The sequence below is a fragment of the Aedes albopictus genome, chromosome 2 (assembly GCF_035046485.1).
Source record: "Aedes albopictus strain Foshan chromosome 2, AalbF5, whole genome shotgun sequence".
In the NCBI taxonomy this organism is placed as follows: Eukaryota; Metazoa; Arthropoda; class Insecta; order Diptera; family Culicidae; genus Aedes; species Aedes albopictus.
This window is the reverse complement of record NC_085137.1, coordinates 60,372,216-60,493,981: the sequence shown is the minus strand read 5'-3', so window position 1 is coordinate 60,493,981 and position 121,766 is coordinate 60,372,216. Positions and strand designations below refer to the sequence as shown.

Sequence of the window (121,766 nt, the reverse complement as noted above, 5' to 3'; positions counted from 1 at the left end):
AGACGATGTGATGATGATCACAGACAAACAGATGATGTGATGATGATCGCAGACAAACAGACAATGTGATGATGATCACAGACAAACAGACAATCTGATGATGAGCATAGACAAACAGACAATGTGATGATGATCACAATTACAGACAAACAGATGATGTGATGATGATCACAGACAAACAGATGATGTGATGGTGATCACAGACAAACAGACAAAGTGATGATGATCACAGACAAACAGACGATGTGATGATGATCACAGACAAACAGATGATGTGATGGTGATCACAGACAAACAGACAATGTGATGATGATCACAGACAAACAGACGATGTGATGATGATCACAGACAAACAGATGATGTGATGATGATCACAGACAAACAGACAATGTGATGATGATCACAGACAAACAGACAATCTGATGATGAGCATAGACAAACAGACAATGTGATGATGATCACAATTACAGACAAACAGATGATGTGATGATGATCACAGACAAACAGATGATGTGATGGTGATCACAGACAAACAGACAAAGTGATGATGATCACAGACAAACAGACGATGTGATGATGATCACAGACAAACAGATGATGTGATGATGATCACAGCCAAACAGACAATGTCATGATGATCACAGACAAACAGACGATGTGATGATGATCACAGACAAACAGACGATGTGATGATGATTACAGACAAACAGATGATGTGATGATGATCACAGACAAACAGATGATGTGATGATGATCACAGACAAACAGACAATGTGATGATGATCACAGACAAACAGACGATGTGATGATGATCACAGACAAACAGATGATGTGATGGTGATCACAGACAAACAAAGTGATGATGATCATAGACAAACAGACGATGTGATGATGATTACAGACAAACAGATGATGTGATGATGATAACAGACAAACAGATGATGTGATGGTGATCACAGACAAACAAAGTGATGATGATCACAGACAAACAGACGATGTGATGATGATCACAGACAAACAGATGATGTGATGATGATCGCAGACAAACAGACAATGTGATGATGATCACAGACAAACAGACAATCTGATGATGAGCATAGACAAACAGACAATGTGATGATGATCACAATTACAGACAAACAGATGATGTGATGATGATCACAGACAAACAGATGATGTGATGGTGATCACAGACAAACAGACAAAGTGATGATGATCACAGACAAACAGACGATGTGATGATGATCACAGACAAACAGATGATGTGATGATGATCACAGCCAAACAGACAATGTGATGATGATCACAGACAAACAGACGATGTGATGATGATCACAGACAAACAGACGATGTGATGATGATTACAGACAAACAGATGATGTGATGATGATCACAGACAAACAGATGATGTGATGGTGATCACAGACAAACAAACAATGTGATGATGATCACAGACAAACAGACGATGTGATGATGATCACAGACAAACAGATGATGTGATGATGATCGCAGACAAACAGACAATGTGATGATGATCACAGACAAACAGACAATCTGATGATGAGCATAGACAAACAGATGTTGTGATGATGATCACAGACAAACAGACAATGTGATGATAATCACAGACAAACAGACAATGTGATGATGATCACAGACAAACAGACGATGGTCACAGACAAACAGACGATGTGATGATGATCACAGACAAACAGATGATGTGATGATGATCAAAAACATACGATGTGATAATGATCACGTGATGATAATCACATACAAACAGATGATGACGATGATCATGGACAAACAGATGATGTGATGATGATCACAGACAAATAGACGATGTGATGATGATCACAGACAAACAGATGATGCGATGATGATCACAGACAAACAGACGATGTGATGATGATCACAGACAAACAGACGATGTGATGAGGATATTTTTTTATTCAGGACAAGAGTGGAGAAGAAGGCGGATGTAGTAGCCAGAGGTGTCAGCTTATGAGTTGTATATTTTGAGAGTTTGGACAATTTGAAAGTCAAATCATACCGTGTGCGATTATCATTATTTTAGCGTGCACGAATGAATGCTTGTGAACGTGCTCTCGAAACGCTAACGCTAACTTGACACCTTGCGTGCGAGATGTAACAGAAACGTCAATCATGCGTAAGCATGTGCTGGATGGAAATTTAGATGTACTTCAGTTTAGTGAACGTTGTTGTGACGGACGGACGTCCGTGTTGGTTTGTGGTGAAGGCAGTGAAAAAAAATCGGCTGATGGCGGATCAGCCGAAAAAGAGTGCTCGGACACCACAGGTGGGACGGGGCAAGATGGGTCGCGGGGCAAGATGGGTCAGTGCCATTTTCGGGCGCATTACTCATGTTTTGATTATGTTAATAATCGTGTTAGATGACCAGCATGAATATACAAAAGTTTGGGGCATTGATTGAAAAATTATTCACTCTCATTGGAAATAACAAATAAAATGGTTTTTAGCCATTTTTCTTATGCGATACATCCCATATAATCTCCATATAAACGGCCGCGGGGCAAGATGGGTCACCTTCAATTTTGAACGTATTTTTGGAGCATTCAAAAGTTATTTATTTTTTATTACAAGACTATCTTATAACTGACTTCAATCAAGCGGAATGAACGCTTAAAATTATAACATAAAATTATGATATTTTTTTAGTGAAAACATCAATTTTCAAGTCGCCTGAGGACCACTCGAATCGTAAAGTTTTTTATATTCCAAATAAATTTAAAAATTTTTTACTGGTAGCTCTTGTTTACTCAGTATGGATATGGAGCATATATGAATGCGGAACAAATCATATATTTTGACGTTTTTCGTTGAGAAAATGTTAATTACCTAAAAGGTGACCCATCTTGCACCGCCCTTTTTTCACGGCGCAAAATCGATCACTTTTTAAAACTGCTTGTTTAACATCATATTTTTTATTTAATGATCTTTTTATCGACTTTTGGCATAACTAACTAGTGTATTGAAGAGTAGCGGACGAATACAAACCAATACAATTTGTATTTACAAAGTTATGGTGATGCATCCTTAGGTGACCCATCTTGCCCCGCCCCACCCTATGTACTTTTAATCATATTTTTGTTTTCCCTCATCTGTAGAGCCTTTTAACCACTGCGTCCATTATTTAGGAATATTGTGGTATGACCCATACAGTCATACCTCGATATAACGTAACCTCGATATAACGTAACTCGATATAACGTAACTTTTACCTCGATATAACGTAACTTTTTTTTTGGATCCAACTTTTCACTATTTAAATAATTAGAGTGATTAACAAAATTTTCTATATGATATTACACCCCTCCTGGAACCAAGCCTGCTATCCAGTTATGGGTTATATGACAAATTCCAAAGTTTTATAAGAATTTTCGGTGTCACTGTTGATAAGAAATGTTATATAGCTTTACACGGAACAAATATTACATCTTCTACTCATTATTGACATTACATCCCTACTGGAACATAGCCTTTAAACTCCAAACGAGATGACAGTAGACAGCATTGGTAGTGAACTCGATTTCGTGTGATACTGGGTGTAAGAACGCCAGTAACGGTCCGCTTTGTCTTAGAGTAAATTTTGCAGAAATCACTATAGAAATTCTCTGATAAATCCCTGGAGGAACTTCTGGAGAAATTCGCGAAGAAATCCTCAGAAGAACTCTTGAAGGAATTTCTAAAGACATTCCTGAATAAATGGTGGAACTCCTGGAGTAATGCCTGCAAAAAAATCGTGCTTTATCCTCGGAGGAATTTCTACCGCGATAAACACAGTTATTCCTGGTAACATTCCGGGGCAGTCCTTAATTACATAAGGAACTTCTGTATAAATCTCAGCAGGAACTTCTGGAAAAATTCGTGCGCTGGTGGAATCCTAGTTGGATTTTCAAGAAGGGTCACAGTGAGAATCCATGGAAAAAACTCAGGTTGAATTCCTGAAGGAATTTTTAAAAAATCCGTGCTGCATTCCAGGAAGAATTCCTGGAAAAATCAAATAAGGAATATCTGGAGGAATCTTTGAAGAAATTTCTAGTGGAATTCTATCTGTTATTCTTGGAGAAATCCTTGCGATATTTTTTTTTAAAGAATTACTTCTGTATCTCAGAAGGAAATTTCCAAGGAATTACTGGAGAAACTTCTGGAGAAATCACAGTGTGCTGGATGAGTTGCAGCAAGAATACCTGGGTGAATCTTGGCGAATACCCCAAGTAACACACTTGTCTTAGAAGAGTCACAGTGGCGCAGGTTTTCATGGCGCAGAAGTCACTGCGATTTACTTCCAGCAAGTAAGAATTCATTTGTTAGAAGTAAGTCCCAGTGGCTCCTGCGCAACAAAACCTGCGCCGCCGTGAGTCTTCTGCAACAAATATGTTACTTGGGACTCTTCGAACAGGAATAGTTGAAATATTGGAACTTTTTGGAGGATCCTTGCAGGAGTGACTGGAGAAATCCTAGTAGAAATTTTAAGAGGAACGACAGAACTAAGCCTTGGAAAAATCTTGGACAGAATAAATCTTGAAAAGCAAATCTCTTTGGGGAATCCTACAGAAATCCCTTGAGAAACCACGTGGAGGGATCATATCAAGAACATCTGAAGCAATTAAGGCAGGCGTTCCTAAATATATCATAGCAGATATAAAATTCAGTAAGAATTTATGAAGGAATCATAGAAGATTGAAGGATCCTTGGATAAGTATCCTTAGAGAAATTCAGGATGAATCACATGAGGTATTTCATGAGGAACTCCTGGGTGAATTCCCGAATTATTTCTAGAGGAATCCCAAGAGAAATTCCTGGAGGCATCATCGGACTATAATTTTGCCTGCGTCACATATATGTCTTACTTACAATCACACCAATAGATAACGCTTGACGTTTGATCAGGTCTAGATGCAAAAAAGGAGAAGAATCTTGATATATGTGACATTGGCTTAAATAGTTAAATATAAAGAGACATGCTAAGTATTCGAATTATGTATGATCTTACAAACTTTTAAAAAAATACATAAAATTCAATGATGAAAAAATATATATAAGAAAGGCAGGAAATCACTGTTGGGTGATCAACATAATCTTTTTGGTAATTTTCTTTTCAAAATATGTATTTAAAACGAAATTCGTGAAAAAAAATTTTGCTTCGATATAACGTAACTTCGATATAACGTAACGAAAATAAAATTGTAGTTACGTTATATCGAGGTATGACTGTATTTAATTTGGTGCTAGTCAAGTATCCTGTCACAATTGAGCTGTGATGGACAATGGTTGATGTAACACCTGATCCCAACTAGGCACAACTCGTTTTATAAAGTTTATTACCCTGTTGGGATTACTTCTCCAAATTTCCAAGGGCTCTAGAAACCCTTTACCAAATATCGCCAATCTGTGATGGTACAGCACTCCGCAGTTGCAGAGTAAATGCTCGGCAGTTTCGTTTTCCGTTTGACAGAAACGACACTCGGAGGATTGGATTTTTCCAATCTTACTTAGATAATATTTACTCGGGCAGTGGCCAGTCATCAGACCAGTAATTACCTTGAGATCTCTTTTGTTTAGATTCAGTATGGACCTGGCTTTTTCTGCACTGGGTTTTATGAACCTTTTTGCTTGCTTGGATGTATCCGTGGCATTCCAATTAGATTCTACCGTGGACATTTCCCAAGTTTTTAGTTTCATCCGAAGAGCACACTCAGGAACTCCACAGAAAGTTTCAGGGCCTACACTGCCGGTGGACGCATAAATGTCCCATGTGCAAAAATAGACAATCGAGAAAATCGCGTCCAACGTTCGAAAAAAGTAAATTGTCTCAACTATGAAGTATAAGTGCGGAATCGTGTTCTAACATCAACCAATTTTGAATTTGAGCACTAATTTTTGTTTTAGAGCGATTTTATAGTTCCATAGGATTTCCAAAGGAACGTGACGCTTATGCGTCCACTTTTAAGAATGTTACAAATCGGCCTTGCATTTTTTCAACAATTTTCGGAACAAACTACCAATTTTTATTTCCCCATATGATAGTACCCCATGATACATGGTCATGGGCTGCAAAATCTCAATATTGCCAAAAATGCACATGGGACAATTATGCTTCCACCGGCAGTACAAAGCTTGATGCCGCACCCTGTCTAGCTAAATTGTCGGCGTTTTCATTTTCCAGAATTCCACAATGACCGGGCACCCAGTATAAAGTTACCTCGTTCCTACTGGCCAATTGCTTCAGAGAAATAATGCATTCCCACACTAGCTTTGATTGACACGTGAAAGCTTTTAGCGCATTTAGAGCCGCCTGACTGTCCGAAAAAATACAGATCTTGGCAAACCTATAATTTCTTTTCAGACAAATGTTGGCACACTCTAGAATGGCTTGAACTTCCGCTTGAAATACAGTGGGACTGCATCCCATTGGTATAGCCTTACTGATACCGGGGCCAAAAACACCAGCTCCAGTATTTTCTCCCATCTTGGACCCATCAGTATAAAATACAATAGAACCTGGACGTAAACTTGGCCCACCAGCATCCCAAACATAGCGACATGGTTTCACCACTTTGAAGGGAACATCATAGTTGGTCTTCGTTATCATCCAATCTTCTACTGTTTTTATGTCCATGTTTAATTTGAAGTCTTTGATGATCCTCAAATGTCCAGCAAGATCCCCGTCTAGGACTTTATTGTAACGTATAAACTGCAGGGCACTTTTTGCCGCTTGTAGTTTAACAAATTGATGCAATGGCAGTAAATTAAGAAGGGCATCCAAAGCAACTGATGGAGTGCTTTTCATTGCTCCTGTCATAGATATACATGCAAGTCTTTGTAACTTACTTAGCTTCTTTTGACAGGTTACCTCATTTGTTTTGGGCCACCAAACAAGTGAAGCATAAGTAATCTTAGGCCGGACTATTGCAGCATAGATCCAGTGAATCATGTTAGGTCTAAGACCCCAGGTTTTTCCTAAGGCTTTGCTGCAAACCCAAAGGGCATTGGTACCCTTGGTTAAAACATTGTTTAAATGAGAATTCCAATTCAGTCTTTTGTCCAAAGTTACCCCAAGATGTTTAACTTCTTCTGAGAACTGAATTTGAACTCCATCTAAAGAAGGTTCAGTAAGATTTATTTTTAACCTTCTAGTAAAAGGTACAATTACAGTTTTTGAAGGGTTTACGTTTAATCCCTCCTCTCGGCACCATTTGATGGTAACATTCAACGCAGATTGTAGCCGGCTAGATATCGTGTCGTCATATTTTCCACGTATCAGAATAGCTACATCATCTGCGTATCCAATAACCTCAAAGCCTTGATTGATGAGTTTTTTAAGGAGTTCGTCCACTACCAAAGACCACAATAAGGGCGATAGTACTCCTCCTTGAGGACAGCCCTTCACAGATCTTACTGATAGTTGCGCACCTCCAAGAACGGAAGAGATCTCTCGATCTCTAAGCATCGATATTATCCATTCAATAATGCATTTATCCAAGCCCCTTGCTTCCATTGCAGAACGCATTGAGCTGTAGGATGCGTTATCGAATGCTCCTTCAATGTCGAGAAAAGCAACCACGGCTATTTCCTTGGCTTGAAACGATTTCTCAATTTTGCCGACTAGCGACTGTAGCGCTGTTATAGTAGATTTGCCTGTTTGATAAGCAAATTGAAACTTGCTTAGAGGCATTTCTACTAAGCTGGTAGACTTGACAAAGTCATCCACTATTTTCTCCATGGTCTTTAACAGAACACAAGAAAGGCTTATGGGTCTGAAGGCTTTTGGAGTTGTTTTGTCCCGCTTGCCAGCTTTTGGGATAAAAACAACACGAACCTTCCGCCATGCCTTAGGTATGTAAGCTAAAGTAATACTGGCTCTGAATATTTCGGTTAAGAGCGGACAAATCGCCTCTTTTCCATGTTGAAGTAAAGCTGGGAAAATTCCATCTTTCCCGGCAGATTTGAAAGGTTGAAAAGAACTCAATGTCCATTCGACCCTCGACTGTGTGAAGATTTCATAAGCTTTTTGATAGGCCTTGGTCGACCACGCATGTCTTGCCTTATCCGAGTCCTGTTCTTCATCCGAATAAGGAATCGATCCTGGGAAGTGAGTTCTCATCATTACTTCCAATGTTTCAGAAGAATCAACAGTAAAACTGTCATCTTCCTTTTTAAGACTTCCAAGACCATTTGAATGGTCTTTCGAAAGGACTTTATGATTATGAAGCCTTGTAGCCGTAGGAGCGTTATTGATGTCTTCACATACCCGTCTCCAGTCCTTCCGTTTGGCTAGTCTCAATTCTCTTTTGTATACTGTAAGGGCTTGTTTATACTGAACCCAATCAGATGTAACTTTTGCTCTATTGAACAACCGTCTTGATTTCTTCCTCAGATCTGCCAGCTTATCATTCCACCAAGGGACATCCCTGTTGGATGACCTCTGTCGGATTGGGCAACTAGCATGATATGATGAAATCATTTTATCAATAATCTCATCAGAGGCATTTTCCAACTGTGAAACAGACAAGATCTGCTCACCCTTATATGAATTTCCATTCATTAAATAAAAGCTGTAGAGGTCCCAATTAGTTTTCTTTGGGTGTCTATAGCTTTCAATTAAATTTGATCCGGCTTTATAATCGAACCTGATATGTTTGTGATCTGACAATGATTCCTCATCAGAAACATGCCAGTTCGCGATCTTATCTGATAGCAGATAGCTACAAAGCGTAAGATCTAAAACTTCCTGTCGAATAGCATTAACAAAAGTTGGAGAATTCCCTTTATTGCAAATGTCTATGTTATTAGACGAAATGTAATTCAGGAGATCCTCACCTCTTTTATTAATATCTGTACTGCTCCATATGGTATGGTGGGCATTTGCATCGCACCCTATTACAAATTGGGCGTTTATTTTTTTGCAATAATTAACAAAATTTACGACCAAAAATGGAGGCACATCATCAACGTCTCCCGGAAAATACGCAGAAGCAATGCATACCTCAGTTTTTCCCTGGATTGTTGGGACCTCCATTTTAATCGCAACAATGTCTCTAGTAATAAACTCAGTAATTGGGACAAATTTTGTTCTCCTACTTACTAAAATGGCTGTTCTTGGATTAGACTGACTTTCGTCGTACAAAATCCTACAATTCTGCGAAGAGCAACCCATTACCCTTCCATTATTTACCCAGGGCTCTTGAATTAAGCCCACGTCTAACTGTTCTCTAATAAATCTTCTGCTGAGCACAGCTGAAGCACCCTTCGCGTGGTGAAGATTTGTTTGGATAATTTTCAAGGTACTCATTTTTTTTTTACTATTTACAGGAGAAAAATAAGGTCCTCTGCGTCATTGCTCCGTTTAACACAGTAAGGGCAAAATACTGTGGAGGGTGCCCTGGTACTCCACAGGCACCGTTAGCGGTTAGGTTTTTATTAGACCCCCCTAACCATCCATTCTTAGGCACGGTACGCATTAAGCCGCATGACACCATGAATTAGGAATCGCCTGTTTGGTGGACTCTTACCACCGGATCAGACAATCCGTAGTGATATGCTTAGCCAGTTGAAGGAACTGCTACCGCCACTACACGGCTATCTAGGCTGATCGGGAATAGAAATTAATATTGATGATCAACTTCTTTCGAGCCTGAACAGCCGGCAATCATATACACCTATAATCATTTCCATAATATAATGCGTTGTCATCTCAACTGATTTTCCCGGCCTTATAAAGGGTTAAATTAAATTAATGTTCGATGAAATTGGGTTTTTAAATTTTGGAAAATGTTTTAATTTTTTTTATTTTATACAAAAGAGCACCTTTTTCTGAGCCACTATTTTTTTCAGATTTTTAGAACTTTTTTTCCGTACCTAAAATCAATTTCAAAGAGATTTTCTGAAATCACCTTTTGACAGTTGGGCAATTGCGCCCAGCACAAAATGCGACGAGAGGTGATTCGACAAATCGCTCCCATACAAACTTCAAGTTGATTTATAAATAGGTTCCCGGACAACAATTGATGAAAAATTGGATTGCGGCTCAGTTTGTCATGCAGATTCAGAATATAGGATTATCTCAACACCGCTAAAGAAGCCAATTAATGTTTTTTTTTTGTTCACTAGATCGCCGGTCGAAGTAAACCTTAGTCACGTTCATGTAATAAGGACAATTCGGATACAATTAATTGAAAACAATCCAATTTATTCCTGTATGCTTTATTTTAGAGGAAAACGTAACTTGCTGCAAGCAACTGTGAAATTATATTTAATTATGAATTATTGGATAGTTTTTTCAAGAGCTTTAATCATTTTACCAAATTCATCGGACGCATAAATGCAATCAGACAAGTTAGCGCCTGTTCTCGCACAGATCAATTAGTTTGTACCGATGTCCTAGAACTGATCTTCACCTCGGGCAAACTCATCCGCTAGCCTGCGCAGTTTTGCCACCAAATCAGCGACCGACACCTCTCCGTGGACTTTGTTGTCACGGGTACGCACGTTGACCGTCTCCGAGCTACGTTCCTTCTCGCCGACAACTGTGAATGAAAAAAAATAATTTCAATTATTACTAACCACGAGGATCCATTATTTAAACCCACCGAGGATGAAGTTAAACTGCGCCAACTGTGCGTTACGGATCTTCTTATTCATGGTATCGCCGGCATCCAAATCGGCCTCAGCCATGAACCCAGCTTCGTGCAAGCGTTGGCGAACCTTGTCGGCGTATTCATCGTACGCCGGTCCAACGGGAACGACCATCACCTGTCTGGGCGACAACCAGAAAGGCCACTTTCCTGCGTAACTTTCGATCAAGATCGCGATCATGCGTTCAACCGAACCCAGTACAGCCCGGTGAATGATGACCGGTCGCTTCTTCTCTCCGTTGTCGTCGATGTAGTTCAGGTTGAAACGGATAGGCAGTTGGAAATCCAGCTGAATAGTGGCGCACTGGTGATTGCGCTTCAAGGCATCCATGATCGTGATGTCGATCTTGGGACCGTAGAAAGCGCCATCGCCTGGGTTCTCTTTCCAAGGTTGACCGAATTTGTTCAGAGATTCGGCAAGCGCCTTTTCGGCTTCGTTCCATACTTCGATATCACCGAGATACTTCTCCGGACGGGTGGATAGAACCAGATTGAAGGTAAATCCGAATACTCCGTAGACGTGAGCCAAGAAGTCCAGACATCCAGTGATCTCCTGTTTGATTTGTTCCGGCATACAGAAGATGTGGGCATCATCTTGCTGGAATCGACGTACACGGGTCAAACCGGTTAACGCTCCAGACAGTTCGTTACGATGCAGCACACCGAAATCGGCCATCCGAAGAGGCAACTCACGCCACGAACGGTTACGATGGTCGAATATCAAACAATGTCCCGGACAGTTCATGGGCTTCAGCGCGAAGGTTTCCTTTTCGCTTTCGAAGGAGAACATGTTTTCCGCGTAATGCTGCCAATGGCCAGAGGTTTGCCACAGTTTGGCATTGTAGATATTTGGAGAGATGACCTCTTGGAAACCGCGTTTCCGATACTCCGAGCGAATGAAGTTCATCAGCGTATTATAAATATGGGCTCCCTTAGGCTGGAAGAAACACGAACCAGGGGACAATTCGTGGAAGAAGAACAATTCCTGTTCCTTGCCCAGCTTTCGGTGATCACGTTTGGCAGCCTCTTCCTGGATCTTCTCCCACTCTTTCAATTGTTTGGGATCGGGGAAGGAGATACCGTAAACTCGTTGCAAAGTTTCGGCATCGGCCTTACCCTCCCAGTAGGTAGAAGAGTTCTTCACAACCTTCAGGGCCTTCACCTTGCCAGTATGCCGGACGTGCGGCCCGCGACACAAATCGATCAGCGGACCACATCGATAGACGGTTGTGGTATCGGTTGTAACCTTCTCGTTCAAAATGCGGCACTTGAATTCATTGTACTCGAACATTTTCAGCAGATCGGCTTTCTTCATTTCCAGCCGTTCGAAGGGCTGCTTGTCCTTTACGATTTTCTTTACCTCGCTCTCCAGCACACCGTAGTCCTGGTTGGAAATCTAGATGAGGATAATAGTTTGATCTTGTAGGACACAATCTAGAGTTATAATATGAAATAGAATACTTACTCCACTTCCTTCCAAGAACATATCATAATAGAAGCCATTCTCGATTGGTGGACCGTAGCAAAGATGACCGCCGTAGCGCTAAAACGATCACAGATAAAGCCAATAAATGTAAAAACTCTTATGCACCGATGGAGACAACAACATACATATGGTAAATATTCCTTGTTCAGCAAAATGGCACTCACAAAATTGAAACTTTTTCAGTTTACGCAACGGAAAATCGTGTTTGATGAATAAAAGAGATCCACGTGCTCCGGTAGGAATAAAAGCTGCGAAGCCATTTGACTAACTCAATTACCTGATGGCGTAGAACTGAACTCTATTTTACTATCGCACATGATTCTCGCCCGGCTTTTTTTCACAATCCAAATCACCTCCGGGTGGGATAAGATGAACATCTCCTACACATCTCTGTTATGTACATGTGTGTCAAAGCGGGAGAGGATTTATTTTTGGAATTTTGAGTACTGTCCATATTGAATAAAGAATGTTTAGACATACGTTGAACGAAATCTAATGCATTTATCTAACTACTTTTGTTGCAATTTTTAAGGGATTTTTCTAAAACCCAACATACACGTTCCGGTAGAAATTGCTAGAAGAATCTTGTCAAAAATTCTCCAGCATTTCTTATATTTGGTGTGTGAATCTATCAAGAAAGACTTCCATTGAATATGTACCTACACATTTAGAAACTTCTCCTATTGTTACTCTATTCTAGTATTGCTTTTTTTTCGGAATTTTCCGGGATTTCTGAAAATGAAGAAATTCTGCTTAAAAATCGTCTTGAGGCATATCTCCCAGAACATCACTGCCAGCTAGGAGTTATGTACTTATTCGGTAGTTGCAAGCCGAGCATTCATCAAGAACCTGACGGTCAAACAGTGTTTATTCTAGCATTCAGCAGCTGAGTAAAAATGCTGCATAACGCCCAATCCAGCCAAATCCAGTTTGGACGTCCCAGTGTTAGTTGGGACAGCCCTGAAGGAATGCACCTATACCTTATTCACCTAATCTAGCCGTCATTGTCACCGGGAGTCTGTTATGTTTTCGGTTATCATCAGGGTGCACTGCACCCATTGTATTACACATAAAAATCCAGGTAACCAGGTGAGCGTTCGTTATCTAAGAATAGGTGCGAATACAACAGGTTCATCCAGATGGCAATAGCAAAAGGCTTTATCTAATCAATCGGAAGACGAACTGAAGATAAGTCTCCCATAAAAGTGCATCGATCTGCCGAAAAAATCTCATTTGACATCGAGCGTTGGCACTTGAGTTGGATTAGATATGGCGGATCAATCGGCGTTTGCGAAACTCCCGGCATACATTCAGGACGGCTTGAAGAAAGTTGCCTCGGAGCAAGGATACCAGGATGGCGTTTGTCGGTTTGAATTCGAGGACGGTTCCAGCAGAGGTGATGGATACATGGGTGAGCTGTTCAAGGTGTTCATTAGAGAGGATGGCCGTGAAGATATGGTGATTTTGTGCAAGACCCTTCCCAGTCACGAAATTCGGAAGCAGTACACTATCTCGCTGTTTCATCGGGAAGTTGAGGCGTACAACGAAGTGCTTCCGTTGATCAAGAGGTTCCAATTGGAGAAAGGCATTACCGAAGAGAGTGTTGAAGGGTTCTGGAACTTCCCAAAGAGTTACTATGCTTACTGCGACATGCGCAAGTTGGAAGGTCTAATCATTATGGAGGACCTGAGAGAGACGGGTTTCCGTATGTGGAACAAGCTTGAACCGGTGGATTACGAACATACAAAGTTGGTAATGAAGCAATTGGGGAAGATGCACGCGATATCTTTTGCTTTGAAGGAGCAACAACCTGAAACATTTGAAAAGTTCAAGCGCTTCGGTGACCCACTGAGTCAACTAATAATGTATGATCCGACTAAAGGTATGACCAGAATGATGAACGGAACATGTGAACGTGCTGTTGCAGCGCTCGACGAAAGTGATGCTTTTTGTAAACGTAAAATGGAAGCTGTTCGCGGAGTGACCACTGATTTGTACATAAAGGACGCTACAGCAGAGGAAGCAGAACCTTACGCAGTATTGGGCCATGGCGATTGCTGGATCAACAATATGATGTATTGCTATGGAAGTGATGTAAGTATTTTTAAGTTTTCGGCTCCGAAAATTAATATTCACATCTGGCTCCGTTGCAGAACCTGACCCCTACGGGTATCCGCCTCATTGATTGGCAGCTGTGTCGCTACGGCTCTCCAGTGCTCGATTTGATGTACTTTATTTTTACATCAACCAATGCAGACCTTCGTGCCGATCACTACGAAGTGTTGCTCGACGTCTACTATAAATCGCTCGCCGGATATCTGAAACGACTCGGAGGAGATGCAGAGTGCCAATTCCCTGAATCGGCATTCAAAAAACAATTGAAACGTTTCGGAAGGTTTGGAATGCTGATCAGCTTTTTGGTGCTGCCGGTCATTTGCACACCTAACGAAGAAACTCCAGACATCGAAAAGCAGATGGAGTTGGCGAAGAAAGCCAAGGAAAGTGGGGTGGAAAACTTGGACGACCAGAAGATTTTCAGTAAGACTGAGAAAGCGGACGCCATGTTTCAGGGAAGGATGCGGGGCATCGTTAAGGACGTCGTGCGTTTAGATTATTTATGAATGTTTCGAGATTTTGGGACTGCTGGAAGTCGTTGAATTAAAGTTATTGTAACATGGATTGTGTTCATGAAAGAAGAAAATATATCATGATTAGAGTAAACATTTCTAAGGGGCTGTCCATTTATTATGTAAGACAATTTTCACGATGTTTCGATAGCGACTTGATTTACTTAACCCTAGTAGGATGCTGGGGTCAATATGACCCAAACAGGATCGCTGAACATGGCCTATGCCAACGTGGTGCGCATAATTTAACATCTTAGGGGGGTTAAATACAAACTTGCTATTTGGTGAAAACATTCGCGAAACTATGCGATTTGGTTTCGACAACGAATACGTTTTCAGCCTTCCTCGCTTCATCAAACCAACCTCCGGTACGAATAGCACACGAACAGACTCGACGTTGATCAGCATTGTTGGCTGTTCCTTTTCGCCGTTGAGCTGTTGCGTTCCAGCCAAGCCTGTCTTTTGATCGCTTTCGATGCTTTTCGATGAGCTCATCGCGAAGAATCGAAGGCTGGAAACTTTATTGGTATGGTGTCGGTACAAGCGAATGCAGGGCTGGTAGCAAAGACTGAAGGTTGAAATAGTTATTTTAGTGACCACGTTCACGAAAATAGTGACCAAGTAGTGACTTACAAATTGCGAAAAAGTGACTAAATAGTGACTTTTGGCGAATCAAATATTACCGACAAAAAATTGTGATCCGAACTTGAATCAAAAAACCTTGGGGTACCGCATAATAAACATTTTCAACATTATTTTTTTCCGCTTCATGCCAAAAATTATAAAAAAATGCACGTGTTTACAATTAAGGGCCCATATAGCCGAGGCGGTAAACGCACGGGTATTCAGCATGACCATGCTGAGGGTGACGGGTTCGATTCCCGGTCGGTCCAGGATCTTTTCGTAAAGGAAATTTCCTTGACTTCCTTGGGCATAGAGTATCTTCGTGCCTGCCACACGATATACACATGCAAAATGGTCATTGGCAGAGGAAGCTCTCAGTTAATAACTGTGGAAGTGCTCATAGAACACTAAGCTGAGAAGCAGGCTTTGGCACCTAGAGCTTCTCTATAATTGATTCCAGTAGTACCTTAATAAGGGAACATTGGTGGAAGTTCCTGTTTTTTTTAGTTATTGCTTGAATAATTTGAGAAGTAATACTCAAAGGTTTATTGAACGAATTTCTGAATAGATTTCAATGAAAATTATTGCAGATATTACCTTTGGATCTTTGGATTATTTGCGAGGAAACCCCCAAATTTTTTGAAGAAATTCTGAAAACTATTCGAGGCTCATATTCTTATTTGTTTCTCCCGGATTCTCCGTGAAGTTCCAGAGGAAGTAGAGAATCCAGAGTAGCTAGTCACTGAAGTACATAACTGGAAATTTGGAAAGTTTGGGAAGTTCCAGCTGCAATAGAACAGTCCTTGTCAGATTATCGGAAGATATCTTATAACAGAAGTTTCGTTATAAAACGTCTGTAAAAATTACGCAAGAACATTCTGCAAAATTTCCACCAACAAATATTTTTAAAATTTGGAAAACTATTTGTGATGTTCTTGAACATCATTTGAAAAGCACTGTCAGGTATTTTTCTAGACATTTAAAAGAGAATAATCCCCAATTTTTCCAGTATTTTGTTTGCCAGGCATTCGTCAATGAATTTTATCGAGGAATGTTCCACGAAATATGCGAAGATATCTACAGAAAATCCATCAGAAATTCATCAAAAGCTTTAGCTAAAGATAAAATTCCACAAGTGATGTTCAATTTGGTTCAATGATCTTCCAAAATCCTTGATGAATTCATACAGAAACTACCATGAAGGTCATACAGGAGCATATTTCGAGGCCTGCAGATTCTCACCGAAAATTGTAATGTTGGTGCTGCCGAGATTTTCTTCAAAAGTTCTGCAATATTTTTCCCAATAAATTTGGCTGTAATTTACATAATAAATATCCCCTTATTTTATTTCCTAGGATGCCATTACAAGTTTATTCAGATTTTCCAACATTTGTTTCGGTAATTCGCCAAGAAACATTTTTTTTTTTGTAGAGTGACCAGGTGGTGCTGCAGGACAGCTGATAGCAAAGCCTGGACCCTTTCCCAACTTTCCCCCTACTAGGACCAACAACACTCACGATGGACTAGACGATGTCGTCAACTTGAGCAAAGTGTGCAGTATTTAAGTATTGGGTCGTAGTAGTTATCAAAAAATACAGTGTCGCTTACTGTTCCCATCCCACCCGTGTTTTGTGGAAGCTCTAAAAATGTAATGTTCTGATACTTTTGAAGACTACTCAGTGACAATCATCAGAACTAGCGTTTTTAGCCGGTATGGGCAACTAGTTTTTCTGACATCATCTCCAAACAATAATCAAAAAATATCCCAAGTTACATTGTGCATTCTGAAAGTTATTTCAAGTTAAACACCAATTTTGTTATGATGAACCGATGTTGGTCATCTACAGCACTGGAATCATCTTCAAATAACTCTCTTTTTGAGCTTCCATTCGATGTTGTGGACAGAACTTATCAGTCGGACGCTTTATGTTAATATACAGTTAATGTATCTTATGTCGTCGCTAGTCGTCTTTTGCTTTTCTGTGTTCATCTCTTGTATCCCACTGAAGTCTGAATTATCCTTATGTCCACCGTATCATAACATAGTTTATATTACATTTAAATTACTACAGTTTTCCATGTTTCTAGATCCTGACAAAAGAACAAGATTAAGTTTTAATTCTGATCACACCATTGTTTAAAGCAACATAACTCCTGCTCTTTTGCTTTTATTGTCATAATATCGTCTAAGTAAGGTTGTAAGGCAAGGTCGGTTAGTTGGTTATTGTATTAGCAATTAAAACTAATACAGATCATTCATCAACTATGGTGTACTCATCCCTAACGGAATCTATAAAAATGAGAAATTAATTCATTTTAAAATAATGATTTTCTTCATAATCTTCTAATAGCAGTTAATTTGAATGTTAACATAAAAGCTTCAACTGTAAGCAAACTTGTCTTATTTTTATATTGCCAAGTACATTGAAAACGTCAACGTATAGAACCTGTCACGATGTCAACCTAGTCAAGTAGTGAACCATTTCTGTCGAATTTAGTCAAGCCGCGACGTTCCGGCGTCAAAAATCCGTCTTACACGTGACCAGTGAATCTATTTGATGGTTAATCACACGTTGGAAACAGAATAGTTACGTTCTTACCTTAGGTGTTTTTATGATTTTTACTCACGATTCCTCTTCATTCGATTCCGCTGTTTATGATGCATGGTGTTTTGCCTTCGGGCGTGGTGATAGTAATACTCGGAGAAGTTATTTTGCTCATGTAAAAAGAAAGGGAAAGGAAAGAAGGAAAGGAAAGAATATGATTAGTAGTTGTTATTCAGTACAGTAGTTTGAGAGGCTGTGGTGATACACTGGATTCAGTTTCTATATGGCTGGTCGATTCGCAAGATGAAAATATAAAACAATCCAGTGTATTCACTCAATGGCTATTCAGAATGGTTCCACGGACATGGATAGCAAATCATTAAATATTGTAACATATCGGATGTGTTTTTAAAATGGTTCGTTTATGTAATGTACCCTTTCCATAAAGTACGAAAACACGCGATCGCGAGATAATGATTTACATCCCATCTTCAAGGGATCACTACAAGCTCAATGCATCATTCTAGCCCTTTAGAATATCAGCGTTGATGAAGCTGTTCAAATATTACGTAACATGCTTAGGAAAGATTAGATTTTAATTACACAATGAATAACATTACATAATCTTTCAACAACCCCTTACTTGTTCTCCCAAGAATCCTGCCTCGACCGAGTTGGCAGAACGCTGCCCAAACCCTCTCTGAACTGAAGGGCACCAAGAAACATTCATCCATTTACTGTAGAATGTTGACCAGAGACTTCTACTATGGGAAAGAATGCTTTTTAGTATAGTAACATGAATCCTGTGCAAAAAGTCAACACTTGGAGAGATTGAAGAGATGAAACAGTTTTAGTCTGGAAAATTCTAATAGACACCTAACTTAACTTACCAATACTACAAAACAAGATCAGTCACTCTGCAAAGGCGATTGATAAATTTGCTAACAAAGCTACTAAATATTGTATTGTCTCCAGTAACGCAAATTTTTTACTTTTTCAACAGAAAAAGTGACTTTAGTTGAAATGTCTTGAAAATAGTGACTTTTTAGTGACTGACCCGAAAATAGTGACCAAGTCACTAAATAGTGACTCGCTACCAGGCCTGCGAATGTTGCTTCTGTGTGCATGTCGAGAGTTCGTGCCGTAGCTTCTAAAACCAACCCATTCGGTGTTGTTCGGCTGTTCGGTCGAGCATGTGGCGCCACTGACATAAGTGTGGGCTTCGTGGCCGAGCGGTTAGCGGCGTCAGTCGTTTAGGTGTCTTGTAAGCCTCGGAGTGTGGGTTCGATTCCCGCTCCAGTCGGGGAAAACTTTTCGTCGAACGAAAAATTCTCCACTGGGCCACTGGGTGTTATATGTGTTGTCCGTTGTCTAATGTAAGTGATGTTCAGTCTGTGCGGCCTCTGGCCGAAGACGGTGTAGTGTCTTTAAAAAAAAAAATCGTTTGTGAGTTACAACTTGTTTGTTTTGCTATCTCTTTGCCTCTGGTCATCGCTGAGCAATGTACAGTTCAATCGCACGCGATAAAAATACAAGTGATAAGTTGATTGAGCATTCGTGAGGTGATAATTTGCATCATATCATTGGTTAAATATTACTTGTAAAACAGGTTTCTATAAATAAGTCCCAATAAACCATATCACATCCCCAGAAAAAAACGTAACAAACGTATCACTAAAACGAAATCTAATCACGTAGTGTTTCGCCATGCGCTAAATAGATGGTTATGATAAGCATATGATACATCAAACAGGACGAGATTTCCATTCAAATTCTTGTCGAGATTTATTTCTCGTCTCCTACCAAAAATCCTCTGATTCCTCAAGGCTAATCTTGGAAGGGGAGGAATAATAGTTGAAAAAAATGAACAAAATCACATATTTTGCATAAAAATCTGAATCCGAATTAAGATTCAGCGCCCTAAAATCTGCCAGAGAAACATAACTCGCTTTTCAGACAAACACAAAGTTTCGCCCTTATTTTTCACAAAAACTTAAGAGAAATTACAAGAAATAATACTAGGAATTTCTTGAATATTTTTAAGGGAGCATCCATAGCTACTTTATACTTTTCTTGGCGTAATGTCCTCACTGGGACAAAACTTGCTTCTAAGCATATTCCTATATGAGACCAAAGATGTTATATCATGCATTTCTCAAGGATCTTATTACAAATAGGATCACTTAGGAAAAGTAAAGTATGGAGGGTAGGATTATTTCTTAAAAGATTACAAAAGTCTATCAAAAAATATTGCCATCAGCTTGGCAAGGAATCCGCCAAAGGTTTCTTACAATTCAAAATAAAACCTACCTTTTCCATCGCTTCGCCAAGAATATGCGCCGAGCTGTGCCAGAACACAGCCTGTGCGTCCGGGTCGTCAAACTTCAGCAGCTGCAGCTTGCAGTCGCCCTCCAGGGGACGATCCAAATCCCACAATTCATTGTTAACGCGAGCGATGACGGTATTGTCCGCCAGCCCCTGGCTAATACCCTTAGCCACATCATACGGGGTCGATTCCCAGCTGGTGGCGTCCACTTCCTTCCCATCCGGAAGCGTAACCTTGATCGGGTTCTTCGGCTTCTTGGCCAACTCTTCCAAATACTGCGCCTTCAGTTCGTCGTAGATCTTGATACGATGATCAATGAATTCCGGAGCGGGCTTCTCTGCTGCCGGTGCAGACGAAGCGCCACTTCCTAGAAGGGTGAATCACCGTCGTTAGTGTCTCTCCAATGCTGCTGGAATAGTTTACCAGTGTTGCATCATGTTATACACTTACCCTTTTCCTGTTGATTTCTCTGCTTCTCTTTCTTCATCTTGCTTGCCTGAAAAAAACGAGAAATTTGTATGTTAGTTTTAAAGTTTGCTTATTAACAAGTAAACAGGATGGATAGGCTTCATAGACGAAACTCTCTTCGTAATGTGATGTAACACAAAACAATGAAAGGAAACCGAATTGCTGACGTGCATGTAATTTTGGGCGCGGATTGCCCTTGGGCACACGGAATTAACACAGGAATTACAAATCAAAACTATCACAATTAAAATCTCTATTCTATTCAAAAGTGTTTCTAATGTACAAAACTCGAATCGTCCACGAACCAGTGTCGCAAATTGGCACCGCAACGACGGCTCGACAGTCGGAAGCCGACGCTGCTGCAGCGGTGGCGGCTGGTGTTGTTGTTGCTGTTGGTATTGTTGCACTACGAGCAAGCTACTACCACTACCGCACGGATTGAAACGGAAATTAATGGTCCGATTGAGCCCGGCCACCAACGCCCCCAGGCGCATTCTCTAGCACAACAGTTCGTTTAGTGAAATTCGCTTAGAAAGATTACTATTTCATGCCTTTTGCTGGTTTAAATCCAGTTTTTCTAGCTCGGCGACGGGCACGTTGTCAGTCATTTTTGCACAACACTACACAGGGAAGAACAGAAGGAGAGCGACACTGACAAACTGGCGTGACAGACAGTCGCGCACGAAAGGTGACGTTTCCACCCCGCGAACTGATGATGATGATGACGGTGACGATAGGTTTGTGCTGCATGGGCAGAAGTGGGTGGTGGGCGGAAAATTGGGAAAATTGAGAAAAACTGTTGTTTTGCAATGCGGGTTGCATCATTTAGGGGTTTATATTTGAAAAAAAGTATCAGAACGGGGAAAATATGCTGTAAAAGAGTTCCAATTCAGGCAAATAAAATTGTACCAAACTTAATAAGGGAGAACACATCTCAATAATGTTGAAATACAGGTATACTGCGACACACCGGTACAAAAATACGCAATGGGGAATACCTTGTTTGATTTGTTGTTCTTTCCCATATTCTGTGGCACAGTGATTTCCGTCTAATCCGATATCCTGAGAGAACGATTATGAAAGTAAAGTAACCGAAAAGTGAAACTTTGCTTAACTTTCAATTTTTACATTAAAGTGCGGCGAAATATTTTAAGAAGAGATTTTCCAACAAAACTTTCTGTATCAATGAAGAAAATGTTGAAGTTTGTCTAATGCGCAGATGCGAGATTCAATGGGTGTTAGGGAGCGTCCATAAATTACGTCACGCAAAAATTGCCAATTTTCAACCTCCCCTCCCCCCTATGTCACACTTTTTGTATGGGACCTCTGAAATTTTTGTATGGGTTGTCACACTTTACTGAACCCCCCCTCCCCCCTAAAAGCGTGACGTAATTTATGGACGTTCCCTTACGAATATTTTTCGAGGGGCATATTGATTATCTAATATTGCTTTTGATTTCACCGATATTATGATCGCTTTCAAAAATATCTCAATCCCTTTGTAGACGAAATCACGAGGATCTACTGGGGGGAACTTTTGCTTTAAAGAATTTTGTGGTAGATTGCTGCGAGACAATAATAAAGACTAGAATTATTCTAGATTGAGTTTAAATAAGGGCGAAAGTAACATGAGAGAGTTCTCTTCATCGACTCTCTCTTCTGCAAATTAAAGTGACAAGATGCAAATTCAATCGAACTCTCTTACACTTAGACGCTAGATTGCATCGCAACCTAGCGATTTATGACCAAAAAGTTCAACAATACTTGCATCTTGTCACTTTAATTTCAAGAAGAGAGAGTCGATGAAGAGAACTCTCTCATGTTACTTTCGCCCTTATTTAAACTCAATCTAGAATTCTTTTATGATCTTTAAGGAACTTTGTTGTGGGTGGTCAACAATTAAGCACTAAATACTAAGAGGGAAGGTGATATGAAGACAAGCGGATAAATATTAAAAATCATCATACGTGATGCATGTTTCCTGAAATCACTGGAAAAGGGTAGCAATTGACCACAGACAAACAGACGTAACACTCTTCAAAACGGCTTGGCACATGCATTTAACGGTCAATTCAAATTCATTTGATTTACGCGATCCTTCCACCAGAGGCGTTAGTGTTCGATCGCTTTGACGTTTGCCAGTGTACACGTTGCTGAATGATGCAAACGAAAATTACAGGCGATTTATTGAGTTGTCCAAAAAATGTCTCACGAAACCTAATGCAAGCCTATCCATATACGTGAGAACAAAAGATGTTTACAAAGTTCTTACAGATAGATTAACACGGGAAATCTGAACACAAACCACTACCACATAGGAATTTGGATTGGTCAATGTAGTAGTGTGCGTGTTAGCAAACGTCAAATCGAAATCCATCATGGCCGATAGTGTCGCACGCGGTTCTACCAACAGGTGGCAGTGTGCACATAAAAAATACACCGGGCAAAAGTTTTTGATGAATTTCCTCTAAGAGTTACGTCTGTTTGTCTGTGAATTGACGATACTTCTGGAGGAATTTAAAGCGGGCTGGTCCTCTGAGTATTTTGCCATCGGAACAAGCTGCATACCAAAATCCAAGGAAAATACCATGAGAATCTACTTCAACAAGTCGCCATAAATTTGAATAATTTTTTTTTCTGAGCGTCTGTTCCAATCGGACTGGCCACTGCTCGAGTAAATATCATCTAAGATTGGAAAAATTCAATCCTCCGAGCGTCGTTTCTATCGAACGGAAAACGAAACTGCTGAACATTTACACTGTAACTGTAAAATACTGCCCTACGGAAATGTGGTTCAAAACTAGTATGTTAGAGACACAGACAAACAAACGTACCACTTCGAACATATTCCGATTCAAATCATAGTCACGGAAACATGTTCGCCTAAGGACTTAGTTTGGCCAACCATCAACTAGGTGGCGGTAGTGAGCAAACGTCAAACTCGAACAAAAATGATGCGAGCGCCACGGGTGGGCAGTTGGCCAACCATCACATTTTTAAATAGATCGTTAAATCGGTGTACGATGAGAATTATCAGAGTGTTCTGACTGTTTGTCTGTGTTAGAGTTTTTTTGAATGCGAATGAATTTTTGACACAAACTGTAAAAATCCCTATAGTTTTAGATAAGAAGGATGTCATTCGCCACATGATGCTGGAGCACAGATATTTAATTTATTCGCGTTCTATACCTATTTTTTCCGCTGTGGCATTGGAAGATACTTTGAAGAAATTGTGCGTAACACCATGTAACACTACTTGTTAAATTCCTCCAGCAATCCTAAGAGGAATTTGCATCAGAAATCTATGTAAGTCATTTGTTTGAATTTCTCACGAGTTAGGTTAGGCATACCTAATCGAATTTTAAGAAAAAAAATCAAAATTAATGCATATACAGGGGATAGACAAAATGATCGGAACAGGCAAAATTTTCACTTTTTGAAAAATGTTAAACTAGCTGTAACTTTTCGAAAAATCCATCAAATATTCTCAAATTTTTACTGGAAGTTCATCAACTAGTCGTGTATCAGTGGTCCAAATTTGGGAAAGATCGGGCCATTTTCCACGAAGTTATAAAGACTCTTGAAAAAGGTAAAATTATCCGATAGCCAACTTTCAGCTGTTATATTTCCGGATTCAAAGAACCGAAGCAATGAAATTTTGATCATTTATGACTTATATAATGAGCTATGAAAAACCGTTGACAAAATTTGAAATTCTTAACACGGAAGAAAATTATAACGATTAGATTATTTTTCGATTAAAACACCAAATTATCCAAAACTTTAACATCGTTTCAAAATTCAAGATGCAAATTATAGTTCATTTAATTTCCCTCTAATTGACTTATATATAAATGTGTTTTGGAAGAAAGTAACAACATAGCCGCCAACAAATTGAAAAAGTAATGGAATACATATTTAAAACAGATCAATTTGCTAAAAAATCGTGAAAAAAATAAAATCGCTATAACTTTTTCTCTTGTTAATAATTTCAAGTTAAGTCAAATGTTTTCCAGAGTGAATTACATAAGTCATGAATGGTCAAAATTTTATAGCAATCGGTTCATTAAATGCGGAGATATAATAGCTCAAAGTTGGCTATCGGATAATTTTACCTTTTTCAAGAATCTTTATAACTTCGTGGAAAATGGCCCGATCTTTCTCAAATTTGGACCACTGATACACAACTAGTTGATGAACTTACAGTAAAAAATTAAGAATTTTCGATGCACTTTTCAAAAAGTTACAGCAAATTGAATATTTTTTGAAAAGTTAAAATTTTGCCTGTCCCGATCATTTTGTCTATCCCCTGTACATAGAAAAAAAAAACGCCAAGCGCTAGATAATAATAATAATCTATTGAAAATCATAGTAGAATTGTGGTAAATTATTGCCCATTGCACGCTTAAAAGTGCGACTACGAAATGCGGAATCTGAAGTGCGGTTTTTGATCAGATCCGTTCCAGGGTCTTCACCGCACTTATTCATATTTTGGTGATGCTGAAATACATATTTTCACCTCAGTATATTTTTTTTTTGCTTTATTTTTTTATGCAGCTGTAAAAGTTACAAAATTAACTGTGGCCAGCCACTCCTCCAGAGACAATTTCGAGAGAGCAAGCTGGTTATCTTACAAACTAACTTATGTAAACCTTAACACTAAATTACAATTTTCAATTCAAGTACAAATTCAATTATTTTCAAACAAATATTTTTTTAGTTCTTTTTTATAATGTGATAAATTTCTTTCTAATTTTAAATAATTCGGAAACGCATTAAACTGAGTTATACCGGAATAGAAGAATTGTTTCAAAGCGAGCTCTGTTCGTGGTCTTGAAACGTAAAAATTTCCTCTTGACCTTGTTTCGTGAGAGTGTAATTCTCGCAATTCAATTAGGCGAGTATTCGAGTTCACCATATTGTTTTTAATTTTAAATACAAGTAGCAGAAAGTTATATTTGTGTAGTAAATGTATTGGGAGAATCCCTGGTGAATACAAGCTGGCACTAGGGAATAAAACAGGAAGTTTTTTAATAATTTTAACTGCCCTATTCTGGTGAACTTTTAATACATTTAAATGAGATGCTGCAGCTGATCCCCAAATCGTACTCATGTAAGATAAATGTGGTAATATGAACGCATTGTATAACTGCCAACAACTACGAATATTCAAGCAATTTCTAACCTTCCTGAGAGCAAAAATGATAGGAGTAATTTTGTTTCTCACTAGTGTTATGTGCTTTTTCCAATTCAAATTGTTGTCAATCGCTAAACCTAAATAATCAACTTCTGTGACTTGACAAAGGCGAACATTATTTATAAACAAATCAATGCAAGGATTAGAATTTTTTAGAGAAAATATAATGAAATTTGATTTTTCACTGTTAATTTGCATTTTGTTTGCAGAGAACCAGTGAGGGAGTAATTCGAGATCGTGTTGCATTATACTTTGTAACGACTCCAAATCTTTCGCTTTGTATTTTAGTACAGCATCGTCAGCATAACACTGTAATTTTCCGTTCAACGGAACATTAAATAAATCGTTGATAAAAATATTGAATAGTATAGGACCTATTATAGACCCTTGAGGTACACCGGATTTTATAAGCAACGGTTCACTAAGAAATCCATTTACTTGACATTGCTGCTTTCTATTTGAAAGGTACGATTTTAGTAAATTCACCGCACAAGATGTAAAACCATAGAATCTTAATTTAGCTAATAGGGTCTCATGTGGAATACAATCAAAAGCTTTACGTAGATCTATGAAAATACAGCCAACATACTCTTCTTCGTCTAAACCTGTTATTATGAAATTTGATAATTCTAGAGATGCAGTTTCAGTACTTTTCTTGGGTAAGAAACCAAACTGGTTTTTATTAAGGAGCTCATTTTGCAGCAAGTATGTTTTAATTTGTTCATTCATAATACTCTCGGGAATCTTTGAAAGTGCTGGTAAAATTGAAATTGGTCTATAATTTGATTTTGTGAATTTATCACCTGATTTGTAAAGTGGAACAATTTTTGCTACCTTCAAACAGTCTTCAAATTGAGCAGATTGAATCATATTATTTACTATTTCGGTAATTTTAGGGGAAATAAGTGTAGCACATTTTTGCATGAATTTTACAGAAATGTTGTCTAGTCCAACTGCCGCAACTGAGTTAAGAGAATTTATTACAGTTCTGGTTTTATTTGAATCAATAGCGGAAAAAGAAAAACTGGTTACTGGTGCAGGACTTCCCAGGTAACCACTAAGCACTGTTCTGAGCATTATAACGGCCATTAAACAGCTTTTCAGTGCTAAGTAGCTCTATATAAGCATTCCTAATGCTTATAGGCACTATAACCAGTAAGAACTAAATTAAGCCCTGTAAGCCTATATAAAGCCTACAAGCTGTAAAGAAGTTTGTACGTGCTGTCACAGGGCTTGGAGCACATGACGTTTATATCAATCAAAATAGATTTCGACCAAAACAGACTCGAGTCGCTCATGATCAATACATTTTAAACATCCATGTCGGACGGGATTGACGATACGGGATTTTTTTTGTTGTTGGCATGTTTAACGGAATGGTGTTGTTAAATAGATAATGGAATTTGGTTATCTTGATTATTCCATTTTTTTTTCAATCAAGACAAACTCCAGCTCGTTTCCCTCTTCTTGTGAAACGTTTCCCGACCATTTATATAAACATTGCTTCTCCTGCATCAATTCCTGCGTTCGTTACCACCAACCTTACCACTTAATCATCCTCATCCCATATCATTTTCAACCCTCGAAATGCCCAAACTATTTTGTTTTTCATGGTTTAAATACTAGTTTGATCACACCATTCCCATGGTGCATTAGTGGAGCAGATGAGAAAGGCAACGGACTTGGACTTGATCAGGAACTCGGAGGACAACAGCTAGAATCTGGATGAAGTAGCAAAAAAGCAACTTCAATGGAAGCGAAGGAAGTTAGAAAAGAACAGGAGATAAACATTTTTTTTTCTTTTTTCTTTGTCTCACTTTTGACAACTTTCGCTCCAGAGACTTGGTACGATATTTTAAAGTTGGCCGTATATCAGCCAAATAATTCGCCAAAAGTGGCTTTTGAGCAGCTCTATAAGAAGATATAGAACCAATTAGCTCTGTTAGCCAGGTTCTACATTCGACTATAGAGCCGACTTAATGCCATTTTTACGGCTTAATGGTTACTTGGGTTAAATACGCTAGAAAACTGTTGTTTTCCATACCACCTTGTTGGATATTCCAACCAATGTTAATGAAATATTCATTGAAACAGTTTGATATTTGAGCGTCTGATTCAATAAGCACATTGTTTTCCATGATTGACAAAGTTTGCGGAAATGTTTTATTAGAAACCTTTTGGAAAATTATTTCCCTTAGGGTACTCCATGTTTTTTTATAGTTATGGATATTCTGGCATATTTTATGCTGATAGTATTGTTCTTTAGCGAATTTTATTCTGTTCTTCAATTGATTCCGTTTTCTGACATACGAAGTATACAAGTCTTCTCTCAAGGAGTTAACTACAGATGTCTTATATTGCCTGTATAACTCATTTTTACGCCGAATTTCAGCTAAGATTTCATTATTTATATAGGGCTTCCGAATGACCACTGCCTTTCTTCCTTTTATGATCTCTGTCCTGTTGTTAGTTATAATCTCATTAAGCGTTCCAATCATTTCATCAAAACTATGACAGGTCTCAAATGTGTTTTGCGAGACAGATCTCATAATATTATCGTAATTTATAATAATCTTTTTATCAATTAATTTATCCTTCAACACTTCCGAGACCATGCGATAAAAAACCATGAAAACCTTGTTCAATGTGCTGAACAAATCATAGTATCTCAACTCACACCCGAGATTAAGGTTCACACATATGAGGACTTCTATCCACGTGAGGCAGTTTTTTTGCGGACTTTAAAAGCACTTCACTCCCAGTCCTTGAGGAGAATGAAACATTGCAATTTATTGTTGACAAAATCAAATTAATCACATTAAAAATCGCCAAAATTGCTACCACGTGGTATATTACTTTTTTCTAACGAATGACTATGACAATTTCTGCGTTCTAAGTCAGTTAATCAATGTAAATTTAGATTAACAAGCCACTATTAGTAATGAAGGAAAAGGAATGGTAGAATTTGCTGTACACGAGTTCTATAAATATTAAAAAAAAAAACCCATTGAAGTCGAAACAACGTCAAAAAAGTTCAAAATATCCAATACGGTACAATCAACAAATGAAAAGTTACATGCAAAAAGTAAAAAAAAAATACAAAAAAATATTTAAATTAGGTAAGCACTCAAGCCAAAAATATTGATAATTGATGCCAAAGTTACAACAGATTGATGACAATTTTTGGGAGAATAATGCAGCTCTTTTTTTGCCACTGAATATAATCGTGCACAAATTTTGAGGGAATTTGAGAAATTTTTATTGAAAATTCTCACTATGATAACTTCCAATTATTAGGTATCCTTCTGATAAAAAATGGCTCATAAGAAATTCACCTTTGTATCCATGCAAACTTATGAATGGTTCCGAAATACTGACCTATCTCACTATGTATGCTCAAATAGGCTGGTCTATATCAGTAGTATTTTTTGTTCTGTTTTTATCGTATTATCCTACACATCGTGAGACTAGCACATAGCGTACAGGATAATAAACATATGACCAGGACATATCCTGGAGGATATGCTCACAACGCGCATGACAAGCTAGTGTCATAATTTTCATCCTTTTCGTACCTTGTAAAATTAATCAATATCCTGATTTTTTCGCAGACAGAACGGAACCTCTGATCTAAGGTAAAATTTACGATTGAGATTATAATTTTCGGACAATGATTTTTTAGAACTACTTATACGGAGTTCGATGTTAACATTGCCACTCACCAATGCAGCAAACTGTTTCTTCTTCAGGGCCCCTCCAAAACCGTAAACCATCTGACGAGGCCAGCCCATCCCCGCATCCCAAACGCAACTTCCCGTTGGTGAAAGTGGCGCTCGATAACGGTATCAAAACGCAGTCCCGAGTGCATCCGAGTCCAGGCAGCGCTCGCACGCTAGTGTGGGCGCTCCCACTGACGGCATCATGCAACATGGTGACGGAGGAGAACGACGAACATCCGCACACCGAGGAGGAGAAGACCCCGACCCAGGAGAAGGACAGTAACTTGCTGGTGCGGTCGGACAGTACGGAGATCTTGATCCAAAGCAGCATGGATGATATATTCGATGTGATCAAGGGTGGGGAGTTGGCAGAGGTGGAAAAGCTGGTGGAGAAGGTAGGGCCAGAGGCGTTGAGTGCCCGGGATAAGCATGGGTACACCCCGGCTCATTGGGCTGCTTTGGACGGGAACGTGGAGATGATGCGTTACCTGGTGGAACGCAACGCTCCGGTTGATTTGCCATGCTTGGGAACGCAAGGTCCAAGGCCTATCCATTGGGCTTGCAGGAAAGGCCATGCAGCGGTGGTTCAAGTTCTGCTACAAGCTGGAGTTGCGGTGAATGCCGCAGATTTCAAAGGATTGACTCCACTGATGACGGCTTGTATGTATGGTAGAACAGCTACCGCGGCTTACTTGCTGGGAATGGGTGCCCAGAATCATCTTACGGACATCAATGGCGATACGGCACTCCATTGGGCAGCATACAAAGGTCATGCCGACTTGATCAGGCTGCTCCTGTACTCCGGCGTAGATCTTCAGAAGACGGATAACTTTGGATCAACTCCGCTGCATCTGGCTTGCCTATCCGGAAATTTGCAGTGTGTGAAGATACTCTGCGAAAAGCGCAACCTGGAGTTAGAACCGAGAGATAAGAATGGTAAGACTCCGTTGATGTTGGCGCAAAGTCATCGCAACAACGATGTGGTAAAATTGCTGCACAACGAGATCAAGAAAAAGTCTCGATGGATGCCACCGATTTCTGAGATCTGGAGTCTGCTTTTCGGAGGGGCTGGTGCGTCCAAGGGTCCGTTGATTCTATTTCTCTTTTCGGTACTGCTTTGGGGATATCCTATGTATATGATCAGGGTAAGTTTAGGATGTTCTGTTCAATTCTTAGGAAATTTTCATTCTGAATTACTTCGTTTCCAGTGCATCCCGATTACGTGGAACGTGCTGCGAAGGTCACACTACTGTTTCATCTACTGGAACGCCGTCATGTGGATCAGCTGGATCATAGCTAATCGACGAGACCCGGGATACATCCCCCTGAATTCGGACACCTACTACCGAGCCATCAAACAGATTCCCTACTTTGACAAGTGGAAGAAACGTAATGTGATCTTGTCACGCCTGTGTCATAGCTGTCGATGTCTGAGACCGTTACGGGCGAAGCATTGCCGTATTTGCAACCGATGTGTGTCGTACTTTGATCACCATTGTCCGTTCATCTACAATTGCGTTGGGTTGCGAAACCGGATGTGGTTTTTGCTGTTCGTTTTGAGTGTGGCAATCAATTGCTCGTTTACCATCTACTTTGCGTGCTACTGTGTTATGATCGAAGGATTCAGCTTGTTGTACGTGTTGGGACTGGTGGAGGCTTTTGTTTTCTGTGGACTAGGATGGATTTTAACGTGCACTTCGGTAAGCATAGCAATTGACTACCTTCAGAGTTTTTTTTCATTCTTATGTTTCTCCATCAACTCTTCCACGGATGTCCGCGCAGATATAGGTAAAAAATCAGTCGAAGCTGCTTTCTTTATTATAGTAGAACATTCTTAATGAGAGCTCGCCTAGTTGAACTAGGAAACAAACCTGTATATCTCACGGGAATTTTGTTAAAAATCACACTACAAAGTTTTCTAGACATTATTTGGAGTGCTCTTGCGATCTTTTTTTAAGTTGGTTCGCCAAAAATTTTGATCAATTGTGATCGTTATGGTCGTACACCCGATTCTTTTTTTACACGGGTCTGGTTTTTGCTAAAGCTCAGTCAATTTTCAACCGATTCTCATGAAATTTTGTACACATGTAGGCACGATTAGTACTGTGTACAAAATTTCATGAGAATTGGTTGAAAATTGACTGAGTTATAGCAAAAACCAGACCCGTGCAAAAAAAAGAATCGGGTGTACTGATAAATATTTAATGAATGTGAATAATTAGTTTATTACAAGCTATATTCTCGTCTTCCGCAGATCCTTCACGCTTGCATGAATCTCACCACCAACGAGATGTTCAACTACAAACGGTACCCGTACCTGCGGGACAAACGTGGCCGCTACCAGAATCCCTTCTCCCGCGGACCGGTGCTGAATTTGTTCGAGTTTTTCGTCTGCTTGCCGGATCGCCAGGACGAGCAGGACTTTATGCTGGATGAGAATCTTTGAAAATTACCAAACCCGAGCAGCGTGAAAAGGAAACGACTAACCAGCAGCTAAGCATGCCGCGACGCGCTGAGTTCCATTTTGCTCCGCATTTTCTTCACCTCTAGGATTCGGATACATACCTAAATAAGGCACCATCAAACATCAAACCAAACGCGGTTGATATCGAAGTCATTCAAGCTTGGGAATCGATGTGATTCTCTATTATGCTTACGCTTGAGTGTCGTTGTCGAAAAGTGTGGGTGCAATGAGAGAGTGGATTACAAATTTGGTTGCTGAATTCAATCAAGCTGCGAAAGGAAGTTCTTTCAAATTCTGACCTAGTCAAATTGGAGGTCTTGATTCATTGGTTATAAAACACGTTTATTATTCCTCCAATTGTATGAGTACACGAATGTTTCGATTTGCGTTTGCGATATATACTGTTCACTATTAATTTTGGCTTTTTTTGTTTGTATTCAACATAGTTCCAATCAATACAAATGTTCGAAAATATTTCACACGTTTCTATGACGGTTGATGTTAAGTTTTCCAAATGTTTAAATAAAAGCAGATGCTTTACGGGAGGAATGGCATATTTGAATACTTAAAATCGCGTATATGTTGGATAAAAGTAATAAATCTAAAGTTCGTATGAACTGAATGTTACGTTAAAAATCAAAGTCGCAGATATATAGTTTATATTTAATAATACGTCACCGCATCTCCGAAGTAATAACTACGAATGTGCACAATAGTTTCCATTTAAAACTAATATGTATGGGAGTGTTTGATGATATTCTTTAGATTGCACAACGAATAGTTTTGTGTTGAAATACTTAGATTAACCTACCTACAGGCCATTCCGAAACTACAATAACACATATTCCGAGAAGCGATGCGACAGCAGTGAATACTTGTGAAAATTATTTGTAGATATACGACGATTATGTATCGGCATGATGCTACTGTTTAAGAGTTGGTGTGTACTAAACCAAATGTCAAAAGAACAAATATTTTTGTCATCAATTTTATCGGCTTCAATGCTTTGAATAAAACATTCTTAACAAAATCTATGTCGTTTATCGGTAGCTGGATATTTGAAAGAATGGCCAGAATACTTTTTAAATGAAGATTTAGTGATATGCAAATTCAGTGATAAGAAACGAGTTATAGCAGATTGGATGCGACGAACCTGATACACTGAAACAATCTGATTCGTGCAATGCTGGATGGATCAGAATCAAGTGAATACTGGCTGAGGGTAAGATTTCGACGTCTCCCGTTATCTTAGGAGGATTGGAACTGCGGTCTTGAATTTGTTGTTTATTATTTGTCTCGAATGAACCATCAGCAATTCTTACATTTTCAAAAGAGAATAGCCAACATTTGTCTAACAATCAGAACAAGAAAGATGAAGTAAATGGTAGACAACGTGGATCCAATCGCGATTTTGGTAGCGAAGTGATATTAGGTTGTGAAAATTTGACATATGTAGTAGAAGAATTGTGTACCTTGGATCTCTAGTGACGTGTGCGATAATGATGTGCCTACACACGAGTTGAAAATCCCACTTTCTACAGGCTCCGTAAATATCTGAAACCCCGTTGTTCGAAGATAAAGTTTCGCGATGTGTAAGACACGGATTCTGCTCTATACGACCACGAGACTTGGACGTCGAAGGATATCGACCGGAGAGAGTTTGGCGTCTTTGACCGTAAGGAGCTGCGAACAACAGAAATTTTCAGAGTTCCTATTTGAATTTCCTTAATATTCCTTAACGCCATGAGAAATATCAGCGATAGCTTCTGCAGAAGTCCCAGAACGCACTCTGGAAAAATGTAATGAGAAAGTCCAGGTTAAATTAAAGAAAAAAAAAAACTGAAAAATGTAGCTACTGTGGTAAAGAACTTCACGACTTGCAAAAATGCCCGGCCCATAAAAAGCGTATTCAAAATGAGAGTCGCTCCATAATTAAGCGCTCCAAGAAGACATACGCGGAAATGGTGAAATCATCGAATCCGCCCGCTATAATGTCTGAGTCAGCTGTCCCAGTTGAAAATCCCTATCAGGAGTTGTCTTCCGATGATCAGGACGATGGCGAAACTGATGAGGGTGGATCCTTTTCGGAGGTACACGCATCCGGAAAAAGGAAGTCACCATCTTCCCCGGGATTGCGCCGAAAGGTTTTCTTAAAGTCTTCCCTCAAAAGTTTGACAACTACCAAAGGAGGCGGAGGGAATTTAAAAACTCCGAAGAAGCAAGTCTCTGATGGTGCAGTTCCTTGCTGTAGCAAGGACCTAGAAGCTCCGCCTCCAACTGTTAAGTATACTTCAAAAAGAAATTCTCGACAAGGTGGCAAGAAAAAAGCCACAAAAGCCCCTCGAATTTCACCAAAACCTATCAAGCCCAAACGAGGACTGTTCACTTTTAGGGCTCTTGTGGATCGCTTATATGATGCCCTCGGACTTTCCGACTCCCTCAGAGGCATACTAGACATTTTTCTCCAAGCAGTAGAAGAGTATCTTCGGAATTTGACACAATCATGGCCCCTCCTTGCTTCGATCATATCTTTTGATGGATAATTCATCAACCGAGGTTCAAGATGTGATCACTGTACTACAGTGGAACTGTCATAGTTTAAAACCTAAATTAGACCTGTTTAAATTTTTGGTTCACAACTCTGATTGTGATATATTTGCACTTTGTGAAACATGGCTTTCTTCTGAAGACGAACTCAGCTTCCACGATTTTAACATTATTCGGCAAGACCGAGATGACCATTACGGAGGAGTACTTTTGGGGATCAAAAAAAGTTACTCATTTTATAAAATTCCAATCCCAACTCATCCTGGCGTAGATATCGTCGCTTGCCAAATAAACGTAAAGGGTAAAGATCTTTGCGTAGCTTCCGTTTACATTCCTCCAAGAATTTCTATTAACCGCCGTCATCTTTGGAATGCGGTTTCTGCACTATCAACATCCAGTTTTGATTCTGGGTGATATGAACGCACATGGTACAGGGTGGGGCGAACCATATGACGATAATAGAGCGGTCATTTTTTTATGATTTGTGCGACGATTTCAATTTGAACATTTTAAATACAGGTGAAGTGACACGTACTGCATCTGACGGCAAAGAAAGTCGTCTAGACCTATCACTGAGATCAAGTTCACTATCATTCGATTGCTTGTGGAAGGTAATCGAGGATCCTCATGGTAGTGATCACTTGCCCATTATAACCACCATAAAGCATTATAGTGAAAGGTCAGTCCAACCAATTCAGGTTCCTTTTGACCTCACAAGGAATATCGATTGGCAAAAATATGCAGAAGCCGTATCTTTTGGCATCGAATAAAGGAGGGGGTTCCCACCTTTGGATGAGTATCGATTCCTGTCTGAACTGATATAAACACTCTTGGTGCATTAGAATCACAAAAACGACGAGTTCCAAGTGCAACTTTCAAAAGAAAACCAGCCACACTAGGCTGGGATGATGATTGCACCCAGTTGTATCTTAAAAAATCTGATGCTTTCAAAGCTTTTCGTAGGCATGGTACTTCAGATCTTTTTCAAGAGTATGCTAAGCACGAAAGACAGCTGAAGAACCTGCTGAAAGCGAAAAAGCGTAGTTATTGGCGACACTTCATTGAGGGTCTCTCAAGAGAAACTTCAATGACAACGCTTTGGAGAGTGGCTCGCAATATGCGAAACCGCTCTTCTTCTAATGAGAGTGATGAATACTTTAACCGTTGGATATTCAGCTTCACGAAAAACGTCTGCCCAGACTCAGTCCCAGCACAACCGATTTCTTGGGAAACATCCTCAAGAGACGGTTCTCTGGACAGACCCTTCGCTATGTTGGAATTTTCTATGGCTCTTTTTTCATCAAATAATTCCGCTCCGGGACGCGATATGATCAAGTTCAATCTTCTTAAGAATCTCCCAGATATCGCAAAAAGACAATTATTAGACCTGTTCAACTCATTCATGGAGAACAACATTGTTCCGCCAGAATGGAGACAGGTCAAAGTAATAGCTATTCAAAAGCCTGGTAAACCAGCGTCTGATCATAATTCATACCGCCCAATTGCTATGTTATCATGTTTAAGGAAATTGTTAGAAAAAAATGATCCTATCGCGACTCGACCATTGGGTTGAATCGAATAAATTGCTTTCAAATACACAGTTCGGGTTTCGCAAGGGCAAAGGAACAAACGATTGTCTAGCGTTGCTTTCAACAGATATTCAACTGGCCTATGCGGGAAAGGAGCAACTGGCTTCAGTTTTCTTGGATATTAAGGGCGCCTTTGATTCAGTTTCCATAGGAATATTGTCAGAAAAACTGCATAATAGTGGACTTGCAGATGATGCTGTGGTTTCTCTAAAAGGCCCACATGCAGAAATGTTGCAAAGACCATTGCAAAATCCTCTAAACAATCTGTCAACCTGGGCAAGAGATTTGGGGATCGAGTTTGCTCCGCAAAAAACTCGATTGGTTGTGTTTTCTAGAAAGCGGAACCCAGCCCAACTGAAACACAATCTTTTGGGAATAGAAATCGACCAATCTTTGACTTCGAAATACCTTGGGGTCTGGTTTGATTCAAAAGGCACTTGGGGTACCCAAATCAAGTATTTGGTGCAAAAATGTCAACAAAGGATCGATTTTCTACGCACAATTACCGGAACATGGTGGGGTGCTCACCCGGAAGACCTCATAAAACTTTACAAAACGACTATTCTCTCTGTTATTGAGTATGGCTCTTTCTGCTTCCACTCAGCAGCAAACTGTCACCTAATAAGACTGGAACGAATTCAATACCGTTGTTTGCGTATTGCCCTTGGCTATATGCACTCAACGCATAATGCGAGCCTAGAGGTCCTGGCAGGGGTGAAACCTCTCCAGAACCGCTTCTGGGAGCTCTCGCTAAGGTTACTTATCAAGTGTGGAGTGAGCAACACACTTGTTTTTGAAAACTTCGAAGAAATGCTCAGTCTGAACACTCAGTCAAAATTCATGAGAATCTATCTTTTCTACATGTCATCTGACATAAGCCTACCAAGTTATAATCCTCCCCGTGTACACTTCACTAATGACAGTACCTCTGTTAAATACGATCTGTCCATGAAACAAGCTATTCATGGAATACCAGATCAACTTCGATGTATATCTATTCCTCGCATTTTTAACGAAAAGTACCAACATGTCAATTCCTGTAAGAGATTCTTCACTGATGGGTCTCGCATAAATGGATCCACTGGTTTCGGTGTTTTCAATGAAAACTCCACCGCCTTCCGCAAACTTCAGGAACCTTGTTCGGTTTATGTTGCTGAGCTGGCAGCAATCGACTTCGCCTTGGGGATGATCTCAAACATGCCCGCAGACCATTTCTTCATCTTCTCGGATAGTCTTAGTTCTATTGAGGCACTCCGGTCGATGAAATCTGTAAAGCATTCATCTTATTTTCTTACAAAAATAAGGGAGCAGATGGGTGCGCTGGTCGAAAGATCATACAAGATTACCATTGTATGGGTCCCCTCACATTGCTCAATTTATGGCAATTTATAGAATTTATGGAATTTTTCCATTTAGTTCGTCAGAGTTCTCTTTAAAGTTGGCAACATGATTGGCGAGATGGCCAACTGGGACGGTGGTTACATTCTATTATTCCTAATGTTTCTTTGCGAGCGTGGCATTACGGTTTGGATGTAGGTCGAGACTTCATACGTGTGATGCCAAGACTTATGTCCAACCATTACTCGCTAGGCGCGCATTTGCATAGAATAAATCTTGCGCTCGACAATCTTTGCACTAAGTGCGGTTCCGGTTATGATGACATCGACCACGTAGTTTGGCAATGCCCGGATAATGACGCCTCCAGAGCGCTACTATTGGATACCCTTGAGGCCCGAGGTAGACAACCCTTTGTTCCAGTAAGAGATGTGTTGGGAACCCGCGATCTAATCTATATGCGGTCCATTTATGAGTTTCTTCGCATGTGTTGTATAAAGGTATTATCTTCTGTTTTTTTTTTCGCTTCAGTTTTTTTTTCTTTGTGTTTTGTCTTTTTTGTGTTATATGTTCCTGGCCATCCGGCAGACGAAACCCCGTGACAAGCCCATGCCAACACCAGAGGCGACGCCAAAAGCCAAGATACCTCCCGGATGTGCTACAGAGAACCCTGAAACTTTATCTTCACCATGCCTTTCCTTAAAATTTTGTGACCCGCTAACCTCGAGCAGCCACGAGTACCCTGGCCTCCGCTCAGTACTAACCTTGAGTACCTAAGAAAGTCAGAAAATTGTATGTAACTGAATACAAATAATGAATTGCGGCTCCGTAAAGCGTTATACGCGATTGAGCCATAAATAAATGAACTAGACAAAAAAAAGTATTAATGGCATTCATAGAAGTTTGACGTCTTGGATTGGAATGATAAGAAATTTCTTTGTTCTCTTTTTAAAAATTGTGACTACTCTAATTCTTCATCTTTGTAAAATTTCTGAAAGTTTAGATCTATCAAGACAACACTACTGTCGGTCATTCTGCGAAATCGGGCACTCGTGTAGTACCGGAATGAGTACTACAAACTTACAACTAAAATTTCATTCTTCTCATCCGAAAGTTTAAAAACATAATTTAATAACATAGGCACGAAAAAGAAAGACAAAAAACTTTGGTTCTTGATATCCGACATAAATAAAATCGTACATGCACATATCATCATGGTTCGTAATATGATCGGGGGAGTAATTCACGAAGGAAATGCCAGCAGCTTACCTCTTTAGCTATCGAAGCAGAAGTCGTAGTTCTCGGGCTCCGGTGGAATCGGCGGAGGATCCTTACTGATGTCCACCCCTTCGGTGTCCAGCAGACGCAGCTTAATCTCCATCGAGAGTAGCGTCTCGAAGTCTTCGTCCTTTTGCTTGCTGAGCATCGGTTGGTCGAGGAGGGCATTTATGCCATCGGTCCAGTAGTTGAAGGTGGCCTCGTCCGGGGCCACGAAGTCTAGCGTTTGTTGATCGCTGGATTCGGCTACGAGGGAGAATCCGAGTGGGAAAGTAGATTTCTTGGCACGCATTTCCTTCATGTGGGGGCACTCCTTTCCGACGAGCATCTGGCGAATGTCGATGACCGGGAGTTTGTTGTTGAGTTCTTCGAGGGTTGGGACCGTTTTCTCGTCGCAGTCGCCGTAGTGGATGACCTTGTGGTTGGGGGACAGGCGAGCGTACCAGTACTTGTCGCGCTCGCGTTTGCCACCGCTATACTTGGAGAAGCGGGTGCCGACTACCAGGTAGCCTAACCGTTGTTCCTTGATGAGGGACATTATTTCCGGGGTTATTTTTTCCTTGAGGGAGACAATGGCGGAAGCCGTGGATTCGCATTCCTCGCGAGAGGTTCTTTCCTGTTGACGCAGCGTGGTGATGGTGTTGTAGGTGAAAGTGTTGATTTTGGTTTTGAAGTCTTCGAGGGACGCTGGGCGCCCTGTGATGCTACGAGTGATCTGCTCCCGAACGACGCTGAAAACTTTGACGAAGTCTTCCGTGGTGGCACGCATGTCTTTCCATGTTCGGTTTAGAACCACGATGCAAATGCAGAAAAATTCCTCGAATGGGTGATCATGAGTGAAGAACATTGGGTGGAAGTCCTGTCCCTGTTCCAGGGAAGATTCTCCGATGCGGAGGATGTCACATAGAACTTTGACGAGCTCGATGCTGGTCCTTCCAAAAGGGCACTCATGCTCGTCTGCTCGGCAACTATTTTCATGCACGACTTTGGTATAGTTCTGGGTGTAATTGCGTGCGAAATAGACCATGCAATCCAAAGCTAGCACTCCAGGTGGGACTTCCATAAAATCCTGAGCTGGGTTGATATCACATTTGAAGCCCAGCTTTTTGTAATGAGTGGAATAGGACCCACCGTGTTGGCGACGCGCAGTCACATCTGGTACGGGATCAATTCCGTCAGCTTCAAATGCAATTCTGCGAAGCTCCTTTATCTTATCCTGAGCATCTTGATCCTGCGGATCGATCGGGGTTTTCATCGGTTGCTCCAGCAAACCAAGAATTAGCGTTTGCAGGACATACAATTGATGGGCGATCTCAGTGATAGTTCCAGTTCCAGTGCCTGCCGTAATGACGCTATTAATGACACTACGATACTGCTTGGAACTGAACGTAGCAGCAATAACCTTACGCTTGGCATCATCAGCCTTTAGAAAAAGCGCATTTATAAGAGCGATTGTATTAACCGCCGAAGTTGAAGGAGAGTCCTGCAGAAGTTTTAGCAACATCTCCAAAGTAACATCCCGCTCCACCAACGCATGGTTGCTGCTGTTCTGGACGACATTTTCCAGAATCGTCAGCGCTGACTGGATAATTTCCTTGTTATTACTAGTGCTGATGAAAGCAATATTCCTTTGGATGAAAGACGGTTGCAAAACATCCCAGGAAATGGTTCCATGGTACATCAGTTTCACGAAAGCGGACAATGCGTAATTCAGAATATTTTCGCCGAATTTAGGTTCCTCTATTATGCTCACAATGAGATCCAGTCCTTGTTCCTTGATAAATTCCAGAGCAAACGTGATATCCTGACTCAACCCAGGCAAATCCTTCAGCACCTTCATCATCTCGTCGACCTTCCCCGTCTGCAGCTTCTCCAGAATGTCACTGGCCATCTTCGACGGCGAGTGGGCCATCCTCAGCACCGACCCATTCTTCACCTCATGACGGTTTTTCTCCGTCACATAGAAACAGTTATCCGTAAACCGCAGCGCGTAACTTTCCGGATCCTGAATCGTCCAGTACGGACACAAATTCTGAATAATCGCCGCCAGCGGCTGGCGCTGATCGAACTCGATGAGCTGAGCGATTTCCGACGCGAATTGGACGGCAATTTTCACCACATGACTATCACGAATCGCCGGCATTTTGGCAGTTTTTAGTAACATTTAAACACGCACCGCAACCTTCGCTTGCGGGAGAACACACATTGGCCACGAACGGGACGCGATTTATCACGAAAAAGTCGATTTTTCCACGCGAAACGAACAAAGTTTTCCGTCTGTTGACACGATAAGAAAGAAAATGACTGACAGTCCAAGCAAAGCAGGATGTGATTAATCAATGCACCACCATCACCAAAACAGTGTAGTGTAACTGTTTCGATGCACTTTCTTACTGTTTTGGTTGCATTTTTTTGATTGTGTGAGTCAGTGCCCATGCAGCACGATTGCGTGTGATGAGCAATTCTACACCTAGCTTGCGTCAAAAGCGAGTCAGGCCCTAGGGGTGTCTAACTTGCATTATTTTATGTATTCGATCAAATATTCAAAAAAAATTGCAAAGTAATATCAAAGTCAGTTTTAGATTAGATTGCAGCCTTGAATAGCGCTTTGTAATCACCAAAAGTGGGTTTTATATGGCCTGAAGAAGCGCAGAAAATTCACAAAAATAAGTAGCATATTTTAAACACATTTTTTATTGGTCAACATTTTAAAGCAAATAATCGAAATTTTTTGATTTATTTTATTTAGTTGACATCTCTAGTAAGCCCCAAACAAACAAGCCGGGCTCCGGAAGTTGTTCGATCGTTTTCGAATCCAAACACCAATCGGTCTAATGTATTCCGTAGAAAACGACAAAAATATCAATGAAATCGTAGCCAGATTTTAGCCTTTTCAGTAAAAATGATTCGCGCAATGTTGTTGCTTATGCTGTGTGTTGCCATTGATCAAGCTGCGAGTCTCAATTCGTTCCTGTACATGAATATCTTCAACAGTGGATTCCATAGGTGAGTACAAAATTTCAAAGAATTCTGTCCCTACCCATCGATCTCTTTTTTCTCCAGAGATGTCCACTACACCTTGAAATTCGGCGGAGTAGGTAGAATGGCTTGTGATCTGATGCTTCTACAGCAATTCCCCTCGGCCATGTACGTCGATACCGATCAGTTGACAAATCTGAAGAAGTTCAAAAAGGTAATTTCCCATCTAATCTTTGTGTAACATTTTAACTACCATTTCCCGTTTCAAACAGATCAACAGCTACGTTCCACTGTATGTCGATGTGGAAAAACCGGCCAGTAAAGCGAGTCCCTTCTCGCTGTACCTGTTCGAAACGGTACGGAAGGAAGTGAACATCACTTTGCCTATCCATTTCCGGTACCATGATCCGTCGGAGAGGAAGTGAGTATTTTTCACTTCAAATAATTGCTTCAGAACTACTTTCAAATCCTGTTGTGGGAGAAATTTGTAGTAAAAATCCTAGTTGAATTGGAATGGCATTACGTCAGAGTCCACATAACTTATTGTCCAGTGGATTTTTGGGGCAATTTTATGACGAGACTTTGAAGTAATCTTTGTAGGTATTGTTATATTCTATTCTATTTTAGTGCTTGCACAGCCAGCGTTGAAAAGCATTCTGGAAATATATTGTTCGTGCAGTTGAAAATCGGAATTTTTGACACGCGAAAATCGTTGTTTCTCCTAAACCGTGTGTTGTACGTCGGACACAGTGCGCTGGATAGAGGGCCAGGTCCGCTGTCCAGTGCACTACGTCCGACGTTATGTTTGGCGAATGGAATACGAGAAAATTCGATTGTCGGGTATGGGAAAACTTCTGGTTTCAACCGCGACGACAATAGTCATAGATACTCTCGTGTTGATACTTGTAGCATGTCAGCGCAGCATTGATACTTGTAGCATGTCAGCGAGATGTCACAAATATTAGAACCGCCTAGCCCACCACTGTGCAGACTTATGAGTTTGTAGATAATTAAAAAACTTACGGCAATCAATTTATCTACCTATGAATAGCATCTACCTATGAATAACATGCAACATGATTACATGAATTTGATTATAGAAGAAACGGGGACAACCGTACCAACCATTTCATTTTTAGGGAAGTGGGTTTTGTATGTAGATTCGATGAGAGTGGCGTAGACAAGAAAGTTAAAGCACACTCCATATTAATGCAATTTCCTGGGATGGGACACTGACATCTTTGTCAAACTGTCCGTCTCCAATTCTCGTAGATATTGAAGTCGAAGAGAAGGTCAAAGATTGGTACAGATAAAGCTGGGGCCCCTACATAAGGATAAGTATCCGGTACCATCCTCAACGATGTTATTTCGCTTGAGGGGTGCTGGTAATCATTGGCGTAGCTAGGATTTTTTTCTTTGTGGAGGGCTTGACTTGTGATACAAACGGTATTGCAGTTTTGAGGAATCAAAATAACTTTCAGATTTGTTACTAGTTTCGTAAACTATATGAGTTCAGTGATTCCAACATGGATTCCTTCAAGAATTAATCTAGAGATTTCAACAGAAATTTCTCCTGCGATATTTTTAAGAGATTCCTCCAGTGATTGTTTTAGTGTTTTTTTTTTCAATTTTTCCTTCAGGAATCCCTCCAGAAATCCATTGAGGTATTTTGTAGGTATTCCTTTAAAGATTTCTTCAGGTATTTCTCCATATATTCCTTCAAGAACTCCGCCAGAGATCGCTCCAAGAATTCCATCTGTATTCAATCTGTATTCTGTATCCAAAGTATTTTTGCAGGAATGTCTTCTATAAATTTTTTCAGAAAAATTAATAAAAACCCGATTTAATCCACCTATGGTGAACAGAACCCTTCTTACACTTATTAAAATTATTATTGTATTATTTGTATTTAACATATTTATTTTGTGTTATTGACCAAAAGTTCTGGCATGTAGTGGATTGGTTTCCAAAATAGCATCATGGACCATGGACTAAACTACCAGAAATGTCAGAAACCTTCTAGAATCTTGTATAGAATGTTTAAAAAATAGCTTACATATTCTGGAATATTGTATATTTTGTTAACTGCCAAAAGATCTTCAATCAATTAACAAATGGGTAAGAAAATCAGCGAGATACACTTTGTCTAATATCTCTTAATCAGTCGATTAAATTAGCACCGAAGTACTTGGTATTCATGGTTATGGTGTAGAAAGGACAAAAATGATATATTTACTAAGTTAATCAGATTTGGCATTAGCTAGTTATTTTGGCTGTCCGGTTCTTGCATTTTTTCCACAATATATAAGTTCAAAGCTTTTATTTAACATATTGTTAGTTTTCATAGAATTCCTGTGCATTTGTAATTTGTTATTTATAATTTTGTTGAAAACAATAACCTGCGAGTATACGCTTTGTATGAGATCAGCATTATTTATTGAAAAACAATTTCCCATAGACTGGTCAAAAACTCATGCAAGATAACAAGTGAATGTAATAATAAAAACCCGATTTAATCCACCTTTGGTGAACAGAACCCTTCTTACACTTATTAAAAATATTGTTGTATTATGCGTATTAAGCAAATTTATTTTATGTGATTGACCAAAAGTTTTAGAAAATATTGTGGATTTGACATCTAGTGAATTGGTTCCCAAAATAGCATCAGACCATGGACTTACCAGAAATGCCAGACACCTCCTAGAATCTTATATGGAATGTTAAAAAAATAGCTTTCATATTCTGGAATATTGTATCTTTTGTTAACTGCCAAATAATCTTGAATCGATTAACAAATGGATAAGAAAATCAGCGAGATGCACTTTGTCTAATATCTCTTAATCAGTCGAATAAATTAGCTCCGAAGTACTTGGTATTCATGGTTATGGTGTAAAAAGGACAAAAATGACATATCTACTAAGTTGATCAGTTTTGGCATTAACTAGTTATTTTGGCTGTCCGGTTCTTGCATTTTTCCCACAATATATAAATTCAAAGCTTTCATTTAACATATTGTTAGTTTTCATAAAATTCCTGTGTATTTGTAATTTGTTAATTATAATTTTGTTGAAAACAATAACCTGCTAGAATACACTTTGTATGAGATCAGCATTATTTATTGAAAAATAATTTCCCATAGACTGGTGAAAAACTAATGCAAGATAACAAGTGAATAGAATAATAAAAAAGAATTTATTGAAATACTCTTCGTAAGATATCTCAGTAATCAAATGTCGAATCGAAATAAAATTTCAGGGCATTATACAAGGATATTGTAGCATTCATTTGGTGCTTAGAGAACCCAAATCGGTTGACAGATGGCTGAAATATTTATTATGGTACCCTTGGTCCAAAATCTTTCAAAAAGTTAACCTGTATTACTCCCAAGTAGACCTGTGCGCCGACTATATTTTGCTCGGCGGCGGCGTGAGGGCCATTTTTGGCCGGCGGCGGCGGCGTCATCGGCGTCACGCCGGTGGCAGCTTTCGGCGGCGGCGGCGGCGGCGGCGGCGTGAATCGGCGTGACCAAAATTTGACCATGATTTAAACATTGGAAAAGCAAAAAAGTTGTCATTACGCTCTATAATTTGCAGTCTGAGCATTTTCATGACCATTGATGACATAAACTATTACATTACAATGAATACTTTTTTTATTTCTGTTCGACTCCGCACTGCCACCAGTGATTAGGCTTTTTTCACTTTTTCGTTCATTTGGAAAACTCGGGCGTCACATATGGGCATAGCAGAGCCGAAATGATTTATCCATTTTTTGTTTTTACGTTGTTTACATTTTTGAAATTTTGAACAGCCTCAATACTATATTTGTTTGGGGAGCAGACAAATATTTATAATATGAAAGGAATATTGAGACATTACCGGTATCCTCAGTGTAATGCATGTTGCATTACTCCATTGCAAACGAAGAGCAATAAAATATTGATTTTACTACAGTTTTTGTTTTGTTTTTTCAAAACCTTCAGAAGCTATCAAACTTGATAATTAGGTATCACTATTTTCAATAAGGAATCCCCGAATATTTTCAGGGAGGAATTCTAGGAGGAGCCTGAAAGAAACTCCTGAAGGAATCCATGAAGAAAATTGTGGACGTATCTCTGCAGGAACTGCTGTATGAAACCCTGAAGAAACTTCTGCAGGTGCCTCTGGCGGTTCAAGAATCTCTTTTAGAGATCCCTGCAGAAAATTCTGAAGCAATCCCTGATTGAAGTTTTCGAGGAAATTCAGAAGAAAATTCAGGATAAATCTTCGAAAGAAATTCCAGGAGGATTCCTCAAATGAATTCAACCAGGAATCCCAAGGGAATTACAGCTGGAGTTTACAAAGAAATTCCAGGAGAAATCCCCGACGGAATGCCAGCGGGAGTTTCTAAAGATATTCCAGAAGGAATCCCCAAAGAATTTCTAGGAAGAATCAACAAAAACTATCGAGAAGGAATCTCTGAAGGAATTCCAGGATATATTCCTGAGAGAATACTAGGAGGAATTTTCGTAAGAATTCTATGAGAAATCCCATCAGATACTCCGAAGTGATTCTAGGAAGAATTCCCAGAGGAATTCTAAGAGGAACCCCCGGAGAAATTCCGTGAGAGATCCCCGTAGGAACTATAGGAGGAATCTCCGAAGAAATTTGAAGAGGTTTCACCAAAGGAATCCCAGGAGGGAATCCCGAAGGAAATCCAGAAGGAATCCCCGACGAAATATCAGGAGAAATCTCCGAAGGAATTTAAGGAAAAATGCTCGAAGGAAAAACCCCTCAAGAGAAACCCCCGAAAAGCAATAAGAGGAATCTCCGAAATTACTCTAGCAGGAATCCTCGAAGAAATTCCGAGAGAAATCCCCGATAAAATTATAGGAGAAATCACCGAAGGAATTCCAGGAGGAAACCCTGCAGGAATTCAAGGAGGACTCCCAAAGGAATTCCAGGAGGAATCTCCGGAGAAATTCGAAGAGAAATCACCAATGGAATTTTATGAGGAAATCCCGGTAATCCTCGACAAAATATCAGTAGGAATCTCCGATTGAATTTTAGAAAGAATCTTCAAAAGAAGTCTAGAAAGAATCCTCGAAGAAATTTCAGGAGAAATCCCTGAGGGCACCTCCGAAGGAATTGCGGGAGGAATCTCCGAAGGAATCACAAGCGGATTCCTCAAAGAGGAAACCTCGATGGAATTCTGAGAGGAATCCCCATAGAAAGTCCAGGAGGAATTTCCAAAGAAATTCAAGATGGAATTCTCGAAGGAACTCTAGGAAGAATCTTCGAATATCAGGAGAAATTTCCGAAGGAATTCTAGGAGAAATCACTGAAAACATTCAAGAAGGAAATCCCGATGGAATTCCAGGAGGAATCCTGGAGTAATTCCATGAGGTATTTTTGAAGGAATTTCATGAAGAAAATCCGAAGAAGATCTAAGAGGAATAACCAAAAGAATCCCAGGAGGAAACCCTGAGGGTATACCAAAAGGAATCCACGACGGAATATCAAGAGGAATCCTCGAAAAAATCCCAGGAGGATTTTATAAAGGAAGTCCAGGAGGAATCCCCAAAAAAATTCCAGATTTTTTCAAAGAAATTCGTGAAGAAATCATCAAAGTGTTTCTAGAAGGGATCAACGAAAAATATCCAAGAGAAATCCTCGTAGAAATTCCATGAGGAACCCCTGAATTTCTAGAAGGCTTTCCCGCAGAAATTCCAAGAGCAAAATCCGAAATAATTCCAGGAGGAATCCTCGAAGAAATTCGAAGAGTAATTCCCATAGAAATTTCAGGAGGAATCCCCGACGGAATATTAGGAGGAATCGCCGTAAAAATTTCAAGAGGAATTCTCAAAGAAAGTTCAGGAGCAATTCTCGAAGAAAGTTCAAGAGGAATCCCCGAAAGAAGTCCAGCAGGAATACCCGACGGAATTCCTGAAAGAATTCCTTAAGGAATTCCAGGAGAAATCCCCGAAACACTTACAGGAGAAATACCTGCAGGAATCCCAGAGGGGACCCCTGAAGGAATTCTGGGAGTAATATCCGAAAGATTTCCAAGCGGAATACTTGAAGGATTTTCAAGAGGAATCCCCGTAGGAAGTCCAGGAAAAATCTCCGAAGCAATTTTAGGAGGAATTCCCGAAAGAATTCAGAGAGAAATCCTCGAACGAATTCCAGGAGGAATCCCCGAATGAATTCTAGGAGAAATCTATGCAGCACTTCCAGAAAGAAACCCCAAAGGAATTCCAGAAGGACTCCTGAAAGAATTCCATGAGTAATCCCTGACGCAAATCCAACGGGATTCTCCGAAGGATTTCTAAGAGAAATCATCAAAGAAATTCCAGGAGGAAACCCCGAAGAAGTTTCAAGAGAAATCCACGTTAAAATATCATGAGAAAGTCCCGAAATAAAATCAGGAGGTATTCATGAAGGATGTTCAGGAGGAATACCCGAAGGAATTCCAGGAGGAATTCCCAAAGAAATTCCAGGAGACACTCCAGAATGAATTCTAGGAGGAATTCCCGAAGAGAGTCTAAATGAAGTGCAGGAAAAATCCCTGGAGGAATTCCATGAGGGATCTAGGTGGAATTTCGGAAAAGTTCTAAGAGGAAGAAATTCGACGAAATATTAGTAGGAATCCCTGAAACAAGTTCAAGAAGAATCCTAGAAGGAAGTCTAAGAGGAAACCTTGAAAGAAAATCTAGGAAGAATCTCCGGAGGAATTCCTGAAAGAATTTCAGGATAAAGCCAGGAGGAATCCACGAAGGAAGTCCAGAGGAACCTCTGAAAAAAGTCTAGGAAGAATCCTTAAAGAAATTACAGAAGAAATCCCTGCAGGGATTCCAGGGGAATGCTCAATTGATTGATAGATTTGTTTTTATATAGAGACTTTCAGCCCTTGGCTGATTCGTCTTTTGTGAATGCTTGAAGGAATTCCGGTAGAAAGGATTTGCAGGAGGCATTCTCTAAAGAATTCCTGGAATAACTCCAGAAGGATATTCTTGAGGAATTATTGGAGAAACTCCATGAAAGATCCCCCAAGAATATCCTGAAGATATGCCTGATTATAATCCTAAGGGAATACTTGAAGAAGCTTCTACAAGAAACCCTGAAGCAACTCCTGTAGGACTTCTTGAATGAGCTTCTAGAGAAATCTCTGGTGTAACTCCTGGAGGCATCCGTGAGTCTTCCTGGAAAAATCTCAATCTCAATATACAATATGAAACAACCCCAGGAGAGATCTTTGGAAGAATTTCTGGAAGAATTTCCGAAGGAACTTCTCGAGCAATCTCCTAAAAATATTCTAAGGGAATCTTGGAAAGAACTCTTATATGGGAATTCCTCTATAATCTTCTGGGGTAATCCCTGAATTCTCCTGGAGGTATTCTTGGATCTTCGTATAAGTTTCTCTGTAGAACTTCTGTAGAGGTTTCTGAAGGAACTTCTGTAGGTATCCCTAAAAAAATCTGGAGGAATCTCTGAAGAAACATCTGCAAGGACTCCTGAAACTCCTGGAAGAATCTCTGATGGAATTCCTGGAAAGATCTCCTGTAGGAATTGTTAAAGGTACTTCAGAAGGAATCTCTGCAGGAACTCTGCAGGAACTAATTTCTAAAGACCTCCTGCAGGAATTCCTGAAGAAACTACTCACGGGATTTTTGATTATTCTTCAGGTGGCATTTATGAACACTCCTGCAAGAATCTTTAAAGGGACTTCTGGAAGAATACCTTAACGAACTCCCGTTGAAATAGCTTAGGGAACTTCTGAAGGTATTCCCAATGAACACGTGGAGGCATCCCTGAATGCTTCTGGAGCTATTAGGGAAATCCCGGAACGAACTCCTGGAGAGATCACTGAAGGAACTTCTGGAGCAATTCTTTAAAAAAAAGCCCTGAGAGAATCTCCGAAAAATTTTCTTGAGGCATCCCCAAGGTATTCCAAGAGGAATCTTCGGAGGAATTTCTAGAGGGATTCTTGAACAAATTCCAAAAAATTCTGAAAGATCTCCTGGAATTTCTAAGAAAACTCCTGGAATAGTTGCTTAAGAAACCCCTGTAGGAATTCCTTATGGAACTTCTGAAGGAATCCATGGAGGAACTTTCATACTTATCTCTGAAGGACCTCCTATGAGAATGCTTAAAAGATATTCTGGATGAATCTTTGATGAATCTCTAGGAGGCATCCCTGAATTCTCCTGAAAGAATTTCTGACGGTACTATAATCGAGATCTTCCTGAGAGATCTTCTAAAAAAAAATCATCCTGGAGGCATCCCTGAAGTATTCTCTGGAGGAATCCAAGGTGGATCTCTTGGAGGCATCGCTGAATCTATGTGGAAGAATCTCTGAAGAAACTTCTGGAGAGATGTGAATGTGTGTTCTAAGAGTTGAGAAATCAATTATTGTTATCAAACTCTTGTGATAGTGATCCTGAGATTTTTTTTATCTAAACATTATATAAACTTGATTTTGTTTGTGCACTGATTATCGGCGCGAAAAATGAAAATCAGCGGCGTGACAAACAGCGGCGTATGGCGCGCCGCCGATACCTTAGTCGGCGTCGGCGTGGGACAAAAAGTGTCGGCGGCGGCGGCGTGGCGCGGCGGCGCACAGGTCTAGGTGTAAGAAGGGTAAAAAGGCTTTTCCTACATACATTCCGTGATATTTTTGCTACTGTTTATTAAGCTCAAATATTACAAAGAGATAGTAGCTTTTATGTATTTGATGCACTTGCATTTTCATGTAGAGCTAACTTGGGAAACCAGATTTGGTCATAAAAAAGGCTTTTCCTACATACATTCCGTGATATTTTTGCTACTGTTTATTAAGCTCAAATATTACAAAGAGATAGTAGCTTTTATATATTTGATGCAATTGCATTTTCATGTATAACTAACTTGTGTAACCAAATATGATCATAAAAAATCTGTTGACAAACGGCTGAGAAATGTATTATGATACATTTTATCAAAAATCTCTCAAAAGCTTAAATTTCATTACTCCTTAGTACTCGTGGAAAGATATCTCGGAAACAAAATGTCCAAACGGCATGAAATTTAATAGCATACTACTTGGATGCTGTAGCTTTCATTTGATGCTGAGAGAACTCAAATCGATTGCACACGGCTGATTCATTTATTATGAAGCATTTTGTCAAAGACCTCTTAAAAAGTTAAGTTGTATTACTCCAAAGTACTCCCCGAAAGATATCTCGGTTATAAAATGTCCAATCGGAATGAAATTCAAAAGCGTTCTTCTAGGGTGCAGTAGCTTTCGTTTCGGGCCTTAAGAACCCGAATCGGTTGATAGACGGCTGAGAAATTTATGGTGATACACATTGTCAAAAATATCTAAAATAATTAAGTTGTACTACTCCCTAGCACTCTTTGAAAGATATCTCGGTAACCGAACGTCCAATCAAAATAAAATTCAATAGCGTTCTACTAGGATGTAGTAGCTTTCATTTGCTTCCAAGAGAACTCAAATCGGTCAACAGATGGCTGAGAACCGTGAGTGACATTTTTTTGTAACATACATACACACACACACACACACACATACACACACACACATACACACACACACGCACATACAGACATTTGCTCAATTCGTCGAGCTGAGTTGATTGGTATATGTGACTCGGCCCTGCGGGCCTCGGATCGAAAGTCGGTTTTCCAAGCGGTATTTATACCCTTCTTATGGGTGTAAGAAGGGTAAAAAGAATTTATTGAAATACTCTTCGTAAGATGTCTCAGTAATCAAATGCCGAATCGAAATAAAATTTCAGGGCCTTTTACAAGGATATTGTAGCTTTCATTTGGTGCTTAGGGAACCCAAGACGGTTGACATACGGCTGAATTATTTATTACCCAAGTAACACACATGTTATATAAAAGTTACGACAGCGCAAGTTTTGGTTGTATAGAAGTTTATTTTACGTTATTTCAACACAATGTTAGAATTACGTAAAATAAACTTCAATACAACCAAAACTTGCGCTGTCGTAACTCTATTATAACATGTGTGTTGCTTGGGTATGGTTCCCTTGGTCAAAAACTTCTCAAAAAGTTAACCTGTATTACTCCCAAGTATTCTTTGAAAGATATCTCGGTAACCAAATGTCCAATCCTAATAAAATTGTATAGGGTTCTTCTAGAATGTCGTAGCTTTCATTTGGTGCCAGGAGAACCGAAATCGGTTGACAGACGGCTAAGATATTTATTATGATACACTTGGTAAAAAATCTCAAAAGGTTTAGTTGTATGAATCCTAAGTACTCTTCGAAAGATATCTCTGTAACCAAATGTCCAATCGAAATAAAATTTCTGGGCGATCTACCAGGATGCTGTAGCTTTCATTTGGTGCCAAGCGAACTCAAAGCGATTGACAAACGGCCAAAATATTTATTATGATACACTTGGTCAAAAATCTTAAAAAAGTTTAGATGTATGACTCATAAGTACTCTTCGAGAGATATCTCGGTAATCAAACGTCCAATCGAAAAAAAAATCAATAGCGTTCTACTAGAATGCAGTAGCTTTCATTTGCTTCCAAGAGAACTCAAATCTGTTGACAGACGGCTGAGAAACGTGCGTGACTTTTTTTTTGTAACGCACATACACACACACATACACACATACACACATACACACATACACACACACACACACACACACACACACACACACACACACACACACACACACACACACACACACACACACACACACACACACACACACACACACACACACACACACACACACACACACACACACACACACACACACACATACAGACATTTGCTCAGTTCGTCGAGCTGAGTTCATTGGTATATGAGACTCGGCCCTCCGGGCCTCGGATCGAAAGTCGGTTTTTCGAGTGATATTTATACCCTTCTTATGGGTGTAAGAAGGGTAAAAAAGGAATTTATTGAGATTACTCCCAAATACTCTTCAAAAGAAATCTCGGTAACTAAATTTCTAATCAAAATAAAAGTCAATGCAATTGTAGGAGGATGTTGTAGCTTTCATTTGATGCTAAGAGAAACCAAATCGTTTGACAGACGGCTCAGAAATTTATTATGAAGCATTTTATCAAAAATCTCTCAAAACCGTAAATTTTATTACTCCTCGAAAGATATCTCGGTTACAAAATGTCCAATCGGAATGAAATTCAAAATCGTTCTTCTGGGATGCAGTAGCTTTCGTTTGGGGCCTTATGAACCCAAATCGGTTGATAGACGGCCGAGAAATTTATGATGATGCATTTTATCAAAAAACTCTAAAAAGCGTAAATTTTATTGAACCTAGGTACTCCTCGAAAGATATCTCGGAAACAAAATGTTCAAACGAAATGAAATTCAATAGCATACTACTAGGATGCTGCACCTTTCATTTGCTGATGAGAGAAATCAAATCGATTGACACACGGCTGGTCAATTTGTTATGAAGCATTTTTCAAAGACCTCTTAAAAAGTTAAGTTGTACTACTCCCTAGCACTCTTCGAAAGATATCTCGGTAACCGAACGTCCAATCAAAATAAAATTCAAAAGCGTTCTACTAGGATGTAGTAGCTTTCGTTTGGGGCCTTAAGAACCCAAATCGGTTGATAGACGGCTGAGAAATTTATGGTGATACACTTTGTTAAAAATATCTAAAATAATTAAGTAGTACTACTCCCTAGCACTCTTTGAAAGATATCTCGGTAACCGAACGTCCAATCAAAATAAAATTCAATAGCGTTCTACTAGGATGTAGTAGCTTTCATTTGCTTCCAAGAGAACTCAAATCGGTCAACAGACGGCTGAGAACCGTGAGTGACATTTTTTTGTAACATACATACACACACACACACACACACACACATACACACACACGCACATACAGACATTTGCTCAATTCGTCGAGCTGAGTTGATTGGTATATGTGACTCGGCCCTGCGGGCCTCGGATCGAAAGTCGGTTTTCCAAGCGGTATTTATACCCTTCTTATGGGTGTAAGAAGGGTAAAAAAAGGCTTTTCCTACATACATTCCGTGATATTTTTGCTACTGTTTATTAAGCTCAAATATTACAAAGAGATAGTAGCTTTTATGTATTTGATGCAATTGCATTTTCATGTAGAGCTAACTTGAGAAACCAGATTTGGTCATAAAAAAGGCTTTTCCTACATACATTCCGTGATATTTTTGCTACTGTTTATTAAGCTCAAATATTACAAAGAGATAGTAGCTTTTATATATTTGATGCAATTGCATTTTCATGCAGAGCTCCTTGAGAAACCAAATTTGATCATAAAAAAAGGCTTTTCCTACATACATTCCGTGATATTTTTGCTACTGTTTATTAAGCTCAAATATAACAAAGAGATAGTAGCTTTTATGTATTTGATGCAATTGCATTTTTATGTATAACTAACTTGTGTAACCAAATATGATCATAAAAAATCTGTTGACAAACGGCTGAGAAATGTATTATGATACATTTTATCAAAAATCTCTCAAAAGCGTAAATTTCATTACTCCTTAGTACTCGTGGAAAGATATCTCGGAAACAAAATGTCCAAACGGCATAAAATTTAATAGCATACTACTTGGATGCTGTAGCTTTCATTTGATGCTGAGAGAACTCAAATCGATTGACACACGGCTGATTCATTTATTATGAAGCATTTTGTCAAAGTAAGAGAGTTAAGTTGTATTACTCCAAAGTACTCCCCGAAAGATATCTCGGTTACAAAATGTCCAATCGGAATGAAATTCAAAAGCGTTCTTCTAGGGTGCAGTAGCTTTCGTTTCGAGCCTTAAGAACCCGATTCGGTTGATAGACGGCTGAGAAATTTAGGGTGATACACTTTGTCAAAAATATCTAAAATAATTAAGTTGTACTACTCCCTAGCACTCTTTGAAAGATATCGCGGTAACCGAACGTCCAATCAAAAAAAAATTCAATAGCGTTCTACTAGGATGTAGTAGCTTTCGTTTGGGGCCTTAAGAACCCAAATCGGTTGATAGACGGCTGAGAAATTTATGGTGATACACTTTGTCAAAAATATCTAAAATAATTAAGTTGTACTACTCCCTAGCACTCTTTGAAAGATATCTCGGTAACCGAACGTCCAATCAAAATAAAATTCAATAGCGTTCTACTAGGATGTAGTAGCTTTCATTTGCTTCCAAGAGAACTCAAATCGGTCAACAGACGGCTGAGAACCGTGAGTGACATTTTTTTGTAACATACATACACACACACATACACACACACACGCACATACAGACATTTGCTCAATTCGTCGAGCTGAGTTGATTGGTATATGTGACTCGGCCCTGCGGGCCTCGGATCGAAAATCGATTTTCCAAGCGGTATTTATACCCTTCTTATGGGTGTAAGAAGGGTAAAAATATACAAAAACAAATTACTGTAGACATAGATTTCTTCAGTTTTTTATCAAGGGGTTCCTTCAGAAATTCTTCCGGGAATGCTAAGAAAGCTCTCCTAAGATTATCTAAGGAATTATTCATGTGATTGCTTCCGGGATTCCTCAGGGGGTTTCTTCAGAATTTCCTTCAAAGATTTTTGCAGGGATTCACCCGGGAATTCCTTCTGTGATTATTTCCGGGAATATTAAAAAAATGCATTCAAGAACTCTTCTTGGGATTCCTTCAGGAATTCGTCCTGGATTTTTTTTTCAGAAACTCCTCCAGTAATTAATCCAAGACTTCCTCCAGGAACTGTTTCGAGATTCCCTTGGGAATTCCTCTTCGGATTGCTTCCGAGATTCCTCCAGGGATTCCTTCAGGAATGTTACGACTAGGATACGTCGGTAAAATGCCCGAACCCAACTGTTTGGGTTCTCATGAGTGTATCTTCGAATACGTCCAGTCCCAGTGTATCCTCAATACAGAAATAAAGTTAGTTCTAGTTTGACTACAGACATGCTCGGTTCATTTGGCATCATGAAAGAATGTCTCCGTAAGCAACGTCTCACGAATATAACAAGAAACTGCAACAGGAATTCCTTCAGGAACTGCTACAAGGATTCCTCCAAGAGTTCCTCTACGTACTATTAAGGATTCCTTAGAAATTTCAGTCATTTTTTCAGTACTTCTCCTGGGATTTCTTCAGATACTCCTGCTGGAATTCCCCCAGGAATTGCTCCTTGGTTTTCTTCAGGAGTTCTTCCTGGGATTCCGATAGGAATTCCTCAATAGATCCCTCCATTAATTCTTCCAGGATTCCTCTGGAAATTCCTGAAGAGATTGCTCTAGAAATACATGCAGGTACTCGTCCAGGAATTCCTCCAGAGATTTCTCCAGGTATTCCTCTAGAGATACATCAAGGAATTCCTTCAGGGATTCATCCAGGAATACCTTCTGAAAGTGCTCCAGTGATTATTTAAGTAAATCCTCCAGGAATTCCACCAGGGATTCATCCAGGAATACCATCTGAAAGTGCTCCAGTGATTATTTAAGTAAATCCTCCAGGAATTCCACCAGGGATTTTCTCTAAGGGTTCCTCATGGAATTTATGCAGGGATTACTCCAGGAACTCCTCTAGCGATTTCTCAAGGAATTTCTCCAGAGATTCCTCTAGGAATTTCTCCAGGGGTTTCTCCACCCACTCCTTCAGAAATTCTTCTTGGAAATCCTCTAGGCCTAGGGATTACTCTAGGAATTTCTCCAGGATTTCCTTTAGGAATACCTCCAGGTATTCCTCGAGGCATTTCTCCAGGAGTTCCTCCAGGGATTTCCATAGGGATTCCTGAAGCGATTCCTCTAGGATTACATTCAGGGACTCCTCGAGGAATACCTTCAAGAATTTCACTAGGAATTTCTTCAGTAATTTCTTCAGGAATTGGTACAGGATTTACCCCAGAAATTATTACGTCAGTTTCTCTAGAAATTTATCCAGGAAATCTTCCAGGAACTCCTTCAGAAATTTCCCCAGGAACGAATCCCGGACTTAATCCAAGAATTATTCCAAGAATTCCGCCAGGGATTGCTGCACTAATTCCTCCTGAGATTCCTCTCGGAATTCCTTCAAGGATTTCTTCAGGAATCCTCTAAAAAATTCTCCAGGGATTTCTCCAGAAATTCCTCCAGGGATTCCTTCAGAAATTCCTCCAGGAATTCCTCCCGGAATTTATCCAGGAATTCCTCCCGGAATTTATCCAGAAATTATTCAAGGTATTCCTCCAGACCTCCATCCAGGCATTTCCCCAGGATTCCAACTAGACATTTCTCCAGGATTCCATCCAGGCATTTCTCCACGGGCTCCTCCAGGAATTCCCCCATAAATTCCTTCAGAAATTCCTATAACAATTCTTCCAGGAATTTCTCCAGTAAATCCTCCAGGGATTCTTTCAGAAATGTTTCAGGAATTCCTCCAGGAATTTTCCCAGGGATTCCTCCGGGAATTCTTTCAGAGTTTCCTCTAGGAATTCCTCCAGTAATTTACCAGGAACTCCTTCAGGTATGCCTCTAAGGATTCTTCCAGAGGTTCCTTCGATGATTTCTCCAATAATTCCTCTAGAAAATTCGCCTATAATTCCTCCTGGAATTCCTCCTGAAAATGTTCTGGGATTCTGCCAGGAATTTGTCTAGAAGTTCCTCCAGGCATTCCTCTTGAGGGTCCTCCTGAAATTGTTTCCGAGAATCCTCCAATAATTCCCCTGGGATTCTTCCAAGAATTTCTTCAGAAATTTCTCTAAGGATTCCTCCAGGAATTCCTCAAGAGGTTTCTTCAGAAATTTCTACAGAAATTCCTCCCAGAGTTCTTCCAGGGAATCCTCCAGGAAATTATCCAGGGAGTCTTCCCGGAAATTATTCTGGAATTCCCCCAGGGATTCCTCTAGGATTACTGCATAAATTCCTCCAGTATTTTTTCCAGGGATGCTACAAGGAAATTATCTAGTTATTCCTTCAGAAATTTCTCCGGGGATTCCTCCAAGAGTTCTTCTAGTTATTTCTCCAGAAATTTCACTAGATATACTTTTACAAATTCCTCCATGAATTTCTCCAGGGATTGCGCCAAAAATTTGGCCAGAAGTTCCTTCACGATTTGCTCCAGAGATTCTTGTAGGAGTTGCTTCAGGGATTTCTCCAGGAAGTCCTCCAGGGATTTCTCCAAGAATTCCTCTGGGGATTCCTCCAGGAATTCGTCCTGGAATTCATCCAAGGATTCATCCAGAAATTAGTCGAGGAATTCCTCCACGAATTCCTCGAGAGAATTTTCCAGGAATTCCTCAACAGAATTCCTGGAGTAATTTCATTAGAAATTCCTCTCAAGATCTTTTCAAAAATTAATTTAGGGGTTCGGTCAGAAATTTCAGAAATCCGTCCATCATCTTTTCAAAGGATTCACCCAAGATTTTTTCCAGGATTACCTGAAGATTTTTTAAATTATTAGAAGAATTTCTTGAGGAATTCTTCCAGCTATTTGTATTGGAATTCTTTAGGATTATTTTAGAGGGATAGGGTATGTGTACCGTTCCTTGGCCTAATATGCCAGCCGCCTTGACAATTTTGACCATAACTCGTGAATTAATAGCACTATAAATGATGTCTTCACTCTATCACGCACTCTAGGCAGTGCATGTTTCTGCAATTGGAAGTAAACTAGCATAAATATTCAAGAACTTACTTAATTACGTTGAAAAGATTCGATGCGATGGTATGCAACGTTGGTCTACGGTACAAAAATTGGCCTATTAGTGGATACATCGTTGGCCTATTGCTTTCCAAACGCTAGAACCACTTATTCTATATTTTTTTAATATTTCTGCTGAAGTATTATCACTGTTTGTTCACCAATCTTGCTTTCAAATTACATTTTCGGAGCCAAATTTTCACAACTATAAAGAAATAACTTAAACTAAAGTTCTTTCTTAATTTAGTAACGAAAACAATGCAACTCCATTTTTGTGTTATATTTTAACAGTCACCGCACACAAAATCTTTCTTCCCGTTCGTTCTTTCTGGTTCAATCGCAAGCAATGTGGTTGACGTCACTTTTTCGGTGTTGTTGACGTCACTTTACTGATGGGCCAAGATTTGGGTACATAGTGAAAAAAATGTCCTCAATATTCGGCCCACATTAAATTTGTAAAGTAGTTATTATTCATTGAAAACAAATATACAAGGTCAAAATAGCGTCTTTGACCGTCGCATAAAATGTTCAGTTATCGAAAAGTCAGTTCGAAATGTTCCAGAATCAGGCCTTTTATGATCATGTATATAGACTACCCACTAAGCCGAAGAATCATGGCGTCTACAAAAGCTAAACAAAGTGACATTTTCATTCAATTTTAATGCTCCAAAATGCTAAAATTGAAACGAAATGTTACAGTTGTGTGGCGCATAGCTTTTCCGATCTCCAGTTATGCGTGTTTGTTTGAGTTTTTGGTTAACGTTAAGATAGGCCGAATGAGGGGCCTATGCCAACGAAGCATTCCGATACCCTACATAGGTCAGGAAATTATTCAAGAAATCATACAGGAATTCTTTCACAATTATCTCCGTGAAATCTTTTAGGAGTTCATCTACAGATTTATTCAGAAATCCATCTGCAATGGCTTCTTCAAGAATTTCTCCAGGGATTTCCTTCAGAAATTCTTACAGGGACACCTCGGAGGTTTCCACCAGTGATAGTTTCAAGGTTTTTGCGGGAATACCTTCAAAAATACTTCCAAGTATCTTTCCGGAAATTGTCAATTGAGTTTTACATAAGATAATGTTCTGAGATGAGTATATGCAGTATAGGAGTATATAAAACTGTCCTTGGAGTAAGTCTTGGGGTAATTCCGGCAAGGATGTATTAGGAACAATACAACTGAAGGTTTATTCTTAGAGTATTAGAGATCCAGGATATTCTAAGATTGCTATTAAGCATAGACAAATTGGATAGTTACTCGCGTTCACGCTTCAGCTATATTGGACCTTTCATGTTTTGTGATATCTATTTTCTCTAGAGGTTCAGAAACTTCTGCTGGAATTCCATTGCATGGCATTCTACCAGATTTTTTTCTACATGATACTTGAATTTCACAAGGAAGCACTTAACAATATTTTGCTGTAACGTTGCTAGAAAATTCAGAGGTTCTTTAGGATACACATCAAAAAATTCCTTTAAAAACTATAATTTAGATTTCTTTTTTCGCTGATTTAAAAAAGAAGTTGACAGGGCATTGCTACTTATATAATTCTGGTTATGTTAAAAAATTTAAACTTTTGCGGTTTTTATTTTTTTTTGTAACCCATAACGAAGACAAATGTCAACGCTGTTTATAAGTTTGGTGTAAACCGGAAGAAAAATACGTAGATCAGAAAAGACCAAAAGAAATCGAAAGCAAAAAATATAAAAGTTCAAGACCATAGAAAAATCAAAAGCAAAAAGAATCAGAAAAAACGGACGAATACAGAAAAACCGCAGGCTGCCGGTGTTGTATAGATAATAACAGTTTGAGACGTATCATAAGTCATGAAAAATACACAAAGATATAGGGCAAATTACCTATTTTCGGCAGTTTTGTTCTCTTCGTCATGGGGGATTTGAAACCTGTTGAGCTCAGAGTTGGCCTCAAATCCTTCCCAATCAAGCTGAGTTAAATGCCCAAATTTGAGGAAGTTTGGCCTACAAAAATGCTAGAATCCTGAAAGATGCTATAAGCACACCAAAACATATTAATTGTATTTGAGGCGAACAATAAAACAGAAAGAAGTATCATCAGATCTGCTACACTCATACAATCAATAAATGATTAGAAGAGACTGATAGTTTCAGGGAAATAAATAAATAAATATAGCTGATCTCATATAATTAGGCGATTATTGTGCTAGATATATCAGACGGATAGGTGTGTAATTGTTCGCTTTTTTCAGGCTATGTCTTCCCGACTAAAAAAATATATCAAGTTTATATTATATTGTGTTATGTTGTTATATTGTTTTTCAATAACTCATTATGTTATATACTAGATGCAGGATGATGGTTAAATAGCTTATATTGTAACAAAAAGTACACTGGTCTAATCAAGATTATAACCTATTTTGTTATAATCATATCAAAAATATAATAAAATGTGATATGAATTTTGGCATTCTCTAAGCTTTCTACCAAAAATTGAGCTGATTTGGTTGAAAATTGAGAGTGCACAAGCCCTTCAAAGTTTGTATGGAAATTACTATGGGAAAAGGACGTTTTTCATTCAATTAACCGTAGCATTTCCTCAAGTGCCCTAGAGTGTTAGTTGACCCTTGGTACTCCTAGGCTACTCTATCAGCTACAACTTTGCCGAAGACCACATTCAAATCGGACGCCTCATTAATTAGTTATTAATTTTTATCCAGAATGAAAATCTTTGATCATGATGGTTACACTATTCGATGGGCATCACTGCAATTTGCCTGGAAACATAGTAGCCATGATTTCTGTGTGATATCTTTGGCGCCATGTGCAGCAGAAGCTGAACGATCACTGTTAAAGTTTATCCAGTTGGATAAAAATCGATAACTAATTAATGAGACGTCCGATTTGAATGTGGTCCTCGGCAAAGTTGTAGCTGATAGGGTAGCCCAGCAGTACCAAGGGTCAACTAACACTCTAGAGCATTTGGAGAAATGCTACGGTCAATTGAATGAAAAACGTTCTTTTCCCATAGTAATTCCCATACAAACTTTGAAGGGCTTGTGCACTCTCAATTTTCAACCAAATCAGCTCAAAATTTGGGAGAAGGCTTAGAATCTGGGTATGTATCGAATAAGCGGTGTGGAGCAAAAACGATTTTTTGAACCACGCTAATAATTATAATTATATCACAATGAGTTATAAATATCATGGTTTGTTAGGATTATGTTACATTTTTGTTACAATTTTCTAGTCGGGTGCTCGTGATGATGCAAATGTGGAATTGTGTGAGGACAATTTGGTACACGTTTTATTGGCGGATTAAAGAAACGCTAGATGACCTACAACCGTTTATATTTAGTATCAGTATCTCAGACATGTTCGTTCTGTCCCTTTCTCAGATTTGAACGGATCCAAATAGAAAGCCCCACTCTGTACGTCCAGTGTCGCGGCACGAGCACCAAAAACCTCCTCAAATCAACGGGAACTTACCGGTACCCTTGCCCAAGTAGTGCCCAAATCTACGACTACGATAAGCTTGGTGAGGCAGAATACTGTGACTGGCAGGAGCTGGAGTTCAGTGTAGGTTCAATGGGTTGGAATTTCGGATTGTTTCGATAGTAACTTGTTATGGGTTTCTTTTCTTACCGCAGAACGTACCGACTGTGATCAGCGTACTCATTCCAGTGGGCAACAGTGCCTCGTACAAATTCGTCCTGCCCGCTACCATCCTCGTCAGCTGGATCGGTAGCATGTACTTGATCTACATAATCGTCAAATCGGGTAAGCGCATCAACAAAAAGCTTTTATAAAATAGATCTCAAAATAAAGACTACTGAAATTGAAACTTTAAAACTGTGGTATTTTTTTTTAATTTTAAATATACGTTTTATTGGCAACAATCACAAAAATATATAGGTATTTTATCTTTCTTCATAATATGCTCCAAGGTGGAATGCATTTGGTTCAGTCAATGCAGCCTTGCTGAAGTTATTTTTCTCTATATTATAACCTGTTGCTCTGGGAACGTTTGTACCTTACGACTAAAACTCACGATTAACATTGGTAGCGTGACGGTTCAGTAAAATCCTTGGCTTCCCTATTAAAAAAAACTGTAATTTAAGAGCACTCGATTTGTATCATTCCTTATGATATGACGATCGGTTCCATTCCATATAGGCTTCTCGTTTCACTTTTGTTTGATGTATAGTATATCATTTTTCTGGACTAGACTAAGTTTTTTCTTATCGATAATAAAAGATATCTATCTAGTTTCTTTCGTACGCCTGCGACACGTTTAGTCCACGTAGTCGGCTCGTTCGGTGGTACTTTGATTATTTGGCCTCGCAGCTTCTGTGTCATCTGCGGAAAGATAAAAGGTTAGTCAACAATATCCGAAAATTCTGGGTAATTGTTTTGAAACAAGGCTACTAATTATTTGACATTTAACATAATAACCAGATCAGATGACTAACCCGCGGAGGTGCATCCGCAGTCATATTACGAGAGAACAACTTCCTGACTCAACATCTGTTCTTTGATTTAAAAGCAGAGCAGGATTCAGTTTAAAAAAATGAGTTTTGGCAGACAATGTCAGAACATGCTTTTCTGGTGAAATTAATTAGGCTGATACCCACAACGCTGGATGGATCAACATCAAGTGCTCAGATCGCAGTCGAAGTGTTAAACAAATCGCCGATAAAATTGCGGTTCGTAATTTATGATGAAATTTCAAATCATTGAAATGTAGCACAGGGGGATTAACGTACTCACGGAATTTTAAAACCAAATGGCCTTGTTTTAGTTAGAGTTACCCATTTGACCACCCAGTCAACCAGTGATCGTATAAGATGTAGCATCAGATGTTAAAGTGGAGGCTTGCACGTTTAAGGCCTCCACTTTATCATCGTATACAACATCTTATACGATGACTGGTTGTCTGGGCAATACCAGCAAAACTACTTACCATCTTTCTTATCCGGTCGTGGCTCATTCCACGGTTGAATATCAGCCTTGCCCAGTGTTATGAACACAAGATTACCGAAGAAATAGATGCCCGCGGCTATGTAGAACACTGTTCGCCACTGAACCGGATCCGTCTAAAACATTTAAATTGAAAAATATAACTATTAACTATGCACGCTATGTCTGAACTAGCAGATTATAAAAATTGAATGTACATCGGGTTTCTTTCCACAGAATGTCAGATTTCATGCTATATTATCATATGCAGAAAGTTTTAAAATATTTCATCGAGGGAAATTTTGATTTTTTCATCATTTTAGCTGTTTTTCATACAAATTTGCATGAAATTCTCATTTCGTCCAATTTCTCTCCCATACAAAATGTATGGAAAAATATTCACCGATAGAATATTTTAAAACCTTCTGCAAATGAAAATGTAGCTGGAATAGAGATGTTTGGTGAAGCGAAACGCGATGTACATTCAATTTTTATATTCTGTTGGTTCAGACATAGCGTGCCATGTTCTTGTACACATGACCAACAAGACTACTTACGGCGTCATGCAAAACCAGTCCCACAAGCAGTGGAGCGATGATAGACATGATGTTGGCCGCACAGTTGGTGATACCCATCATCGTACCGGCATGATTCGGTGCCAGATCGATATGGTTTACCTGGAAGCCCAGATAGGTTGCTGAGTTGATTCCAACGGCCGTAGTAAGCAAGGCAACTGCCAAATCGATTTCTCCTTTTGGAACGAAGGCTAGCCCCAGCAGAGCCCCCATAGGAATCCAGAGACCGATCGTGTTGAATAGTTTTCTGCTTGTTTCGCGAGAGAGGTACTGTCTGTTGATCAGGAAGTCGGAGATCGGGGAGAAGACCATGCTGAGCACCCACATAACCAAGTACGGCAAACTGGATAGCAGCGCATTGCTCTTGATGTCCAGGTCCAGAACGTTCTTCATGAACGTTGGCATCTCGGTGAGCAGCGTCCAGAAGCCCCAGTTGTGACTGCAATGTGCAACCGTTAGGGCGATCATCGGAGCCGAAGTGAAAATAGCCTTCCATGGAGTGACAATCTTCTTGCTGTGATCCTGGTTGCCTAGTGAGCTTTCGATGAAATCTCGTTCTTCAGCGGATATTGATCCATGCTCGACCGGCGAGTTTCCGCCGAAGAAGAACCACGCCACGGTCCATGCGATACCAGCCGCCCCAGACACGTAGAAGATTCCAGGCCAGCCTACGGATGACGAAGCCAGGAAACCACTGCTGGCCAACATGATCACCGTACCGAATTGGGCACCCGCGTAACAGTACGTTCCGAGGCGACCTCGCTCCGATACTGGAGCCCATTTTGATAGCAGCGTGTGGGTTGATGGGAAGATGAAGCCTTGACTAAGACCTTGAACTATCCGCAGAGCTATCACAAGCTGTAAGATAAAATATATTTTTTTAATCTTTAGGGGGATCTACTGGGGGTTTTACTACAAGGTTTAAACGGCTACGCAGTCTTTAATGCAAAAAACAGGTTTATAATTTGCCCGACGTTTTGACACTGATGTAACTAATTGTTCGTTTTCGGTCTTATATTTCGTCTTACTGTAACTGTCTGGTTACAGTCTGTCGTCTGTTACATCAAAAATAATGGAAAAAATAAATAAATCATTTTCATAATTTTTGCATCAATTGAAAGCTGAGGCATTTATACATAACATATCAAAAAATTAGAGAAGTCTTTTTTCCTATCAAAAGTTATCTGCAGTTTTGTAAATTAAGCCACGTTTTCTCCATACATTTCCATGCGCACCGGCAACGACATGCAACAGCATCCGAGTTTACGCCTGCATGTATACACAAAGGCGCGTGCCGCAAAATTTGGCCAAATCGGAGGTTCGTTTCCGTTTTTGACTGTTTCTCAATGATGCGGGCATTGTTTTCATAACTTTTATAGTGTTTTGAAAAGCTTAAACCTTCAGCTTTCCATTAGTGAACTCAGACCTTAAATTCGTATTCGTAAACACTGTGAAATAACGCTGTATTTATATAAACGGCCGGCACCGGGCCCAGTGCGCAATAGTGGCATGGTTTACAAAACGGCAGATAACTTTTGAAAGAAGAAAAAGACATCTCTAATTTTTTGGTATGTTATGTACAAATGTCTCAGCTTTCAATTGATGCAAAAATTTTGAAAATCGGTGGTTGCCCTCATGGTGAAAAAAATATTTTGGTATAAAAATCCAAGATGGCGGCCAAAATCAATATGGCCGACCCAAGTTTTTATTATTGTAAACAGTAGCTCTATCTTTCCTCGTTTCAACAACAATTCGTTTTGAGGTAATTTCTGGAGAAACTTTCGAGTTATAACGGTTTAAGTGAACCACCATTTGACCAAAATCGAGGGGTCTGCAAAAATTGGTGTGGCTCAAACTAACGGGGGGTCCATCAATTTCAGTAACCAAATGCATTTTTCTTACTTTTTTAGCGAGGGCTTTCAGAAAATGGGCACCTTAAACATTTTTGAAGACAAGGTGTAAATAGAATTACCCATTGTCATATTAGTCCATGGTAAATATGACTATATTATCACTAACAGAATGCAAAGTGCCCTGAACTTAATCTCTTGTGGTGCGATAAAGAAGGCTTAAATGTAAATCCTTCTAAAACCCTGATCGTGTCGTTTACACGAAGAAGAAATTTTTCAATAACCCACTTAAAATTGAATGCAACACATTTGCAACTTTCAGATTGAGTCAAGTATCTTGGAATACAGCTCGACAGCAAACCAAACTGGAAACGGCATCTTGAGCAGGTATTTACTAAAGCTACAAAGGCTCTATGGATTAGCAGAAAAACTTTTGGTAATATATGGGGATTGAAGCCGAAGATGATCTTCTGGATTTATTCGGCATTTGTGAGACCAAGAATTACCTATGCGTCACTAGTCTGGTGGCCAAAAACTAATGGAAGGCTAGCTCAAAAGGAGCTTGAAAAACTTCGAAGATTAGCTACTCTTTCAGTTACTGGAGCAATGCGAAGTACACCATCCAAAGCGCTAGACACTTTATTTTACTTAAGCTGTTAGTACACAGGGTCAAATATTTGTCCAAAAAGAAATCAATGCTCAAACATCTTGTTTGACTCGATCGAATTTTCAAATTCAAACTGATGTTGTTTCTTGAGTTCTTTCCTTGTCAAATATTTAATCCTGTGTACTTCAGGCCTTACTTCCATTGCATCAATTTGTTCAATAGGAAACTGAAAAGAGTGCTTTGAAGGTCAAAAGAGCTACAACCCTCTTTGAAGCTGGCCTGAAAGGGCATCTAAGTATTCTTAAAACAATCTTAAAACATTCTTAAAACAATCATATTGACTCTTTCATCACATACAATGGTGATTGGGTGAGTAGAAAGTCTTGGCAGAAAGTACAATTTTAAACGCGCTTTTGAAGTGTTTAATCCTGGTTGAAATCTGTGGACAAATAAGAGCCTATAAAATCAACCAGGATCGATCGTGTTTTACACTGACGGTTCGAAAGTGAACGACGAGGCGTGACTGGCCCCGGGATTAATCTATCAATATCTCAATCTATGAAATTCAGGCAATTTTAGAATGTAGTAGTATTTACTTACGCAAAAATTACAGGATATTTGCATTATGTCTGATAGCCAAGCAGCTCTAACATGTTTAGGAATGTATTAATTCACTCCAACAGTTAGCTCGCCGTAATCAGGTGAAGCTGTTTTGGGTTCCAGGGCACTGTGGAATTGATGGAAACGCACAAGCCGATATGCTAGCAAGACTTGGTTCGTTTCACCAATTCATAGAACCAGAACCGTTTTGTTGTGCTGTATCTGGTTGTTTTCTCAGAATGGAGTTTAAAACATGGGAACATGAGAAAATAAAATCCATCTGGGAAAACACCACTTTTGCGAGACTGTCCAAACTTTTTATAAAACCAAACTTTGTAAATACTTGCAAAATTTTAGAGCTGCCAAAAAGAGATCTAAGTACTTTTACTGGGTTTCTAATAGGCCATTGTCCGAGCCGTTATCATCTGAAGCTAATTGAAAAACTTCAGGATGATGTATGTCGCTTTTGCAACTCGGAACATTTGGTGTGCCGTTGTTCAGAAATTTCTGCTGAAAAAAATAGGTTTTTTTTATCTGTATTAACGAGATTTTTAGCCCTGGGCTAGTTCATCTCGGGACCCACGTTTTACTTCCTTTCCGAAGGAAGAACTCACATTTGGCGAGTTTGTTGGGAGTGGGATTCGATCCCAGGTCCTCGGCATGATAGTCAAGTGTTAAAAAAATAGGTTCTTCGACAAGGGGCTGGCAGAACCCCTTGATGTATGGAGAACAAACCCCAATGTTGTTGGGATTGTTGGGATCAGGCTTACACTCAAGGTTTGATTATTGCTAACACCAATAGTAATACGTCAACTTGATATAACACAATAAAACTGGGGCATACTTATGCCACAATAGATCTAACAATTACTGGCCGCAGTGACTTAGATACCCAACAAGGAATAAAAAAAAACCATACATTCATCCATCAGCACGGGTCGCCTGATACCTTGGATTGGGGTTCCCTGTTTGGTGGACTTTTACCCCTGGAACAGTTGGTCCGTAGTGTTATTCTTAGCCAATTGAGACAACCGCTACCGACACTACATAGCTATCGAGGCTGTTCGGGAAAAGAAGTTGTTTGAAGCTTGCTTCTTGAGGTTTGTGCATCTGAAGTTCTCATGAACTGTTGAAGCGGGACTTCAAGGCGTTTGTCCTTAAAGTTGCTGATTAATTGATACAGCTTAGATCGAGCCATTAAAAGTTGAACGTTATGTATAAAAATGAGGTCACTTTAACTCCATTTATTGACCCCCGCTTCAGCTTTAAACCAAGTTTAACTCTAGGTATAGGAAAACTAGGTTTAAAAATTAGGCGAAGGTGAAGATATTAACTCATACAGTCTGAGCACAACTGGTCAGTGTCAAATCATGTGGGACCGAAGCACACGTTTTTAAATGATTTTGGGAAAAAATCCTGCAATCACTTAAGATATCAAATCAAGCGAGGTATTTTCCGAAATGCAAGAGTTTGCGACAAACTGTTTTGTTTTTTGCAAGAGTTGTGGTGACCAACTGGACTCAGATTCAAAAATTATATCAATAGAAAGGTGTTTTAACTATGTAGTCATGAATGGATTCCCCCATCCAACTTACCTTATCACCACCCAAGTGGGCAAACAGCGGCGTCAGAACGGCAAGCGTCGAGCAAATCCCCAGTGAAAACAGCAGCAGCACCTTGGCACCGACTCGTTGTGCCAGCTGGCCGGCCGGAATTTGCGTCACGACGTAACCCCAGAAGAAACTGCTCAGAATGACCGATTTGGTCTGCTCGTTCCAGTCGAAGTGGTCGAAATCATTTTTCGAACCCTTATCGACCATGGCCACGATGGCCACCGAAAGGTTCACCCGAAGGGCATAGGCCACCGTAAGGCCGAAGAACAGCAGCAGTGTCTGCACATGGCGTACGCCTAAACCACTCGCTAAAAAGAAAAAAAAATAAACAGTCGGGATGGGATTAACGTCTTTGAATTTGACCTGATAATTATGAGAGATTTCCATTTCTAATTTAGGATCAATATGCTAAAAATATGATAATTACGTTGATGAGCGAGGTCGATGGGGCGGTAGTCATAGCGCCTGCCGCAACAGTTGAACATATTTTCGTTGGTATTTTGTTAGTTAAAGCTTGCTTCCTTTTAACATGTACTCTCTGAGTCGATTCCGTTCAGTATGCACGATTCAACGATAAGCCAGCTAGAATGATTGCAAGGCAACCAGCATGATGCATTATTGCAGTCAGCAGCGCAACTATACGGGTTGCCTATGTCTCAAGTTCACTATATCACCACTGGTTGTTTTCATGCCATATGGTTTGCACAGACTCTCGTTCTTTTGGATTCTTCCATTCACTTCTCGTTATAATACACATTCGACTCGAATGTATAGCCGAAATACAGAACAAAGACTGAATCTACATTTCGTTTCGTGGCACACCAAAATTGTTACATTCAGCTACCAGGCGTCGTATCTAGAACAATGTTTTGAGAAACCTTATGGAATCTACTAAGTGTAGATAGATGCATGAACTGGTCGACACTGAAACAGACGGTTCGATATCACTCTACGTGTCGCACTTAGGTTCACAGAAATAGGTATAGGTTCTATCACTATAGATACGGAGAGAGAATTCAGAAAACACAGAAACAAGGTGAATGGATTTTCTTCACACTGCCATCAGAGACAGCGTGGCCTAGGGAGATTTATACGCGTAAACAAAAGGATTCTTTCCGCGCAGCAAGATGTGAATCATTGTTTTATTTTTTATTTGAACAGTGGGTAAGTGTACAGGGGGAGGTCGTTTGTTTACGAGACAGTTTTCTCCCACCGACTGGATGGAGTTGTTTCTGGACAAAGTGTACATGAATGGGAACGTGGATTATATTTTGTTCGATACATACATGCATGCATGTGTTGTGCACTCTCTCTTGTGTATCGTAGGGCGATGTAGAGGAGCAACTTTAAATCGATGTTGTGTGTTTGTAGATAACATTTATTAGTATTAATGTTTTAGGACCAAATCCCCTAGTTTATCAACTTATAATATCCATTAATTCTTTTTTTCTTAATCTGTCCTTTTTATTGCACTTCAGGGCTTTTTACTAATGTATATAGAACTAAATTTTAGCAGATACTTTCCGGCTCAACAAAGAATGATACAAACTACTAACGATATAAGAGAAATAATTGATTGATTGATTCAGCTTTATTATAGAGACTTTCAGCCCTTGACTGGTTCGTCTCTAAGAGAAATAAGTCAACAACACTAAAAAAGCATCGCCAAGGGAATGTGAAACTTCATACAGAGGAAAGCACGAATCGGAACGATGTGCGAATGTTTTATGATCGCCAACAGAAATCTAGAGGCAAGCAACACAATGATAGTAACCTACTGGAAGCAGAATTTCGAAGCCACCAACAACATAGGTAACTGGCCACCACTTCGACTCACCGACAGTGAACGTCGACAACGACACCAGCAGCGAAATCCTGAGACATATTGTGGCAGGAAATCGAGCATGCATCGAGTATGCAATACATACATTCAAGTTTTTTTATGACGGCCATGGAACCGCGTAAAAACCGTGTAAAAAAACGCGTAAAAAACTTAAATGTACTTTGATCTCCATAGAAACCTACGATCAAACAAAGTTCGCTGGGCTTGTGCAATGCGTCCAGACGATCCACGCTCCATTGGAGTATTCGAACAGAGGATATTACGAACCATCCACGGCTCCGTACAGGAATATTTCGCCATGTAGAAGAAGGGGAAGCAGGTATGGGTTAAACCTTCATTTAACATAACTATTTTGTTACATGTTTATATTAGTTGTCTGGCTAACATCTTGAGAATTAGATGTGAGAATTAGATGCGGTAGTCAGAGCCGTAGCGTGCGGTTGGCCAGGTTGGCCCCCGCCAAGGGCGCCAGCTTCAGAGGGGCGCCGAAAAGGCCTAAGGCAAAACTATTTGAGTTTTTTATGTGCAAAGCAACATCATTTTTTTGTTTAGAGAGACTTTACCCAGAAGGGAGCAATTTCAATATGCTTTCGAAATTCTAGTGGAAGCTTCTTTTTGAAACTTTCAAAATATTCTTACTGGGTAATGTCTAGAAATTACTTCTGAGAGTTTCTTCGAATTCATTGATATATGTTACAATGTCCACTAGAAGTATTTTGAATGGAAAATATTCAGATGATCTTATTGTTATGTCCAGTAAATGTTTATTTGGAATTAATCTCTCGTAGATGTAGGAGAAATTATCCAAGTCGTTTTCACTTAAAAAACTATCAGTGAGTTTTTTTTTTATTTCCTCGAAACAAATCCAGGAATTTCTTTTTTTTATCAGGTAATTATTTTATTTTTTTTTTGCTGCTTTTTTCCGAAAAGTCTTTCAGAACTTTCCAAAAATTCTTTCAGGATTTCATTGAAAAACTTCTTAAGAAACTTTCATAGAAACTCCTTCGGAGATTCTTAAAAATATCAAATCAAAAATTCTTCTGGAGATTCCTCTCGAACATTCCTTCTGAAATTCCTCCAGGAGGAGTTCCGAAATTTTTAAAGAGATTCTTGCAAAAATATCTTCAAACCCTTAATTAAATTTTCTCAATAATTCTTCCATGGATTCCTACAGAAACTCCTGCTGAGATTTTAGAAGCGCCTCCAAGAATTTGTTAAGAAATGCCTTCTGAGAATTCCTTCAAAAATTCTTTCATAAATTTGTTTCTTTTAGAAAATCTTCTAAAATTTTCTTTAGAAATTCGACCAAAGTTTACTTCCAAAAGCCTTCTATAATTTCCTGTACAAAGAAGAAATCTCTTACACCGCCTGGAAAATCTTGCATTGATGCCTTCAGAAATTGTCCCATGTCCTCTAGAGATTGCTCAATAAATTTCTGCTAGATTCTCTGCTCTCTCTACTAGATTCTTGAAAACCCGTAATGAATTTCCTCATAAATTCCTCCAGAAAATCATAAATCAAGCCTAACTCTAAACTCTAAATACTGTATGTAACATATGTACACAAAAAAGAGATTATCATATGAGGAGTTGAATTTCGTTAAAGACTACTTGTATCACTCACCTTTGAGGATGATTTGTGAAAAAATACCCGGATTTTTCACGTTTCTGAAATGCTCAATGTATGAGTTGCTATGGGAACAGCGAACTTCCCCTTCGATTTTCCCCGTTTGTGAATTTTGTTAGATACGGGGTTTGGTAAAGTAAGGCTTGAAATGCGGAATTCCTTCGGAGATTTCTCCAAGGATTTTGTGAGAAAATTACTCCAGAGAAATAATGTTTCTTAACTTTGTCAGGAATTCCTTCACAAATTCTTCAAATTCTTCCTTTATGTATTTCTTCACAAACTGCTCCAGGAATTCCTGTAATTCTCTTCATGAAATCCATTGGAAACTAGCTAAAATGTCTCCTGGATTTTTCTCCGGATATATCTGCAAGAATTCCTCCAGAAATTCTTGCATAATTTCATTCATTGATTCCAGCATGTACTCTTCCAGAGACTCCAACAAAAACTCACAGAGATTTTTTGCAGAAATTTATCCAGGTATTCCTCCATTTCCATGGTTTATCTTATGATTACAGAATATTTTCATACTTATATTCTTCGAAATATTTTTGATTTAACTTCCAAAGGAACCTTTTGTAAAGTTTTTGTAAAATTGTGGTAAAACCAATTAAACTAATCGCTGAAAATTGGTAACATAGATCGTTTGTGGATTCCTACCTCCAAAATTCAGTTAAGTAGTGAAAAATAAAATTCGGTTGAACAAAAAATCCAGAAAAGAAAAAAATACTGTACGATTTCTTGAAGAAGTTATTGCATCATTTATGTTGGAAATCGAAAAGTTATTTCTAATTATTGTGCTGGTCTTAGAGAGATTTTTGAAATGCAAAGTGTGTTCGTACTTTTGCTCGTATTATTGGAGAAAAACATTGTGGAAAATGTTTGAGCGACTCCCAAAATCCATCTTCTAAAGAAACTTTGAAAACAAAATGAATAACTACATTTTTTATGACTAACAATGCCCAATTATCGTGGGGCGCCAGTCTGGATGCTTGCCAAGGGCGCCATGGGACCACGCTACGGCTCTGGCGGTAGTTTCAATAAGTTCGTCATCTCTTATTTCAAAGTAATATCAATACTTTTCCGCAGTTCGAATTCTGTTGTGTTTCCAACCTGTTGCAATACCATGCCTGTTTGAGTGTGGTTTCGAAGATACGACCGATGCTCTCTGAGAATGTTATGTTTCTTCTCTACATACATGGGAGTCCCATTCATATCGGTATACCTTCTCTTCTCCATTCACTTTGAGTTGATATTACATACATTCATTTGTTGGCTCAACGTCGTGGGTGGTATTTGTAGTATGAGCATATTTCGTTGAGGTTGGATCATAAGCTGGTGTTGGTTGTTTATAAACTGTAGACATAGACAATCGGACGTTCGTGAAATCATATTATTGTACATTGGATGCATAATATTCATTCATTTTGTATGTATCCCTACTAAGAAAACTGATGCAAATCTTCCATATTCACATAACATTCCGCTCTTTTTGTTTTTAAATAAATAAATAAATTCTGATGTCAACAAAATAGCACGGATAGTTATCAAAAACACCATTTTTAGTTCGGCTATTCTTACAGATATTTTTTCAGCCATTTCAAAATTCCTTCGTACTGGATAAAGTGCCGTGGAGAAAAGCGGTGGTGTAAATTTCTACTCATGTCGAATTGTATCGTGAAAAATTTCCACATCTTATCGAATTCAAATTGAAACAGTTGAAATAGTGCCTTGTTTTTACCTTTCTTACACCCATATACGAATCAACTCAGCTCGACGAATTGAGCAAATGTATGTATGTGTGTATGTGTGTCTGTGTGTATGTGTGTGTGCGTGCGTTACAAAAAAATAGCGGACGTTTCTCAGTCAACTGCTTTGGATTTTCTTAAAATGAAAGCTACTACCACAGACAAACAGACATACTACTCAAATCTAAATCATCGCACGATTTAACGGTCTTTTTCAAAATAACGTGTGGTTCGGACTGTGCTCGCATGTGTCATGGTGGCGCTGCTGTGCCTACATCACCTCTCAATTTTGGAGAGAAATGAACGCGACGCCGATCAATGTTTACATAAAATGACTCAATCATGAACCTTCATTCATGTTTTATGAATGGATGACGTCACGGGGGAGTCGTCACCTGCTAAATTGTTACATCGAGCCGAGGGAAACAACACATGCAAATGAATGCTTCGGATTGAGCATTATAGAGTGGCTAGTGAGATGCCAAACGATGTTTTTGAAGCAATTTTCTTCTAAGTAATATGTCTGTTTGTCTGTGCTACTACATCCTAGTAGAACGCCATTGAATTTTATTTCGATTAGACATTTGGTTACCGAGATATTTTTCGAAAAGTATTTGGGAGGAGTACAACTTAGCTATTCAGCCATTCCATAGAAAAAAGATAGAGTGCAACTCCGAATATCGTGAAACTTGGTAGGTTTGTAGTTCAGCGAAAATAATAAGACCCGTATTTTTTTTATTTTATCATTAGAATGACCAATCCTATTAAAAGGATGCTCCTAAAAATCAAGGGTTTTAAAAACTATTTATATTTTCATAAAATCATTACCAGTTGACAACTTTTTTTGTTTGAAAGCTATTGAATTGTTTAGTTTTGAGAAAAATACGTTGAAGGGGCCAAATTGTGTTTAACAGCAAAAATATGCATTATGTAATTTTTTTTTCACGTTTTCATGGTCTCGTATACCTATTTGTTCTATATTTTTATCTGAAAACTCAGGGAATTTTGCGTAACATATTACAAAATCAGAGATGTATGTTTTTTGGCTTTTGAGATATGATTTTTTTTTTTGAAAATAAAAGGTTAAATTATCCCATACATTTTTAAAATTTGATTATATGTATTTTTAATCTTTATACATGTATGGATATCGAAAAGACCAGGAATCACTCAAAAATGCAATATAAGGCATAGTTTTATGAGGATTTACAATATCAGGCAATTTTAGAGCAGCTAGTACCGTCGCTGGAGGTAACAATGGGTTAGAGTGGTGAGATTGGGTCAAAACATTATCGAAAATATCTCATCAAATATTGTGAATATCGAATGAAAAAAAAAATATGGTGTCATCCTCGTATGTAATTGCCATCGGTTCCTGTTAAAAAAATAGGTTTCTAGTGCAATTAGTTATTTTTTGATTAAAAAAAAAAATAAAAAATAAAAAAAAAAAAAAAAAAAAAGCGGAACAAATTTGGTTCCCTTGACCTATTCTCACCCCCTCGAAGGAGCGAGAATGGGTCAATTTAAATACATTTATAGTTTTAAGGAAAATTGACGAACTCCAAATAGTATTTCATCATTTGTACATATGCATTACCAAAGATCGCATTCTAGTGTTCAAAGGACTGAAACATGCATTTTTGACCCATTCTGACCCTCAACGACGGTATTAAAATACATGACCCTCAATATTCAAAAATCATATCTCAAAAACTAAAAAACATAAATCTCTGATTTTTTGATATGTTGCGCCAAATTTCCTGAATTTTGAGTGTGTTGTAGGATTTCGTCCGGGTGCCAGTGTCGCGCCCATTTGCTTCAGTGGTTCGATTTTTTCTCTTTCTATTCCGAAGCGAGCATTTCGACGGCGGCGGACCCAGCGTTCATCAGTGTGTGGTAGGATTTCGTCCGGGTGCCGGTGTCGCGCGCGTTTACTTCAGTGGTTCGATTTTTTCTTTTTCTATTTCGAAGTGAGCATTTCGACGGTGGAGTCGGTTCCGAATTTTTCGCTTCCCATCGCGCTGCAGTGTGAACGAGAAAGATTAAAATCGACGCGGTTGAAAACAGTGTGCGGTGGATCGAGTCGGTTCCGAATAGTCCTGTTCAACGACGTAGGTTGAACTTGCTCGAAGTTACTGCATCCTACTCTTACCCATTTGTCGACAAACGGGGAAGAGCGGGATGGAGCATGTTCGAGCAATTTCAACCTACGTCGTTGAACAGGACTAATTTTTCGCTTCCCATCGGCGCTAGTTCCCAATACACTTTTAGTTGATAATAAATATTTTCTTTCATTTTTTGCATTTACACAGAAGAGTGAAAAGTGTTAGTTCGGGCTCGCCGGTCGAGAAAAAAAATCCGGGCGCCGACAAGTGAGTCGCGTTCAGTGTATTTCTGTGTGGAATAGACTAAAGGTTTCTGCTCCCTAGTGGAATGGAGACGCGCGATAGCATTTTCTTTTTGGCTAGTTTTTGCGTCGAAAAGTGGTCGGTTGTTAACGGCGGTTTGTGTATATTGATCCATTGTCAAATCATATCACCAACCATAGGTGACTCCCGGACTGACAATGTACCTTACCCTACTAACAAAAAGTCCTTCCTGAGACAAACGTGGAGATGCAGCGATTCGCGGTCTTTATACCAACGTTTGTCTTACCAACAATCCCTCCCATCCTCGATGACCGTAAGGACGTGGCCGGCGCCGTTATTGACCCTATTAAAAATGAGAGCTCTCGAACTGTGTACATTGAGAATAGTAAGCTAGTCCCAAGCCCTATTCATTGGTTCCCTGTGCAATTTAGAGTGCTCTGGTCAATCACGGAGTAGCAACTACGAATTGTGCGGTCATCTATGCTCATGCTCATGCTCATGCTCATGTTGCGCCAAATTTCCTGAATTTTCTGATAAAAATATAAAACCAGGGTACACCTTTAGTTCCAAGACCACAAAAACGTGAAAAACTAAATAATTGCAAATTTTTGCATTTAAACACAATTTGGCCCAATTCTTGGCCCAATTGAATTTCAATTGGACATTTCAATTGGGAGTAGTACAATTCAGCTATTTTTGAGATTTGACAAAATGTCTCATATTAATTTTCTTAGCCTGGATTTGGATTCTTTTAGCACAAATGAAAACTTTATCATCCAAGTAGAACGCTATTCAATTTTATTTTGATTTGACATTCTGTTACCGAGATATTACACAAATAGTACTTAAATAAATTATTATTTTTATTTATAATTATATTTGCTTTCCTTCTTACATGCGCTACAAATAATTATACAAAATATATCAACAATTTATTTTCCGATCGATTTCTCAAGCGTGCTTAAATGGATTTGGGATCACTTGACAACAAATGTATGTTAGAATCTATTTTTGCTGTGATTGTTATTTTTATCTCGATTGAACATGTCGTTGAGGAAACATTCATTCAACAAGAACATCAAAGATACAGGGGGTGCACAATGGTTCATTTTCCCATTTTCACGCTCTTAATTAATAGCTCGCAGGATTGAGGAAATAGAGCAATGGTGTCTTCGGCAAAGTTGACGGGAATGACCAGCGCCATCTTTTGACAGTTAGAGTTTTCGGATCAATCCCCCTAAAAGTGAGATACAAAATTATTTCTTTTAATTGTTGAGATAGAGGGTTGACGTCTTCGGCAAAGTTGTAGCAATTGTAATTCCAAACAACTTTCCTGAAGACGTCAATGTTGTAATTTTTACACCAATGGAGATAGAGGCCTATGTTTGAAATTTAACCCCAAAAACAGGTTTTTAAGTGAAACATACATTTGTTGAATTTTTAGACCCATACTTTTCAAAGTTGTGTGTATCAATAAAATACGCAAATTTGCCGAAGACATTAAAGCTGTAAGAATTAAATAAGACGAGTTATAGATAAATTTATGATTTTTTCATCCACTTTTAGGGATAAATATCTTTCGTAGGAGCAAAAAGGTGCAGATGAGGATACCCTTATCAGAAAGAAAATCTAAATAGCTTTCAAATAAGGGTTAGTTTGTTCTAAAAGACGTTTTCCACTGCCTTTTATAAGATTTCCACTATTTAGTACAAATCCCATTCATTGAATAAAATATTAAGATTTATCGGGGGTTCATACGCTCTCACAGAGCCAAACAACTCACGAATTCTTCTGGAAAACAATTTGAAATTTTATATGAATAAAGTCAATACAATGAACTTTTATTAAGATAAGACGAAAGTGGGTTCAACTTATATTTCATCATAGTAGCCATGAATTTTTCTGTCAAAGTAGATTTGATTGCAATTAAATCGTGATAAGGATTTTTTTTATTATGGTCATATCTCCTCAGTAGACGGTCGTGGACGGACAAAGTACTCCTTGGGGACTTGGGCGCTTGGCTAGGGACTTGAAACGTCAAAAAACGCAGTAGGCAAGACAAAGTTTGTCGAGTACAGCTAGTTTATCCCTAAAAGTGGATGAAAAAAATCATAAATTTATATATAGCTCATCTCATTTATTTCTTACAGCTTTGATGTCTTCGGCAAAGTTGTGTATTTTATTGATACATACAACTTTGCAGAACATTGTATGGGTCTAAAAATTCAACAAATGTATGTTTTACTTAAAAACCTGTTTTTGGGGTTAACCTCCAAACACAGGCCTCTATCTCCATTGGTGTAAAAATTACAACATTAACGTCTTCAGGAAAGTTGTTTGGAATAAAAAAATGCTAACAAATATTAACAAATATTTTGTCGATAGCGTTTCATCGATTAACCGCTCTATAGAGTTAGTTGATGAACCGGACGAAATAAAGCAGCCAGTTAATAGTAGATGTAGATTTGATGGTTTTCACCCTATTACGCTTGAAGAACTTAGAAAAATTTGCTTTTCGCTGCAAAAAACGACTGGTATTGATAATGTTAACGCTAAAATCATACAAGATTGCTTTCATGTCATTGGACACAACTTGCTGGACTTGGTAAATCAATCATTGCAAACTGGGCACGTGCCACAGGTTTGGAAGGAATCTTTAGTGATTCCTATTCAAAAAGTTGCTGGGACGATTAAAGCCGAAGAGTTTCGTTCCATCAACATGTTGCACACACTAGAAAAAATTTTAGAACTTGTAGTCAAAGGCCAGCTATTGAATTATTTGAACATTAACAACTTACTAATACCAGAGCAATCGGGTTATCGGGAAGGTCATTCCTGTGAAACCGCATTGAACTTGGTGTTAGCTAAATGGAGAGAAAACATTGAGCGTAAAGATACTATATTTGCTGTATTTTTGGATCTTAAACGCGCTTTTGAAACAATTTCTAGGCCCTTATTGTTAAAAACAATCAAGCGCTTTGGATTTTCGGGTACTGCATATAAATGGTTTGAAAGCTATTTGTGTGGAAGAACCCAAAGGACTGCTTTTAATAACTCTGTGTCTAGCCCTGTGGAATGTAACTTTGGTGTACCGCAGGGAAGTGTATTAGGGCCGATTTTGTTCATAATGTATATTAATGACATGCGACGGGTTTTACGATTTTGTGATATTAACCTGTTTGCGGATGATACCGTGTTATTCATTGCAGCTAAAAATATAGATGAAGCCGTACAACATTTGAATGAAGATTTGCATTCTCTAAGTAGATGGTTGAAGTACAAACAATTAAAATTGAACATCAGTAAAACAATATTTATGATAATTTCGCGGAGTCGTAGTAATGTAAATGTCTCTCTAAGTATTGATGGGGAGAACCTTGAACGCGTTAGAGAAATTAAATATCTTGGCGTGATTATTGATGACAGCTTAAAATTTGACTCTCATATTGACAATCTTATCAAGAAAATAGCCAAGAAGTATAGAATTCTTTGCAGATTAAAACACGATTTAACTATTAGTAGTAAAATACAGTTGTACAAATCGATCATCTCACCTCACTTGGAGTTCTGCCCTTAAATTTTATTTTTGGCTAATGAAACACAAATATCGAGGTTACAGCGTTTGCAAAATAAAATAATGCGTTTGATTTTAAGATGCAACAGATTCACTTCCTCCGCTTTTTTGTTGGACGCGTTACAATGGTTATCGGTGAAGCAAAGAATAATATATTTAACGATGGTGTTCATTTTTAAAGTAATAAATGGTTTGCTACCTCGATATTTGTCTGATCGAATTGAAAGAGGAAGTGGGCAGTGACATTCATAGATATTTTTTTTTTATTATTGTATTTTTTACGAATAATCAGACTTTGGCGACGAAATTGAACTCGCCCTAATATGGTACTAACCTAACATTTATGACACATTTTCGCCTTCTTTCCCCGATTCAGGCGAAACCAGCTGATTTTGTTATGAAAACATAAACAGCTGGTAGCCAAGAACAATAAGGATGAACGTAAACATCGGTGAACCAGCTGATTTTGTTGTGTAAACATGACCAGTTGGTCTACCGAGAACAAAAGACCTTAATGGTAAACATTGAGACGACCGGCGAAAACTGTCACATTGTCGGGCGAGTTGCAAAAACCCTGCGACTGAGAGTGACAGCGAAATCGAAAGCGAAATATGAGTACGACGAAATTTATTGCATCAAAGTCTAAGTCGAAAAAAAAATCGCAATATTATAGAGGCTTTAAACCAACGGGTTCATTCACCTCTTCAACTTTTTCATAGATATAACACTAGTAACGCGGAACAGATAAGAACACCCAATTTTTTACATGGTGCTTCACAAAATTCATTGTATTATAAAGGCATAAATGTTTTCAATTCGATGCCTGACTACATCACGGGTGCAGCGACAATATCACAATTCAAGAGACTATGTATTTCACACGTGAAAGCTGTTTTTTAAACAACTTGTTAATCATTGTTTTTATCAATTTAATAATTTTGTATCTTGACGATGCTCTTGTGAGCTGATTATTTGTATGACTGATTGTAGTTTATTTTTATTCATTTATTAGGGCACTGGTAGACTATTATGTTCGCCCTGATGATGATGATGGATTTCATAATTGTTGATGTAGTTTTAGTAACTGAACTTTTTTTGAGAAGTCTACAAAAGTTTGAGTCTCGCGCGCGGTGACAGGTATAAATGACATTTTTGTATTTATTTATCAAATGGAATATTTATACTGTTGAAGGATTCTGTAGATTAGTAGTGAGTTGTCTAGTTGAATGTCGGGAATTTCTTGAAGATGAGAATATTGCCGACTGTTTTGACATCGCGCGAACGTTATCAATCCTCGCAATATTTTTGATTTTCTGATCTTTCATGATCACTAGTAATGCTTGCAAAGATCTGTAGTTGAGAGCAGCAGTATTTTGAAATTTATGATTTTGCTGTATAGTATGGCAAATTCTAATGTTGTTTATATCTGTAGAAATAATCAGTCCGTATTTAGTTTGCAAAATCTGATTACATTGATCATAATTACAGTCGAACCTCCATGAGTCGATGTTCCTTGACTCGATATCGACTCATGGAGGTACATTTTTCCATACTGAAAAATAATTTCTGGGTTACTATGATGGTCCCCCCAAAAAGCTTCCTAAAGGATTTTTGTTCCACTACTCGATATTTCCTTGAGTCGATGGTCCCTTCAATATCGACTCATGGAGGTTTTACTGTAATAATTATCTTAAAGATATTTCGTCTAGCTCAATCCTTTGTAGGGGTATGTGGCGGGACCATCATCATCATCATCAATCTCTCGCGAAGCTAGAACCGTTGTTCTCGTAAAACACTATTTTTAGACAATTAATTTTTGAGCTGTCATATCTCGGAGACCAGTGAACTGAATTGAATTAAATTTTGAACGTTTATTAACATTATATTAATGCTTCAGAAGTTATTAAAACATATATACTTTTTGAACATTGAAAAAAGTTATCATGGATTAATTTTTTTTGGATCTTTCTCGAAAAAATGTAATTTTTTTATATCAATGTCATTGAATCTTGGTATTGATATCCAAAGATTTTCAACTTCTGTTCTCGAGATATCTCTAATAATTATATATTATAACGTCGTATCAAGTATTAATATATTGTTGATAAACGTTAAAAATTTCATTTAATTTGGTTCACTTGTTTCCGAGATATGACAGTTCAAAAATTTGTTGTCTAAAAAATAGTGTTTTACGAGAACGGTTCTAACTTCGTGAATGATTAACCAATCGAGCTTAAATTTGTAACAATGATGCACATATAATAGGCTGATAATCGGTCAAAATTTGAGATTTTGCACTCTATGAAAAGTTACAGCTTGTTGAACTTTTTTGTGAGAGAAATAAAGTTGCCTATCCCAAACATTTTGGCCATCCCCTGTAAGTACAGCTTCCAATTGGAATCGCTTACGCAGTGCCCTGGTGAACAGAAGAGCTGTAAATTAGGTTACGCGATTGAAGAATAAATTCCGTCCTCTTTAATAAAACATAACATTTATGAGTTCTTCACGAAAAGCTTAAAATAACATGTTAATATCATAATATCATATCATATTAAAATATGTCATTTTTTGTCTGTTAGTAAATGATCTACAACTGTGTAGGATAACTTCTGAATTTTAAATTTTGCCATCATAACTAATTTTGTTATTGGTGAGATATTCTTGGTCTCTTGGATAAATTCGAACTACAATTTTCGAAACCATTCGTTCTCTGATAGTAAATGCTTGATTCGATGCGTCTGCATCGTAGTGTCATCAACCGATAAGACCACATACTTCGATGCGATGCATCGCATCAGGTTGTAATCGTTCCGTGGAAAACGTCCATATCCGTGATGCTGATGACTATGCAATATGTACTCTATCAATGCACTAATTGATCGCTGAACGGTGATGACCGATTAGTGAACCCAAAACGGCAAGTTCCTGTTAGGTACACGACCGCGTCTAGTACACATACTTCGAATACCCGTTTCCTCTATATATAGTTAAAACGACCGCCTTATTTCCCGCAGCGTGTGAAACAAATACGAAAAGAATGCAATCACTTCTAACTTAACGAATTATGCATTGTTTGTTAGTGTTGCTTAATATTTTCAGGGAATGTCTGTTGCCTACTTGACGTCAGATGGTTTTGAATTGACAGCTGTATATTGAATTTAATCACTTTGCAGAAACATTATTTTTCCATAAACCACTATTACAAGTATTTAACCGAGTAAGGAGCTATAAATTTAGTCCTGCTCACCTTCGTCACGGCGATTTCGAACCATTTTCGCTATTACCCCGCTTTATTACTTTATTATGCGATGCACATAACCTGTCGCTGAATTTTTCACTGAGCGAATATCACAGCGTGCACAAACTGAGACAAGTTCTAGGATGATGTCCTATCACGTTGCACACACGATGGCTCCTCCTCTAGTCCAGTGGTGGTGTGTCGAGAAGCCTCGCGTGGTTACTGATCGAAAAAAAAAACCGAAACGAACCTATTCTCCTGTGTGTTCCGTGTTGGTCACCTATCTGGAGCAAATATTTGACTGATGCCAATAGGGGTCTAGTTGTTCGTCACTCTTGTCCTTATCAGACCCGAACGATGATGCATGCATTTCGCATTCGATATCAATAGTATGGTGGGTGATACTACAAACCTGTTTGGTTTGAACTCGGTTTTGGGTTTTCTCTCAGATAGGCTTCTGTGACGATGTTGAATGGGCCCAAGCTCGATCAGCTTGTTAACGATATTTGCATTTATTAAGTATTTACGCAAAAACAAGTCTATGATGTGACACCATGACACATATTTCCTCCTTATAGTAGCACGGAGTAGCCGTCCACAATCCGGTAGTAACTGGCTAGTGTCGGTATTCTGTCGTAGCCATATCTCAAGAGGACGAAGAACAGCGCGGCTAGGCATATGTTCATGCCGACATAGTCGCATGTTTGCACAAATGAAACTTGATTTTATGGTCGATTGTCATCAGCGCTTATCAGCGTTAAATATCAATAATGAGTAGCTAGAAGCTAGCCGTGTCATAGATTCTCGGTCGGGTTTGAAGGTAATAAATTGCCTTAGAATTTCAAAATCCTAAGAATTACATAGTTGATAAACGCCGTTAGAATTTTGATTGATTGGGATATCATTTCTTTATGGTAAATGTAAATGACGAACTTGATTGTTTTTGACAAATTCAGAGAAGTATTCTATGACATTATTAAAGTGGCTTAGATTCTGAAGTAGCGTATTATTAATTCCCTTATTAAGCATGAGGCTTCCATTTTCATCCTACGGAAAACAAAGGATTGAAGCGTTGTTTGTTTTGTTTCATTTTTTGTATTTTTTGTTAGAAGTGAGCACCCATGAAAACAAAAAGAATGCAATGGAATGAATATGGGAGCGTGAGATTACTGATGGCTAAAATGCTCTATAAAATCATAGACTAGTGGGAGAAAATCGCGAGCTCTGCCCACGTGGCATTTAACTTTGGAATGGTTTTTCCAGTCCTAACAAAATTCAAATACAGCAATTTAATCTTGTTTAACTCAGGACAAGCCTAAATAGCTGTATTTGAATTTTGTTAAGACTGGAAAGCCATTCCAAAGTTAAGTTCTATCACAGTCGAATCCAAAAACTGAGTGACATTTATGCCGAACGAAAGAGATATGGGATTGTGAAAAAAGCGAGTGTTGATGGTGTGGAGACTCGATTACATATTGGCCTTGGCCTAGTCCATTAGGCCATATGAATAAAGCTGAGTAAATACTCTTTACTCAGATCTCTGTGAAGATTCACAGAGATATGCTTCACGGCTTTACATAGATTTAGTAAGGAGTATTTATTCAGCTTTATTCATATTGCTTATTGGCGTAGCTAGAATTTTCTTTTTTCTTACTCAGTCTCCTAAACAAACACGAGAAAGAGTGGGATGCAAGAGGGGGCTGCACTTTGCACTGAAAAGTTGATCGGAAGGTCACCATCAGCGAGCGGGTGCAATGTCCAGTACAAAGCCTGGTAGCTCTCAGTAATGTTTATGGAAGTGCCTAGTTGATACGTTACGCCAAGAAGACGAAGAAAATAATGTCTCTTATTATGAGATCTCGCATCAAACACGGAACTAACTATGTCAAGCATCGCCAAATATTCACTCTTGTGCCGTTATCCATAGGTTCCCCTACGTCCGAATGTGTCGGACGCTACGAGCTAGACGCGCTCACAGCGACGAACCTTGATACTGAACTTGCCGATTCGCAGTTCCACAATATCCATCAGAACCACGTGTACCGGTAGGTACATCGCGTTTGACTCACCATAAGTGTCGGCATGTATTGTAACGCTTGAATCGTTTTGCCATTTATATTATTATCGGCGATTCAATCCCCGTAGCGATATTGTTTTCAATTAACTGCTAACCTTACGCGTAGGGAATAATGCCCTGGACGTGACCGTGCTGCGAAATGTCAGGATCCTCCTGTCGGTGGTGTTTGGCGTTCTTTCGCAGTGGCCACTCACGGTCAAGGTGACCGCAATATATGTATGTAAGTCAACATTTGCGTTTGAAACCCCTCTCGGCAAATAGTGTTGTGTTGTGTTGTGATGCTTTGTGCTCCGAGCCGAGGTTATGACAACAAACAGAGGAAGGAGCTGTCGATCCACGTGATAATTCAATAGGTACCATTTGTTATCAGTTCGCTTCCACCGGCTACCGCTCGGAATGCACCACCGCACCGGTGCAATTAAAATAAAGCCGGTAAACAGTAATCGATGTTATCAAACGTCGCAATTGTACAGTGCACTGCACGGGTACATGTACGGCAAATCACAGTTTGAGCTTGATCTACTCTCCTATCGATGGGATCGATAATGAGCAGTGTAGTGTCGTAAACTTTCTACGATGTCAATGAAGAGGCAAACGCCCTAGAGATAAGCCGCATTTATTGTGGAGATAGAAAGAAATTTTCTGTTGATCGATTTTTAAAAGGTGATAGGGAGAGAATGTTTAGTATGGGCTCTTTTAAGTATGGCACAAGCTTCTACACCGTTACTAAATTATGCGTGTCGACATTATTATAGCAGGGATTACTATTATCGAAGGCTTGATTGATTATAGTTGTGACCTATTTTCAATTATGAAATCAAAACCATCAATGGAACAGGCCACTCAGTTCTTACGAGGAAAACTTTGAGCCACATGTCAACAACGATTTCAACTAAACGAAGATTTTGCAAATGATATTGAGCTTCTCGAGAATTTTTAGCATTTCGACAAGTTTCTCTTCGACCTCTAGGTTGCGCGCCAGGGTATAATGTGTGTTGGGCACTTTGCGACGATTACTTAACTCAAATCCACACACCAGCGCACAATTTGCACACCGATTGCCTATGCGCCAAGTTTTTCACTAGCCAAATCACTATTAATGAAGTAAAAGCGTTGTTACCGTCAATAACATCTTTGTTGTACATTATTTCCAGACTCAAGGAAGTTCAATGTTTTAGACAAAAAAAGGACCCCAACCCTAAGAGAGATAGAGCTCTTGGCGCGAACCATTTTGACACTTGTTTATTTACAATTTGTATGGCGCACGACTCGGCGCATGGGCTGTCGGCGCACAAGTTGTTGGCCAGTATGCGGATTTCAGAAAAGATTCGCAATAATGTCCCTGAGGAAGGTCCTGAATGTGACGTTGGGCATTATAAAACAGCAGCATTTAAATTCTGTCCCACCTTAGACAGAACCTGTTTTCCCACAGTTTTTAAGTGTGCCAATTACAGAGGGATTACCCTTTTAAATTCGGCATATAAGCCGCGTTTCCTGTTCAACAGACTGAGACCTCTTGAGGAGTCCTTCGTCGACGAATACCAGGATTGTTTTCGTGAGAGCCAATCAACGACGGATCAAATGTTTAACCTGTGGATAGAAGCCGAAGCCGGTCAGGCTAAGGCCGGGGTGGCCTCTGCTGTACATAGTAGCCGCCTCCATTCCACTCGGTCCATGGCTGTTTGTCTCCAGTTCCGCACTCTGCGTAGGGTCCGCAGATCGTCCTCCACTTGGTCGACCCACCTAGCTCGCTGCGCTCCACGTCTTCTTGTACCGGTCGGATGACTCTCCCATTTTAGTCGGGTTGCTATCCGACATCCTGATGACGTGACCCGCCCACCGTAGCCTCCCGATTTTCGCGGTATGGACGATGGTTGGTTCTCTCAGCAGCTGATGCAGCTCGTGGTTCATTCGCCTTCTCCAAGTCCCGTCTTCCATCTGCACTCCGCCGTAGATGGTACGCAACACCTTCCGTTCGAAAACTCCAAGGGCGCGTTGGTCCTCTGCACGTAGGGTCCATGTTTCGTGCCCATAGAGTATAACGGGGCCAGCCTGTCGCGCTTCCGTTAACGATTGGATGGCTTATGCGCCACTCCGTTAGGAGACCATCCAACAAAGATAGCGTTGCCCGGCTTGAGACCTTCTTAAGGGAAGGGTCAGTTTTCTTGATGGGTAAGCTGACTGGCTGACTCTAATAAGGCCGTCGTACTTCTCGTGGCCGAGTGGATACGACGAACTCCAAAGAAAATTACAAATAAATCCCTCCAATATCCGGCCGGGAACAAGCCACCAATGCGGGGGTTTTCTTCACAGGCCCAGTCCAAAAAGTTCACCTGTCCCAGTCCACGGAAGACTAGAGAACGGTCCAAAATCGGATTCGGGCCGACTACCCAGTAAATTACACAAGAAAACTCAAGAGACTCTACAAACGGACGCGAAGCAACATAAGACCTTAAGAAAACATCAACTAACTACATTCAAACTACAGCGAGCATTTTCCTTCGTGTCATGGATTAAACTGCAAAATCTTCAACGGCAACAATTATAATGTTCGACCTTCCGACCTTGCTCATAGGGACATCATACATGGGAAACAAACTACATGGGGCTCAGATTACAAACTATACATGGATTTATTCACATTTCCCCTTATCACTTTCGCTTTCTATGCCTAGGCCTAAGCAATACTCATCCCTCTAACTTCCCTCTAGTCTTTCTCTTGTGTGCGTGCTCAACTTCCAATCTCTTCCCTACACGGTTACAGAAGTTACACAGATTTGTGTACTACTAGATCAGCCTCACCGCTGTGTCAAATGTACACAGATACTTTTCCGGCTCCAGCGCTGGCATGAAAACAAAATTAACAATTATTTTTGCACTGATCGATTCCTGATAATGCATGTCATCGTTCAGAGAAAATTAGTTATGAACTTTGCTCCCATACCAGCGCTAGAGCCAGAAAAGTGACTGTGTACATTTGACACAGGGGTGGAGGCTGATCTAGTAGTACACAAATCTGTGTACATTGTGCACAAGCCTGTGTACATTGTACACAAGCCTGTGTTGTTTCATTTTAGGGTGTACCTGCGCATGCGCAACGCTCTTTCTCCTCGGCCCAAACAACACTCTTTCTCTCTACTCTGCTCCGAACTCCGACATGCAGAACACTCGCTGTCTCTCACTCTCGGGTGAGTGGGTACGCTATCGCCGTCTGGGTTTGCGGAGACGGGTTAGCACAGTGGCAACTTCGAGACGGGAGGCGATCTCATACACTCGCTCTCCGCCGGTTTCTATGCTAGAGCCGTCATGGTTGGAATGGACGGACTAGCAACAAAAATATGTTGTGCCTCTACTGAGTCACATGGCCATGGACGACACAAACATAATATTGCATGCAATGTTACTCACTCTTTCTACCTAGGGTTTCCTTTGTGGATGGGGAGACGACGCTGGATAGGGAGCTCACGCCCGGCCTTTGCCGGGGGCTCTCGCCTCGGGAGGCGATTGATGGAAACGACGACGACGGTGACGATGGGTGTCTCCCACACCGGTACGCGGGCTTGCGTCTGGAGCGCGGTACAAACGCTCACTTTCGTCCTGCAGCTGGCGCGAAAAAACGTTGAGGCGCCGTCGGCGCGTGGTACTGCTGCGCAACGGTTGCTTGCTGGACGGCGTGGTTGGCTCGAAAGATGCTCACACGGATGACGCTCGTTCAAATGGACGGCTTGCCTGCCAAAGGTGCGGTTTTGGCGATCGCGACCTTCTCCGGCCAGGTGTACCCCGGGACCTTTGAAGCCGTTACGTGGGGTCAAAAACGGTCTCACTATACTGGATGGTGTGTCGGCTCTGCCTTCGCTGCCACGTACCTAATTAACGCACATGTTTTAGAGCATCACTGCATTGCTATCAAATTCTACAATTACCTCTTTGTACAATAACCGACACTACACAGGAACTACTAACTCAACTGAACGAATAGCGCTAGATTGGCTTGGCGCTTAACTAGAGGGGGGACAATGTAATTAGCTAACACCTTATTAAAGAAACATGTCACTTTTACCTATTCAAACACACCACGGCACGGAAACAAAAACTGACCGTTCTTGCCTCTTCCACGAAACGGAACAAAGTGAACGATTTGAAGCTGGGGGAATCCTCAGATACCGCGAAATTTCTGGGCATTGTCCCACGACTTCGCGAACCTAACCGAAGGTCAAGTTTGCGAATCCGAATATTAAAGAAATTTATTCGCAATGTTCCCCGAAGTCGTGCATCTCTTTCCAACGGCCTATTCAAATCCTCCAGTCAACTTCCCCTCCAAGGTTCGTGACATGCGTGGAATGCCGAAACAAGAAAGGTCAACGCATCTTCAATTAATTTGCATGCGGGTCGTTGGCCGTGACCCAAGCGACGAACGGGCGGCATCATGGCGCGAAAAAGGCATGCCAAGCCACGCGCTTTCTTGGTAGCTGATTCGAAGGGAACTCAAGGTACTCATATTTAGGCGTCGGTAACTCAGTCGAATATTCTTACGGAGTGCTTTTGGCGGTGATTACATTTTGAATTAAATATGAAAAACGAATTAACATGAACTTGAATAAATTAACAAAGAACAATTAACAAAATAACGAGTAGTATAAATAACTTAAATTTACCAATGAACATATTAAATTATAAAGCGTACTTGCTACAACATTCCCCACTAAAAGTACGAAAATTTGATTGGCATTGAACAATGGAGATGACAATAGCCAATCAAATTTTCGTAGGCCAAGCAAGACGCACCAGATCGACAACTTTTGATTTTCGGGGTCATATAAGATCATCGTTAACCGAAGTCAACTCCTTCTCTATTTACAGTAAAGTTCCTCAAAACTTGACTGCTACTGACCATCAGCGACGTTAATCTCCGGTCTCCAGCGAAAATCTAATCATTATTTCTCTAATACGCTCACTAACAGAAGAAACATGAAAATAGGGGGTAGGCCGAAAATTTAGCTTGAGAGTCTATTGAAACAACACCAGGTCTATGGAAGTTACTTGTTTGACAGAACATAACGTAGATGACCTCATTCATTCACATAAATCTCCAAATACAACATACAAACGGCTTCAACTCAAGAGTGGTGCACAAACTCTGAGCAAGCTCACAGAAAATACCGAAACATTATTCTACACCAGGACATTGCCGATAGACGAATAACGTTTACAAAACATTCACATACACGTGAACGAAACTAGCAAGTCAGTATGGTAGTCTCTCACCCAACACGTAGCGAGCATCGCGAGACTCCAACTTTCTTACCAAAGGGGTCCGTTTCTGTTTACAGTTTTCAACCACGGAGTCTCTCATCCGCAAAATGTGCTCACTGTAAACACGAAACTCAAATTCCTTCTTAAGAGAACTTTCATACGCCTGGAACAATTCGACTGCAAAAGTTCTCCAAGAAAAACACTCAATCACAAAATTACCAATCATTCACTCATACCTGACACTCAAATACGCCTCAGAACTCAACTCTCGTTGAACTCCGACACGCGCGCACTCACTCTCATTTTGACCGGTCTATCACTCATACATTGTCAACACAAAAACGGACTGCCAAACTCAGATAGAAGTGAACATGAAAGCAACCATGTTAGATCGCGGTCGGGAAAGCACGTTCCCTGAAACTGTCCGCAAAATTAGGAGGAAAAGGGCAGCGATGGATAATTCACGCCCTACCGGACGAACCAGAATTAAGGAGAGTGAACCTTTTTGTCGTTCCAACCTATCGGGTGTAAGTTGTTTTGTTGTTTATTTGCAGGTATCGAATGACTATGCACGGTTACAGAAGTTACACAGATTTGTGTACTACTAGATCAGCCTTACCGCTGTGTCAAATGTACACAGATACTTTTCCGGCTCCAGCGCTGGCATGAAAACAAAATTAACAATTATTTTTGCATTGATCGATTCCTGATAATGCATGTCATCGTTCAGAGAAAATTAGTTACGAACTTTGCTCCCATACCAGCGCTAGAGCCAGAAAAGTGACTGTGTACATTTGACACAGGGGTGGAGGCTGATCTAGTAGTACACAAATCTGTGTACATTGTACACAAGCCTGTGTACATTGTACACAAGCCTGTGTTGTTTCGTTTTAGGGTGTGGAGAGGTAATGGACGATGATGACGAAAGATGCGAAAGAAGAGAATGATGAAGAAACTATTAATAGAAACCTATGTGGTTGTGGGACGACAACAAAACGTACGAAACTCTAAAGACGGGGAAATGATCATATTGGGAACAGGACGTGATACTTACATACGATATTGGGACTACAAAGGACAAACTAAATATTACCACAGTATCACTATAAGAACGAACTACTAGGACAAGGATATAATGCAATAAATTAAGGACGGACTTATCTTACAAAGATGCTATGGACTACGACTAAGGATGCATATACTACTAAGAGTGTTTGCCAGAGTGAACTTGGCAACTAAGGATCTAAAGGACTAAGGACGGATAAGGACGTATGCAAATTTGAGAAACGGAACGGATTTCACTAATAATCGACAAGAAAAACAACTACGAAAGACTGAGCAAAAATAAATAACGTAAGTAAATAAATAACAAAACTTGAACAACTCTTAATTTTAGGATATTTACAACACTGACTACGTCACGACAACGCAACCAGGACTATATACAGACGCCTTCCTACCGAGACGAAATAAAACGACAAGGACGAACAAAACTGAAAATAGTGAGTGTTTTTGGTAATATTGAATAATTTAAGCTACGTACTAATCTAAATTTAAGAAATAGGGAATTAGGCTAACTAACAAACTAATATTTACATATTTACAGCTCACAAGTGTGTGAGAAAGTCTTATTTGGGATTTCGCGTCTTCTCTGGTCATAAATCGTGGTTTGTTTGGTATTTTTTTTCCTATTTACAGTATTTTCGTGAAACCTAGTCGTTCGTAGTTACTTTTCGAAAAAGTTGCATAGCTGGTTCAGATTTGTCATAGTTTTAGGCTCAGTCGGTACCCTCAGTGCTAGTCGGTTCGAGAACTTCCTAAACACGAGTCCGTCGATCTGTCCGTAGATGTTTTGACCCCGTAGGTGTTTTGATCATCGTAATTAGTTGTCGCTCTAAAAGAGGTACATAGCTGGAAAAACCTTCCATTTAAAGTGTTACGATGGAGAATGCAACTTTTTTAGTCGATTGGCGAAATAAACTCCGATTCTTTTGCCCGAATCGTCTTCAAGCTCATACGTGTTCGTACCCAAGACCTTTCTCACCACCGCAGGTTCATACTTAGGGGCCAACTTTTTGCAGAAACCCTTGCCTTTATCCGAAAGATCAAAGGTCTGTTTTAAAACTTTCTCCCCTACCGTGTACGAAGGACAGTTCGAATTCGAGCGTAAATTGTATGTCTTGGCATGTCTCTTGTACGCCGCTGCCAAGTTGGTCTTAATTTCGCTGAACAACTTCTTTCGCCTCTCCGAAACAGCATTCTCCTCGTCGTCGTTATCATTCGGTCTGTAATTGTCTCGGATCCATCCGTACTCCCTACCGTCGGACACCTGATTTCGCCCAAATACTACGAAATACGGATTGTATTTCGTCGAATCATGTACCGCGGTTCTAATGGCGTTCGCGATCGATTGAATATCGTCTGCCCAGTGTTTGTGGTCTCTCTTGAGCGTCGCACGAATGGCCGTAGTAATAACCCTGTTGACTCGTTCCGTATTATTGACCTGAGGGTGGTAGGCCGGCGTCAACCAGTGGTTAACGTGGTAAGCTGCTAGTAGGTCTTTGAACCGCTTGGAAATGAATTGGGAACCGTTGTCAGTCAGAACTGTCTCCGGTACCCCAAAGAGTCTGAAGATCATGTTTTCTACGAAATCAGCCAGCGAATCGGCTTTGGCTTCTCGAAAGGGTTGAACGAGGACGAATTTACTGAATACATCAGTGGCCACCAAGAGACACGTACTTCGGTTCTTCCCAGACGGTGGCAGGGGACCCACATAGTCCAGGGTCACAAACTGCCAAGGATATTCTACCGCCTTCTGCGATCCCATCGGTGGTGTCACGTTGACGTTCCCTGACTTGCTCACCTGACATTTTAAGCACTCCCGACAGAATTTCTTCACCTCTACATTCATTTTCGGCCAGAAGTATCGCTGCTTTACCGCTGCTAACGCCCACGTTGGGCGCCAAATATAACGGGGCTAGCCTGTCGCGCTTCCGTTAACGATTGGATGGCTTATGCGCCACTCCGTTAGGAGACCATCCAACAAAGATAGCGTTGCCCGGCTTGAGACCTTCTTAAGGGAAGGGTCAGTTTTCTTGATGGGTAAGCTGACTGGCTGACTCTAATAAGGCCGTCGTACTTCTCGTGGCCGAGTGGATACGACGAACTCCAAAGAAAATTACAAATAAATCCCTCCAATTTCCGGCCGGGATCAAGCCACCAATGCGGGGGTTTTCTTCACAGGCCCAGTCCAAAAAGTTCACCTGTCCCAGTCCACGGAAGACTAGAGAACGGTCCAAAATCGGATTCGGGCCGACTACCCAGTAAATTACACAAGAAAACTCAAGAGACTCTACAAACGGACGCGAAGCAACATAAGACCTTAAGAAAACATCAACTAACTACATTCAAACTACAGCGAGCATTTTCCTCCGTGTCATGGATCAAACTGCAAAATCTTCAACGGCAACAATTATAATGTTCGACCTTCCGACCTTGCTCATAGGGACATCATACATGGGAAACAAACTACATGGGGCTCAGATTACAAACTATACATGGATTTATTCACATTTCCCCTTATCACTTTCGCTTTCTATGCCTAGGCCTAAGCAATACTCATCCCTCTAACTTCCCTCTAGTCTTTCTCTTGTGTGCGTGCTCAACTTCCAATCTCTTCCCTACCTGCGCATGCGCAACGCTCTTTCTCCTCGGCCCAAACAACACTCTTTCTCTCTACTCTGCTCCGAACTCCGACATGCAGAACACTCGCTGTCTCTCACTCTCGGGTGAGTGGGTACGCTATCGCCGTCTGGGTTTGCGGAGACGGGTTAGCACAGTGGCAACTTCGAGACGGGAGGCGATCTCATACACTCGCTCTCCGCCGGTTTCTATGCTAGAGCCGTCATGGTTGGAATGGACGGACTAGCAACAAAAATATGTTGTGCCTCTACTGAGTCACATGGCCATGGACGACACAAACATAATATTGCATGCAATGTTACTCACTCTTTCTACCTAGGGTTTCCTTTGTGGATGGGGAGACGACGCTGGATAGGGAGCTCACGCCCGGCCTTTGCCGGGGGCTCTCGCCTCGGGAGGCGATTGATGGAAACGACGACGACGGTGACGATGGGTGTCTCCCACACCGGTACGCGGGCTTGCGTCTGGAGCGCGGTACAAACGCTCACTTTCGTCCTGCAGCTGGCGCGAAAAAACGTTGAGGCGCCGTCGGCGCGTGGTACTGCTGCGCAACGGTTGCTTGCTGGACGGCGTGGTTGGCTCGAAAGATGCTCACACGGATGACGCTCGTTCAAATGGACGGCTTGCCTGCCAAAGGTGCGGTTTTGGCGATCGCGACCTTCTCCGGCCAGGTGTACCCCGGGACCTTTGAAGCCGTTACGTGGGGTCAAAAACGGTCTCACTATACTGGATGGTGTGTCGGCTCTGCCTTCGCTGCCACGTACCTAATTAACGCACATGTTTTAGAGCATCACTGCATTGCTATCAAATTCTACAATTACCTCTTTGTACAATAACCGACACTACACAGGAACTACTAACTCAACTGAACGAATAGCGCTAGATTGGCTTGGCGCTTAACTAGAGGGGGGACAATGTAATTAGCTAACACCTTATTAAAGAAACATGTCACTTTTACCTATTCAAACACACCACGGCACGGAAACAAAAACTGACCGTTCTTGCCTCTTCCACGAAACGGAACAAAGTGAACGATTTGAAGCTGGGGGAATCCTCAGATACCGCGAAATTTCTGGGCATTGTCCCACGACTTCGCGAACCTAACCGAAGGTCAAGTTTGCGAATCCGAATATTAAAGAAATTTATTCGCAATGTTCCCCGAAGTCGTGCATCTCTTTCCAACGGCCTATTCAAATCCTCCAGTCAACTTCCCCTCCAAGGTTCGTGACATGCGTGGAATGCCGAAACAAGAAAGGTCAACGCATCTTCAATTAATTTGCATGCGGGTCGTTGGCCGTGACCCAAGCGACGAACGGGCGGCATCATGGCGCGAAAAAGGCATGCCAAGCCACGCGCTTTCTTGGTAGCTGATTCGAAGGGAACTCAAGGTACTCATATTTAGGCGTCGGTAACTCAGTCGAATATTCTTACGGAGTGCTTTTGGCGGTGATTACATTTTGAATTAAATATGAAAAACGAATTAACATGAACTTGAATAAATTAACAAAGAACAATTAACAAAATAACGAGTAGTATAAATAACTTAAATTTACCAATGAACATATTAAATTATAAAGCGTACTTGCTACAAGAGGACGACCGGTCTAATCAGCGTTTTGTAGATGGTTAACTTCGTGTTACGGCGAACTTTATTCGATCGTAGAGTTCTGCGGAGTCCAAAGTAAGAACGATTTCCTGCCACAATGCGCCTCTGAATTTCTCTGCTGGTGTCGTTGTCGGCGGTCACCAGTGAGCGCAAGTACACGAATTCTTCAACCGCCTCGATTTCATCACCGTCGATATGAATTCGGGGTGGCGGGCGCGGTGATTCCTCCCTGGAGCCCTTTGCCATCATGTACTTTGTCTTCGACACATTAATGACTAATCTGATTCGCCTGGCTTCACTCTTTAGTCGGATGTACGTTTCCACCATCGTCTCAAATTTACGAGCAATAATATCAATATCATCGGCGAAACCAAGCAGCTGAACGGATTTCGTGAAAATCGTCCCACTCGTGTTTATCCCCGCTCTTCTTATTACACCCTCCAAAGCAATGTTGAACAGCAAGCACGAAAGACCATCACCTTGCCGTAACCCTCTGCGAGATTCGAAGGGACTCGAGAGTGTCCCTGATACTCGAACTACGCACATCACTCGATCCATCGTCGCCTTGATCAACCGTATCAGTTTATTCGGGAATCCGTATTCGTGCATAATCTGCCATAGCTGTTCTCGATCGATTGTATCATACGCCGATTTGAAATCGATGAACAAGTGGTCGGCGTTAAGTCAGAGGGGACCAAGTAACAAAATTGACGAAAATTATATTTTTAGGGCATTCGATTAAGAATTACTTAAGCTACTTGAAACATTCACCCAATTTTTTTAATGTTACTATTAACGAGAGTTATAGCACAATTTTCTTTTGATTGAACTGCAAAAATCGATAATAGTGTGCAGTCAGAGTGGACCATATGCTTGATGCCAAAAGAGTTGAAAAAATATGTATTGGTTAAAATCCAATAAATAAAATAATTTATCATCAAATGTGATACGTTTCCAAATCGTATGATTCCCTAACGCATTTTCTGATGATTATTGATCAAGAAAGCACGTGAAATTCTAATTTATTATGGTCAATATCGTATTTTACAGATCATCGTGTTGAAGCATATTGTGGCATTTCGCGTGCAGACAGAGTGGGCCATGTGTCTCTAAGAAAAATAGTTGAAATTACCTTATTCTTCGTAATCCTTTCCAAATCAAAATATGTTTGTTTAGTAGCTGTTGGGCATCATATTGAAATGTACCAATACCCGTTTCATGAAGAAATTAATTTTACCGATTATTTAAGAATTGTGTACTTGGTTCACTCTGTCTGACGAATTTTTGAAAAATGCCAGTCCTCTGAATAAATTATTATGAATTGTGTAACTACAATATTTCAAAAACGTTCCGAACTGTTGTACTTGGTCCACTCTGACTGAACATAGAAATTGAAAATGGTAATCAACAGTGTAATAACAGAAATAACAAATTGCAAACTTCCTGCTCACATTACACACTACTCCTTACAACTGTTGTCCTACTTGTGCATTATTTTTTTTTATCAAATATGTAAAAACATAAGTGTATACTGTAGTTGGTTGAAGATTTTCCAAAAACCGTTCAGTCAGAGTGGACTGAGTACAATCAATTACTTAGCAATTTCTCGGTTTCAAGCTTTATTTTACGTTTTTTCGCGATCAATACAGAACGATGTTGTGATGAATAGTTATTAAGATTTATGGCCAAAATTCAAGAACATTTGTTGAAAAACTCAAAACATATAGAGTTGCAAACTTTAAAGTCGTTTTTCTAGAAATTAAGTAAAAGACACATGGTCCTCTCTGACTTAACGCCGACCAAGTGATGTGTGGGCACGTTGTATTCGCGGCATTTCTGCAACACCTGGCGGATGGCGAACATCTGGTCCGTTGTAGCGCGTTCACCCATAAATCCAGCCTGATATTGCCCCACGAACTCTCTTGCAATCGGTGATAGACGGCGGCATACACACTTGAATTAAATCGCCGACCTCAGCAAACGGATTGCCGAGAATCCAACAGCCGAGAATCCGGTAATAATTTTCACTGAATCTCGGTAAAAGTTTTACCGAGATGTCGTAAAAACTTTGCCGAGATCTCGGTAATCAAACTTTTTACCGAGATCTCGGAAAAGTTCACCGAGACTCGGTAATGGTTTACCGAAATCTCGGTAAAAATTTTACCGAGAATCAGTAAATATTTTACCGAGATATCAGCTGTTGGATTCTCGGTAAACCGTTTACCGAGATCAATTTCTGAATTTAAGTGTGTAAAATTTGAGAGAGTATCTTGTAGGCAGCGCTCAGTAGTGTGATCGCGCGGTAGTTACCGCAATCCAACTTGTCGCCCTTTTTGTAGATGGGACACACGATACCTTCCATCCATTCCTCCGGTAATACTTCCTCCTCCCAAATCTTGGTAATGACCCAGTGTAGTGCTCTCACCAGTGCTTCTCCACCGTATTTTAGAAGCTCGCTTGGTAGTTGATCTGCTCCAGCGGCTTTGTTGTTTTTCAACCGGCCAACCTCCTCCTCTATATCTTGAAGGTCAGGGGCCGGAAGTCTTTCGTCCTGTGCACATACTCCTAGATCTGTTACCACGCCACCTTCGGTACTTGCAACGTCGCCATTGAGGTGCTCATTAACCTGTGGATGATCCTAGATAAATTTCTGGGATAAAACTTGCAAACTCACCATCTGTTCGTTGATTTTAAAGCAGCTCACGATTTAGAGAAAAGAAACGAGCTTTGGCAGATAATGTCAGAACATGGTTTTCCGGCGAAACTAATTAGGCTGACACGCAAACGATGGATGGATGGATCAAAATTAAGTATTCGGATCTCAGACGAAGTGTGGCTACCTCGTTTGTGACCTTGTTGTGACCTAGGATGGATTGAAGCAGGGCGATGGTCTTTCAAATTTACTGTTCAAAATTGCACACGAAGGAGCGATTTGGGGGTCTGGCGTGCAAAGGAATGGCACCATCATCACACAGTCGCACATGCTCCTCGGCTTTGAGGACTATATTGATCTCATCGGCATCGATTGTGGGGCATTGAAGGAAGCTTTTGCTCCTCTGAAGAGAGAGCCAGCGAGGATAGGCTTGACGATAAACTCTACCAAGACGAAGTACATGATAGTGGATAGAGACAGAGGCAGGTCCAGTGGTGTTAGCATTGGCGAATCTAGCTTTTTATTTTTTCTCACTCATCCTCCTTGATAAACACAAGCAAGAACGGGATGCAAAGCGGCACCCCTTTCCATCCTTCTCTTTCTCGTGTTTGTTTAGGAGAGTGAGCAAGAAAAAAGGAAAACCTAGATTCGCCAATGGGTGTTAGTGATTGATGGGGATGTGTTTGAAGTTGTGACACGTGACAATGACGTTTCCCGTGAAGAAAAAAGGCGCATTGCAGCTGAATATGGCCTTTTATGAATTTCGAAACCAGCTTAGGTCCCGTAACTTGCAAACGCAAACGAAATTCGTTCTATTTAGGACGTTGATTCTTCCGGTTGCCATTTATGGTCACGAGGCGGTGGACGTAGACCGAAAAGATGTCGGAGTAATTCTCGATGAGAAATAAAAATAAGTAGTGCGGTACAGATTCATGAATCACGAGTTGCACCAAGTGTAAAAATGAGAATATTGTGAAACGTACATTATACGGCAGACTTCAGTGGGCTAGACGCGTTTTGCGAATGTTGGAAGCAAGAATAGAGAAAACATTATTCAGCAGGGAGCCAAGTAGAGGTCGGCGACTTCGAGGGCGGCTGCGAACGCAGTGGCTGCCGGCGATTGAAGAGGATCTGCGATCCCTACACGTTCGGGCAAAATGGAGGAACATCGCTCAAGACCGGCAAAGATGGTGCTCTCGGCGTTGGAATAAAGTTAGAGTGTTCCGATTGTGGCTGTTCGTCATAGTTGATTTTAACCTTTTATCGATGTAAATCAACAAGAAAAAAAAGTGAACAACAAATCACATTTACGAAAGATTGTTGCACTCAATTAAACTCCACATTTTGCTCAAATTATGGTAAAAATAAATCATTTTCCTTAAAATTTCGGCTTCCTTGCACCCTTTTTCGCCAAAGTGTACCAGTTATGGCTAGTCCCATAAGAAATTCATGTAAATAGTGCGAAAAGAGCCGAAGTTTGAAAATGTATCCATAAATGGTACAGGGTTCCTTTCACACGCTGCAATAAATACTAAAAATAGTTTTGGCTCCGTTTCTATATTTTTCCTGTAAAGTATGGAAACTAAGCTATCTTTTAACGTATTGATGACATTCGTTGGTCTTCTCGTTATTTTTGTACAAATAAAGCCTGTATCCGCAATAATCGGGACACAAAAATATGGCTGCAACTCTGCAATATATACATTAAAATTGCTCAAATTTTGCCTGACAATATCTCAAAATGTGATCATTTCACCTGCAAAGTTTCAATTGAATCGGTGAAGTACCCTTTGTTGTAGCCATGAAACAGTAGAACGTGAGCAATTGAATTTTGTACAGCCCCTGGTTTAGCTTGTCAGCGCTGTAACTTTTGAATTTGATGAAGGAAAAGGCTGAAATTTTGAACACAAACCTCTCAATATACATCCCTTGCATAGGCAAAATTTCAAAAAAATTGATGCACTATCAACAATTTTATAGTCAAAACATATATTGGGGCTGACCGTGATTTTAGCCCCTCAGGCAACAATTAGTGAGCACCCCTTATTGTTTCGATTGTATTGTTGAAAGTACTTCACCATTAATTATCAAATTTTGCAAGAATAATATACACATAATCAACTACTTTCTGTGAAAATTTCATGAAAATTGGCATAGACATTCAAAAGTTATGAATGGGCAAACATCGCATATGAAAAACATGAAACATTTTCACTAACACTATCCCCTATCAACACCAGTGTCTTTCAATCCAATCGATAAAAGTTGATGAAATTTTGCAAGAAAGTGTCTCTATAAGTATCAAAACTGCTCACGAAATTTCATAATTATCCCTACAGAACTTTGAATTGTAGCGGAAGAGAACCATCTAGTATGGGAATGAAAATTGGTGATGATTGTACAAAATCTTAAAAACCACGTCTGTTTGTTTCTCATCCACAGTTAAAAGTAATGCATCGATTTTAATGAAATTTTGCACAAATAATAAACATACATCAAAGAATTCTCAGTTAATATTTGACCAATTTTTATTGATTCAGTACAGAGTTACTGCCGTACTTCTGTGTCCCAATTATTGCGGATACAGGCTTTAGTTTTCCTTGGGTAGTGCCATAATAATTGACACAGGCACCCTACTTTGTAGCCAACAAGGTAACAAGGTAGGTACCAACACTGACACCAATGCACAATGGTCTGTAAGTCGTATTTTTCTGAAAAAAATCTTCACGACTATGCTGTCTTCGAGCAAGTTTTAGGAACAATCCGCGGAAATAATTCTAGGAAGAATCCTCGCAGGAATTGCTAGAGGAAATCCCGAAAGAACTCCAGCACGAATCCCAAAGAAATTCCAACAGTAATCCACAAGAAAATTTCAGCAGAAATCCCCAAAAGAATTTTAGTGGAAATTTCCAAGAGAATTTGAGATAGAATCCCCTAAGGATTTTTAGGCGGAATCAACGAAAAATATCCAGAGGAATCACCGAAGGAATTCCAAGTGGTGGGCTTCGTGGCCGAGTGGTTAGCAGCGTCAGTCGTTTAGGTGTCTCGTAAGCCTCGGAGTGTGGGTTCGATTCCCGCTCCAGTCGGGGAAAATTTTTCGTCAAACGGAAAATTCTCCACTGGGCCACTGGGTGTTATATGTGTTGTCCGTTGTCGAATGTTTGTACTGTTCAGTCTGTAGAGGCAAAAGAAATTCTAGAAGGAATCCCCGTAGAAATTTCAGGAGGAATCTCCGATTAAATATTAGGAGTAATCCTCGAAGGAATTACATGAAAAATTCCAGAATAGAAGAATTCTCGACGGAATTCCAAGAGCAATCTTCGAAAGAATTCCAGGAGAAATTCCCGATGGTATTCTAGGAGGAATCTCCGAAGAAATTCCAGGAGGAATTCCTGAAGGAATTTCAGGAAGAATTCTGGAAAGAAGTCTAGGGGAACCCCTGAAAGAAGTTCAGGAGGAATCCCCGAAGAAATTACAGGAGAAAACCCTGCACGAATTCCAGGGAAATTTCCTAAGGAATTCCGGTAGGAATATCCGCAGGATTTCCAGGCAGAATCCTCGAAGGGCTTTCAGCGGAATATTCCAAAGGGAATCTTTCCGGGTAGAAGGAACGATTTTCAGGAAGTATCCCCTGAAAAAAGTCTTGGATAAATTCCAGAACGAAATCCTGGAGAAACTCCATGAACGATCCTTCAAGAACATAGTTTCCCAAACTTCGTTTCACGACCCCCCAACTGCTTGCAGGCACGCTTTGACTGTTCTACGAAAAGCGGGGTGACATCAGACTGGGGGGTCGCGAGAGTCAAGGTTGGGAAACGATGCTCAAGAAAATATCCTGGAGATATGTCTGATTATAATCCTAAGGAAATTATTGAAGGAACTCCTACAAGATTCCCTGAAGGAAGTCCTGTAGCAATTCCTGAACGAGCTTCTGGAGAAATCTCTGATGTAACTCCTGGAGGCATCCGTGAGTCGTCCAGAAAAAATCTCAATCTACAATCTGAAAGAACCCCAGGAGCGATCTCTGGAAGAACTTCTGGAAGTATCCCTAAAGAAACTTCTCGAGGAGTACCCTAGGAATATCTTGAAGAAATCTAACAAGGAACTCATATTTAGGAATCCCTGAATAAACTTCTGGGGGAATCCCTGAATTTTCCTGGAGGTATCCTTGGATCCTCCTATAAGATTCTCTTAAGGAACTCCTGCAGAGATTTCTGAAGAAAATATTGTAGGAATCCAGAAATTCAGGAGGAATCTCTGAAGAAACATCTGCAAGAAACCCTGAAACTCCTGGAAGAATATCCGAAGGAACTGCTGGAATAATTTCTGTAAGAACTGTAGAAATTTCTAAAGGAACTTCAGAAGGAATCCCTGCAGGAACTTCTAGACTAATTTCTAAAAAAAAATTACGGAATTATTGATGGATGTCCAGGAGGCATTTATGAATCCTCCTGAAAGAATAACTGAAGGGACTTCTGGAAGGATACCTGAGCGAAATTCTGTTGAAATAGCTTAAGGAACTTCTGAAGGAATTCCTAATGAACTCCTGGAGGCATCCCCGAATCCTCCTGATGATATAGGGATATCCCTGAACGAACTCCTGGAGAGATCACATAAGGAACTTCTGGAGCAACCCTTGAAAAAACACCTGAAATAATCTCTGAGAATAAAATTATGAAGAATCCCGAAATATTTCTAAGAGCAATCCCCGAAGGAATTTCGGGAGAGAAGCTTGAGAAAATTCCAGGAGGGATAATAGAAGGAATTCCGTTTGGAACCCCTGATGAAACTCACGGAGTGATCCCTGAAGGATCTCCCTTGAGCGATCCCTACAGAACGTGTTGGAATTCTAGAAGAGGAAAACTCCTGGACTAGTTCCTAATTAACTTCTGTAGGAATTCCTGGAGGAACTTAAGATGGAATCCCTGAAGAAACTCTCAGACTAATCTCTGAAGAACTCTTATGAGAATCCCTGAAGGATCTTTTGGATGAATCTCTGATGTATCTCTAGGAGGCAATCCTCCTGAAAGAATTTATAAAAGTTACTTCTGGAGTGAAGGTATTCCCATCGAGATCTTCCTGAGAGATCTTCGGAAAAAAAAAACAGTCAATGCCGAAACTGCTTGAAGAATTTTCTGGAGGAATCCCTGGTGGATCTCCTAGAAACATTATTGGATCCTTCTGGAAGAATCTCTAAAGAAACTTCTGGAGAGATGTGAATGATGAATAATGAATGAAATGTGAATGATGAATAATGAATGAAATCTCGGCAATTGTTGTTTTCATTTTCAAACCTTAGTCCAGACTTTACCGGGAAAGAAATTCGATCCCGGACCCTCAGCTTGCAGCGCATGTGCCTTAGCCAAAACGTTTCACGATCTGCTTTATTTGAAATCGAAGTACGGTCGGCAAATGCTCAACTCATGATAATACGCAAATCGTAATGCACGCTAAAACAGCCAGTAAAAGTATGTCATTAGCAGCGACGCATTTCCGAAACCACTATAAACTCAGTTCCGCTTGTCACATCATCAGCCGCCGACATCTTCCGTTTGACCACAACACGATCACAACTGGTAAGGTAATGATGATAGCTTGTGTCATCGTCGTCATTCACTTTTGCAGAGCTATGGGCGGCAAGCCAGTCAGTCGTATATATACTACTAGGTGTGATAGATATCTTCTACTATACGCGAATTTACGCTCAGTTTGCCTCGGAACAAACAAACACCATTTCGGAATGATTTGCTCGTCATCGGTCCGGGTCGGCACGTGCTTTTCATGCTTAGCTTCTGGCACCCACGGGCACCTGGTTAAAACTTTTGTTTGGCATTAAACGAAAATGATATGCATGTCGTGTGCTCCGCGATCCATGATTGATGATGTGATTGCATGTTAAATAAACCCACTTTTGGTTAAAATGTCAAACTGATTGCACATTTGCGAATTAATTATATAATTTAGATCATTCTGAAGCGTGGAACACGGAAAGATTCGTTTCGCCTGAGTGAGAAACGCGTGAATGCTCAATTGATCTATTTTTGGAAGATTGGCATGCGTTTGGGCTTCAAATTTGCGTGCGAAAATGAATAAAAAGATAAACCGGATAAACCCAATTACCATTAGAGAGTTACTCCATTCAACGGTAGATATTTTTAGAGATGCATAGTTTGACAATTTATGAAGAATGTTGTTTTTTTCATAGTTTATTTATTATAATATAAATAAACCTTATTGGTGAAAGTTTAAATAAGCATAATGCATATATGTAACAGTTTATTTATGTGAATGAAACGGACCTCCACACAGAGATAATTAATGAGGATTACATACAATGTAAACTCATTTTAGATATGTGAACTCTCAGATGTGAACAAGCATTCCAAAATATGCATTGTTTGTCATGTAATCGTAATCACTCTGACTCATGCTGAATTGGTAGGAACCTAGGTAGGAATGAAGATACTCTATGCCCAATGAAGTTAAGAAAATTTCCTTTTTGCAATTTCTCATCGTAATAGGCTGTTTTACCTCACGCAAATCTGACAGGAAAAGGCCTACTTTCCCACACCAAATTAACAGTGCTGTAATGGTTCATTACAGCACTGATTTGCGTTGCGTAATGAACCATCACAGCACTGTTTTCAGTTTTGATCAACTTCTTGATGCTTTCAGGACGCAGTTTTGAAAAATTGTGACAACTACACAGTGTAACCTGCTATGATTAGATTTTCTCAAACATAGCTAAGATCATTAGTGTGCAGTTTGATGAAAAAGTTTTGATAAAAACTATCCTCAAGCGGTAATTTATGAACTTGCAAAAAACGTTGTACGCAACTCGGTGCAGAACTCGATTTTTACAGCACTCGTCGTAATTATCCAACTCGGCAAGCCTCGTTGGATAAATGTTCGACTCGTGCTGTAAAAATCGTCATTCTGCACCTTGTTGCGTAAACTACTATTACGGAGGAAAGTTCCTTACCAACCAGGAATCGAAATCTTCACCCTCAGCAAAGTCATGCTGAATACCCGTACTCTTACCGCATCGGTTATATGGGTTCTAATGATGAACTTAACTCTATAGCTATTCTTTTGTTTGCAAACAACTTTGAACACTCACCCGCCAACCCATTGCATCACACGCGTTCTATTTTCGTACCAAAACTGATCGAAATTGTACAATCATTTTCCGAACGGAAGTATTTGCGATTGCTGACGCGGGCCATCAAAACATTTTGCGCGTAAAATTCCGAATATCATCGCACGACCCACTTACCCACAGAAGAGCAGGTTATCCAGTCCGTGGTAGTCATTGTTGATTGACCGATTCCTGTCTGATGATTGGCGACTTTGGCGAGTTCTGAGGGGGACCTTCGTCAAAGCGCGCTAGCGCACTCGCAGATCTGGAAGGCAGCAGCAGCAGCAGCAGCAGCAGAAAAGAACGCGGAATTCGTTTTTCAGCACGACACGGTGAACGACGGCGACGAAACCTGTTGTCCTCCGCTCTATGCGATATGCCTCCAAAGGTGAGCGTACCCAAAGTTTAAATTGTTCGATTACTTTGCTCTTGTTTCTTGCGCCAATAGTATGGGATAGAAGAGCTTCCCGGCCTTGGAGATTCATTGATATGTTTGTGACTTTTTTTAGATTGATAATCTTATGGATGCAGGTTCAGTGTGTTTTATACTTGATTGAGATCTCTCGCGTGCAGTGAACTTTTGGGAACATAAACACCATGTGTCCAACAAGTGTATAGAACACAAACTAGAAATATTATTGTCGCCAGTAGGGTATTGTACCATTTGGGCAGGTGTACCTATTTTGGGCACTTACCGTTATAACTAAGTCAATTTCAAACCGGTTGATTTGAGATTTTGTATAGAGTTAGATACTGTACGTGCCTAACTCTATACAAAAAATCAAATCAATCCGTTTGAAATTGACTTAGTTATAGCGGCAAGTGCTCAAAATAGGTACACCTGCCCAAATGGTACGAGACCCTATATAAACAAATATTGTTACTGTGATAGTTGATGAATGATGATATTTTTATTCACACTATTGTCATCGCCGTAAAGACGATTCCCGGAATAGGCCCCACTTGAGTTAGGAACACTAGGCCAAGAAGAAGATTATTGTTATTACAGTACGGACCCGATTTTGTCAGCTCCATGTTGCGACAAACTTTTAGCTCTCATTATCTAACGGTCAAACTTCGACCAATTCATTTAAAATCATCATCAAACTAACATAGAGGGATAAAAAGTGTGAATATTTATTTGGCTTTTTAAGGGGGAGCAAAAAATGTGTTCCGGAAAGGGGCTGACAAAATCGGGTCACTTATGTATTATTTTCAACTTAAAATTTTGAAAGGAGGACGAGCCCCTTTGAGTGAAACCACTTTATCTTAACCAAGAAGAAAACGAAGACGAATAAAAACAACTTGTTGCATAAGAAAAAAATAGAAGAAAAACAGAAGAAGTTTGCAATTCAATTGAAAGCCTCATAAAGGTATCCTTGGGAGTAATGGTGGATAAATTTGAATTGAAAAAAGTTTTTGAGAAAATATATCGACTTTGTCCATGTAGGATGTAGGGTTTAAAGAACGACCTCGCATCGCTCTAATTTTGTGAGCTTGTCAGGAGTGGGATTTGATCCCAGGTCCTCGGCGTGATAGTCATATGCTTTAATCGTCACACTAAGCCCGGTCCACAGGTTCGTTAATTTTTTTTCCCTTTTATTTATTAACAAAAAAATACAAAATGAGATCCAAAATTTATATTGAAACTTTTCACAGAATTATTATAGACACTTTATAGGTATTTCATTGAAAAATAAATCAGTTTTAAATTTCCCAAATAATTTTATTGGCTAGGGTATGAGTATGCTGGGGATTTTCAAAAATACTTACAAAGTTTAACTTCAGAAGTTTGTTTTTGGTCTGTTTTTTTTTTTAATTTAATCATTAATATTGATGTTACAAATCCATAATTTATAAATTACATTACAGGGGTCTCCAGTTAGTCCAGTGGTTAAGGCTATGGATTGCCAATCCGGAGACGGCGGGTTTGATTCCCGTTCCGGTCGGGAACATTTTCTCGACTCCCTGGGCATAGTGTATCATTGTACTTGCCTCACAATATAGAAATTCATGCAATTGCTGGCAAAGAAAGCCCTTCAATCAAAAACTGTGGAAGTGCTCAAAGAACGCTAAGTTGAAGCGAGGCAGGCCAAGTCACAGTGAGTACGTAGAGCCACAAAAAAGAAGAAGAAGGATGTTTTAACTGATTTTATTAGTCTTCAAAGCAGATTCACGGGCTCGGGCGCTCGGCAAAAAACGCGCACAGCCGTGTAAAACTAAAAACTGATATTCTAGAGAAAAGTGACTATTGACAAAACATTTTCCGTATCTTAGCTATGAACTGTCATTTTTCTTGTTTGTGTGTTAGTCATTTGCTGATTACTCAGCTGTGAAAATCTCGGTAAAAGAATGAAAAAAATGCTGATTTCCGGTAGTCTGAATTAAGTGTGAAGGGAAATTTATAACGTTTGGTTTTGTATTTCTCGACGTTTAGGGCAAATTTGTTTGATCTAAAAGGGAATCTGCTCTAATAACAATCAGAATGCCTCGTAGATCTATTCATGTTTATCCCAGTTTTATACAGGCATATGTAAAAGCTAGGCGTTCTTTATTAGTTTTATTTAATAGTTTTTAATACGCACCTCTGGCATTCCATATTACATATTCCATATTCCATATATTTTTAAAAAAGTCCACTTTTATAGAATCTTCAACTCTGCATAAACTTAAAGAAGAAGTTTGACAGAAGCTTTCTTAAGCTTCCGAGAGTCACGCGGTCGGTCACTGCTGCCAGAACCACACTGATGCTGTGTGTGACAACAGGCGAGCCCTTTCTCCAAAAATAACCCAAAAATAATAAAACCAAAAACAACAAAAAGGGCCTCTATAGCAAGAAAGGCATGGGTATTCGGTATGACCATGCTAAGGGTGACGGGTTCTATTCCCGGTAGATCCTTCAACTTTTCGTAAAGAAAATATCCTTCACTTCCTTGGACTATATAATATCTTCGTGCCCCGTGCCTGCTATACTACAGTAGACGTTCGATAACTGTAACATGTTTACGTTTCACTTACCGAATGCAATACGGTAACTGCAACAACTGACATACGTCAAAGAACTGACAGTTGCTGTAGAATGCAGCCAAGGTGCATTTGAATAACATCGCATTGCAGCAAAACTGCATGCAAAAAAACATCGCATCGCTGTTGACATTTCATTTTGACGGATAGCGGTGCGATAACCGCAAAATTGTTGCACTTAGCGGACTTGCTGTTATAAAGCATTGCAGTTAAAGCGTTGCACACACATGCACATACACATGCAAAATGGTCTGCTGAGAAGCAGACTTTTTCCCAGTGGAGAAGTTACGCCAAAAAGAAGAAGAAGAAAAGGAAGAGGAAGAAGAATAAGAAGACAAAGAAGTAGAAGTAGTAGTAGAAGAAGAAGAAGAAGAAAAAGAAGAAGAAGAAGAAGAAGAAGAAGAAGAAGGATACACATTGAAAAATTGTAATTATCAAAGTACATATATATGATAGAATACACCTCCAGCAAGCTTAAGTACGGGCATATGGAGGTGATCATTGCGATACACAAACGTTGGAGTGTTTTGAGTAATTAAATAATCCTTAATAATATTCACAACATTTGCTTTTCCTTGTATTATTCGACGAAAACTCATAAAAATTGTCCAAAATAGTGCATCCCTGTATATCTGCAAGCTGAATTATTATTATATTGTAGATTAATAGCATTTATTCTTGCTTACAGATTGTTTCTGTAATTTAGCGAAAAAATTTCGCAATAAACTAACCATGAAAAATAGAATCGCTCCATATCACCCTAAAATTGATAAAACTCATACAAAAAAAAATCATATATAGAAAACATTACAATAGCATAAACCAAGAAGCAAAACGTGTGAAAATTTGGTGAATCTTTGAAGTTTCAGATTTAATTGCTAAGTGGATTTTTTTTCTGTCATACCCTATTTTTAAGCAATTTTCCAAACCTTATCAGAAATCACTTCATTCCTCAAAAACCAAATATTTCTCAACACAGATTAATAAAACTATGTAAAATGGATATAGTGCATTCATGGAAAGGTATATTTTATCATTTTTGCATGTAGTTTTCATTAGAAACTGTAACCACTATATGTTGGATCTTTTTTGTGCAGTTACTGTAAGCCGAAACGTTGAGCATTACAAAACCAGCTGTTTCTAATTTCCTTACACTAAGAAGCACGGCTAAAACAATAAAATCACTTGCAGTCAAAATTTACATCAAGAAATTAATCATTAAGCTTGATGTTAGAGCAGGGGTTCTCAAACTTTTCCATCTTGTGACCCACTTTGTTATTGTAATATAATTTGGCGACCCAACAGTACATTTTTCCATATCTCTTCGTATTTATCCAACTCGGCAAGCGTCGTTGAATAAATATACGACTCGTGCTGAAAACATTATGTATTCTTAAACTTAGTTTATTATTTTTATATATACAGCGATTTTTGAAAAAAGTCTGACACCATTTTCTCCGATTTATTGTAATTTTTCCTATCAACTTAAATGGTCGCTTACACTCCTTTGCCTCTGGGCTCCTCATTTTAAGACCCATAAAACAGTAGATCATCAAGTAGAATTTTCACAATTATAGTACTGCCCTCGGACTCATAAATGTCGTCACATGTTACATTAGAAATACACTGATGTTTTTTTACGCAGTTTTTTTATGTGGTTTTTTTATCGGTACCGCGTAAAAAAAAACCACATTATTTTAAAAAACGTCGTAAAAAAATCCGCGTTATTTCAAAACCCGTCGTAAAAAAAACCGAGTTTTTTCAAAAACACGCGCAAAATAGTCAGGATTACATCTAACGTGACTTGACTTTTTTACGACGTTTTTTGATATAACGCGGTTTTTTTTACGACGGGTTTTGAAATAACGCGGTTTTTTTACGACGTTTTTTGAAATAACGCGTTTTTTTACGCGGTTTTTTTTTACGCGCTACCATTACCGTCGTAAAAAACTTCAGTGTACACGAGAAAAACGCATTTGAAGTTTCAATATAAACTTTTCCTGTTGTCGCATTGGATTGACTTCAACTCAATTCAACTATTGAAATGTGACATTTATGCGTCCGACGGCAGAGTACATCTGTGCAATTTGTCATAAGAAGCGGAACTTTTGGGTACTTGGGAATGCATCGCGTGGGGATCAGCTCGCTGACGTAGTGTACGGTTGGTATCAAAAATACCCTAATGCACAAGAAGGATTAAGAATCAGTGTCTTGAATGTTTGTAATTTTTGATTTTATATTTCTCAACCTAACACATTGTTGATTACTTATAGACTTGTCAATTATTTTACAATTTGAGGAGCATTTTCCAGCAATGAGAGTATGAAAAAGTTCACAAAAGTTAAAGAAACCTTATGACTGTTTCAAAATCTGCCTGCGAAATCAGCTATTATTCAAAAATAGTGGAACTTATGTATTTTCGGCAGTTTTGTTCTCTTCGTCATGTTTTTTAAAACCTGTTGAACTCAGAGTTGGCCTCAAATCCTTCCCAACCAAGCTGAATATGACCAAGTTTCAGGCAATTTGCCGACAAAAACTCTCATGACGAAGGGAACAAACATACCGATTATACCCAAAGTCACCCATAGCAAATGCTCCTCACTGATATAGTTTCGGTCGATCAGCTGTAGCAGCTCCTAGAGCTGACACAAGTTACTATGTTGCGAAAGTTAAATTTGCGCCAACGGGTTTCGTAATATGCCTTCATAATTATGACGGGGAAAGGGATTAATTGATCAATATACTAACGTGGTGTCGGCTCATGGTCGACGAATTTCGGCTTCTCCGTGGTCATATCTTTGCTGAAACCATTCATTTCGATTGTGTTCCTGTGGTCGGCCGCTTTGTTGCTGTCACCCATTGTGGTTGGCTTTGCTCTTTTTGTATTTTACCGCTCGTATGCACCGCTATCGAAGGTTTGCGCCACTTTCCAATTATTTCGGCTTGCAAATCACGATTGATACCCTGGCACTCTGCCACAACCACCATGCATTTGGCATAAACTTTCTTCACCCGCCACACAAATCACTATACAACATGAACAAACAACTTCCCCGCGAGTTTCGAGCTTAAATCACTGGGAGCACTAGTCGCATTAGGCACAACACCGTAGCATTGTGGGAAATAATTACAACCGATATTATCGCAAATATATATCAGAGCTCACAGAACTCCGGGTGTGCGCCCCGTGCAAGTTCTACAATGATGAACGAAAAATAGTTTTGTGCGCGCGCGCGTTCCGGAGCTCAGACCGTTGCGCTCGTTCCTGAACGGACGCAACACTTAGAATGAAGTGGCAGTTCGATTCCGATTCCGCCACAACCGGGGCGCGAGAGGTTTGAACCGCGCAAACGGCGATAGAGTCCCACCGTTTGCCCGAACTGACGACGGTTTGGTTGCTAGTAGTTTAGGCTCGAAGCATGGAGCGTTCGAAATCTGTGTAAGTAAGCGATAAGCTGATGTATATTGATTATTTACAAACTATTGCACACATGATGTTACGAGCTGTAGCGTTGAACTGAAGCTATCTAATAAACATATTTGCACCCCTGGTTGAAATTTATTTGTTCTATTTTAGTAGATTCTATAAAGCTTGCAGTTTTAGAAGCTTAGCCCAGCATAGCATAGAATAGCATGAACAGAACATCTGGAGGAGAAATTTGTACTATGATTGAACAAAATTCTCTGAGATTTCTTACAATTTAAGTTTATGAGAGCTACACTTTTGTAGGATCACTTCGAACAATTTCTTCCTGATTTTACTGTTATTCTAGAAGCCAACTTCTAGACAAGAATATCGATGAATTTGCGTTACCAAACTACGAAGAAAAGGCTGCAAAATAGTGAATCAACAAGGAGCGTCCAAAGTAGCTTTGGTCCTCACAAGTTCTTACCTCATGCTTCCATAGGATAATCGATGACAAAAACCGGCAGATAAAGGGTTGTGTGCTTAGCTGGTAGTGCAGCCTGGGCACTGTTGTTCTTCTGATTTCAGCTAGATTGAGGAGGTACGTACCGAGCGTCTGTTCACCAAGGAGGTGCGGCACAAAAATCGTCTGTTCTGGCATCCAGTGACTGTGTATGAAATGCTCCTCCACCAAAAGCTATACCTCCGGTGGCAGCCCCACACCGGGGGGATAGGGGAGAGAAGTAACTCTATCCTAGGACTGAGCGAAATCCATTGGCCGAATTTTAGAGATCACAGATTGGTACCGGGTCAAATTCTGCTATATACTTTGGCCTACAAGGTGAACACGCTCCTCGTCACCGTGGATTTGGCTTCCTGCTAAGCGCCTACGCTGCGCTCGTGAAGTGGAAACCTATCAATAAGAAGATAACTGTGCCCAAATTTAGAGTACCTGTTTGAAACCTTACCAGGATCCAATGTAACGCACCAACCGATGCTGCCGAAATGCAAATCAGGAGAACTTTCACAGCCAACTGAATGCTGTTCTGGATAAGATTCCAAAAGGTGATATCAAGTCCACACGGGTGACTTTAACGCGAAGGTTTCGACAACTCGGACTATGAGCGCGTCATGGGACGTCGTGGTCTCGGAGAAATATGAGCGACAACGGAGGCTGTTTGCATAGTTTTGTTGGCAACAATGACATGGTGATTGTGGGATCGCTGTTTACCCATCGACTAACGCCTAATGAGACATTGGTTTCCCGTGATGGTGTCACGGAAAGTAAAATCTGCATCAGCGGAAAATGGAGACGGAGTCATCTTGATTTGCGGAACATTGCGTCCGACCATCATCCCCTAATCAGCGAGAGCCGATTGCGCTCTACTAGGATTTATTGACTCGGAGGATTCGGGCGTCGGATCAACACACGCTGACTGGTGGACGCTGGGTTTTAAAGGTCCTTTGTCGAAGAGCTGGAGCACCGTGATGTGGCTATTACGAAAGGTGGAAGCATAGGAGACCAATACATATAGTGCCATCATCCTCAGGATCTCAGAGAAATCAGTGTATCATAGATGACACCTGGGGGAAGATAGAGAAGCGAACGAACAACAAAGCCGCGATAGAATGAGCAAAATCACGCAGAGCCAAAGCCGCAGCCCGTCAACGTTATTCAGCAATCGAGAAGGAAGTGAAACGCTCATGTAGGATAAACGTGCGTGGGTGGACTCTCTAGCCGACGCAGGCAAGAAAGCTGCAAATACCGGCGACCTTAATCTGCTCTGTAATGTCCCACGTCGACTTGGTGAGACTAAACCTACAAGGGTGTTACAGAAAGTATGGGTACAACTTTGTTTAGCGAGGATACAATCATTTTCTTAATAAACGACCATTTTTTTCAAAGTATTTGCATTGATACCTGTATAAAGAGTTAATATGTATATTAAAAAGAGTTTTTGTAAGTTAAATAAAAAAAAACAACTCTTAAAACATTTGCACAAACTAGTTTTTCACAGTTTTGCCATATTTCCTCAGATGCTTGATTGAACTATTTTATAACAATATGTTTTTCCGTAGGGGTACTTCAAAATTTTGATAAAAACTGAATAATTCGCTTTTTTTTCTGGAAAAGACATGCTCACAGACATTTGTTTTTCTAAACATGTTTTAACGAGAATAAAAATAATTAAATTTCAAATCCACACTTTTCAAGCAGGAGCATTTATTTTACTTAATGTGAAATTTAATTGTAATTGCCCAGAGATCTTTCAATTCGGCCCACGGACTGAAAGTAAGTAAGTAAGTTAACCCTTAAACCCTCGTGTACTGAGTACGCATACCATGAAAAAACTCGCTCGTTATTGAGAGAAGCCGAAGGTGCGAATGCTTGGAATTTTCCGAGGAACTCCTGGAGAAATTTTCGACGAACTCCTGGAGGTATTCCCATGAAACCCATGAAAAGGAATTTCTGAGGAAGTTCTTGAGGATGGTTCGACTGTGATTAGAATCAGAGATAGTTAAGACTTTGCAGTCTTGTTTTAGTGGGAACTTCACCAAAAATTAAATAGTTTGTTCCACCAAAACAATACTGCGAAGCCGAAACTATCTCTGTTCTTGATGATTTATCGAAGTTTTCCTGGAAGTATTCCCGTGGAACTTCAGGAGAAATTCAAAACAAAAAATCTGGGTGAATTCCCGAGGATTTCCTGGAGGAAATCCCAAATAGCTCATAGATACATTTCCGAGGAACTCCTGGAGGAATTCACCAGAAACTCCTGCAAGAATATTCGACAAGTCCTGGAGGAATGTCCGAGGAACTTCTTTAGGAATGCCCAATGAACTTGTGGTGAATTTGCCTAGAATCTACTGAATTTTTCCGTGGTGATATTTCCGAGGAATTTCCATGAATTTTCCTGATAAATTCCATGAACGAATACCCGAGGAACTCTTGAAGGAATTGCCACGAACTTTCTGGAGGTATTCCCGAGGAATATTTGGCGAAAATTCCAAGTGATTCCTGGTGGAATTCCCGAGGAACTACTGGAAATATTTCCGGAAAATGTAAGGTGTTCTGCTGTTTTATTTTCGGCACAAAACTAACGAACTCGGTATACAGTATAGGTTTCATAATAAAGTATGTTGGTAGAGCATTCTTGGATAATTTAAACAAACCTATCAAAGGCCTTGAGGATTTGCGACGTTTTGCGAAGAAGCATTGAACAATCTTTCTTAACCCTCCTAGGATGTTAGGATTATTGCACCACGATATCGTAGTGCATTGCAGCGTGCATGTCTGGGTTATATTGATCCCCATATCTTACAAGGGTTATTAAAGACAGCCAGTTAGAATCACAAATTTTACAAGAATTATTCCCAGAAAATATTTGAAAAGTTTCTTGAAATTAGCATTTGATTTTTAAAGTCGATTTGAAGGTGCATCACAAGTAATGTGAAGTTTTCTAGGAAAGGGTTGAATTCAATATTTGAAGTCCTATTGAGTTTTAATTAAAGCGTTTATTGAATCAAAGCTATAGTAGTTTCCTTTGCTATTGATGTTTATTTTTTTATATGCTCAGAATATTATATTCCAGGGATTCCAATATTTAGGGGTTCAATTTATCTAATGGGGAAACTTAATATTTTAAGCTTTATTTCAAATCAATGATATGGTGGAGATAAAGTTGCCAATGTTTGTTTGATTCGTTACGCTTTCGTAAAAAACCGCAAATCAACGATTCAGCATGTTCACATTTTAAATAATACACGCTTCAGATTCACTAACACCGTTCACGGACTGTGTCACCGTCAATCGGCTCCATACGCTAGGCAGTACCTACGTAGGGCGGTATTATTCGTAAGTAGCCACAGCCACGGTAAAAGTGTTGTGATTGTTGTTTGATACAGTGATAATGATAATCCGAACTAGTCAACCGGCGGCGGCGGTCGATCCGTAGAACTTGTGCGCCGTAGTGGATCATGGATAGTTCTCTACGCTCTTGTCGACAAGAACATTCTCTTGGGAGGTAGTTTAGCGTTTGGTTACGCAGGATGATGGTGGAATGCAAACACCTGATAGGAGGGTTGGATTTGGCGGGTGTGCTGAAAGTGGGTGGTTTGAGAACACCCACGTATATTAGACGTAAAATAATAAATCTGTAATTATGGAGGAATGCCGTCCATGTCGTATGAACGGCTTTAAAGAGCGCTGTGATGTGATAGGTGATTTGTAGTAAGAATTTAAATGTGAAACTTAAGCTTTTATGTAAAAGCTTTAAGTCGACACTTTAACCCTCCTTTGGCATCAGGATCATTTATTACAAACTGTACACTACGTCAGCGAGCTTTTCTAGACGCGATACCAAAGGAAGGTTAATGCATTAAGAATTAAGGTCACTCCCATTCATCAATTTTCGGTCATTCCACATCCTCTTCCTTTGTGGTCATTTTTTCAAATTTGCAGATAGATTTTAGTGAAACCTTTACAGACTAAAAGCTTTATCTACTAATTGACCATATTTTACTTTCGTATACCGTATAGCAAGCACGATGATCCTATATTTCAATTATGAACAGATTCTGGATCAACCTGAAATCGAACCCATCACTCTCAGCATGGTTCTGCTGAAAATCGTGCGTATGACACTATGACTATATGGGCCCCGTTTACTTACATAAAACAAGGAAACAATAACACATTTGTCACAGTTCGGTTAACACTCGTTTCCTTGTTATTGACCACACGGTGGCGCCGATAAAGCTTTTATCTATAAATTTACTCAAATTCAATGCAACGTGACAGTCCTATATTGATACGCTCTCAAAACGAATACTTTTCAATTGAAAAGTAAATTGTAACAAGTGATAGGATTTTCCGGCACTTGGCACATTGTTTTCCTGCAACTGTGTGCAATTGCATTAACATTCACTTCCGATCATCAATACAACCGAGACAGATCCCTTCCGTGCGTCAATAGCTAGGCATACAGAAAGTCTCACCGTCATCGAAGCTTTCGAATAGGAGGAGGGGTATTGTAGGCTCTCGTGCTTGACCGACGATGACGATGATGCGTGAATCGTGAGAGATGGAAGCAGCAGACTGCGGGGATCCATCGATCGCCGCTTACCCTAGTAAGAAATAATAATCATAAATTAAGCGCCTCCATGTACCTGGCCGACCGATTTGTAGGTGGCAGAGTGATTAAGGAAATGCGAGAATCCATAAATGCGGCGTTTAGCAGCGATCGATTGCCTCATATCGTAGTTGTTCTCAGCGTCAGGGTTGTAGTGTTATTTTGGTTTGCTTCCACACGTTCCTAACCGTTTGGCGGTCGTTCACATTTTGATGGTCGTGCGGTCGTAACGGGATACGTTTCGTGTGTTATGATGAGTTGAAGGCTGAACAACGCATCGTTAGAACCGGACGATGTATTCCTGTAAACAAACATATGGGGGTGGTTTGTTTTAGTAGAATGAAAAATAGTTTTTTGATTGATGCTTGGTAATATGATAAGTGTCAATGTAGATGAAGAGGTATATGCGCTGGTATTCAGCAAGGCCATGCTGAGGGTGTTTGGGATCCAGGATGATTTCATAATATGTATCAGGTTTGCTTGAGTTCCATGGTAGCAGTGTTTTTGTGCCTTGCACACAATATTTATATGAATGCAAACATGGTAAGCGATAAAGATAAGGTCTGAATTAATAACTATGGAAAAGATGATAAACCTGGGCATGTTGATGTAATACCTGTAAGTAGAAGAAAAACGTGTAAAATACTGTACTGGGCCACTATTGCCACATCTGTAAAGGCGTGGGTATTCAGCATGCCAATGTTGATGGTTACGGGTTCGATACCCATTTGGTCATTAAGTTTTCACACAGGAAATTTCCTTGACTTCCTTGTACATTCATGCCTGCCACATGCAAAATGGTCATTGGCAGAGGAAACTCTCAGTTTCTGGAAGTACTGAGGTAAGCTTTGTCCCAGTGGGGATGTCACGCCAAGAAGATGAAGAAGAACTGTTAGTTGGGAAATCACGCCACAAAAGAAAAAGTAGTATACATTACTGCAGTAATTTGGGACGCCTTTATGGAATACACCAGATGTCTACAAACAAACTAAGTGCAGTTTTTATATACGAAATAGAATTATGAAAAACAGTAACAACGTACATCTTGTACCGACTTTTCGAACCCTCTAAGCAGAATACCCTCTCCGAATGAGTGTTATCAGTTATTGTACTTTTTAATTCCGCCCTATTTTAATCCACATGTGGATAACTGACATTGAGGAAGATTACGAGTGGTAGTCGAAATACGCGTATCTGTCAAAGGATAAGTAAAAGCGGGCGGAATTAAAAGGTACAATAACTGATTACACTCATCCGGACAATGTACCTTAGGCTTTGTTCCAATTGGAGAATTAAAATTATTTTCACCTCTACTTGATAGTTCGATAATTATATCCTTAGGAGAATTGTCAAGTGTAAGTGTCGAACTGTCAAATTTAAGTAAAAAATCCTTTTAATTCGCCAATAGTAACAGACCCTTAGAAATGGTCGTGCTTCAAATTTAACGGACCCGAACTCGAACAATATTATATTTTGAATGAAACCTGGGCTCGACTCGAACTCTAAAAAATAAATTTAGTTAAACCAGACCCAACCTTTTTTGTGTGTGTGAAGTAGAATGAAGTGCACGTAATTTTTGCCGTCCTGGTGCAAACAGCAAGAAAAGCTATGTTTTTGTCGATAAAATCACCAAACGCTGTTTAACTTACCGGCCTAGTGCATTCAATCCACGGCAGCGACGTTTTAATCCAGAATACTGCGCCAATCATCGCGAAAAGTGCATTTATTAGTGGCTATTCGTTGTAACCCAGCCATTTGGCAGTTGCAATAAACAAAAGAACACTTTTCGAACATCTAGTACGTTCCATCATGCCCGACAACGATCATCAAACACGGCTGCGGAGTAACTCACTCGTGAAGTCTGGTGCGAAGAACGCTGATGCCGATATGACTGTTGCAGAGCTCGCTAACCTGATGCAGTCTCAACTAGCTACCTACCAACGAACGGTGAAAGAGGATTTCAAAAAGCTTGGAGATTCTCTTTCGAGTATCACAACACAGATGACCCAGTTACGAGAGGACATATCCACGGAAATCGAGAAGCTGCGAGAGGAGAACAACAAAACATTCAACACTTTATCTACGTCGATCGATACAGCAAAGAAGGAAACATCTCTGGCTTTGGACAGATCCGCTCGAATGAATGATCTTGTTGTGAGCGGAGTGCCGTTTTTGGTTGGAGAAGATCTGTCGGAGTATTTTCAAGCGTGGTGTAGATCGTTGGGCTATGCAGAGAGAGACTATCCGCTTGTTGACATCCGTCGACTTTCCAAGGGGACTCTAGCTGCTGGAAACGTGTACATGATCCTACTCCAATTTGCCATCACTGTCCAGCGCAACGATTTCTACTCAAAGTACCTCAAATCACGCTCGCTATCGCTTTCTGGGATAGGATTCTCAGTTGAAAAACGAATCTACGTGAATGAAAATTTGGGACCCAACGTCAGAAATTTACAGTCCAAAGCGCTGCAGCTGAAGAAGACTGGAAAGTTGGGAGGGGTATTTACCCGAAATGGCATCCTGTTCGCGAGAAAACCTGGAGATGAGAAAGAGATTCCTATTGCTACAGAAAACGATTTAGTTTCACTATCAACAACCCTTTCCTCATGAGCTCTTGTTTATCCTTCCTCTCCTGTCCATGCATTCCGTGACTCCTCTCCTGAAAGTTTGTACGTGCTGTTGCTGTTGCTGCTGTTGGTGTGGGCCCGATGATGAGATTTGCTGCGGTTGCTGCTGACGGTGTACGCGTGGGCACTGAATGGTGCTAGTGGTTATTAGCTGATCTGGTGATGATGTTTTTTCAATGTTTTTTTTCTGTTTCTGTTTGCGCCACATGTTGATGTATTAAATTGTATGATGTTAATTTTAATGAATAATGCATTTACCAATGAAGTGCTCTTTTATCATCCTCCCTTACTAGCTAAGTCTTTTTATTTTTCTAATGGCTAACGATTCCAACTTTTACACCTCGACAAACTGGTGCATTCCAGGTACTGTGATGAAATCCGCGTTATTTAAAAATAAGCTCTCTATGTGCTGTGTGAATTGTCAAAGTATATGTGCTCGAAAGCTTTGTAAAATTGAAGAATTGCGTGTGATAGTAAGAATTAGTAATGTTGATATAGTATGTGTAAGTGAAACGTGGCTAAATGAGAACGTTAGTAATTCTATTTTATCTATTGACGGATATGACATTATCAGACATGATAGAGTTGGTCGTCTAGGAGGCGGCGTATTAATTTACATTAAAAATGATATACCCTTCAATCTAATTACTAAATCGAATAATCTGAGTGGTGTAACTAATACCGAATTTATAGCTATAGAAATAATTCAACAAAATGAAAAACTTTTATTGACTGCTTTTTACAACCCACCTGAAATTGACTGCACTGAATCACTAGAAAGATTGTTATCAACATATGGTAATACATATAACTATGTTTATTTCTTAGGAGATTTTAATACAAATCTTTTAGTTAACACACCAAAATCGGAAAGATTTCGTGGTGTACTTTCCACTCATTCAATCACATGTTTAGGAAGTGAACCAACATTTTTCCATAGAAATGGAGCATCGCAGTTAGATTTGATATTAACTAATGACGCATCAAAAATTTTAAGATTTAGTCAAATAGAAGTTCCTGTTCTTTCAAACCATGATCTAATCTTTGCAGCTCTTGATTTTGATAAAAAAGTGCGTCCAATTAAGGTTGAGTATCATGATTACAATTCAATTCAAATTGATCCACTAGTAAACGCGTTTTATGCTGCCAACTGGAGAGCTTTTTATAGGTCAAATAATTCCAATCAACAGTTGGAGTTTCTCAACACACTTTTAACAGACCTGCATAACATGTACGTTCCTATTCGCACAACTTATTCGAACAGAAAATCCAACCCATGGTTCAACGCTGATGTCGGTAGATCCATTGTGAATCGTGATTTGTTGTACAAAAAATGGAAGTGCTCGAGGAACGCAAATGATCTTCAAGCTTTCAGAAGGGCGCGAAACAGTGTCAATAGTCTCGTACGTTCCACTAAAGAAAATTATTACGCATCTAGACTACATACAAATCTCCCAACCAAAGAATTATGGAAAAATGTCAAAAAGATAGGCATCAATAAGGCAGATACGCAATCTATCAATTCATTTACCGCTGATGATATCAATAACATGTTTTGCCAGAATTTCACAGATCACGTTACTATTGAACAACCAGATGAAACAAATCATGATGATCGTGAATCTTTTTACTTTAGTAGAATAGACCAAACAGATGTTATACACGCCATGAATTCTATAAAATCCAATGCTCTTGGCTTAGATATGATACCGATGAAATTTTTGAAAGCGATTTGTCCCATTCTTATTGATCCAATTACCCATTTATTTAATTCTATTGTTACCACGAGTGTCTTTCCTGAAGCATGGAAAAAGTCTAAAATAATACCGATTAAGAAAAAAGCTAATTTTAGTTCAATGGATAACTTAAGACCGATCAGTATTCTTTGTGCCTTATCAAAAATATTTGAAAAAATAGTCAAAACTGATATTTCAAACTATATAAGTAGACATAACTTGATGAATCAATACCAATCTGGATATCGTTCAAAACATAGCACAAAAACTACAATGCTGAAAATAGTTGATGATATTGGAATCGTGCTTGATAATGGGCGGCCGGTAGTTCTA

The 121,766-nt window shown here is 39.7% G+C and overlaps 6 protein-coding genes across 12 annotated transcripts; 3 read left to right on the top strand and 3 right to left on the bottom strand.

Annotated features, from left to right (window-relative positions):
* Nucleotides 1-10,232: 10,232 nt before the first annotated feature.
* LOC109421657 (threonine--tRNA ligase 1, cytoplasmic) lies at nt 10,233-21,894 on the bottom strand. Of its 4 annotated transcripts, none has more exons than XM_019696182.3 (6): nt 21,755-21,894; nt 20,739-20,784; nt 20,273-20,655; nt 12,145-12,222; nt 10,635-12,075; nt 10,233-10,571 (listed from the first exon to the last, which is right to left on the bottom strand). In XM_019696182.3, exons 1-6 carry the CDS (start codon nt 21,779-21,781, stop codon nt 10,426-10,428), a joined length of 2,121 nt encoding a protein of 706 aa, XP_019551727.3. In that variant the 5' UTR covers nt 21,782-21,894; the 3' UTR covers nt 10,233-10,425. The 4 variants fall into 4 exon arrangements, with proteins under 4 accessions (XP_019551727.3, XP_019551726.3, XP_019551725.3 ...); XM_019696181.3 differs by lacking the exon at nt 21,755-21,894 and adding an exon at nt 21,308-21,421; XM_019696180.3 differs by lacking the exon at nt 21,755-21,894 and adding an exon at nt 21,062-21,392.
* LOC109421658 (uncharacterized) lies at nt 12,285-14,888 on the top strand. Its single transcript, XM_019696183.3, has 2 exons — nt 12,285-14,259; nt 14,319-14,888. Exons 1-2 carry the CDS (start codon nt 13,435-13,437, stop codon nt 14,784-14,786), a joined length of 1,293 nt encoding a protein of 430 aa, XP_019551728.3. The 5' UTR covers nt 12,285-13,434; the 3' UTR covers nt 14,787-14,888.
* Nucleotides 21,895-29,422: 7,528 nt separating the features above from the next.
* On the top strand, nt 29,423-32,712 carry LOC109407359 (uncharacterized). 2 transcript variants are annotated; one of them, XM_062849738.1, is made up of 4 exons: nt 29,423-29,588; nt 29,703-30,817; nt 30,881-31,372; nt 31,927-32,712. In XM_062849738.1, the coding sequence occupies exons 2-4, from the start codon at nt 29,882-29,884 to the stop codon at nt 32,116-32,118; spliced, it is 1,620 nt and encodes a 539-aa protein (XP_062705722.1). In that variant the 5' UTR covers nt 29,423-29,588; nt 29,703-29,881; the 3' UTR covers nt 32,119-32,712. The 2 variants fall into 2 exon arrangements, with proteins under 2 accessions (XP_062705722.1, XP_062705724.1); XM_062849740.1 differs by having other exon boundaries at nt 29,684-30,817.
* On the bottom strand, nt 32,458-41,278 carry LOC109421655 (engulfment and cell motility protein 1). The gene has a single exon (XM_019696177.3). It carries the CDS (start codon nt 41,047-41,049, stop codon nt 38,881-38,883), a length of 2,169 nt encoding a protein of 722 aa, XP_019551722.2. The 5' UTR covers nt 41,050-41,278; the 3' UTR covers nt 32,458-38,880.
* A 212-nt stretch (nt 41,279-41,490) lies between these two features.
* On the top strand, nt 41,491-62,332 carry LOC109407335 (phosphatidylinositol-glycan biosynthesis class X protein). Its single transcript, XM_019680333.3, has 5 exons — nt 41,491-41,891; nt 41,949-42,078; nt 42,137-42,285; nt 61,879-62,059; nt 62,131-62,332. The coding sequence occupies exons 1-5, from the start codon at nt 41,788-41,790 to the stop codon at nt 62,287-62,289; spliced, it is 723 nt and encodes a 240-aa protein (XP_019535878.3). The 5' UTR covers nt 41,491-41,787; the 3' UTR covers nt 62,290-62,332.
* LOC109421653 (putative inorganic phosphate cotransporter) lies at nt 62,319-111,908 on the bottom strand. 3 transcript variants are annotated; one of them, XM_062849741.1, is made up of 5 exons: nt 111,281-111,908; nt 68,667-68,992; nt 63,997-64,872; nt 63,444-63,576; nt 62,319-62,839 (listed from the first exon to the last, which is right to left on the bottom strand). In XM_062849741.1, the coding sequence occupies exons 1-5, from the start codon at nt 111,390-111,392 to the stop codon at nt 62,775-62,777; spliced, it is 1,512 nt and encodes a 503-aa protein (XP_062705725.1). In that variant the 5' UTR covers nt 111,393-111,908; the 3' UTR covers nt 62,319-62,774. The 3 variants fall into 3 exon arrangements, with proteins under 3 accessions (XP_062705725.1, XP_019551720.3, XP_019551719.3); XM_019696175.3 differs by lacking the exon at nt 111,281-111,908 and adding an exon at nt 83,089-83,350; XM_019696174.3 differs by lacking the exon at nt 111,281-111,908 and adding an exon at nt 69,112-69,951.
* Nucleotides 111,909-121,766: the final 9,858 nt, after the last annotated feature.

What these genes read in the sequence shown, in the direction of transcription:
- LOC109421658 (XM_019696183.3), top strand. Translation starts at nt 13,435, where the DNA reads ATGGCGGATCAATCGGCGTTTGCGAAACTCCCGGCATACATTCAGGAC. An exon ending in TGTATTGCTATGGAAGTGAT is followed by an intron (nt 14,260 to 14,318) that starts GTAAGTATTTTT and finishes GCTCCGTTGCAG; the next exon opens with AACCTGACCCCTACGGGTAT.
- LOC109421657 (XM_019696180.3), bottom strand. Translation starts at nt 21,250, where the DNA reads ATGCGCCTGGGGGCGTTGGTGGCCGGGCTCAATCGGACCATTAATTTC. An exon ending in TGTTCTTGGAAGGAAGTGGA is followed by an intron (nt 12,076 to 12,144) that starts GTAAGTATTCTA and finishes ATCCTCATCTAG; the next exon opens with ATTTCCAACCAGGACTACGG. An exon ending in GCAGTTTAACTTCATCCTCG is followed by an intron (nt 10,572 to 10,634) that starts GTGGGTTTAAAT and finishes TTTCATTCACAG; the next exon opens with TTGTCGGCGAGAAGGAACGT.
- LOC109407359 (XM_062849738.1), top strand. Translation starts at nt 29,882, where the DNA reads ATGGTGACGGAGGAGAACGACGAACATCCGCACACCGAGGAGGAGAAG. An exon ending in ATCCTATGTATATGATCAGG is followed by an intron (nt 30,818 to 30,880) that starts GTAAGTTTAGGA and finishes CTTCGTTTCCAG; the next exon opens with TGCATCCCGATTACGTGGAA. An exon ending in GGATTTTAACGTGCACTTCG is followed by an intron (nt 31,373 to 31,926) that starts GTAAGCATAGCA and finishes CGTCTTCCGCAG; the next exon opens with ATCCTTCACGCTTGCATGAA.
- LOC109421655 (XM_019696177.3), bottom strand. Translation starts at nt 41,049, where the DNA reads ATGTTACTAAAAACTGCCAAAATGCCGGCGATTCGTGATAGTCATGTG.
- LOC109407335 (XM_019680333.3), top strand. Translation starts at nt 41,788, where the DNA reads ATGATTCGCGCAATGTTGTTGCTTATGCTGTGTGTTGCCATTGATCAA. An exon ending in ATCTGAAGAAGTTCAAAAAG is followed by an intron (nt 42,079 to 42,136) that starts GTAATTTCCCAT and finishes CGTTTCAAACAG; the next exon opens with ATCAACAGCTACGTTCCACT. An exon ending in CATGATCCGTCGGAGAGGAA is followed by an intron (nt 42,286 to 61,878) that starts GTGAGTATTTTT and finishes TCCCTTTCTCAG; the next exon opens with ATTTGAACGGATCCAAATAG.
- LOC109421653 (XM_062849741.1), bottom strand. Translation starts at nt 111,392, where the DNA reads ATGGGTGACAGCAACAAAGCGGCCGACCACAGGAACACAATCGAAATG. An exon ending in CCCACTTGGGTGGTGATAAG is followed by an intron (nt 64,873 to 68,666) that starts GTAAGTTGGATG and finishes TTTATCTTACAG; the next exon opens with CTTGTGATAGCTCTGCGGAT. An exon ending in ACGACCGGATAAGAAAGATG is followed by an intron (nt 62,840 to 63,443) that starts GTAAGTAGTTTT and finishes ATCTTTCCGCAG; the next exon opens with ATGACACAGAAGCTGCGAGG.